Below are 144,179 nucleotides of genomic sequence, written 5' to 3'. Positions count from 1 at the left end.
CATTCCATAAGTTTGTGTTTGGCAGTGCCTCAAAGTGGTGTGAGAGAGCACAAGCACTAACTGTGGAGGGACCACTAGGTTGGTCATGGAATGTCACTGAAGATACTATATAAAAAACAGCTGTGTGGTATCATTGCATTTTGCATCATGCTATGAAATCTATTTAACTTATTTATTGTCATGTGAAAGCATAGCCTTCAAGGATGAATTGAGTCCATATGGTATTTATCAAATCTGAAGCAATGCATTTATATTCCTGTTTAAATTGTGATCTTCAATATTAATCTGGAAGCAGTTGGGTTTGTGTCACAATAATATATTTTTGTTAACTTGTTTATTTTACTGTAAATAGGTAAATAATTTAAGAAATTGTATGCTATTTATTTAAATTGTTTACTGTGTATATTAAAAAGTGGGAGTGTCCGATGAGGTCACGCTGTGATTTCTTGTTTGGTATAGGGGGTGCCAGAGGATCTATGGGCATTTGTAGATAGTAGCCTGTCTTAAATGGTCTTTTTGACCATAAATAACTAACTGACTTCACACCTATTAGTATGAGTGTTTGTTATGATTAGCAACCATAAGGACAACCAAAAAAAGTATATTTGCACACAGTTGAGTGATGATTGCAGTCTAGTGCCACAGAATGTAGCACTCTCCTATCTTCAGCGTAATAACTAGCTAATATGTGCCTGCTGGGGTTGATGATCCCACATAATTTAATCTAACAAAGCAGTTGCTTTAGTGTATATCTAAAGCCAGTCGAATTGAATGTAGCTTTAAACTTAGATTAACATGCTGTATTTATGGTGACTAAGATACATTTTCATTCTGTTTATTTGTCTATTTTTAGATAATTTCATCATACCATTCCTAATGAAATGAACTCTGCCTTACCATTTTAATTACATCTGAATTTTCTGGCTTGAGGCATTACGTTTTTGTAGTTGATTTAACAACTATTTAACTTTTTTAGATAAGAAGTAAAGCACAACTTTGAATGTAATAAGGAAAAAGTCAGCTGGAGTTATGAGGGAGTGTGTATACAAAGTGTGTAGAGTAAATGTGTACTGTATGATTTTAATATTTCCCCTAGAACTTCTAATAAATTCATTTTTTGAACAAGATCTGGATGTTTTGTGTTTCTCATTTGACAGTGGAAAAGAGTGATTAAATGCTCTTCAAATGCAGTGTTCTCCTGGGTTAGGGACTGTAAATTATTGTCTTCTCTGTCCTCCTTCCTGCCCTCCTGCTTTTCCGTTGAAGGAAATATAGCTACTATAATGTCCTGGAGTTTGGTCTTCTCCCCTGGCAGAATTTTGATTTGAGGCCTGTTTTGTGTGAATGGCAGACAGTGAAGTGCGAGGGGCGTGTAGTGGCCTTCAACAGCGATCTGTGGGAGGTAGTTTATAGGTCCACTCAGTGCAACTGTGTCCAGTGGAGTAAAATTCACAAATCTTTATAACTTTTAGTTTATTCAAATTTTGCTAAGTATCACCACAGAAAATAGATTCTTTAGCAAAGAGTAGCTTTGAATATTATGAACAATCTCTTAAAAGCTCAACTACGCTATGTGATTTAAAAGATTTTTCTGTGGGCCAATATATAAAATTATTCAAGTCAATACTTCACACAGGAAATGCAATTAGGAAAACATAGGCATGCAAATGTGTCTGTGTTAGGGGTTGGCTAGTGAAGATAAGGCATTCTGCAAATATTTACATACTCCGAACTTGGACAAAGCTGTTTCACATTTTGTGGGAGTGTTCACAGTCTATGGACTCTCACAAGCACATGTGTGACTGACAAAGTTGATGCACAAATGATTGTTAGCTTATGTGTGGACATATATCTGAACATACAGTATCTGAACGTAGCATGTGTAAGGGTGGTGGGGGGCTTTACGTGTAAGTGTAAAGAAGGCTCTCACAATAGCAGGAAACCACTCTTGTTGCTGATTAGGGTCTCTTGGGAGCCGAGCCGTTCCTTTTGGACATTTTTCACTACACCCCTCATCTCTGATTTATATTGAGTGGGCTTGAGGCACAGGGACATTTTTTAGAAATGCATACATTTTGTCAAACTTTGAGTCTGTGTGAATCATGTTCCTCGGCAGTCATTTCAAAGGCTAAAATGATCACACGTCTCTGGATTGCTAAAACACCATATTCATCTGCAAGTGCTACAGTATATTGTTAAAGGGATAGTTCACAGACAAATGGATATTCTGTCATCATTTACTCAACCCTCATATTGTTCCAACTTGTTTATTTGATTGGTAGCTGTGTAATAAGCAGGATCGGTACCGGACTGGTTGATATCGCAAAGAACACCCTTTAGGTTGATACAAGACTGTACTTTATCACTTACCGAATATAAGACTTTACGAGAGCCTTTATTGTGTGGCTTTGTTCTTAATACAAGTTAGGGCTGCACAATTCATCGAAATAAAATAGAAACCGCGATATGACCTTGTGCGATTCCTAAATTGCAAAGGGCTGCGATTTAATTAAATAAATAGTCTGCTCCCTTCAAAGTTTATTTGCGCTGCTCTGTCCGGTCTTTATTAAGTCAGAGAATTGTTAGTGTTTTCAGAGCAGAAATGAGCTCCACAACTCATGCTTAGAGTAACAGTAGTGCTCCGAGTTCGGTTCCGTTTGCTTACGTGCGTTAAACGTTTTATTTATACTAAACTGGCGCGTCCTGTGTGTAGCGTTTTTTATTATTGTCTGCTGTAGCAGCATCTAAGTCTCCGCAAGGCACAGGTATCATAATACTATCGCAGAATACAAGATGGGGTATAATTCAAACATCTTTATTAAATGATTGCTGAGCAAACAGCTTTAACAGTAACACCTGTAGAGACCAGAAACATCTCTTCCTCCAGTCTCCTGTCATTTGTTTCCCACACGAGAGAGCGTGTCGCCCTTATTACACTCCCCGCGGAAACAAGTGAAAGCGGAACTAATATTTCCAACATCCAACAAAATGAAAAAGGAACATACATATAATAAATCAATATAAAATATTTAGTTTACTATAATATAGTGCATTGCTAAATTAAATATAATAAAATAATGAATACAAATAATTAAATGAAATGGTGACAAACTAATAAACATTTTCACTTTAAATGTAATTACACCAATGGGTTATCAGTTCAACTTCAGTTTTACATTAAGCCTCATTCTTTAGGACTATCTTATATACAGTAAATAATAGTTTGTATAAGCCTACTAGTATTTAAGGCCTAGCATAAAGAGTAACATTAATATTTTAAAATTATATTTTGTATACTGAATTATTGACTGACAGCAAACACTAGGCAACAACTATGGTTTTACCAACAGAGAAATTTAGTTCCCTATCGAGAGGTCTCTCCTATTGCGTAAGTAGCTTACGCTATGGGAAAACTCAGTTTCTCGAGAAATATTGAAGTCTTTTTGTAAAACGCATTGCAGCTGCACAGCAGACAGTAATGAGCGAGGCAGCTCGGTCATTGGCTGTGCTGCGGCAACTGCTCAAACCAATGACGGGGCGACTCTGAACGCAGCGACCAATGGGCGCTAGCCTGCGTCGCGACGCTCAGAGCCCGACGAAATTACCATAGCCAGGCTATATAATGGGCACCCCGTCATATGAGTTCCTTTAGATTTAATCTCCTTCAGCGAAGACCTCCTCTTCGCTGGATCCTCCGGATTGTTGGAGTCTTTCGCCCGCCGTTGACAAGCCTACAGCAGGACTGCTAAGAGGACGCTGGCGCCTTCAGCCGCCTTCGAAGCCTTCTGCTACGCCATCCGGCGCGCATCACTATATCCTTTTTACTAAGCTACTTTGCAAGTGTTTGCCTTTGCGACACTTTTTGTATTTAGTAAAAGAGCAAATTCGAGACGTTGTTCCAAATGCCTTCGACCTGCGCCTCGTGCAGAGGCCTTCTTCCTGACAGGGACCGTCACATTATCTGCACTCGCTGCCTGGGACCTGACCACGCAGAAGCTGCTTTCACTCGAGGCGGATGCCCCGAATGTGACTCCCTGGGCCTCAACGAGCAGCGCTGCTCGCCGCCCGCCGCGAACGAGCCTGCTACCACCATGCTGCCGTCCCCTCTGTTCGAGCCGCGCAAGAAAAAGCGCCGTTCACGGAGGCCGCCAGAGCACGCGGACTTCAGTGACGTCACGCCGGGCCAGTCCCCGCGTGCTTCACCACCACCCGAGAACTCCCTGCCACCAGTCCAATTCACGCAGACGGACCAGCACCCCTCCAACAGAGCGGTGGGTCTCATCTCGTTCGGTGCGCCAGGGGACGATGTTGAAAATGATGACAGCCTTTCCAATTGGCGCTGCATCCGACGACTGGCCGGGCTTGGCCTTCGACCCCGCGCCGTCGACATTAGCGGACACGAGCACGGACACCAGCACGGTAAGAGAGTTCGCTGAATGCTTCACTGCAGCGAGCAAAACGTGTAAAACATTACCTAGTCCCCTTACAGGCGGCTGGAAATGTCTGTACAGCAGTCAATGGGCCAGTCACAGAACTCGCTCACCTGCAATCAAACGCCGTTTTAACGGCAACACACAGAAATCACAAGAGTCATTTTCTGCCTGTGTCACTAAGGGGTCACGTGTCCACACTAAAGTGCGCACTCCCACATATCAATACTGTCCAAACAGTGCCGAATACTTTCCCAGCTCGAGCTGGACGCCCCATAAATGTAGATCGTGTGCCTATTGTCATGTATGCACCACTACACACAAGCACTGTTCCCACAGTTATAAACACTTCCCCAGTAAAAGCGGGAAATACTATAAATGTAGCGCGCATGCGCCTGCTGTCCTGCACGCACCCCTACACACAAACACTGCATGGCCAAAAACCCCGCCGCTAGCGGGAGGCTTTATGAAAGTGGCGCGCGTGCCTACCACAGTAGATGCACCCCCACCCATAAGCGCTGCCCATACAGTTCCAAACAGATCTCTGGCTCACGGCGTGGGCATCACAGATGCGACGCGCGAGCCAAGAAACTCCCCGCTAAGAGCGGGAAGCTTTATGGAAGTGGCGCGCGTGCCTATTACAATGTATGCACCCCCATCCGTAAACACTGTCATTTCAAACATTTCTCCGGCTCTTGCTGCGAGCATTACGGAGATAGCGCGCATGCCTGTAATCTCACACGCACCCCTGCACTCGGCACTCAACACAGCTGCTCAGCGCGCGCCCGCGCCTCTGAGAGCTGTAAGCTCAGTGTTAGCACATTTTGTGCCTGTGTTACTAAGGGGTCACGTGTCCACACTAAAGTGCGCATTCCCACAGTTACAAACACTGTATGCATGGCCAAAAACACCCCGCCGCGAGCGGGAGGCTTTATGAAAGTGGCGCGCGTGCCTACTACAGTAGATGCACCCCCACCCATAAGAGCTGCACATACAGTTTCAAACAGTTCTCTGTCTCATGCCGCAAGCATCACAGATGCAACGCGCGAGCCAAGAAACTCCCCGCTAAGAGCGGGAAGCTTTATGAAAGTGGCGCGCGTGCCTATTACAATGTATGCACCCCCACCTGTAAACACTGTCTATACAGTTTCAAACATTTCTCCAGCTCACGATGCGAGCATTACGGAGATAGCGTGCGTGCCTGTAAGCTCACACGCACCCCTGCACTCGGCACTCAACACGGCTGCTCAGCGCGCACCTGCGCCTCTGGGAGTTGTAAACTCAGTGTTAGCACAAGGCAATTTGCCGGTGGGGCCCATACGTCACTGCGACACGCCCCCAGCCAACATTCAGCCCATATCTGTGCGAGCAAAAGCCTGGGAAAAAATCCCTGACATGCCAAAATGGGTTTTGAACATAATTTAACACGGTTACTCACTTCAGTTCGCTCGCAGACCACCCCGCTTTTCAGCGGTGGTCGAGACGAAAGTGAGGAAAGATGTGTCACATGTTCTATGCACCGAGGTGCTCAAACTGATAGAGAAGGGCGCTATAGAAACTGTTCCACCCTCTATGAGCGAGGCGGGTTTTTACAGCCGCTATTTTCTCGTCCCGAAAAAGGACGGTGGCCTCCGCCCCATCCTAGATCTCAGACATCTGAACAAAGCTTTAATGATTCGCTCGTTCAGAATGTTAACAACCAAACATATCCTCGCGCAAGTTTGCCCCGGGGATTGGTTTCTATCAGTGGATTTGAAAGACGCTTTCTTTCACATTCCGATATTGCCTCATCACAGGCCTTTTCTGAGAGTCGCTTTCGAGGGACAGTCATACCAGTACACAGTACTACCATTCGGCCTATCATTGGCCCCCCCGTACATTCACGAAATGTATGGACGCGGCACTTTCCCCCCTGAGACAGCGGAGAGTGCGAATAATGAATTACCTCGACGATTGGCTAATCATAGCACAATCAGAGGGTCAGTTAACGACGCACAGATCTTGGATTATCAGCCATCTAGAATGCCTGGGTCTGAGAATCAATTTTGCAAAGAGCGTGCTATCCCCCAGCCAGAATATCTCTTTTCTGGGAATAGTGCTAGACTCAGTGCAGATGACAGCGCGCCTCTCATCAGAGCGTGCGCTCTCTATTCGACGCCTTGCAACATAATTCAGAACGGGCGCACACGCCCCCGTCAAACGATTTCAAAGAATGCTCAGTCTCTTGGCCTCGGCATCAGCAGTACTCCAGCTAGGATTGTTGCACATGCGTCCTCTCCAGCGCTGGCTCAAGAGCCGTGTCCCCGCTCACGCGTGGCGCTCGGGCCACTTTTTGATCAGAGCGAATCACGGCTGTATAAAAGCCCTGACGCCCTGGAAAGCCGTCAACTGGTATCAAACCGGCGTGAGTCTGGGCGTAAATACGCGGAGAAAAATGATCACGACAGATGCCTCCAAAATAGGATGGGGGGCCATTTACGAGGGCAGGCCTGTATCCGGCTTTTGGTCAAACCCGGAAAAGTCGCCTTGGCTCTCAGAGCCCTGCTTCCGTACCTGAAAAACGAACACGTCCTGGTCCGAATGGACAACATGACGGTAGTTTCGTATATAAATCGCCAGGGTGGACTCAGGTCGAGCTCCCTGCACTCTATGGCCAGAGAGCTCATCTTATGGTCACAACACCACCTGCGCTCGCTGAGAGCAGCGCATGTGCCAGGCGCCCTGAACCAGGGAGCAGACATGCTGTCCAGAGACAAGGTTCTCCCAGGAGAATGGTCTCTCCACCCCTGACGGTTCAGTGGTTATGGCAAAACTTTGGCGAGGCAGAGGTCGACCTCTTAGCCTCCAGGGAAAACGCGCAATGCCCCTTTTCTTCTCAAAGAGCACGGACGCTTCGCCCAAGTCTGGCCGAGCCGCCCCTTGTATGCTTTTCCCCGATCACGATGCTACCTCAGGTCATCATTCGGATCAGGGAAGTGAGATGTGCAGTGCTCCTGGTAGCCCCACTCTGGAACAACCAAACGTGGTTTCCAGAACTGATGCAGATGATGCAATCTGCCCCATGGCCAATTCCGTTGAGGCTAGACCTCCTCAGGCAGGCCAACGGGATGATTCTTCATCCCCGCCCCGATCTGTGGGCCCTCCATGCATGGCCCCTCAACGGGTTCCCGAGAACCTCCCCAGTGGAGTTTTGAGAACCATCACTGAGGCGCGAGCACCCTCTACGAGGCGCTTATATGCCCAAAAGTGGAAAGTGTTCAGTGACTGGTGTGATACCAAGAGCTTGAACCCCAAATCATCCGAGATACCAAGTGTACTCGCCTTTTTGCAAGAGCTGCTGGAGGCGGGCCGCACACCCTCCATGCTCAAAGTCTATGTGGCTGCCATAGCGGCGTCACACAATCCTGATAAAGGACGTTCATTAGGGAAAAACGACCTAATCATTCGTTTCCTAAGAGGTGCTAGGAGGATGAACCCTCCTCGCCCCCCCTCGGTGCTGATCTGGGACCTGGCCACGGTCCTGGACGCACTCAAGAGTGCCCCGTTCGAACCTCTCCGAACCATGCACCTTAAACAGCTCTCGCTTAAAACTGCGCTCTTGCTGGCGCTCGCCTCAGTCAAGAGAGTGGGTGACCTGCACGCGCTGTCATCAAGCGCTGCTTGCCTGGAATTTGGACCTAACGACTGCAGAGTTGTCCTTAGGCCAAAGCACGGGTATATTCCTAAAGTGCTCTCCACACCCTTCAGAGCACAGGTGATATCTCTGGCAGTGCTATCGTCCCCAGCAGACGAAAGCGACGCTAAATTACTCTGCCCGGTCAGGGCGCTCAGAGTATATTTGGAACGTTCTGCCCTGTTCAGACAGACGGAACAATTATTCGTATGCTTTGGCGGCCGCACTAAAGGTCTCGCAGTCTCAAAGCAAAGAATATCGCGCTGGATAGTGGATGCTATAGCGCTAGCTTATGAAGCCAAGGGCCTTCAATGCCCCTTAGGTGTCAGAGCTCACTCTACGAGGAGCATGGCCTCCTCGTGGGCTTGGCCGAGTGGGATACCCATTGAAGATATTTGTCTGTGGCGGGCTGGGCCTCGCCTTCGACATTTATCAGGTTTTATAACCTACAGGTCCCCTCATTGCATTCCAACATTCTATCAGCCTGACTGTAGAATGGACTGGAGAATGTATATGCTGAGCATTATATCCTCCCTTATAAGGTCCGTCTCTGACTGACTCAGAGGATTTTTTATGCATGCCAGTACATAGAAAAATGCATTCCAACATTCTATCAGCCTGACTGTAGAATGGACTGGAGTATGTATATGCTGAGCATTATCTCCTCCCTTACAAGGTCCGTCTCTGACTGACTTAAAGGATTTTTTATGCATATCAGTACATAGAAAACTCAGTACATAAGATATGTGCTTGTGTTTGTACTATGAGCGCCCACCATGGACCACCTTGGAAGGGCTCTATACTATCCCATTATGTAGCTCGCCGTTGGCCGGCTCGTGGAATAATCACTGCTTTAAGGCTCAGGCATCTGCCTCTGGCTTTATAGAGCGAAGTCAGCACGCACGGCGTTTTACATGGTGTTCCCATAGCGTAAGCTACTTACGCAATAGGAGAGACCTCTCGATAGGGAACGACTCGGTTACTAACGTAAGCTCGGTTCCATGAGAGGAAGGAACTAGTATTGCGTAAGCTGCCGTGCTTGTGCTTGGTCAGTTCGCTTCAGTCGATTGAACCTAAAGGAACTCATTTGACGGGGTGCCCATTATATAGCCTGGCTATGCTAATTTCGGCGGGCTCTGAGCGCGCGAACGCAGGCACGCGCCCATTGGTCGCGCGTTCAGAGTCGCCCCGTCATTGGTTCGAGCAGTTGCCGCAGCACAGCCAATGACCGAGCTGCCTCGCTCATTACTGTCTGCTGTGCAGCTGCAATGCGTTTTACAAAAAGACTTCAATATTTCTCGAGAAACGGAGTTTTCCCATAGCGTAAGCTACTTACGCAATACTCGTTCCCTCCTCTCAGGGAACCGAGGTTACGTTAGTAACAGAGTCGTTAACAGTGACATTGAGCAGAAAGCTTACATATAAACAGTTTTGACAGCTGCTGATAAAAGTTAAATGATCAGCATCGATTGATGAGATGAAAAGATCGTATCGGATCGTATCGGAGATCGTATCGGATGTTAAAATCCTGATTGGAGCATCCCTAATATTCAAGTTGACTGTTTCAAAAACTAATGATGATGACTAGTGGGCTGAGACCCTATCACAAAATGGACAAAAACAGCTACACAGTGGATGGGAACATTTGGATATGAAGAAGACTTTGTTTCACTGTTTATATATTTATTTGTTTGTGGTTGAACTGAAAAAAGGTCTGTTAGGTTTTTTAAGAGGGCTCAAGTGTGAAAACCCCAGTAGCCTTTTTGCAGTCGAACATGTGGAAAACATAACCATCATAATCGCAGTTCAAATCGCAATCGCAATATTTTTCAAAATAATTGCAATATGACTTTTTGTCCAAATTGTGCAGCCCTAATACAAGGCAACTTAATTCTTTATATTTTTAAGAAAACAGTTGTTACAATGAAGGACAGAGGACAGGCTCCAATGTGGCTAAGGCTTATCTTCAGTGGCTGAGCACCTGTGACAAACAAACCAACTGGACTGTGCCTTTCCTGTTTTGTTGTCCAAAATGTGTGCTTGGTGCGAGTTTCAGTGCCTCCATGCACAAGGCAAGGAAGTCCCACCCTCCTCCTCCTCTTCCTCAAATGCCTGAGTCTGAAAAGCTCTAAGTGAACACTTCCTTCCTTAAGCAAACAGTCCTATACTCATAGCCCTATGTATTCTGCCTCTGTGGTAGCTGTATTGTCTTAAGTGTTATCTGAGAATGACCAGGGGAAAGCTAACACAATATAGTTCAGTGAGTCACTAGAAAAGTTAAAGCACATCACATCCATAAACACAAAATCCGAGGGGTGTGGCAGGCTAAGTGTTTACTGGCCTGATAAGTATACCACCCTCGTTGATTTTGTTTCCCCCAAGAAGGGCGAGAGTCCAATGAAGCAATAGAGATGTTTGGATCAAGACAAACTCCACCATATGGACTCAAGAGGATGGAAAGTCTCCACAGTTGGTGGATTCACTAGCATAATAGAATCAGGGACACAGAAATAAACAGTCAAGCACGATGAATCCGCTATGTCACACAGTGCCCACAGTGCAAAAAACAATGAATTCAAATAGCACTTATAGAGCAACACACTCAGTGGGAGTCTAAACTAAAGGAAACGAGAGGCCCATCTCGGTATTGAATCTGAATACTACAGCGCAGAACAATGGCACAACCTGTTCACTCCACAGAGCTCACATTGTGCTGTTTGCTTGCAGATGTGAGATGACCTGTGAGATGAGAATTTCTTACTGTTCATATATATAAACAGCTTGATTTACATCCATGCTGTCATTAGATTGGTAACAACCTGGTGCTTCGTTTTACTATGTGTATTCTATCAGTTTAAATTTACTTCGCTTTAAAGGAGCACACCTGCCCTCCGCCCAAGTTTTATGCTGTTGACTTATACAGGACTAAGTCATCATTCAGATCACCCATTACACTGGCTGCTAAATAGGTCAAACACACACTATCATACAGTTAGCTATGGTTAGAGCCTTCACTGACGTCAGTGTGAAGGGTACACGAAACTGACCTTGAGCGCAAGGCTGATGAGAGAGAATAGCCATTCTGATTCACCTGTCTGGAAATGAGATATAATCATTACCTTCCTCCTTCAGGGAGATACAGAAAGACAAACTGAATGTCTAGTTTGCAGATGAACACAACAAAACCATTTTGTGTTTAATGAACAGGTAGCTTCTTTTGTTGCCTGGTATTATTTAAATCTCAGGCAGCTTTTGTTGAACGCTTTTATTTTGGCAGGTAGCTCGATTCATGAATTTCAGAAGACTTAAAGGCTGTTGACACCGATGGCATATTTTTGTCTGTCTGCACTGAGTTTTGCGCAGGAGCGCCGCATTTTAATGGTGTGTTCACGTCATGTCAGAATTACTTTAAATGTAAGATTCCAACATTGCAGAACTCATAAATTACAAGTTGTAAACTCTGAATTCTAAGAAAGCTCTGATTTGACCGTCATACCATCATGTAAAAACAACCAATATTGCAGTGGCCTCAAAAGTTAAAGGTACATATTTCTGTTTAATGCGATTTTCACCTGCGTTACCTGGAAAACATTTTCTTCTTAAACATTATGCAAGAACATACAGAGGTGAATGAATGTAGTGATCAAATATTTAGATGTCTTCAATCGTTTGTACTGTAAAGCATTTTGGATCATTCCGCTTATGAAACATTGAAAAAAAAAACATTTTCAAGAAGTTTCAGTTGACAAAAAGCTCCTGACATGAGTTGTGAATAATGAGATGTGATCTAGGAGTTTTAAAAGGTTTATACAGTCCATGCCATTGAAGGCACTGGAAGTCTATCCCTCACAGCCTTGTTTTCATTCCCGTCAAAAATCAAGTATGACGCCACTGTGAATAAGGTCTTTGGAGAGCATTTTCTAAATGCTGCAAAGGAAATTGGCATTCTAGTGTAAATGAAAGGTGAAATAAATGCACTTTCAAACAAAAACGACTTGGCCTTAGAAACAAGAATGTGTTCAGTCTGAAACCCACTTACTCTCTTGTCAACAAATACTTGCTCTGAATGACACATGCACATACACCCGAGCATCTGTCAACATATACAATATGTGTTATTCTGGATGATTCACAGACATAAACATGCATAATCCTAAAATGTGACTGAAAGAGTAGACATCATTTTGGAATGGATGCTCTCTCTTTCAACTCTCTTGAAAAATAAGATAAAGTCCCCAAATTTAGCAAAACTGCGGCAGTAAAAACCATCAGAGAGGGTCGAAGACACAGAGTCTAGGCCACTCCACAGATGTTTATTTTAATCTACATTCAGGCTTCATTCAGATACATCTTCCATCCTTTCTGTGTGTCTTGTTTACACAACTCTGGGGCTGTTTGGTTATTCTTCTGGAAATGTGCTGTCTGTGCACTTCATTTTTCACATACTCCAGGGACTAGAAAGACATTTAACACCACACAGCCATCGCACTGTGACTTGGCTCTCACAAATCAACAGAGAGGCATGAGGCAGCCAGAGGATAATTCCGCCCAGAGTGAATATCAGTATATAAACAATTTCCTGCCTGACTCATATTCCTGCCTGACTCATATTCTCTGGAACTTTGCTCCATGAGAATAGCAGGACGAACCACTTTTATAGCACCTGGAGTTGATTGCAAATGAAAAGTCAAAGAGATAAGATCTGACCGACATTCTCCTATAAAAATAAATTCTAGTAAATAACATGCTGTGATTCATTTATAGACCCTATTAAAAAGATCAGCATTTCTTCACTTTTAAATGAAATCATAAAATTTATAAAGAACCAGTGAAAATTTTAAACTACATTTAGACCTAAATTTAAAGGTATACTCAGTAATTTTTCCATATTTAAAAAGTTTTACTCTTAAAGGCATGAATGGTAATTTTGAAGCATTTGTGTAAAATCATGAGCACTCACATGAGATGAAGACTCCAGTCATAAAAGTAACCTTATAAAAGATGTTTTATTCTATATAACATATTCGAATCACACGACCAGCCATATACTACTCATTTATCTCAGTAAGTGCCCTGTAATTGGACGCGTTGCCTCATTAAATCAACCATGGCTGACTATGAATAGTGAATTTCTAAAATGTCATCAATAACTGGAAACTACTGCATTTGAATGATGCTACTTCCATGCCCTTAGGTGTCAGTGTAAGTCCAAGATTTAATAAACTGAGTGCACCTTTAAAGGTATAAAATATTTTTACCATACTAAAGCATAAAATTATCATAGGTTATCAGAGATTTAGGAAACATGCAATGTTGAAATACTGGCTCCTCCGAAAACAATGCTACAGCCAGTATATTCTACTTTGAAATGTCCATTCGGGGCTGGAATTTCTGTTCCAGGGCAACCACAGCGTGCTGCAGCCATGGAAGCCACAGTGTGCTGCAGCCATGGAAGCCAGCAATACATCTAGCTAACATTGACAGAGCTATAAAAAATCCACATGAGCTGGTTTATAATTTGCAAACAATAAAAACATTGCACGCATATACATTAGTTGATCAACTTACAGTGTAAGGCTTGTTGATTGCCATTGTCAGTTAGCTCGTTCCTGTTGCGTGTCCACAACCTGGCAACCTGCGTGAGGGGGAGACAGCTCTCTCCAATATTTTGAATTTGGACTGCAGTACCCATTTTAAACACTTGATTTCAGTGTTACATATTGCTCCTTTAATACGTTATTCAAATCAAGACACGTCATACTTTGATGAGAGCCAATGAGCTTTGATGTATTGGATGTAGCCGGTAAATTTTATTTTAAGCACTTTAGTAATTATTTGATATTTTTGAGTGAATAACAACGTTGTTCTGTTTATTGCACAAAGCAAAGTGATTGTTAGCGCTTCAGAACACTTTGAATATATTGTATGAGTCATATCGATTACATTTTCTGTGGTTTTATGATGTTGTTTTTTTTTGTTTTGTTTTTTTTTTGTTTTTTTAGCTTGACAGTTTGGAGTCACTATTTACTTGTATAATGGCAAATTAACCCTGTAAAGTCATTTTAAAAAGTCACTTTTTGTGTGAAAGTCGTACGGGTTTGGAGCAACTTTAGGGTGAGCAAATAATGACTGTCCCGGTCAACCAGCTTCACAAGAAAGGCCATACTGGTTAATCAGCCTATAACTAGTTCAAAAAATCTATACTGGTCTACCAGCTAGATCAGCACCAATCTAGCATAAACTAGCCTGGAACTCCATGGAAATTCAAGCTGATCTAAGATGGTTTGATCAGCAGGAGATAGAAGCTCCTGCTGAAGGTTTCTACATCCATACTACATACAACCAATAGGTTGTTAGGATAATGCTCTACATCAGTGATACTTAAAGTCCTGCCCACAGGCCAAATCCGGCCCCCCGTGAGGTTATACAGTAAGGCCCACCTTTGTAACTCTTCATAAAGAATTATTATTTGTTCATTTTTTTCACTAAATTATGAATTCTGAAATACTTAAGCAATGAAATTCTCTGAAGTTTCTGTGAATTAAATTTTCCCATGAAGCCAGGGGGCGCCCACATACATATCTCCTTCTAAATATGGTCATAGAATAAATTCTGCTTACCATAGTGCCCCAGTGGTATTTTATATGTTTTTTTGACCATTCTGGAGCTGTCACCGCAGATAATTTAAGACTTTCTGACTATTGTTCTTCATGACTTTTATCTATTCTGACTTAAGGTCAACAAACATCCAAGAGTCCACTTTCAAAAGAGACCACAATTATGCATGTCATCCAAAGGAGCAATTAACACATTTTAATCTGTGCATTTGTGTGTAAATAAAATGTACATTGTTCTGGAAAAAGAAAGTGTCAGATCAGCAAATATGACTGTTTTGATGAAGTTGAGATGAGAAAGTGACCAAATAAGTGAAGTATAGGCTACTAGGTTTTACCAGGTCATTTTATTTACTGGCCCCATGTCACCCAGAAATGTCAAAAAGTTGCCCGTGAGCTATGTAATTTGAGTATCCCTGTTCCACATAAACAACTGCGGTATCAAAAGATCTGTTCCTTGTTTTTCATCCATGTATTTAAGAATATTCTTAATATTAAGAATCTACACTCACTGATAACGCTAATAGGAAAGTGCCCAATGTGGTCTCCAGCTGTTGTAGCCCATTCGCCTCAAAGTTCGACATGTTCGGCATTCTGAGATGCTATTCTGCTCACTACAATCGAGTGGTTATCTGAGTTACCGTAGCCTTTCTGTCAGCTCGAACCAGTCTGGCCATTTTCTGTTGAACTCTCTCATCAACAAGGCATTTCAGTCCAAAGAACTGCTGCTCACTTGATGTTTTTTGTTTTTGGCACCATTCTGAGAAAACACTAGACTGTTGTGCATGAAAATCAAAGGAGATCATCAGTTACAGAAATACTCAAACCAGCCCGTCTTGCACCAACAATCATGCCATGGTCGAAATCAGTGATATCATTTTTTTCCCCATTTTGATGGTTGATGTGAACATTAACTGAAGCTCCTGACCCATATCTGCATGATTTATCCATTGCACTGCTGCAACAGGATTTGCTGATTAGATAATTGCATGAATATGTAGGTGTACAGGTGTTCCTAATAAAGTGCTCAGTGAGTGTATGCAGCATTTCACCTGTCTTTCTAAGCAGGCAGACAATGCGAAGGCCAATTTTGGTCTGATTTACATGCAAACAAACTTGGTGAAGCAGACCAAAATTGGCCTTCGCACAGCTCACTATCATTCAATCAGACAGCTCAACTGAGCTGCAGGTAGGACATGTACACACAGAATGTGCTCCAGTATGTCTCTGTGTATAACCTACAGTTACTTACAGCAAACACCTCAACTGTCTAAACTTTGAATAATTCTGGATTTAACTAGAGGGGACAGAGTTGCTGAAGAGGAGTCTTGTGTTCAACTGGATGGCTCAGGAACCACACGTCTGATGCAATGATAAAGAAATGAAAACACACAAGTGTTTATAGAGTAAACCACAAGTGCTTGTCTTCACAACTTGGAGGAGATATCTGGAAAACAACTGACACCACATGAGCAGGATTTGTTTAAAGTGTTTCAAGTATTATATTCAAGTATTTCTGTAGTTATTGAGTCTGTTTATACACAGATCAGCCACAACATTAAAACCATTTGCCTAATATTGTGTAGGTCCCCCTTGTGTCACCAAAACAGCATCAACCCTCATCTCAGTATAGCATTCTGAGATGCTAATCTTCTCACCAAAATTGTACATAGTGGTTATCTGAGTTACCGTAGACTTTGTCAGTTCGAACCAGTCTGGCATTCTCTGTTGACCTCTCATCAACAGTGATGAACAAACGCCATTTCTGGTTGGTTTGAGTATTTCTGTAACTGCTGATCTCGTGGGATTTTCATGCACAACAGTCTCTAGAGTTTACTCAGAATTGTGCCAAAAACAAAAAGCATCTAGTGTGTGCAGCAGTTGTGCGGACTAGGAGCAGACTGGTCATCGGGAGGACTGTTGGTTCTCCCGGTGGGCCGCTGTGTAATTTACCGGCCCGTCCTACAGGCAATGTAGGGAAATAGGTCTCTGCAGAACAGTAATGTGTGTTCTCAAATCTGTGGGCATTTTCAAACCGGGATGGGTGTTTCCAGGGCCGGAGTGGGATTCATACAGTATTCAGCCCGGGATGTCATGTCCAAGTCAGCCCACACCCAAAAGGGGGATTGGAGGTGAAGATGTTAACAATAAAACAAGATCACATCAAAAATATGCAATAAATGCAATTACTTGAAAATTATATACTTATAATTATATATAATTTTATGGCATTCACTAAGATTTTCACTTTGTCATAAGACTTCATTGTATGTGTTGTCAAAATAAGTGAATGTTAAAGGAATATTTGATCATTTTCTCACCCTTATGCCATCCCAGATGTGTATGACTTTCTTCTGCCGAACTTGAATGAAGATGTTTAGAAGAATATCTCAGCTCTGTTGGTCCCTTAAATGCAAGTAAATGAGAAGTGATGAGAAACAGATCAATAATTAGTCATTTTTTACTATAAATCTTCATTTTCAGTGCTCTTCTCTCTTTTGAGTTCTTCTGTTGTTGGTTATTTACATTTGCATATCACCCCCAACTGGGGAGGGAGGAGAATTTATAGTAAAAAAGGACTTAAATATTGATCTGTTTCTCAATTCTTGATCTGTCATATCAATTCTGAAGATATAGATTAACCCACTGGAGTTGTATGGATTACTTTTATGCTGCATTTATGTGACTTTTGTACCTTCTGAGTTCTGATCACCATTCACTTGCATTGAAAGGACCAACAGAACAGCAATTCTTCTAAAAAGCGTAATTTGGGTTCAGCAGAAGAAAGAAAGTCATATACATCTGAGATGGTATGACGTAAATGATGAGAGAAATGTAATTTTTGGTTAAACTAAGTTTATTTTAAACACTGTCTAGGCACATAATAACACTGCAGAACTGTAACTGTGTATAACTTTCTTTCAAGATGTGCAGGCTCACACTTTAAATGGTCAGTGCTTTGTATTTTAGATCATTAAAATAGCTACAGATCCAGTGAAACAATGAAAATGTTTCATGAAAATGTTTTTACATTTTTACATGCCATTCAAAAATGTGCCATTTTACAACTATAAGAGTGAAATAAAGGTCTAAAAATAACACATTTGTACTTTTCATTTACTTGGAATGTAAATGTTCAAGACGAAGGGAAAATGGTTACTGTCTCTTTAAGAAGGTTTTATCGCATTATACATCATTGAAGGCACTCTGTACAGTGTGTTTATTGAGTTGAATCTTTTGAGAGCTGTGAAGTCCCATTATTTTCGTACCATGTCATGCTGTTGCATCTGTATTCATTTAAAAAAATAACAGTATTCTGTTATTTTGTAACAAAATTTTTTTAGCTGTTATCATTCTGCACTGCTAGGGAAGAGGATTTCAGAGAGTAATTGATTGAGATTGTGAGACTGCAGTCAGTATTAAACTTGTGATGATGTTGTACCTGAAGCATGTTCATCCATTCATCTATTAGTAATTTATCTGTTCTCAATGGATCTTCCATGATCCTTCCCACTCTGTCAAATGAGCAACTCCCTCATTTGTTTGGGTGTGAGATGATAAAATGCAGACTGCATCCGCTATAATATGGAATGCAATTCTGATCCTTTAAATACCAGACATACGGACTGTTGGCAATTGTTATGCGATATATGATGCAAGTTTGGCAATCAACATGCAGACCTAACGGGCCCAATTTTTGACCGGCCCATCGGGAATTTTCCCGATCTTCCCGATTGCCACTCTGGCCCTGGGTGTTTCTAAATTATCCATTGAAAGTAGGGAATCTCATTGTAGAAATCAGTGGCCATTTCCAAATCAGGATGGTAGTTTCTAAACTAACCAATGAAAGTATGGAATCCCAATGGTTTGAAAATGCCCACTAATTGGGAAAAGCCCATTTTTGTTTTGCAAAGATATGTCTCGATGTAGGCGGCTGTCCTTAGCTCCTACATGGCCACATGGAACCTGAAACAGAGCAGGAATTCAATCAAATTTGTACGGTCATAACAAAAAAATGGCTTTTATTTTGAAATCATGCAATGACTTCTATTTTGAAATTGCATATACATTGGCATAGTTTCTGTAAACTCCTGTTTAACCCTTAATTCATGGACTCATTATTTGACATATAAATTACAATAATGGTGACAACCAAAAACAACATATTAAGTATAAATTTAGCGGCTTGCTGAATAATGAAGACGCTTGCTGAATAATGCTCACACCTGATAAAATGCTATTGAAAATGCAAATGGCTATTTGAGGCTTTAAGGCTTACTTTGTTTAAAGGATAGCAGAAGCAGTGCATGTCAAAGTATAGGACTTGTATCTTTTCTCAAGAATAATCTGGGTAAGAAATGAAAACACTGCAGATATAAAGATGCAACAAACTCTCATAGAGTGAAAATATGAGCAATTAATCTGAAAATATCTGCAAAGATCCACACTTTAAGAGGTATGTTTAAGATAATGTTTTTATATATTTATATTTGTTTATATTTATATGTAAATATTCTGTAGCTTTGATGACTCCTCACTGAGTGGCACCTGCCAGAACCCACACTTGGCATCAAGGATGCTGAATACCTTGGCTCCTGGCATGTCAGCGATCACCTGTTCCACTGTTTTCATAGGATGATGTGGCCTGAGGAGGGCTTTGTTGAGGTGGACAGGGTCAATACACAGTCTTACGGCACCATCTTTTTTACGTGCAGCCACCATAGACGAGACCCACTCAGTGGGCTCCTGAACTGACTTAATGACTCCCAGTTCAGTCATTCTGTTGAGTTCATTGATTATTTTGTCTTTCATTGCCAATGGCACTCGTCTGGGAGCACATATTGTAGGGTGCACAGAGGGGTCCAAGCGCATGTGATACACTACAGGCAGTTTGCCTATGGTGCTGCAGTCAAAGAGATCTTTATACTCTGTGAGCTCGGGGTCCCCTTGTTGGAGATCGTGCACATTCGGGCCAAGATGCACAAAGCCTAATTTGACGCTGTCTCTGAGGCCCAATAGAGGTTTTACATCATTGTCAACAACATGGAACTGTAGTATCCCACATGTGAAGTTTACATTAGTGACACCTAAAGTCCTTATAATCTGACCACCATAGGCCACAAGGTTGACTACACTAAATAAATACTTATATCAGGAAGACTCGCAGACTTGAGTGAAATATTAGATGAAATTTATTTGATGAATATAAATCAGAAAAGTAATGTCTCTCTTTGACGTAGGACCCATCTTGCGGTCCGCAGAAGTTGTACTCGGAACCGACATATCCTGCCGGAGATAGGAGGCAGGGGCGAGGAGCCTACCCCCATGCTGGATGGGACTCAACTGGTGGTGGTGGGGTGGTGGAGGTAGCTGTGTTAGCATGCTGATATGTGAACAGCAATGTGATAGATTGTGAGCAGTCTTATGAAGCAATGGCTTACATGTGATTGGCTGGAAATTACCCAGCTAATGGTGCGATGATGTACAGCTGATAGTTTTCTTGCTAGAACTATGCTGCGCTTACAATTCTGGCACAATATTAGGACCATAGTGTTCCTAATTAAGTGCTCAGTGAGTGTATATATTAATGTTAGGTCTACGTTTGTATTGTTTACATGGGTAAGTAGAAAAAGTGCTAAAACGGTACTGTCTCTTTAAGACTACTTGCTGAGCGCATATTAATGAGAGTGAAGACATACTGCTTCTTTCGAAATAAATGTTTTTCTTTCGTTTTTTATTTTTATCATCAACTGACTGTAAAGAACAGAAAGGATATTAAAAAAGACATTATCCATGAAAAATGGATTGCATGAATCTTATCTTTGTACATGCATCAAATGGAATGAGTCGAAATAAACTTTTACTCTCAACAACCAGTGAAAGGATCTTGGCACAGGAGTCGATCCCTTAGGTGCTTGGGGGCTAGAGTATCCAAGGGAATGGCCGAGTACCCTTGGAAAAGCACGAGATATTCCTTATTGATTTTCTCTATAGGCATTAAAACATTTTTTTTTTTATAAATATTCCTCAGCCTTGAACACACCACAAATCTCTAATATTAATTAATGACATTAAAACATTTGATTTGAAAAAAAAAAAATATTTGTAATTGGAAACTTCTTTGTTTGGTGGACCTCACTTCAGGATCACAGTTCCGAAAGGGCCGTAATACTCGCAATGCCTCATTAGAATTTGTCTTTGGATTTTGTTTGAAATGAAAACTTCAGCTGACATTAACATCTCTTCAGTAAGTAGTGGTGCTGCAACTTCAAATTATCTATTTAACAAATTTAGCTGTGCATGCACAATCTTATATTCCTTCTGATTATTTAGGATACAAATGTTAATAGTTAATGGGCATTTGTTGCGTGCGTGTTTGTGTTCGAGCATGTACCTTACTTAGCCCAAATTTTACTAATTAGGTCAATGATGTTATTTGCTATCCTATTGTTTGTGATTTAAAAAAAAGAAAGAAAATGTATGGGTGTACCCCAATTGAGAATCACTGCATATCCTATATGCTTATCTACTACATATCCTTATATGTTCGCAGAAGAAAGTCATATGATTTTGGAACAAGAATAAGGGAGAGAAATAATGACAGAATTTCAACAGTTTTATGGCAAATTTTATAATACGTACAAGCTACAAGGCTGTCATACAGTTAGGGATAGGACAAACCATAGTAGCATTGTTCATTGGTCATTTATTTTTCTCCTTTGGAGTTAAAGTCATATGCTTTGGTGTGAGCCAACTTTCGATTCTACAAACGATTTCTCTCGATTTTGCCATCTCATTTTATCATTAAAACTTGTCACGACGCTGGGTTGAATAAACTGAAGACAAAAAAATTAAGAGGTATCCTTGGCAGGCATAAGGCCCTCATTTATTGTGAGTATATGCCACTTTTGATGTAAGTTATCACATTTGAGTTTCTCATATTTTGTTTTTGATGTTTGATGTATCCTAACATGACCTAAATTCTTCATTCCTCCAATGATTGTGTCAGTTAAATTCTGTCTGTTCTTATAGCCAAACTGTGTGTGATGATAGTTACAACACCTACCTTTTAATGTGTGAAATTATTCATGAAGCATTCGCAAAAATTCACACAGACTGCATGTTCCAGCTTGTTGATCTTGGTAGAACCTGTTTTACAGTGATTGTCTGTATTATTATGACTTTTTGGCACCCCTTAGGAAGAATCTGGGTAAAACCATGCTAGCACTTGTTTAGAAACCTCCAATTACATTTCAGATTCATGTTTGTTAATTTATTTTGGCAAATTATATAACTTTACAAATAATCAGTTTTACTGTTTAGTGTTCTTACTGTGTAAGCAGTAATTTCATTTAGACAGTTTGATTGTGTTTCTCTTTCATTTTGTGCCAGATTGAGTGTCCATAGCATCATTATGGGCTTTCATGTTTCCTTGTACATAGCAATGGTGTGTCATCCCCACACCTGTTCCAAACCAGTGGATCTCATGGTAGATTTATATCAGGCTGCTTTTGATGCTTTATTGGTCTGTAGACCTGTCCAGATGGGCCTTGTAAAGACCCCAACGTTAAACCACCAAATGAGATTCACAACACAGACCACAGCAATGAGGGGAAAATAAACCCAGAATGCAGACCACAAAAGCCTTGACCATCCACCCCCACCCCCGGACTGGACAGCAGGAGCTGGGACAGGAGGCAAGAGAAAGCGAGCTGTAAATACCCGCATGTCTGTCTCCATGACAGCCTGTGGGACATTCAAGGACAATCCCATGAGGCTTCATTGCCAAGGCCTTGTGCACCCAGTTGGCATTGTGGACCACTGGTGTGCCCAATTTTCTTTTAGCTTTAGATAAATCAGGGACTCTAATAAAAACAGTGGTTGATAGAGCGTGTTAACGTATCTGATGTTTGTAAAGAATTACAGTACAACACAATATTAGGTAGAATGGTTAGTCTCAGTCACCATTCACTGGGATAATTTAATCATAAAATGAGTGTGAATAGTGACTGAGGCTGTCACTCTAAGTTCTCCTTTTGTGTTCCATGGAAGAAAGAAATTCATACAGGTTTAGAACAACATGAAGGTGAATAAATTATGACAACATTTAAATTTTTGGGTGAACTATATCACACAAGGTCATTGACAAATAAGACTGTCCGTGGTGAAATAAAATAAAACAATCTATAATTTTATCCATGTTGGTTTCATGTATTTTTAAAAAGCATTTATAGCATTTTCTACAAAATAATTATTTAATTACTTTAAAAATGTCATGTGGTGTAACCATCAAGTAAAAGATATTAAAATACTTTATTTGCACCTTTAATATTTGAGTGTACACAATTTTAAGTTTTCATACATATTTTTCAAGTTTTGTTTTTAGAAATATAAATAAAAAATCAAATATTCTGCACTACTAATGCTATTCCTTTCAACATAATTTATAAAAAAAAAAAAAAGAAATTTCCCCATTTTCTTTTTTTTTTTTTTTTGTCACCGGATGGTTACACTATATGACATATTTTATTTTGAACCCCCAAAAAATATATTAAATAACTTTTAACACAGTAATTGAAAACATGTTCATCACTGAAAAAGTGTTTTCAAGTAATTGCTCTATGTGAATCTTTGAATAACTTAATAACTCAACAGGCAGTGCATTCACTGGAAATGTTAATGACAGTTTTGTCATGCAGTTCATTACCGCACCCATGACTCCACCAGGCCCTCGTTCAAACAGAGAGAAAAGAGAGGGAAGGCTTTAAAGCTTGAAAGAGGAAAGAAAAAAAAGAAACCTTTTTAAGACCAGGCACAAAAGACACAGGGAGATTCTGAATGTGCTGGCTGCCAAGCGCTGGGAACTCATGATTGGGTTTGCTTCCTCCTCACTGGCAGTGGTTTTTGCTTAAAAAGAAGGTCGAGGGGGTAAGTTTGCTTGAAGCGACAGATTGCAGATGTCTGTATTGGAGTCTTTGAAAGTGTGTCCCCACCTCCTCTCCTCCACCACCAGGAGAAAAGCCCCATACAGTAGAGGGTTCTTTACTCTTTCTAATGCGAGAGCACAGGGGAACTTTGAATTACCCTTGAAAATCCCTAGAGATGTTGACGGCCTTGCTAACACGACATGAGATTTTAACTCTAGCTTGGTATGCTGAGATAATATACGTTTTAAAATTATTTATTCATTACATCATAAAATCATTACATTGAATCTCAAACACAAGACTAGTCCTCTCAAATGTGGTGTCAAGTGGGTTCAAGTCCGTGTGTATGACACTTGTCAAGTTTTGACAGTGGAACTTAGATAGAAGGACTAGAACACAGATCCCAGTCAACATTTCACCTACTGTCACATACATTACACAGATCCATATGTTGGTATGACAGTTTAAACAAGGTGAAAGGGATAAAATTAAGTAGTTTAACTTAAAGACAGACATTGTCATTGCTCTATTGCCATCACATGATTGAGACCGCTGTGCTTTAATCTGTTTATTGGAGGTGTATTGAATCTGTCAGTGTCTGGGGTGATAGTTGGGACAAAGGACTGATGTGATGGAATTGCACTGAAGCAATGGCCCAAAGTGGTACACCACAGTTATTTTCAGGACTGCAATGAACCAGTGCCTTGGACTGCCAGGGGCCCCAAAGCCTCAGGCTGTGTGGACAAGTATTGTCAAAGGAAGCTGAACACTGGGGCCCCTGAGCTCCAGTTTCTATTTTACTGGGTTTCAATAAGAATTTACTGTTTGAATCAGAATTCTGAATTTTTTCTTGACTAAATACTCATTCACATTAACCTTTGCATAGAGAAATTCCACTCCGAAACACATCTCAATGGAAATCCACGTGATCAGGAATTTTGCCTGATGGATTTTCCGTGGTGAAGAAATTTCCCAACACGAATTTTGCGTGGGGTTAAAGTTTGTTGAACCAAACGAAAATGTTTGAAAGTTGCTTGGTTTTGACCTCTGTGTGGGCAGGGCTTCGTACATAAATACACTTGACTGGTGAGGTTCTTTCTAACTTCAATCTCTTGGAATATAAAGTGCAGCATAAAAAAGAGGCTACTTTATAGGTTGTTTTTGCAGGTTTCACATTCGCTTACATTTCGTCCACACCTTCTTCGCCTGTGGAATTTTGCTGTGCAAAGAAAATGTGACCGAACCGTCCTCCTTCAAAGACAATGCAATTCCCATGCTGGGCTAGGCTGGTTTATTCTGGTTTGGTGCTGGTCAAGCTGTTGAACCAGCATAGCCATGCTTTTCACCAGCAAAACCTAGTTGGTGCAGCAAGATGACCAATATGGTCTTTCTTATGAGGTTGGTTAAGCTAGTTTTAAAGCCTGGTAAGGTCACCACACCATTTCAGTGCATGGACAACTATTGGCACCATAGATTGATGACACCGCTGCACGATGTTCCTGCAACAAACATTCACAGGATTCTAAAGATCAAGACACTTCTTGCAAACAAAGAAACAACCATTGGAGCAACCCTGGGACAGCTGAGATTGGTTGGAATTGGAATGATATGTAGTATGTAGAAAGAGCTTTATAACTGATCCTAAAGTAACAGGCATGTCCACACCTGTTCTTAACAGTCACATCATCCAACCAGCTGAGACATGTCACCCCCCTCCCCCCACACACACTCACACACAAATAAAAATCTCTGAAAGGATTTTTTCTCTGAGAAGAAAAATCTCTGATGCTGAAAGGAAAAAAAAATTATAATTGTGTAATTGCTTCATTACCGTGAGCTGTAACAAAAACCGGTCAATCAGGACAAGCTCACTACACTGTCAGAGTGTGTACTGCGGTGAAAAGATACGTTCTTAGTAGGGATGTCCCGATAAGGATACTGGTATCTGAATCGGGACCAATACTGCACTCATGTACTTGTATTCGTGCTCGTAATAATGCTCCAATACCAAGAACCGATACCATCAATGTCACATTGATGTACAAATGTCATTGCAGAAACTTTGAGTGCACCAAGTAAAATCACATTATTTCCTAATGTGATTATTATACTGCAAAGGCTGCAATTTAATGGGATACATAAATAGTTTGCATGTGCTGAATGCTTCAAAGTAAACAGATCTTGTTTTAAGAATGTTTGAATGTAAATATGAAGCCAGCTGCTCATACCAAGGAGCTCTAAAACACCATCATAAGTTTGCACTCTAGGTTTGTAGCAGATGACAGTGAGCAGAGTGCTAATTCACTATATTCTGTGTAGCACATACAGACTTCATATTTAATTAATGAAATAGCAGGCAGTTGTGGTTTAAGAATCACACAGGGGCTGTGTCAGAAAACCGGAAAATGTTGCCTTCAGAGGCTGTATACGGAGACAAGAATGGACCAAGACACGTCCGAATGCAATGTTTTTGTCATATCCTGTCTACTGAGATACCTTAATTATACACTTGGTTACCACCAAAACTCTCTTGATTTGTTCTAGATTATTAGACCTTTTGGTTTGGTTGGACTGAATGAATGCTGGTATCCTAGCTATGATGTGACGTGGTGCTGCCTAGGAAGCTTGTCTGAAACCAGTTTTCAGAGGTACCTTCATACACGTGGTTTCGGACGCAGCCCTGGGTCACGTAGCGACCTGCTTTTCCAGAAGTGAGAAGCTGTTGTCTAAAAAACACACAGAAACTGAAAGGGCTTTACTCCAAAATAAAAGCTTCTACCAAAATAAAAGTAGAAGCATTTTAAATGGAAAAAAGCATAATAGAAATATATCACTGCTGTAGTTTTGTAATATTAATATAATACTACTACTATTAATAATAATAATAAATCAATAATAATTGACCCTTCGCTAAGCTCCACCCCCCTTGTTTACGGTTGCTCGCTTCAACAATCTCTGCAGAACTCCCCATTGGAATGAATGGGAGATTGCCGTACACTATGCAGTTTTTGGCTAAATATTCTCATAAACAGAATGGATAATATTTTTACGTTGGCTGAAATGAAGAGTGACATTGTGACGCATATTATCTGAAGTTTTTTAGTAAAACAAAATTGTTTTTGATGCTGTGCACTCTTTATTTACTACCACTTTTACTATGACTTGAGTCAATCCATAAATAAATTAACATTCAGTTATTAGCTTTAATTTAACTTGGAGCATATGTAGATGTCGTTGCAGATGTTATATGTTCATTTGGAAATGAGGGCTGACACAGCTTAATCCACACCATGCTGTTCTCCAGATTTATTTAAAGATGTTTTTTTTTTGTTTTTTTTACAAGAAATCCTCTCTGGGCAACAATGTTTTTGTACTTTTGTACTTTTTTTGATTGTTTATATAAAATCCTGTTTAAAAGTTCTCAAACACACATTACTCCCATAGGCTCCCAGTGTAAAAAGGCAAACACTTGTCAGGGTAATGGCGGCAAGGCAACAGTTGCTAAAACAGGATTGGTCAGAAGCAATTTTATGGCAGGGCTTACCAAAGGGTCAATTATCTTATTTTCAAGCAATATTATCTAACATCATTGAGGCTCTCTTTTGCAGCACTTGATTTACAAAAATAAATCCAATGACGTATTTTGGATTGTGCTGTGAAGTTCTGTATAAAAGTTCTTAAAGGATTAGTTCACCCAAAAATTCTCTCATTATTTACTCACCCTCATGACATCCCAGATGTGTATGACTTTTTTTCCTCTGCTGAATACAAATTAAGATTTTTAGAAAAATATTTCAGGTCTGTAGGTCCATACAATGCAAGTGAATGGGTGCCAAAATGTTGATACTCCAAAAAGCACTTCAAGGCAGCATAAAAGTAATCCATAAGACTCCAGTGCTTAAATCCATATCTTCAGAAGTGATATGATAGGTGTGGGTGAGAAAAAGTCCAATATTTAAAGGAATAGTCCACCCAAAAATGGGTGAATGTTCACTTACCCTGATGCCAGATGTGTATGACTGTCTTTCTTCAGTAGAAAACTTCTTATACGAAGATAGAGCTCTGTCAGGTCCTTATAATGGAAGTAAACAGGTGCCAGCACTTTGACAGACCAAAAGTCATATTTAGATGGTATAAAGGTAATCCACACGACTCCAGTCGATTGATTAATGTCTTCTGAAATGTATACGTTTGTGTAAAAAATAAATCAATAATTAAAATATTATTAACTTTCAAAAAGTGCTTCCTGCCAGCAGCTGACACGAAGTGTTATGTAAGCATGTATGCGAGTTATTTACAACAGAAGAACGAACGTCATTCGAGAGTTCAGCCATTTCAAACCATCTCAGAGCCCCAGATGGAAGTTTCGTTTTAAGTTAAACATTTTTAATTGGAGTCAGGTGACGCCATGCGAGGAGCGGACCTGTAGGCGACGAGCTCTGCGCATTTTGCTAGTTTTTAATTATTTTTGTCTTATAATGTGGTGAGATTTGATACACCCTGCTACATATTTGCTCTTTGAAGTCAATATGTAAAAAAATTCAAAATTCTCAGGCTCTGGAGATATTAAAAGACACTTATGCGCTCAAGCTGAAACCTCTGACGGGCCTGCGGACCGGGGACTCGGTTTGAACAGTGCAGTGGGAGAAATCCAGCATCAACTGTCCTGGGCTGCGTTTCCCAAAAGCATCGTAAGCCTAAGAAGTTCGCAAAAACGATCGTACGTCTGATCTTAATATTATGGTCTGTTTCCCAAAAGCATCGTAACTTAAGTAGCACTTGAAAATCTTCGTAGAACTACGAGTGCTCTGGAGTAATCGTTAATCCCCAAGTGCATCGTAAGAAGACAGATTTATGAGGTCTCCTGCAGGACAACCGTCAGATTACACTTTTTATCTAGATTTAACATATTACACTGCAACGTGAGTATAATATAAGGTTGTGATTGTACTTTATTGTAATCGTGTTTTGTTTAAATTAATTTATAAATGAAATAATTAAAAAGGGAAGAAAATAATAGAAATACACATCTAAATGATATGAATTAACAAAAAAATTCATAAAATAAGTAATGTGGAAAATATGCTTCAAAGACTGGCCAAAATAGGGATGATTTCAAAAAATCTGTCAATGACTTGCTGACGTGCATGAAAACCAGCCATGTATTGGGCATTTCTTGGTTGGTCATGTGGTCCCATGCCATCTTCGTCCTCCACCTCCTCCATCTCCTCCACCTCTTCATCTTCCTCCCTGTTTAGTAAAAGCACTCTCATCTGCACTGCAATGTTGTGCAGCATAGCTGTTACTATTATTACTGCACAGCACTTTTGTGGAGCAAGCAAAAGACCACCGCTGGACTGGTGAATTGCCTGAAAGCGCATCTTCCACCTCCCTATTGTGCGTTCCACAATACTACGTGCAACACGGTGTGACTCGTTGAAATTTGTCTCCCTGTTATTCATAGGATTAGCCACAGACGTGAAGAGATATGGCCTCAGTGGGTAACCACTGTCCCCAAGCAGCCTCCACTGTCCCTGTGAGTTTTCTGCCTCCTGACCCACAGATGAATTGGTGAATATGAAGGAGTCGGGCCACCTTGCCACAATGTCTGTGATCAAACCCTTATGGTCACAGATCACCTGGCAGTTGATAGCTGCATAGCCTTTTCGGCATATATATACATGGCCATCCACAGATGGTGTAAGGATCGGGATCAAGGTACCATTGATCACTCCAATGACCTGTGGGATGTGATGATGTGTTAAAAAATACTGTTGTATTTCTGTGATGTCCTGTCTTGATGCTGGAAATTTAATGTGTTCTGCAGCAAGTGGAAGTAATGCATTGGTGACCGCTTGAACAGCTCTTGAAACTGATGACTTACTTAGTCCAAGCCCATCACCAAGTACCTGGAGAAAACTGCCTGTTGCAGAGAATCTCAAGGCTGATAGGAGTTGGACTTCAGGGGACAAGGCAAAATTTCTCCTGGTGGCACGCATCAGCTGAGGTCCAATGCTATTTAGCAGTTGGGCTATTTGTCTTCTTGGCAGACGGTATCGCCTAATTATAGCCATGTCATCAAGGATATCCAAGGGGATTTGATGCTGTCTGACGAAGGCATTTAAAGTCACCAATCTACTTCGTGGTCGTCTCTGTCTTTGTCTTTCTCTGACCCTCAATTGAAGAACACGTTGTAGTGCAGCCATGATTTCCTCTGAAAGTCTAGTGAGGTGTAAACTCTATACTAATCCTAGCTTAATTGAAGGAACCATGTGATGATTATCAGGCTGTGATAATGTTCACATATCCCACTGCCTATCATCAATTTCAGTAATGACATTAGCCCCTACACTGAAGAAAGTGAAGGTGTGGCATGCTTAGAAATTGTATAGATTACATATTCCTTTAATCTATCCTCTGTTCATAATGATGAAAATTTGTGCTTCTTATAAATATGTATACATAGAACAGTACTGGTAAAACATGTCTTTTTTGTCTATACCTGTAGAAATGTATTGGCTAGATGTAGTAAATACTGTACGTATATTTGTGCTATTTGTCACGCTAAATATATAGACTTTATATATCAATAATATTGAAACTTAAATGCTTATGTCTGAAAATAATCATCAACCATTAGCCATTTACTTCAGAAACACTTGGAAGAACTCATAACAATTATTATAGTATTTCATATGGCCTTAGGCCATGTGTGCATGGTTCAACAAACACATGGACATAAAAAACATTGCATCTAGCTTTATTAATAAAAAACATTGTATAGTTTTATTAATTTGGGCTATTCAGTTCCCCATGACCTGCAAAAGACATTGTACAGTGGGATGAGTCATAACTACATATAGAAAACATTTCACATTGCACAAGAAATGACTGAAACTTCATGAATCCTCATTGAACAATAAATCACATTACCTGTGTCTTCTGGCAAGATAATTGGCACAGAAATTGAGGGCCTTGCAAAACTCATCTCCTCTAGTGCAAGCCTCCTCTCTTTTAAGGCCAGCTTGGCCTTCTTGAGCTCAATGAGCTGCTGTTGAAAGTTGTTGTCTCTCTCATTGGCTTCTTGAAGGCACTGCCTAATGTCTTTCAAGACATCTAGCTTCTCCCTCTCCAGCTGCACTAGGTCCTGACTACAGCTACAGACATTCTCAAATTGCTGAGGTGTTGTGGCTGCAGTCTGGAACACTGAAGATGGAGGCTGAGGCCTGGGAGGGTTGTTTGGAGGACTAGGAGATGGTAGGTGTTGGGAGATGGCAGATGAAACTGATGGTTCCTCTGAGCATGAAGGACCTGACTCAGGCTCAGGCTCAGGCTCAGGTTGAGTTATCCCTACTCCTCCATGGATGTCAATACCCCCACTAATGCCATCTGAAGCACTTGTGCCAAGTATTGACAATGCCTTTTCTTCCTCTGCTGTGAGAAGGGGGGACTCATTGGTCCCACCACCAGTTTTTTTAATTGCAATCCTCTGCAGTGCCCTCTTCCTTTTTGCCAGGCTTGCAAAATCCTGCCACTTCTTGCGGACCTCCTTCCCTGATCTTTGAACACCCCTGGTTGCAGTTAGTTTGGTAGCAATGTCCTCCCAGATGTTTTGTTTTTCTTTATTTGTATGGTGTCCTTTAAATCTGTTAAAAATAACATCTTTGTTTTGCTCTATCTCCTCTAAAAGAACATTAATTCCATCTTTTTGAAAGGTATCTTTTCTTGATTTTTTTTGTTCAGCCATTTTGACAGTGCCTGTATTAGGTAGGTGCTTTATATAGACTTGTCATGATTGCTAATCCACAACAGATGACAATTATTAGGTTAAACGTTCAGAATACGATTCCATATAAGGTTATATTTCAGCACTTCTCAAATGGACAGCAACTCTTAAGTAGCATTTATAGTGCGTTCTCGCGCGTTCATGTTAAGTGCATTTTTGGGAAACAGCGTGGAATTGCGGCGAGCGTTCGTAACCTTGCACGTAGAGAGCACTCTTAAGAGATAAGATACATCGTTATTGGGGAACCCGGCCCAGCATGTTTGTGATGCTGACGAAAGTTGTTGCTGATTTAGAAGATCTTGCTGTTGATTTGGAACACATTCTTGAAAAACTTAAAGATCTTGAGAATAGGAGCCGTAAGAATATCATCCGCATTGTTGAAATTCCTGAGCATGAGGATGGCAGAGATATGGTGAAATTCGTAGACGAGCTCTTCCCGAGTCTGCTCGACATAACAAGCCATAAGCTGGATATCGAGTAAGCTCACAGAGTCCTGGCTCTGAGATCCGGTGAGGGAGTCCCCGATCAATCCTGGCCAAATTCCTGAGATCATCCGATAAAGATCTTGTGTTACGTGAGGCGAGGAGCAAAGGAAAGCTTTCTTGTAAGAATCACAACATTTTCTTGTTCCCAGATTAGCAAATTCGACAAGAGAGAAACGTGATCGATGTATGGAATGCAAGAAACTTTTACATAAACGGAAGATCTCTTTTGCACTGATGTTCACGGCCGAACTGAGTGTAAATACTAAGGATGGCTGTAAAGTATTTTTATGCCCCAAGTAAGCACTGTCCTTCATAAAAACATTGAAGTGAGTAAGCCATTTGGTGTTCTTCGTGTGTCTGGATTGACTCGCTGTACTTACTCTGGCTGTCTGAGGAAGCTGGGTGCCATTTTTGTTTCTTTTTGTGTTGGTTTCGCCTAGTGGCTGGAGTTTGTTTTGTGGAGTGATACTCCTTCAAGAAACCTTTACATTGATGGAAGGTCACTTTTCTAAAATTAGGAGGAGTCTTTTTTTTTTTTTTTTTGGGATTGCTAAATTGGAAACAACTTACCACCAGGGCGTGATCTGAGACTAAGATATTTCCACATACAGTACACTTAAATGTATCTCTTTTGCAAAATCCTGAATTCCAACAAATGTTAAAGGCTGTCAATGTCAAAATCAATGTTTATATGGAGACAAACTGGTCCTCAGTATCTTCTGCGTGTGTGGCTTGGGAGGCACTTTAGGTGGTTCTTAGGGGTCGGATCATACAGTATGCCTCATTCACCAAGACAGTCATACTTTGAGATGGGGGACAAAGCAGGAAAACTCTGGCTAGATATATAAGCAGCCACTATAAGAAAGGAAGAGGATTTTCCAGGGGTGATGGTGGGAGGTGTGGTGCATAAGCATTTACTTTACGCGGATGATATTTTATTATTCGTCTCTGACCCCACTAGATCTATGCCTTGCCTCCACAGAATTATCAATTCCTTATTCCTGAGTTAATTGGGCTAAATCTGAAGCGTTGGCTCTGACTGCGTACCGCCCAGTAACGGCTTTTCAACATTTCAGGATTCCTAGATCTCATTTCTTCAGGTACTAACAGCTGCGCCACCTGCTCTGTACTATTTTTAGGAGTAGCATACCCCCCTAAAAGGGCAGATACTCTAGAAGTGGTGATTACTGCTTTTGGAAAAGGTCATGAGGCATCAGTGTACTACTTGTTAATTCAGAGTCTGGGGAATGGAGCTTCAGGGTTTAACTTATATAACTGATTCCGTATTTTATGTTGTGTTTATTGGTTTTTGTGGATGGAATCAATAAAAATTATAATAACAAAAAAAAAATTAATTATCAAAGAAGAAGAGCTGTATCTTCTTCTAAAATTTCCTCATTTGTTTTCTACTGAAGAACGACAGTCATACACATCTAGGATTGCATAAATTTAAGTGAATAATGAGAAAAATGTCATTTGTGGGTGAACTATCCCTTTAAGCAACATTTTGCTATAAATTCTTCTCCCTGCCCAGTAGGTGGCAGATGCATGAAGAATGTGAATCACAAAAACACAAGAAGAAGAATGTGAAAGCCAAAGTTAAGGTGGAGATTGACTGAGCAGAGATGACAATGTATAGTATTTTGTTAAATATTTATCTGTTTCTCACCTACACCTATCAAATTGCTTCTGAAGACATTCATTTAACCACTGCAGTCACATGGATTACTTTTATGCTGACCTATATGATATTTGGAGCTTCGAAATTTTGGCACCAATACACAAATTCTTCTATTTGTGGACTGCTAAAGAAAGAATAATACAATATTATGTTTTATTTTCATTTGAGTTTAGTTTTAATTAATTAATTTCATTAGACCCCATTTTGATAAAATGTTTATAAACTGCTGAATACGGAATAAAGAACAAATAATAAAAAAAGGTATTGGTGAGTACCGAAAAGGAACTATCCCTACTTTAATTTGTTCTCCAGAAAATGGTATCAGGACATTCCTATTCTTTAGGTATCACTTCTACTGCAAGACTTACTAGCTATTACCACTGGTAGAATTATGGCTGTGCTACCTGAATGGAATAAAAAGAGAATGAAACCAATTCGCTCTTTCTTCCTTTTCTCTCTCACATGTGCATGTGCACATTGGCTCTTATGCTATTTCTCTGAAAGGGATTCAAGGTGATTAAAACACCCTTTCCGCTGGGTCCCCCAAGTTGAAGATAAAGGAGCATTCTGGGAACAATGATCTAGTGGAATGTAGCCCTAAACCCCTGCATGCTCCATTCTCTCCTCCAATAGAGAAAAGAGCTCCCAAAGACTCTTTTGATGTCAAGTCTTATGAAGACAAACAGCTGCAACAGCTCTTATGAAAGCCTTTGGGTTTCTCTAAGAGAGAGAGAGAGCCTGTAAGGAACACTGGCGAAAAGATGAATAAAAGCCTGAATTGCTGCTTAAATAAAGAGAAAAAGAGATTGGAGCATGCAAACCCAGTTGCCCAGAACATTTGTAAACAGGAACATTGTGCTCATTTTGCTATGCTGGTGGCTGCATAGACATTTCTTTTCCTAATAGAACAGCTTTAGTTTACAATAGCTAGTTTTTTAGGGCTAATGTGCTGGTGCAGCAGAATAAAACAAAGTTTAGGTGTCACAGGAGCTCTGCGTTTAGTTTCCCTTCCCCCTCACTCCTACTGCTGCCCTGTTGGCCCCTCCTATGACCTCCTATTCCTCTGTGTCCCTTGAGTCTGTTACATAATATATTTCCACTGACCTGCCCCCTTCTTTTCCTGTGCCAAACATACACACACATGCAGAGCTCTGAAATATTTCTTCTGGATAATTCAACTGGATATTAGACAGGCTGTGGGTCAGAGTCCTCCCCTGCCTGATCTCCCATGTGGGTCTTTTTCAGAGGTCTGGACTTCATATTTTTCTTCCTCAGCATCCTGTGCACACGCAGTATCAAGACTGCAAACTTCCCTATGACTGCCTCGGTTTTAAGGCCTGTTTGTTTAATGCATTACAGTGTGAAGAATGAACTCTTGGAAGAAAAGACAAAGGTTGGTGTACAAAAAGGATCAACTCGAACTCAACTTGATATATTAGATGGTTCAACACTGAAGGGGGTTGTAAATTTTGGGGATGATAGAAAGGGAAATCCAGATGGCTAACCTCTGAGATCTTCTGCAGAAATGTATTGTGCCTAATTGACCAATTTATACTGAAAAGTCCAAGACCAGTAGTAAATCCATGATGGTCAAGGCTGGATTATGCTGGTGCTGGTCTAGCTGGTGGTTCCATATCCATGAAGTTCACCACCCAAACTGAGCTGGTGAAGCTGGTCAACCCACATCCCAGCAAAAACAGAATGTTCCCCAAACGTTAGTGTATGGTTTTCATTTGGTTATTTTTAGGGGGAACTGATTCTTACATTCTATGCATGTTCTTAGATTTTTATTTTATATAACCATAAACTAATGTTCCCAGGATGTACAGGGAACCAAATAGTGACCAAGGAAACGAACCAAAACTTGCTTGTTTAGCAATTATAGCTTTGTTCGTCATATTCAGACAAATCACTAAATTGTGAGATTAATTTTGGATTTGGCTGGCATTGCATCATATAATTTATGGTCCAGGAATATTGTCACTACACTCATCTATCTAACTAATTATTGTTATTAGGATTAATACCTTACACATAGTTTGTAATGGCTCAATTCACTGATATTCCTGCAGCTCACTCTAAGTCTTTGTTCTTCATCTCCACATGGTGTTCTCTGATGTCCACTGATAGATCTGACAAAGAGTGCATCATGGGAAGGTAATAAAATCCCATTTTGAAATAATATTTATATGGAAAGGCGTTTATATGGCCTGTGACATCAGAGGTAGTGGAGGGAGTTGGAGGGTGATGGGGTCAGGGGAGAGGAGGTCTTCCAGAGATGGAACACATCTGGAGAGAAGATTCTCCAGTCCGCTCTTTTATGTTAGGATTATTATAGTTTGGAAATTTTTATTTAGTTATAATTTCAATTAAGTTTAATTTTCATTAGCTTTCACTCTATGACTGTTAGTTTTATTGTAGTTGTAGTAATTCAGTCTGGCTGGCTAGTCTCATAGACTGAACAATACAATAACAAAATTTTTGCAAACTGACTTTTACGTGCCGCTTTCTATGTTTTGTTGCAGTTTCCTGGTGAAATTGACCCTAGAGGCACTACAACAACTGTGCATTTACTCACTTTCACACAAATCACGGATACTATGGCTGTTTATGACTTTATTTTCACACTAATACTCACAAACTGCTATGATATTATATAAAAAAAATTTTTACTGTAACTCATCATTTGAAAAACAATAAATTTATTATTTATTTATTACAGACCCACCTACATTAACACAGGTATTCCATCAGGATTTGCTTCAGCTCTAGCTCACCTGATAGAGTGTTGGAGCTTTGATTTGGAAAAAGCCTCAAGCCCTGCCAAGGAAGCTCAGAGTGAAAGTGAAATGAAAGTGCCATAGAAACCACACGAAATGACATGATTGCTTCACTAAATATGCTTTTCATGTCAATTTGCTATCGTTTAGGTATAGCAAATAGGTTTAGTGTTCACCTCTCATTTATCCTTTAGAACACTATTAGTTAGGTTTTGGTTAAAGTTTTAGGTTAGCGAGGTACATTTACTGAGTAGCTCAGTAAGCCTGGGTATCTCAGCAAGTAAAGACGCTGACTACCACCCCTGGAGTCGTGAGTTCAACTCCAGGGCGTGCTGAGTGACTCCAGCCAGGTCTCCTAAACAAACAAACTGACCCGGTTGCTAGGGAGGGTAGTGTCACACAGGGTAACCTCCTCGTGGTCGCTATAATGTGTGGTTTTCACTCTCGGTGGGACACGTGGTAAGTTAAAAAATACAACTATGAGCTGCACATTCAAATGTATTCTTACATTTCTAGACTGCTTCTGGATTTCTGTGAAGTCCACCTGATTCATTTCCTCTCATTCCATGCTTTGTGATATATTTTGTCGGTTAAGACATATCACGATATTGTAAATCTAACATCAAAAAGTATCCACACCGTCTCAATGTACTGTTGAGAAACAAAGATACAACATCTCAAATTGAATAGATCTCTGAGGGAAAATATGAACAAAATGACTCTTCACTGAGTTACTGCAGTTATTCATTTGTCCTTTAGCTCCATGGCTCTGACCAAAATTAACACTTGATTTACAAAAGTTGAAAGTGAGAGAGATTGCTACAGATGGTACAAGTTAGCATGGTTTACAATATTCTATTACCCACACACAACTTCTCTCCAAACAAGTCAAAGGTGATTTTTCATGGAGGAGATTTTGAGTAACTCACTCAGTGTGTGCTTTATTTATAAACCCATGGGAGCCATTGTATGGAAACTATTTTCCAATGTGGCCTTTGCCAGTTCTGTGGCACAGGGCCTGGGCATGAAAAGAAATTCCCTTTTTATGGTGATCTGTCATCAGGTTGTTTGTGTCTGCTGTAATAGTTAAAAAAAAAAACTGCCAGTACAGTGACAAAATACACATGTTACAATATATTCTCTAAATATCTTATGCAGTGTTGCTTCTAAAGCAAGATAGAGCAAATTGATCTTGTTTTAATGATTTTGAGATATTTTTATAGAAAAACAATACAAAAATTCTGATCAAGAATAAGATTTTTGCCCTAATATATAAAGTCTTACTAGAAAGAGAAAAAAATATATATGATCCAACATGGATTTTCTTGATAAAGAAAATATGATGGTGACAGGTAACAGGTGCATGTAAAATGGCAAGAAATTGGCATTTTAGGTTAACATAAAGCTAAATGTTCACATGGCAATTTAAACAATACTGCTCGAAACTTACTTCTTGGTCTGCTCTTATGAATGTAACACATCTTCAGAGTGTTTCACTGCTGTTCAAATGCTCTTTGGATCTTATCATTTATATGGATAAATGTTTTCCACTGAATAGACTAAATGTGAAATGTTTTTTTTTTAATAAAAGTAATCTCTTAAGTAATCAAAATACTTTTGGAATGTAACTGTATTCTGATTGCCAATTTTTTAAATAGTAACTGTAGTGGAGTACAATTACTAATATTTGGTATTTTAAATATGTAATGCCGTTACATGTATTCCGTTACTCCCTAATCCTGGAATCAGGTGTGACAGGGTGTGGAATATCAACTAAAATGTAGATTTATTGAAAATCGTTGATCAGACTGGGCTTTATTTTTTATTGCAAATTATTAAAACACCGGGGAAAAATGAAAGAACATCCAAAACAGAGTATAAGATCACATTATCAAATTTTATCAAGCATACTGTACACTGCAAAAACGTTGTCTTGTTTTCCAGTAAAAATGTCAAAACAAAAAAAATAGTAATATCTTGTCGTGTCACTTTCCTTAACAAGTACATTTATTTAGTCATGCATTAGTCCCTACATTGTTACCTGTTAATGATGGACCAGTATTTTAAAGTGTTTATCTTGTTTTAAAGGGATAGTTTACAAAACATCATGTCATCTTTTACTCACCATAATGTTGTTCCAAAACCCTTATGACACTCTTTCCTACATGGAACAAAAAAGATGTTATGCAGAATGCTTCAATCACCATTCACTTTTGCTGCATCTTATTTAATTCAATGAAAGTGAATGGTGACTGAGGTTAACATTGTGTCTAACATTATATTTTGTGTTCCACAGAAGAAATTGATATGGGTTTTGAACAACATGAATGCGAGTAAATGATAGAATTTTCATTTTTAACAAGGAAATTATCTTTAGAACTAGAAGACTAAAATGGAACTTTTATGACTAAATGCCAATGAGTGACTCTGATGTGGATGATTATGAACATAGCATGTCTGTGCAAAAGGGAAAATCCAACATTTTGAAAATGGTATGGCCTAACAGAGCATCTGTAAATAGAGCTCTCATCCGGCCGCAAACAGCCTAACTCTGCCAACTGCACATTCAAGAGTGACACGCAAGTTGCTAGTTTACTGTTGCACAAGACTGTGGTCCCAACAGAGGCTCATAAACATGTTAAAGATGGAGTAACAGGGCAAAACTTAATGTCTAGTGTCTAGACCCTATACCTAATATTCCCTTTACTTAAAGGGATAGTTCACACAAAAATAAAAATTCTGTCATCATTTACATCCCATCATTTTGTTCCAAACTTGTTTGACTTTCTTTGTTCCATGGAACACGAAAGGAGATTTTTAGCAGAAGGTTCATGTTGCTGTTTTCCATTCATTGAAAGTGGATGGTGACTGTAAAGCAGTCAATGGAAAGGAGGAAGCGAGAACCGGCTTGACAATATAAATAATAGTTTTATTGATAAACTTAACAGACAAGCACACACGATATGTATGTGATAACAATATGTGACCCTGTTCAATGTGGAAACAAATCAGTGCTGTATTATTTGTCTATTCGTAAACTTTTGTAAAGCAAACAGTCAAATTATCATTGGGAAGGTTTTCGCAAGGCACCAGCCAAATCCCCTGGGAGGAAAAAAAGGCTTATGACCTGGGCCTTTATAACCACATATGAGTGTCAGCCATCTGACATACATCAGGAGAAGCTGCCTTGTCCAAAAGAAAAGCAAAAAGGAATGAGAGTTTTTATAAGTCTTGGTGATCCTTTTAGTTTTTGGCCAACATGTGCCTGCCAGGTCCAGGTGGTGATCAGAGATGGAGTGGATCGAGGAAGACAATATATTTTTTGTTACAGAGCATTCCCCTTCAGAAAAGACAGGTTGTTCTGTCCCAGATCATTTGTCACATTTTCAACCATCGCTCATTGGAACTGTGGCCAGCGATAATGGCCTATACAGCCAAAATGCAGTAACTACACCAATACTGATACACACAAAAAATGGCTTCAAAGTTTTTGATTGTCAACACATGTTGATTATAAAATAGTCTCACTCCATTTTCTCTAAATCTAAGCATAGTGTGGCGGCGGAGGCATGGTCGAGTGTTCGTCCTGAGAGAGAGAAAGTGGTAAGCATTATACAATACAAGCATTAAAATATTAGAATATTTATAATATTATAATATAATAAAGAGCATTATAATATCTAACACCTGTTTCTGATTGCAGCATGCACTGGAGAGAGCGATAAAAAGAGGGACCACGCCAGAGACGAGGAGAGAGAAAGCCGAGATTTAGAGCTGTGTGTGTTACAGAACTGTTCTGCTGAAAAGCTCTTTATTTGAGTGTATAAATACATTTACCGTTTTGAGTTTGAAACTCCCCATGCTCCGCTTTCTCCCAAGAGTTGAAGGAATTATACACTGACATGAAGTCCTCACCGTTGGCGGAAGTCATCCTGTCCCTTGCGAGCATGCATCATTCCCAACATCAGGCCCTGCTTGAGCATTGCAAGGATCAGGATTGTCAGTTCCAGGAGGTGCTCCAAGCTCAAGCAGAGGACCGGCAGGCAATCCGGAGCTTACGGCACCGGGAGAAAGCCCCGGCCACAACCCCGGACACAGTAGCCCCCATGCCTTCGGTCGCCCTAGTAAGAAAAGGGGCAGAAGATGATCTGGAGGCATTCTTGGACCTATTTGAACGAATGGTTGAGATCTGAAGGTGGCCAGTGGTGGCCAGACTCATTCCACTGTTGTCCAGGGAAGCCCTGCTCGTGGTGCAACCTATTGATTTATCTCCCTATTTTAGTCTCCTTGTGTTTGCTGTCCAGTTCCAGTTTGTTTTGTTTCCAGTCTTGTTTTTCTTGTTCCAGTCGGTGTGGATTATCTTCCCTCATTCTGTCGGTCCGGTCGGTCCTGTTTCCCCATTACCCCCTGCCCCAGCCTAGATAGCTTTTCCCCTATGGGGTAGTTTTGGTTTGTTTTTACCCTTTTTTTGTATAAAATAAACCCTTTTCTTTTTCACTCTGTGTTTGGGTCCTGAGCCTCTCATTCCCTACACTCTGATCCTGACATTACAATATGGCCAAGATGGAACCAGCGGGAAAAAAAGTTCTCAACTGGGCACCATGCTGCTTTACGGGCTACGGCAGGATGATAATTTTTATAATTTTCCTTGGGTCTGGGCTACGATCAGACCTGCCTAATCGATCTTTTTTGGGTGGGTCTGAATGAGTCCATTAGATCCATTGTCCCAGAATGGGTTGAGGATGCAGAGTTTCCCAAGGCAGTCAGGCTTGTCCTTAAATCGGAGGAGTACATCACGCCTGTGCCTCGGTGGACTTCCAATCCTCATCCCCACCCCCCCCACACAGAAGTGGATGACTCGGCCTAGCCCACTGCTGTTCCCCAGTCGCTGCCAGTGCTCCTGGCCATGGAGGCTGTTCCCCTGTCACTGCCAGTGCTCACGAACAAGGATACTGTTCCCCAGTCTCTGCTGGTGTTCACGGCCAAGGAGGCCATTCCACTGTCACGGCCAGTGCCTGAGCCTTCCACGGCTCCTCTTGCAGGACCGTGGCATTATCGTCCCATTTCTGTCTTGTGTTTTGATGTCTGTCTTTGTGTGAGCTTGCGGTTTTGTTTGTATTCCCTGCTGGTTGTATTCCCATGTCAATAGCTGACTTCCTGTCTGGTTCAGTTTCAGTTTGTGGCGGGATCCGGACACTTGTGCTTCATGTCTGTCTGTTATTGACATGGATGCATCGCGCTTATGTCATCTCATCAATAGTTTGTCTGTCTCTCGCAAACACGGGTGCGCCTCGCATCTCGCTCGCGTTGCACACCCGGGTCGCGAGCTGTCTTCGTGTTGTGCTGAGGTTCGGTCACTTCGGTCTAAGGTGTCGGATATGTCTGTGGCCGAACTCTCTCACAGGTGTCCTGTCTTGTATTGTTGCCTGTTGCATTCATGCATGGCATTTGCCTCACGATGTACGCTCAGGTTTTGTTTAGTGTGAGAATGTGTGGCATCGCTTTGTTTGGCATTGCTACACATTCTCTCATCTTTTTTGACAGTTGGCATGGGCATATATTGCCTCATTCTCTTGGCGATTTGCGCTCATGCCATTCAGGTGTTTTGTTGTCTTGTGAGAGCATGTGGCTTTGTTTTGTTTCTACATCGCCGCATATGTCTTAATCTGTTGATTTGTCTCCCTATTTTAGTCGCCTCGTGTTTGCGGTCCAGTGCCAGTTCATTTTCTTTCCAATCCTGTTTGTTCAGTTGGTCTTGTGTCTTGTTCCGGTCAGAATGGATTATCTTCCCTCATTCTGTCGGTCCGGTCGGTCCTTTTTCCCCGTTACCCTCTGCCCCAGCCTGGATACCTTTTTACCCTACGGGATAGTTTATGTTTGTTTATTCCCCCTTGTGGGAGTTTTTGTTTGTTTTTTACACTTTTTGTTAAAAAAAAAAAAAAGTTTATTTTGTTAAAGTTATTTTTTCCTCCCTACATTTTGATCTTAATGCACACAAATACACATACACATGGACACAGACACACACAGCTGAAGCATCAACACACAAAGTGAGCCCCTAAGATGGAGCAGCACGGCTTCCTCAAAGCTCTCCAAACAGTGCCGCAATTCATCATCTTATCGCTATCCAGGGGCCTGTGAATGGGCTGCTATAGAGGAGCAGGGACTCTGGGTAATCTGACTCGCTGCAGTTTATCTCCATGGTTGGGGGGGAGGGAATGCACAGGGGCATTTGAACGGTGTGAGGCTGGCAGGAAGGGGTCAGGAGTAGGATCCGGGCGCATCGGGGAAGCTGGTGTGCTGGGGTTGACAGCTGCAGATGACGCTCAGTGATGTAACCCCAGTGGGCTGCAGATGTTTAAGAACACAGGAAACTGCTCTTAGAGCAGCGTCATTGACCCTTTCTCCAGTGCCCCCTGCCCTCTCCAGGTGGACAGACATAGACACCTGCTGAGCAACCACCATCAGCAGAGCCGTCGGCAACAAGGTCACTTCCCCTCACTGGACCAAGCCCTCAACCCTGGAAAAAACATAGGAAACCATGATTTGACCATATCAAAGCACTAGTGTAAGACCAGAGTTATTTTTGTTTATGAAAACTAAAACTAAAAATATTTTTGTTAACTGAAAAAAAAACTGTAACACTTTACAGTAAGATTCTATTCATTAACATTAGTAAATGCATTAAGTATCATGAACTAACAATAAACAATATAGTTTTATTGCATTTATTAATCTGTTTCATATTAAATAATACAAATAAAGTTAATGTTTGCTCAAAATGTATTAACTAATGTTAACATTATTATGTATTGCTGTCTGTTGAATCAACATTAACCAAGATCAGTAAGTGCTTTCTTTCTTCTGCTGAACACAAACAAAGATTATAAGAAGAATATTTCAGCTCTGTAGGTCCTCACAAAGCAAATGAATGGGTAACAACATTTTTAATCACAAAATAGCACCTAAAAGCAGCCTATAAGTAATCCATAAGTCCAGTTGTTAAATATATTTCTTCAGAAGTGATATTATAGGTGTGGGTGAGAAACAGATCAATATAGTCCATTTTACTTTATAGTCTCCTCCCTGCCCAGTAGGTGGCAACATGAACAATGAATGCAAATTGCCATAAACTAAAAAAAGAAGAATGTGAAAGTGGAGATTTATAGTAAAAAGTAGACTTAAATTTGTATCTGTTTCTCACCCAAACCTATCATATCGCTTCTGAAGACATGGATTGAAACACTGGAATCTTATAGATTACTTTTATGCTGCCTCTATGCTGTTATCTTTTGGAGATTCAAAATTTTGAATTTTGAAAGTTTTACCCATTCACTTGCATTGATAGACCTACAAAACTTTCTTTTGTGTTCAGCAGAAGAAAGAAAGTCATACACATCTGGGATGACTAAATGATGAGAGAATTTGAATTTTTAGGTAACATTTTCCTGGAAAGTATTGTTAATGTTAACTAATGTAAATTGCAAAAGTTACAATAAAATAGAAATACAAACTAAATAAATAATGCATAACTATAATATCTCTGTGCACAAACAACAACAACACTGATGAACATAAATCCCACTCTAGAACCTTTTTGTTTGCCTCCCAAAGAGGTGACGTCCATCTCTTTTAGACAAAGTTATGGAAAGATTACAGAGATAAATCAGAGTCAAGAGGAGATGTGGCAAGAGAAGGAGAGGTTGGAGCTGACGAGAAGGGCCCTTCCTGTCTCTGAAAGTGAAGAACAGTGGGGTTTCAGGAGTTGTCAGACTGATAAGACTTCAGGAAACAGAAACAGTCTAAAACATTAAAGTTTAAAGAGAATGTTGTGTGGAAATGTGGGAACAAAAGTGAGATTTCTGGGGTCCTTTTCTCAGGAGAAACATCTGAGAAGCAGGAGACTAGAGTGTAAATCTCCATTTGATCCCCATTTAATTGCATTGCTGTTTAGGAGAAACAGATATTGAAGAAATATTATTTGTGATGTTTCTTTCCTATAGGACCTCTGAAAGAAGTATGATTGTTTAGGCAATGCTTTCAACATTTCCCCTCTCCATGTCTTTAACACTTCACCCCTACCTCTGCTCAGGTTAATTGTTATCACTCTTTCAAGTCAGTGCGAGACAAGAAAAAAACAGGCTGAGCTTCATTGTGACTGTCAAATAGTCCATTCCACTGAACACATTTGAGGGTGCTGTTGTATCCCATGTCAATAAAATTCCTATGCAGTGCTAGTGGCAGCTATAACATTTGGCAGATGAGTTCTAATTACCCAACTTTGGTGAGGAGCTCAAACCTGAGTTATAAGCCTTACAAGTTTCCAGGTCCACTTCACATCTGAGAGAAAAAAAAAACTTTTACATTTAAACATTTTGCACCACAACAAAACAAATTATAGTAGGAATGCTGTTGTTGGAATAGTCTGATATTCCACCCTTTGATTATATAAAACTACCCATCTTCTTGTTTTAATAGGCATGGAAATGAAGGACAGCCAGTTATAGTTCTCTGCTGTCAATCGCATCACGCTTTCAATGTATGGGTCCAAATCATTTCCAGATGCAGGGGGCACTTTTAAAAGTAGTGCTTAGCAGGCATTAAACATAAATTAGGTTTGTTTTATGGGGGCAGGGGTGGTAAGTAGCTCAATCATTCAGTCATGCTATATAATCAAATTCAATCTAAATCAATCAAACTACAATCACTCTTAGAGTCACATTTAAAAAAATTACACATCTCAGCTGAACAAAATTATCCAAGACCTCTTCAAAAGACAAGGTATTTACATCTTATGTAGCTAATGAATAAAAGAAAGAAAGAGTTCCAATAGTGTTAGGAAGCAAAAATTCAAATGAATTTCAGACATTTTCTGACTTATATTTACATGTAACCATTACCAATAACAATGAAACTGATGATATAGCAGGCAAAGTAATAACATACGACTCCAATGACCTTGTGTGGCTTTAGAGGCTTTTTTTAATGGATTTCAAATCATACTAGTAAAGTACTGTATAGTAGCATAATGCAGTGTGTAGCACTTGTAGCTCAAAAGGTGCTAGCAGGACCGGATTAAGAACACACAGGACCCTGGGGCTATAGCAATCCCAAGGGCCCCCCTCATGATCTATCTTGGTAGCCTATCTCAGCCCCTTTCTCACATGCAACCAGGTAAATTACAGCAAAATAATTGGGTTGCCTTAACTGGCATGTGCTGTTCACACATAACATCATTATACATTTTTTGTTACAATTTCTCATTAAGGGAAATTGCTAGAGCAAAATTTTGCAGTATTTTCAAAAAGGATGTGTTCACACATGACCACTAACCTGAAAAAATGCAGGAAAAGTCTGTATGTGTGAAAGGGGCTTTTTGCTTCAGAGTTGTTTTTGTTTTTTTACAAAACTTCTTTTCACCCAAGCAGTGCTTGTCAAGCACACAATGGAGCAGCATTTATTACGCTGACTAAATATTCCAGACACAGATGGAGCTCTCTCCTGAAGCATTTGTGACTTGCAATGTGAGGCATGGGAGCCTGCAGAATTTCATCTGAGGGTACGCACAAACATCTGACAAAATCATACCAGTATACATTGGTGTACAATTGGGGGAGATGGGGTGCATGTCCCTCCCACTGCTGTGAAGGCTACGATGCGTCTGTCCTTGTTTATATATTTTTTATCATCGCTGAAAATAATTTCGTTTGAGATACTTTGCGTAGTTGTGAGTCTGTCATATTGAGACAAAAATGTACAAAAAAACTCTTATTAAAGCATTCTTAGATTTAAATGCGGATGCTTGGAGAATTCGGTGTTCAGAGCGTCAAGCACCCCCAGCAGGAGTAAAACTTACAAGACAGTCAGTGGCTGACAATGTGCAGTTTCGGTCTGTAGGTGTGTTACCCAAAAAACATTTGTATGAATTTCAAAAACATTAAATATATCACATGAATCATATGCAGAGTCAGCGAACATATTAAAAGTATCCATAGAAATTATCAGTTATTTTTCATGGTGAGGAAAGCAGCATTTCAGATGAATTGGTAAGAATGATATTTTTCTGAAAGGATTAATGCTTTTTCTGAATGTATGAAATGATACAGTGTATAAATACAGTATTTAAGAGTATGCAATGAATATACTTTTGTTTTATTTATCTCTGCATTAATTTGAACTGTTATTATGCATTGTGTAATCTGTTGTAATGAAACCCCCTACCGGATCCACATTTGGTCCCCCTCAATGTTCAAACCAAATCTACGTCATTGCCTTTATATCTAGCGAGGTCCAGGACCATGCTCCCCATGCAGACACACAAACCGTTCAATTCTGGTGACTTTGAGAGAAGAGAGAAGCATTTTTTTCAAGGGTATATGTAGCATTCATGGAACTATTGGCTAATGAATTTCTTAAAGACAATTACTTGTAAGAAGAGTTCTCACTCTGTTAAAAACGCTGCATCTAGCTTTTTTTAGTTTAAGTTCTTTTTAACTGGACATGGCATCTGAAAATGCAGCAATCCAGTGAGTGCTCATGGTATGCATGGACATTCAGACCGCTCACTTAGTTTATTTTTTTTTTGTATTTTTTAACTCCGCTATTTCAACATGTTCTAGCCACATTTCCGACGTACCAACGGTTAAATGAAAGAGGCAATCCCAGACATAATTATGTAAGTTGAAAAAGTAATTTTCATTGGATAATGAATGAAAACAGTCAGGCAAGTGTTCCAATCGTCTCTTTTTATTTTTAAAGTTAAAACAGACTAACCACTTAAGACTTGTCAATCAAGAATGCAACCAACAGTAATGAAGGACTCCTGCCCTCTGCAGCCAATCACAGGGCCCCCTTCATGACTGGGCCCTGGGGCTTCAGCCCCACTTTGCCCTTTTGTTAATTTGGCCCTGGGTGCTAGCAACACCAAGGCCATGAGTTCAGTTCTGTCATATACTGACAAAAAAGTATACCTTAAATGCACTGTAGTCGCTTTGGATAAAAGTGTTTGGCAAATTAATCAATGAATAATATGATGTAATAACAGTACAGTACATTCTTAATGATATTTTTGTTCAGTTTGAACTGAAATATGAAAGAAACTTGACAACACAGCAATGATTTGGAATATTTATGGAGGAATGCAGCTCAATAAACATAAGAAGCAGGGAATATGAAGCTCACTGTCTCTCCACCTCTCTTCCTGTCATGGGTGAAGCTATGACACTGCATTGGCAGGAGAGTGCTGCTGTGTTTGTACGAGTCAGCTGTCTGACCAGCACCATGCTCTCAGATAACGCACGACTCCAGAACGTTCCACTGTAGGGCGCCTGCTTTGTTCAGTTTATAATGATTGCTGGGGTGTTTAGAGGACCCCTGTGGGCAGTGGTCACAGAGTGTGAGGCTCTGGAGGTCCTTCAGTTGCTTTAGTATGCTCAGTTGGAGGGCCAGTTTTACCTCACCCCACCAGCAGGCAGCACCGGGCAGCCATCACAGCCAGGACCCCACGCTGATACACAGATTGACCAAATTGCTCTGATGACCTGAGAATGTAAGCACAAATATGTCTTTTTCATAGAGCTGACGAAATTAAAGACTTAATGCATTTGATTAATTTATAATGATGCGTTAATTATTCTTAATAGTGATTAACGCATTTACCAATTTTTGCATTTGATTTTGAGATTTATTAAGCTATGTGTAAGTGCAGAACACAGTTGGAATATGGTGGAACCTCTGCACTGTGTCCGAGGGCTTTACACTGACGCACAACAGAGATTCCATGTCAATGATCAAGTGATGGTGAAAGGACCTTTTAATGGTATATTTTGTTTGTACAAAACAAACCCAGATGGGACTTGTGATAAGCCCCATTCACTCAACCCGCAATTTGAATTAAGTATTATCACGTGAACAGTGCCAGCACTAAAACAAAACAAGACATTCTCTGATAGTGCTTTTCATGTGGAGTTCAAAGCAGCAAATCATGTAAATGTGGCTTCACAATTGCTGTAACAAAGTGGATAGCAACTATTAATATTATGGAGGATGAGGGTTTAAGCAATTTAACGATTTAAAGATATTTTCAATCTACAGGGACTAGATATTTAAATTAGTTAGCCTCTTACTTTGACTTTGGGAAATATTTAATATAACTTGAATTGGTGCCATTTATCTTTATACTGTGGAATGCTTTGTTTGGAAATTTTTAATAAAGCATTATTGTTACATATCGTTTTCTTTTCTTTCTAAAAAAGAACTAAATGCATTTTGACTATAAAAGAAGTATGTATATATATATATATATAGTGTTGGTAAGTTACTCTAAAAAAGTCATTAATTACTAACTACTAATTACATTTTCTACAGTGTAATTAGATTTCTGTTCTAATTACTCTGTCTGAAATGTAATTGCATTAATTATTACTAATTACTTTCTAAAACCCTTATCAACCTCGACCAGATGAAAAATACAAGGATAGACATGAAATTGTGCTTTTAATTCTTTCAAATAAATAATATAAAATCAAATCAATTATTAATGAACTGGCCAAAGAATTTAAGGGGGCTGCATTAAATTAGAAAAAAAACATTTACACATTAGATGTTAAATTTAGATTTTAAATTCACTATTGTTTTATATAGAATTGTTCTATAGTATAGTATTTAACACAATTAAATCAGAAGTAACTGTAATTAAATTACTCAAAAATTCAAATGAATCCCTTGCTTAATTATTTCAATTAAAATGTCATTTAATTACAGTAATTAATTAAATAAATACACACACACACACACACACACACACACACACACACACACACACACACACACACACACACACACACACACACACACACACACACACACACACACACACACACACACACACACACACACACGGCTCAGTGGTTGAGGCTCAGGGTTACTGACCAGAAGGTTGGAGGTTCAAGCCCCAGCACCACTAAGATGCCACTGTTGTTCCCTTGAGCAAATCCCTTCACCCTATCTGCTCCAGGGGTGCCGTATCATGGCTGACCCTGCACTGTGAAAAACTAATAAATTTCACTATATATATGCAAAAAACTGTATAATGTGTGACAAAATAAAGGATTCTTATGATTCTTCTCTCTCTCTCTCTCTCTCTCTCTATATATATATATACACACACACATACTGTATGTAGTACAAACCTGTTATATACAGTGCAAGGCAATGTAATGGCAAAAGAGATAGGATGAGCTGGATAATATAAAAACACTAAACTGTGAATTGCACATAATTGTTGCTCAATAGGGCAGTTTTAAATGTTCATGAGATGGATAGCCTGAAGGAAAAAAAACTGTTCCTGTGCATGACGGTTCTGGTGCTCAGAGCTCTGAAGCATCGGCCAGAAGGCAACGGTTAAAAAAGGTACTGGGCTGGGTGAGTGGGGTTCAGAGTGTTTTTTCCAGCCTTTTTCCTCAATCTGGAAGTGTACCGTTCTTGAAGGGAGGGCAGGGGGCAACCAATAATCCTCTCAGCAGTCCGAACTGTCCTTTGTAGTCTTCTGATATCTGATTTCAGAGCTGAACCAAACCAGACAGTTATTGTAGTGCAGAGGACAAACTCAATGACTGCTGAGTTGAACTGTAGCAGCAGTGCCTGTGGCAGATTGAATTTCCTGAACTGGCGAAGGAATTACAACTGACTGACAGCCCTTAATTTTAACTTAAAGAAAGCTTAAAGGGATCCTGTACCTACACAGACCTTTACCTAATGGAATAGCTCAACCAAAAATGTAAATTCAGTCATCATTTACTTGTACTCATGTTGTTCCAAACCCATATGATTTTCATTGTATGAAAAACAAATATGTAAGTGAAAGGTGACTGAGCCTAAGATTCTGTGTAACATATCCTTTTGTGTTCCACGGAAGAAAGAAAATCATATGGATTTGGAGCAACATGAGTGCAAGTATATTATTTTCATTTTGGAATGAACTGTCCCTTTAAAGAAAAACAAAATCATCCTAAGGTTCAGTAGTGAAATTCAGTTGTGCATATATATAAAAAAAAATAATTATCATGATGTAAGGCATAATTATTTACATGTCATATGGCATAACTTGTTGAAAACACAATTTCTGTTTTCTTTGCTTGCAAGTTCTGTGACATGAGACCACCCCCTAGTGGATGCAGGAGCTGTGTCATCTAAAGAAGGCTGCTGTCTAACTGATAACCTAGCCCAGATTGTTGTGGGTTAATGAATGACACACAAACACATGCACTGCTCTATTTCTCATTAATCCAACCTCTCTGTTCAAAAATAAATAAAAAATCCTCCTGAGCTTTTATTAGACCAAGCTCTCCAGGCATTTTATTTGAAGTGAGGGGAGTGTTTTCACTGTAGAACTCGTTAAATATTTGGAAAGCTTACTTTACCCTGGACTTGGCTTGAGGCCTCCTTCTTTCATTTCTGTTCAAATATTTATCCACTGTCCAGCAGCTAGCCAGTGAGATCAGATCAGCTTTGACTTTAACTCACAGAGGACCTAAGTGTCTTTCTCAAGTCTGTCATTAATAAAATATTCTAATATCAAATAGTGAGGTAGCATTTGAGTTTGTTATTAATTTCTTCTATATTCAATATTCTGTTTAATGATTAAAAAAATATATTGTAACTCTTTGATGAGCAATCATTAAAAGTGACAAAAGAGTTCTCTAACAGAAAGCTTGTAGCGGTGAATGCCAAAAAACTTTATTAGGAGAAAATTGTTTCAGGACAGAAATTACAAAAAAAGTTGGCATATTCCATCTGGGCCTGGATATAAGCTTATGCTTAACCCATTTAGGTGCATCCTAAGTAAACAGCCTGTAATACAAACAAGGCCCTGAACCTAGACAGCCACACAGGGATCAGCTGAAGATGCAATCAGGGTGGACGTGGCTCTCGTGTAATTCTACAAAAACAAACTTGAACATCTCATGTTTGCTTGAGCCAGTCACCCCCCACTCTGCGCTCCTATCCTCACCTCCCTGACCCACCAGTTCATTTGCCTTTATTAGACTGCTGCTATTTTTAAAACCAGGCTAGTGTTTGCATGCACACTTATATAAGAGAGAAGGGTTTGAGGTTGCTTTATACTGTAGACTCTTATGGGTGTGCATTCTGAGGCAGGTGCATTTCATTAAAAATAAATCTAAATTCAGACTAAGCTATATCTGTTGACAGATAGAATGAATCTGTGCTCCATTTCAGGGCCTGACGATTCTTACATAAGCACTGTCAAACATCTCTGCCCTGGGACCCAAAAAAGACAGCAATAAAACTTATTTAAAATGCATTGACTGAAATGGAAAACATGTCTTTTCTTTCAAATAACAGATGGGATCCAACAATACATTGTGCTATTGCCAATCAGTGCATTATACAACTACCAAAACTAAAATTAGGAGTGATTAAGGAATGTATTTCAGTTCAGGGTCAACCCAGCTGTGGACATGCCACAGCAGCCTAACCGATCTCATATTTGTCCCAGAGGAAACAAATGTTCTGTTGTAGAATCATGGGGAGTTCCCAATGCAGTGATTACAATGTACCAAATAGCCAAGAGCAGTATACAATTTACTCATTTGGCTCCTGCTTTACAGCTGTATACTCTACAAGCCTCAGTTACATCCCTCCTTGTTTTTCATACTCTTTCTATAGTTTACCTCCTGGTACTCTCTGATGTTTTAATTAATATATTTAAGAACATAATGGTGCCCCTATGCCTTTAGATGGAAAATACTCTGGGGAGACAAGAGGATTTCATGTTTTCTAGAAGAAAAGAAAGCTTCTTCCCTTTATCTTTTGTGTGTCACTCCCTATATAGCCATTTTTGCTATGAGGATGTAGACGAATGGTAAAGAAACCTGCAAAGGAATCCTGGCAATGGATGCTGGTGGTCTTAACTAGGTTAACCAGCAAGTCTTCCTTGGTCAACCAGCTTTACCAGAAGACCATGCTGGTTGAAAAGCATTTTGTGCTAGTCCACCAGCAAGACCAGCACCAAACCAGCGCTAATCATCAACCCCTGCTAACCCCCAAGGACAAACGGTCAAACTATTCCTGCCCCCCAGGAATTTTGTTAACATGGTATGTTTGGCATATCAAACTGTTTCACTTTTCAAATATTAAGCATGTCATAACTCTATAAAATGCACATTAAGTTGTTTTCTCTCTTCAAGATATTAATCAGTGTTTCCTGACGCTACTACTGAATCTCCAGTGCCACAGCAAAAACAACTGTATTTTACCGGAATTGTGAGCTTGCAGTTTGAATTTGATGAGATAAAAAACTGTTTCAATCCAAACAACTCTTCAGCTAACAAGTTATCTGTTTGAATCAATCTGATGACTCCTTCACTGAATGAACTCACTGAATCAGTCTGTGTGGTTAGTGGATTAAAGGGATAGTTCGCCCAAAAATGAAAACTCTCTCATCATTTACTCACCCTCATGCCATGCCAGATGTGTATGACTTTCTTTCTTCTGCAGAACAGAGTATAAATTGATAATCTCATGGGTATTGTGGCTTGTGAGTAACATGTATTTACCAAAGCTGAAATAAGAAAATAACATCAATATTTTACACATAGTTTTCCAGCATCTGCTGTCTTACGCGTGATGAATGTTGATGACGATGAATGAGGAACATACAAGCCTCGGGCTTGTGTTAACAAACAAAAATGATACAGTGTATGATACAAAGAAAAGAACCACACATGTTGTTAATGGGAACATTGCATTCAAACAACTAAATTATTCAAAACACTATATGTATGTGACATTGGACAATTAGCAAAAGTATTTTTTTACACATAGTGTATATTCACATTTATTTAATACATATTATACAATTTGCTTTTGGGGAAAAGTGACTTTTTACATTTCAGCGCATTCTAAAGTCACACATCATACATACTTCATGGAGTGAATTGGACTCCTGTTGCCAGACAGAAAATGGAAAACGGGATGGGACAAAAATAAACAAAAATAGGAAAAGGAGAACAGGAAGAAAAACAAAAAAGTTTATCACTAACATTTCCTGTGACATCATGAGAAGTATTGGGTTTATCCAATTACAAATTAATTAGTTACTGTAATATAATTACTTTTTAGTCAAAAATGTAGTGTAACACGTTACATTTTAAATTCTTGTAATCATATTACAGCTACTGACTTTCAATTTAAGTAATTACATTCAAGTACATTACTTGCACTGTAATATATGTAATACATTTAAAATATGAATTCATATGTACGTCTGTTAGAGTTTCTGTGACAGCTGAAGGGTGTGCAACAATGAATGAGGAGGAAATCAAGACGTATTGAATTTGAGTGGAAAAAAAAAAATTAGTCATTTGATTACTTTTTAGATTAAGTAATCATTAAATTAATCTGATTACATTTTAGATAAGTAATATGTAGTGGATTACATATTTTGAGTAACTTGCACAACACTGAAAATCTCACTTTTATTTCACTTTTTTTTTGTCCTATCTGGTAATGCAGGACAAGGGGATCTGCATGCTATTTTCACATCATGTCCTGCTTTTATATACTTTTAGAACTTATTAAATGTTACACCATTATTATGGTGTTTCCTGAAAATTGACAAAGAGAGGGAGACAGGGAGAAGTCATTGTATTATTTATGATGTCATCTAATATAATTTGTCCATTTAGCAAAGACAAAGTTCTAACAATCAATAATGCTTCATATCATAATTATGCTTGGGGCGATACAGATTGCAGATAGAATGCTACATGTTGCAAAGACATAAATCCCTAAAATAGATAAAGCTAAACATCACCAAGAGTTTTATTAGAATACTCACGGGTGGTTCTTCTCAACAAAACCTTTTTCCCTTCGCCTCCCTCCTCCCCATGGGATTTTTCCTATACATGCTTCATATGGAGACCATTAGCAGTGCCATCTGAGCCTGAATGTGGTGAAAATGTTTGGCGTCTATCAAGATATGTGCTGTGATGTCATTAGTAGACCAAAGAGCACAGTGAGTATCATATGGGATGGTGGAGTTGGAAAGGTGGGGGTTTAGCAACATGTTGAAGCTTTCCAGATGATGGTACAAAAACTTAAAACCTCAAGTAACTTCATCTTAAAAGTCTGTTGATCCCAAGATATGTTCATGGTTTTTAGGATTGACACGCAATGTAATGTAAAAAGCTTTGCTCCAATGCATAACTATAAGTCAGTCCATGTTTCAAAACAGTTTCAATGTAGTTGTTTGATGTTCTTTAAAAACAGCCTATATCGTAAGAATCACTAAAGGGGTTTTGACAACACAGGCTAAGTTTTTGAAGGACGTATAGATCCCATACAAGGAACACATGATCTAGACCAAGCGGTTTTTGACTGGTTTTGCTTCAGGACCTATATTTTACATTGGTTACAATGTTACAGTTACATGTATTATATTACCATAAACTGCATAAGCCCAACACAGTGGCTGCTGTTGATTTTCAAAAGTGGGGAAGAACAGACTATTGCTTTTGGTGTCTTCAACATTGTTCCCATAAACTGCTCAACTACTCAAAGGTTTCTGCTTCCAGGCAGGACAAAAACACATCAATTGAAAGCACAATGTCCAGTAAGCTATCAGAGGTAGATCCAATGCAAATAGCACTCTCGGAGCTCCCATTCTCCCAGAGAAGCACTGCATCTAGGTGAGACCCAAAATGTTATGTTTAGAGCCTCTCATCCAATTGGCCTAGATCTTTTGCACCATTGACTTGAATGGTACAGGTATCTGCCATAGACTCACATTGAAGAACAACTTCATTGGGGCTATATGGGCCATGCGTCCATTGTTTTCTATGGAGATATTCATGCTGAAAAAAGTGGAATGCATTCCTTAAAAAGGTGCTATAGTGAAGTGTGATATTTTACACTTTGTTTCACTAAAATATTGAAATACACAAATAGTAGTATGTCATTTAAAGAAATGATTTGTACATATTATTTTATTATTTATTCTCAGGGGTGTAAAGTAATTGAGGAAAAAAATGTAAGTATTGTAGTTAAGTACTTTTACGTAATTACATTTCCAAAGATTATTTGTTTTACTTTTTACTCCTTACAATTTTATTTAAACTTAAAATGTACTTGTTACATTTTGCAGATCATTTTATTGATGATTTTATTTTTCGTCTTACTGGATTGAACCTGCCTTTTCACTGCATCCGACAAACGAGATGTCAGTCGTTTCAAATGGAGTGTCACATGTTGGCTGTGTGGAATTCCAACCATCTGCAGAGGTGGAATTTCAGAAGAGATTTGAACTTCATAACACATTCTCATTTCCTAAGCGCCCAGTTTTAACACTTGTGCAGGAGCCGTCCGCGTCTGCATGATGGCACCAAATGTGTCTCCTGTCGTCCTCTCATTGACGCGGTGAGAAAGCCCTTTTTTTTTTTTAAACGAAACAACTTTGTCGTCATTTATCAATCTTTTAATATTATTTTGTGTGCTTAACCTCAATGTTTTATAATACTTATTAATATATTAGTTTGATATTACATTATACAATCATTTATAACATTTTAGATTCCCTAACCCAACGCCATTTCTAAACCTAACCAATAATCAACCATATAAAAAATGAAAGAGACACTTAGATATTCATAATTTGATTTAAATGACACTATTTATAGATCATTTTAAGCACCCAACTGCACATTTATACCTAAACACAACCAGTTCTCAACAATAAAAAAAAGACATAACAAGCCGATAAAGGACAGTCACGATCATTTATTTTATAAAAATGCACTATAATAATATTCCAAACCATACGATGGCATTGTGAGAGTAGTAGAGTGAAACTAAAGGTTTTAATCTGTAAAAATATTCCCCCTCCGTGAAGGAAATGTCATCCTGATTCTACCGGCACATCTCATTAAAAAAATACATGTACATCCGAACTTGAGGTCGTTGTAATCGGTCACAAGACATGCAAGACCCAATGGCATTACCCTAATTATCCTTTAAAGCTTGTTTGTTATCCATATGTAAACTCAATGTAAATACTTGTACAAAATGTAAACACATACTAAACACATGTGTAAAAGTACATATATTTAAAAGGGCAATACAATTATTAAATATTTTAAATTCAAACACTTTAAATACTGAAGAATTTAAAAATATGCTCTGACAGCAGCTTATAGCATGCACAGGTTTGGTGAAACTCGGCAAGTATTAATTAAATGTGTACATTTCAATAATATCTATACATTTCTACTCCCTATTTGCTGAATTATTATTGTTGCTGTTGTTGTTTTTAGGCAACTATTAATTATAACTACTTTATTAATACTTGAAGGCAGCATAAGGCCAAGTTTCGATTGCCACTGGGGGAGAACAACTTCGGACAAACAATCTAATTTTACAACATCCGCTCTCACACAATTTCCTCACTTGATTTCATTCTAGCTAGGAAAATGTACTTTTTATAATACTTAAGTACAATTTAATGAGAATACATTTTACTTTCATTCAAGTATGTTTTTGGCTAGATACTTGGATTTGTAATTGAGTAAATCTTACTCTCTGTATCCATACTTTCACTGAAGTATAATTTCTGAGTAATTTTTACACCCCTGTTTATTCTCACTAATGTTGCTCCAAACCTGCATGACTTTCTTTCTTCTGTGGATTGCAAGAGAAGTTAATAATGACTGTTCTGCCTAAAACATAAATTTGTGTTTCACAAAAGAAAGTAATGCAGGTTTGGAACAACATAAGTAAATAAAGTCAGAATTTTCATTTTTAGGTGAAATATTCCTTTAAGATAGAGAAGAAGCCTGGTGGTGCCACCAGCACACAAGCATTTCATGCATCCAAAACACAACATATACTGGTAACCTGCGATTCTGGTCTATGCAACAGGGACAGCTTGTCCATCTGGCCTGCTTAGGCATTTATTATTTCATCTCCATTTTCTTTGGAAATAATTCAACTTCTTATAAAACTAAACCACAACCATGGGGATCTTTGTTCATACAAGATTTTTGCCGCATCGGTCCCCAAATCATAGCATACATTTTCAAACTTAAGTGGTAGAAATATATAAAGCAATTTAAACACCATTGCTTGAACACTGTGAATAAACTTGTGTTAACATACTGTACTTTTATAGCTTCAATTTACCTTCAGCATCTGTATAATGTGTGACCTAAAAAGTGATCCATTCAAATCCACTGTGAGGGGAGGAGAGAGGGCAATGAATTGCAAGAAGATGATTTGGGAACTTGTGGTTTCTCATATCACAAACATTTATTCAGTGCTCCAAATGTGAGCCATGGACATTTGACCTCTCTGCTTGTTACTCAGCGGATCCAAAATTAGCCGTAATTGTAGCCTGAGAGGTGAAAAAAAGGCAGAATGTCTGTCGGAGCCACAGTTTGGCAGCTTCTTATTTTCAAGCGTTTGTATGGACAGGAACAGCATGTACTCCTCTGGAATCATCATAGCTCAGGGACTGCCAGTGCAGGGCCACTTTGGTGGACCACAGAAACCACTTTCTCCAGGAACATCACTCCATTCACATACTCCAAGTAAACCTATCCAATACACAGGGAAGCACCTAAATCCTATCATCCAACATGGGAAATTACAAGAATAAATGCCTGGGAGCCCTGAAATACTAAATCACTAGCCTGCTGGTAGTGTAACTTCTGAAACAGAACAGAAAAGACAATGACCTGTGCTTTAACCCCTGTCAAGCTATCGTTTCATTGTTTAATAGTGTATGTGCGGAAGCCTTTCAAAATAGATGGCAAAAAGACTTTGCAAGGAGATGGCAAAAAATGGCATGACCAGTATGGCAACTGTTATGTCAGAGGAACAAGATAACTTTGGTGATTAAGCCAAAGTTTACATGTCCTCTCCACATTTGAAAATGTGAAACATTCTTAAGTGATATGTTAGACGCAGGTTATCTTGGCTCAAAGAAGGGCAAGAAGGAATGCAACGCAGATGCTGGAAAAAAAAAAACAGATAAGAAGAGAGAATGATTATGATAACATGTCAGTCCCATCATGCAGAAAGCAGCGTTGTATACTCAACTCAAAGTTTAATCCAGCTATCTTGGCGTGCCACTTTTTGTTTATATATTATTTGACGTCTAACATCATTTTTCTCATTCCAAAAATCTGTATTGTAAACAAACAAAATACAAGTTGTGGCATGTTTTTTTTGTCTGAACACTAATTTAGCATTTTTAAAGACAGAAATGCTAGGCAATGTACAGCTGTAGTAGAAATTGATCTAAACTCTAAGGGTTAAAGGTAGGTTTTTTGAAGAGACATGACTGAGTGAATTAAAACGGCTGGCAATTTTGTCCAATTTATCTGCAAGTCGTACCTCAAATGAAAACCAGATGCCCCCCAATTAGATGGAACAGAGATTTCTATTACTTGAAAATATAGAGACCAAAAAACCTAGCACAGACTCCTAAAATAAGATGTCAACCATATTTTTTTTGAATGAGCAAATGCATGTACAAATCACCCAAGCAGCTGTTGGAGACTCTACCAAAGTGAGAAAAACAGAACCAAAATGTTCCAAGGGTCCCGTTTCTGTTGCTGAGAGAAAACACAACATAAAGAGTGTAAATAACAGTGCAAAAAATGCCTTATGTCTATCATCTTACAAAAACATCTTGAATCAATTCATGTCGAAAGATCATTGTAAATGTGTAGAATGTAGCAGTGCGGACTGGGATGAGTAAGTGTGAGTAACAGATTTCACATAGTGTTGGGTTCTTCAAATTAATTGTGAAAAGTGATGTTTAATCCAAAGTATGCCAGACTGATCACACTGTGAGTTCGGAAAATCGGTTGATGCTTACTGAAAAGCTAATTGTATTATTAGTTGTAAATGATGCAATACAGTGAACAGGAATGCATATTTTATTAATTCTACCCCTAATCAAAACCCCAACCTTAAAATCTAACCATCATTGAAGTAAAAATGTAATTTTTAGAGCGATAATGCAACACCTAAATCGCCTGCCCCATTGTTTATATGAAGGCAATTACTTCCCGGTTTCCATGGGACCAGAACCAGTGTCTTAGTAGTGCAAGAGGGAATTTATTCACATTTGAACTGATGTAAAAATGTCTGACGGGAGACATTTTTACGGGGTTGATTTTAGGGTAGCAATATGTCGATTTCCTGAGTGATCATGTTGAGTATGCTTGGTAGTGGACATATCTCTCCACATAAGCACAGACATTCAGGCCTAATAGCCCAATTCCTTATGATGTGTCTATCCCAAAAAGGAACAGATGGTTTAGAAACACAGGACAAAGACATACATGTCCTTGGGTGAAGGAGCTAAAGCTGATCTTGTGCAGGCCAGCATACATTTCCATGCTAGTTTTCACTGGTTAATGCTGGTTTTGTTGCCTAACTAGTGGAAAAGCACAGCAAAAAATGCTTGTCAACCACATTGGGAGGCTTGCTGTTTAAAGGGATAGTTCACCCAAAAATTCTCTCATCATTTAATCACCCTCTGCAGAACACAAACAAAGATTTTCTCAGATATGTAGGTCCGTACAATGCAAGTGAATTGTGACCAAAATTTGAAGATCCAAAAGGCACATAAAGGCAGCGTAAACGTAATCCATAAGACTCCAGTGGTTTAATCTTTGTCTTCTGAAGCTATCCAGTTGGTTTTGTATGGGAACAGCAAGACTGCTAGATGGTGCTGGGAAATGTAATCAGGATTAAAATGATGATTTCCAAGGTGACTGCCAATGTCAAGTTTTATAGTGAATAAGGAGTTAAATTATGGTCTGTTCTCACCCAAAACTGATTGGATAGCTTCAGAAGACAATGATTAACCACTGAAGTTGTATGAATTACTTTTGTGCTGCCTTTGTGCTTTTTGGAGTTTGAACGTTTTGGTCACCATTCACTTGCATTGTGTGGATCTAAAGAGCTAAGATTTTCTTCTAAAAATCTAAAAATACATTCATACACATCTGGGATGGCATGAGGAGTACATTTTTCATTATTGGGTGAACTATACCTTTAAGCAAGTTCAGAAGTCTGGTGAGAACATCAGCATAACAGCATTCCATGCTAGAGATCGTCATACAAAACACAACATACAGTATGCTAGTTAACGGCAATGCTAGTCTTTTCAACAGGGAAGTGAGCTGTATATTATGAACAGTCCAATGAAAGACACATGTGACTTACAGATGCACTTAACTGTTTAACTACAAAATCCCAAGTGATGATTTATATTTATGTTTATGTTATGAAGTTCTCATGGATTACAGATGGGTGACAGGAACACAGCTCCAATAAGCTTCTTTGTTTAGCAAGGTGTTAAAGAATTCAAGAAAAAATAATAGAGAGACTGAGAGTTAGAGAGAGGTGTTGCAAGCAGTGGTGGTTCTGACTTACTTGGTGAGTGACCTAGCCAAGATCGGATGTGATAACCCCCACTTAACGCCCCTTATATATATAAATAAATGGCACATTCTATTAACATTGACATTATACAGTATATACAGTACATAGCTCAAATTGCACACAAAATTATAGAGTCAATAAATAAAGCATATGGCAGAATTCTTACAAATTGCTGCTACTCTGTGCTATTACACCTAATCCCTAATTTAAAATATAACTCTCCCCTCCTAGCTTTCATTTATGCAAAATCTTCAATGACATTGTCATATCTGCCAAACAATTACATGGTTGATAATAATTATTGCAAGACCACTAAGAAGATCCTTTGTCATGGTGTAGCCAACCCATAGGCCTACTGTTTATCATGATTATCTTATGTTTGTTCATAATGTAAGAATACAATATGAACATCCATAATACTGACTACACAGAGCCTTTAAGGCCGAGTAGCCTGTTGGGGCACCTTTCAACCATCGGGATCTTGCAAGCTGTGCGGGGGCAGGGTGGCATGATTTGGGACACCTATCTCCTATCGCGATCTTGCGAGCACTGTGCGGGGGTGGCCTGGCAGGTACCCTGTTGTACCACCCCAGTAAACGTTGCCACCCTAGGCGCCTGCCTATATCGCCTATGCCGGGATCCACTACTGGCTGCAAGGAAGCTCTTGGCTCTACTCGTGTTTGCACTTGCACACCAGATGCGCTCTGCCTCAGCTCTGGAATGTGTTTGTGAGAGCAGTTTAACCACTGACCCACCCAACCATTACCACAGAAATCTTATCCATACAATCCTCTCACCCTCCTTCATTGTGTGTGTGTGTGTGTGTGTGTGTGTTTATACTACATTGTGGGGACCAAATGTCCCCACAAGAATAGTAAAATCTGAGATCACCTACCTTATGGGGCCCAGCCAGCAGTCACCACGAGGGAAATGGCATATTAAACCTATTAAACTATGTTTTTTTGGAAAATGTAAAAATACAAAAAAGGTTTCTGTGAGGGTTAGGGATAGGGTTAGGGGATATAAATTAACATTATATCTGTATAAAATCCATAAAATGCATGGAAGTCTATGGAGAGTCCCTACCAGTGTGCACTCGTGCATGTGTGTGTTTGTGTGTGTGTGTTCTTCTCTCTATTATCTTGCTTCCTCTATCTACTTCTATATTATTCTCTCCAACAATATCTAAACTTTTTCAAATTTTATTCCCATAGATGTCTTCTTTCTTATCCACTGATTACTCTGTGTGTTCACTGAAACACACTTGTACACACTTTACAATCACAAATTTGCACTCATACACATGCACTCATGCTGATTGTGTTTTACTGAATGGTAGTCCTTGATCCGTGCCAAGGCAATAAAATAAAACTTAAAAAGATAAAGATGGTCATTTGTTCTGCCACATAAAGGAGAAGGGAGATTATGTTCCAGGTTAGAAGTCTATCTAACCACTCAGCAGGCCACATCCCAAACACTGAACATTCTCACTGATCTCATTTTTCTTTTCAGAGGTAAAACATTAAGCTATTAATGTGGGTCGCAGCCAAGCAGAACTACATCAAAGCTTGAGGGATAAATTGTCAACCCCCGCTCCAGCAAAACATATTAAATAATTTATTCCAGAATTGTGTTCTAGGACAATTTCTCAATCAAGAACCAAAAGCAGCTGTTTTGTGGGTTTATGACATGACACTTTTGGCAGTTGCAGGGCTGAGTTGATGTCTGAAGCAGATTTGATCAAATCTGATAAGCTAAAAACAAAAACAAAAACAAAGAACAATCTATAAAATCCTTACTGTGATGTCAACATCCAGCACAGACTCTGAACTCAGAGACTACCATTAACTGACAACAATTAAGCAATATTATACTAGCAATAGAGTGCTAATGTACTAAATGTTGGCACAATTAAGCCAGGAACGGCCAAGGACACAGGAAAGCACAGCTTTGCTTCAGTCGTACAGCAGACTATCTGCAACGCATAATTTAAATTCATTTAAACCAACTGATCTCAGTTCAGAAGACTGTGGGCTGTCAGTAAAGGTTTAAACTTTCGACGCACAGAGTGACAAAACAACATGGTGCCAACCACAGCGCATTTTGTCTTTGGGAGAAAAGGCAACAAAACTACATCTTGTAAGAAACATAATTAAGTTTTTACATTGAAACCTTTTTGAGTCAAAAGAGTCTGTATTATCCAATATTTATAATAATATTAAATATTTTTTAATATTTGAGCAATTCGTCACGAAATACCAAGCTGATATACACAATATACACTAATGTGTACTTTAGTGTGTTTTTCCTTGGAAAATCTATATTTACTGTCATTGAGGATCAATGGGTTCATCCAAAAGCTGAAAAAAATTTGCTTTCAGAGGATTTATATGGAGTTAGGATGAAAATAAGGTGCATTTCAATCTTTTGCATTCACTCCTAAAATCTGACCAAAAGCTCAGTTTCAGCAGATGATATTTGGACCACTCAACATGTTTGGCAGACATGGGACAATCGTAATCAGTACATAGACTTTTTAACATGTTTGGCAGTGAATGAATGTTATTCATTCATGTTATTCAGAATTATGCTAATGTCTGATGTCATGTCTGTAATGTCTCAAAAACATGAATATCCAACACTCCTGGAAACATAAACAATTTGATAAAAAATAAATCTGACTTTCTGTAGCTTGGTATTATTTAAAATTACACAACCTTGTCCCACTGTCCACATGTGGACATACATTTTTAGGAAAGCTATTTGCTCTAGATTATTTATTTTTTATTAATATTGCATGTTTATTAGGTGCTAAAAGTTACAAATAAAAAAAAAAGTACATGGAAAATGCACACAGCAGTCACGATCAGGTCTCAGGAGGCTCTAAACAATAAGTTGAAAACAAGTTACTTATCATTATTTTAAATATTTACTCCACCTTGCTCAGGTTCCACTCCTTGGGTATTCCATGTCATGCACTGACTGGTGAGAGAAACAGAGGGATCCTGAAGCAATAGGAAGCACTGATGATCCATCTTTCAAAAACCAGAGCCTTGTTCTAGTCAAAATCTCTGATCCGAAACACCATGAACATATAGACAAGTGTACTGATACTAACAGTCTGGAAGTCTGTTGTCCAATCAAATTAGAGGCCCGGGACTAACTGTTGTATAATCACATTTATAGACATGAGAGCCCAAAAGGTGGCAATCAAATGCCTGAACTTGCTTTAACTTTAATCAATTGAGTGTAAAAGCATGAAACATTTCCACATTAAGAAAAAATACTGCTAGCACAGCTGTAAAGAATAAGATTAATAAACTGCACATTTCTCAACTGTATATTTAGAATGAGTCTTCCTCAACACATTTAATCTCACACACACCTCAAGAGAGGATGTTGCAACCATCTGATAAGGTTCAACTGAGCTGCTATGTCAACACGTGGCGAATGTTTCAAGAGTGTGAAAAATGAGAGAGCTAGCTCTGCTGGTTTACTGAGGAGATGCTGCCCTCTACAGCATTCTGGAATTCATGCTACGTGTACATAGCCAGTTTCGCTGTATTCACAATGCCGTCTTTTTCTGAATCTCACACAAAGCTCTTCCTGTTCAGACATTATATGATTGACAACATTACGTAGATCTTTCAGAAGAGGCACGCTTGTTCAAGTTGGCTTATTAGTTTCACTACTTTGTCAAGAGACCACGAGAGTCACTCATCTTTGTGGTGCAAACCATACATCTCACCTATAATGATCGCTCAAAACACTGCTCCAGGTGAGGCTCGAACTCACAACCTCGGCATTGCTTTGCTTTGTACTGCTGTATAAGTACCGCGCGCTAACCGATTGCGCCACTGGAGCTCCTACTTACAACGATATCATTACTTAGAAAAATACCATATACTTAAAAAAAGAAACTCTAGGCTAAATAACAATAGTGACAAATTATTCGAATGGAGTGTATTGCACTTTGAACGTTGTACAAGCTTGAACTGAACCGTGAAGTTCTTTTGTACGATTGGAAACACTTGCTACCGGTGGCATGAAATCTATTGTAAATGTGTGGTTTTTTTATTATTATTATATATATATATATATATATATATATATATATATATATATATATATATATATATATATATATATATATATATATATAATGTAGTAATGGAGGGGAAACGCGCGACTTCCTTGACTCTGCCTAGCCGACAGAAATGGATTTTAAAATGACAAATGGATTGTAAAAAAAAAATTATTTGATGCGAAATGACTCCATATACACTGGCATAGAGAATTATGCCACAATTCTTTGGATTTCTACACAAACAAAAATTTTTACTCGTTCCTGCGTATAACATTTTTGGTATTTGCGTGTCCAAAATAAGTTATATTTTCAAAGTAATACTCAGACCTCGGTGTGGTAAGATTTGTTCCTCCCTGCTCACATGACGCAGTTTCTTTCTGCCCACCTGTTTGTGTAACTGACAGCGCTCTCGGCCAATCGGAATAACTTTTGGCAAGCTCCCTTGTTTCGACATGCCCAATTACACCGCCCTATAGATAAAAGACTTATACTTGTCATTATTCAACAACTTGTTCCGATATCTTGCAACAACTATTGCTCCATCTTCCATCCGGTAACAGTAACTCTGGCTCTGTTCGTCTGGTAAGTCTGAAAAGCATTTCATCAACGATTATTGTCTATTATTGAGTTTATGTGTTGAAAATTGTGATTAATTTACAGAGTTTGCTCTTATGGAAAGAAATTGGTACTTTTATTCACCAAAGTGGCATTCAACTGATTACAATGTATAGTCAGGACATTAATAAAGTGAAATATTACTATTACAATTTGAAAAAAAATATTCAGAACTTCTTAAACTACTTCAAAGTGTTCTCATCAAAAAATCTTCCTCATACAGCAATGACAAATTTGCAGATCCTTGGCATTCTAGCTGTCAGTTTGTCTATATTGAAATTTCACCCCACGCTTCCTGTAGCACTTGCCATAGATGCGTCTTTCTTGTCGGGCACTTCTCACGCACCTTACAGTCTAGCTGATCCCACAAAAGCTCAATGGAGTTAAGATCCATAATACTCTTTTCCAATTATCTGTTGTCCAATGTCTGTTTCTTTGCCCACTCTAACCATTGGTTTTTGTTTTCTGTTTCAAAAGTGGCTTTTTCTTTTTTTGATTTCTCCCCTTTTCTCCCCAATTTGAAATGCCCAATTCCCATTGCGCTCTTGGTCCTCGTGGTGGTGTAGTGACTCGCCTCAATCCGGGTGGCAGAGGACGAATCTCAGTTGCCTCCGCATCTGAGACCGTCAATCCGGACATCTTATCACGTGGCTCGTTGAGCACGCTACCGCGCCGGCATAGCACGTGTGGAGGCTTCACGCAATTCCCCACGGCATCCACGCACAAGTGACTACATGCCCCACCGAGAGTGAGAACCACATTATAGCAACCACGAGGAGGTTACCCCATGTGACTCTACCCTCCCTAGCAACCGGGCCAATTTGGTTGCTTAGGAGACCTGGCTGGAGTCAATCAGCATGCAAAAGTGGCTTTCTTACTGAGAAAAGAGTCTTCTCTTACTGTTGTACATGAAACTGGTGTTGAACGGGTTGAATTTGTAAGTCTGGCATCAGGATGTCTATGCCCATAAGGCACTATTTCTGGTAAAATTCAAAGAACCAATATCATAAAACTCTCACACAGAAGAGCATCTCCACCTTAGACAACACAACCTACTGAGTAAGGACCATAAAACGCAAATCTCACTCACATCTGCCCTCCTCTCTTACATACCTCATTTTAGAGTCACCAAAAACAAAGTTATGACTTATCCTGTTCTGTAACGTTAAAGGTTTTTTGATCATTCATGTTTGGTATCATTCAAGAGGTCTTAGTGCAACTGGTAAAACGGTCTCATTCCCTTTCAGCAAAGTCAAATCACAAGTAAGATTTAAGAACATAGTAAAATAATGCATTCTATCAGAGTCGTAACCCCTACCAAATCTCTCACAGTGACCAGATGCTCTATGCAGATTAGGTGCATTCTTTGTAAACGACCTACTCAATCACAAGTTTCAAAGGTCTGCTTACAACCTCCTAAATTGTAAACCAAATCCTGTATAACATAAAACACACATCTGAAATAACAATAGAATCATTTGATACTTAAGGAGAGATGACAAAATCTGTAGTCAGAAATCCCACACAATTGCTGTGTAGTTTTCCATTGCCAGGTATGTTTCTTTGACATGTCTTTTATTTTTAGGAATGTTTGTTTATTCTGATCATGTGTGAAATTGCCTTTGATTGATTTTGTAACTTACTATTTAAATTCTACCTGGCAATATAATAGTTACTTTTTGATTTATTCTGTATTACTCCAAATCATTTATCACTGGTAGATTTGAGTGATGCCTTTTGTTACCACAAATGTTCAGGATAATGATCACTACTGGAGCTTATGAATAGGAGAAAACCACATAAAACTACCTGTCACTGCTTTTCACCATATTAGCAAGTTGTATGAAACATGACTAAATAAAACTGTCATCTGGTTATGAGCAAGCATTTTAGTAAACCCTGCAACCGCTGACTATGAACTGGACTAACGATTTTAGGTCTGTGAGATCTATGCAATTAATCGGCCGGCATATGACTCTGAGCGACAATCGGGACCCAAATGAAAGTTAGAGTGATCAATAACTTAAAAAGATTCCACTAAAAGATCAGAAATCAATTAGAGCTTAAATCTAAATTAGAGGTTGAACTTTAATTGGAGTCAGATTAATATAAAATTGGAGTCAGATAAAATTAATAACAGAGTTAATTGATAAAGTACAAATTAATGAGTGTTTTTGGTTCAGCACTCAGAAAAAAAACAGAACAACGCAGAAACCTTCAGGGGCCATTCTATTGGAATCCAACATCAGACCAATAGTTGGTTATACCCCTTTTTACAAATTCAATGAAGCTGTCCGCTGAGGACATGTGAGGCATCTTATTTCTAAAACTAGAGTCTCTGATGTACTTATCCTCTTGTTTAGTTTTACATCTGGCCTTCCACCTCTCTTTCTGTCCTTGTTAGAGCCAGTTGTCCTTCGTCTTTGAAGACTGTAGAGTACACCTTTGTATGAAATCTTTAGCATGATTACTCAAGGATAAGGTGTTGGAGTGATGGCTGCTGGAAATTTGGATTGTTTAGATTTGATCAAAAATGACTTTTTTCAAATAGGGATGGTGTTGTTTTTTACATCAATAATGTCCTGACTATATTTTGTGATCAGTTGAATTAATGCCACTTTGATGAAATAAAGTACCAATTTCTTTCCAAAACAGCAAAATCTCTATGTGTATCTCTCTCTCTCTCTCTCTCTCTCTCTCTCTCTCTTCTATATATATATATATATATATATATATATATATATATATATATATATATATATATATATATATATTAGTCCTTCTCTGTCAAATAAAGGGTTAATATATATTAGTGAACATATATTATTCACACTTTATTTGACAGAGCTGGACAATCTAAGGTGTAAAATTAAATTTCAACTTAAGTTCAACTTTGTTTTGAGCAGCATAACTCGAAGTATGTAGCGCTGATATGTGTTAACTGCTTTTTATATCAGTATTCTCTCCACATATGTCTCGTTTAGGTAGTGAGGTAGCACCAGCCCTCATCATGAATAACATCACCTCTTGCATGGGACCTCAGAACCTTGTTTCTTCCATTCTGAAGCCCATTCTTATTTTGGAGTTTATTTTAGGGCTGTCTGGAAATGTCTTTGCTCTCTGGATTTTATTCTTCAAGTCACCATGGAAAGCCTGCAACATATACGTCTTATGTCTGGTACTAGCTGACTTTCTACTGCTCATTGGGCTTCCTTTTCACATAGACTATCTCTTTCGAGGTGAAGATTGGATATTTGGTGAATCTTCTTGTCGCTTCATCCTCTACATCATATCAGTGAACTTCTCAGCAAGCGTGGTTTTCATGTTGATTTTAGCAGTTGACCGCTTTTTCAGGATCCTTTACCCACAGCATGCTATCACTCGAATGAGTGTGAGACAAGCAATAATGATGGTTAGTGCAGTTTGGGTGGGCGTTTTACTCCTTCGACTTCCACCTGCCCTAAACCTGGTTCTCCAATCACCTAAAAACTCTTCAAAGCTCATATGTCAAAGTTTTGTCTCATGGACATGGCCATCGTTAGAAATGAGGTTATACAATGTAGTTCAGCTGATAGAAGTCTTGATAGCTTTCATATTGGTGCTCTTCTGTTTTGTGCGTGTTTCCTTACATGTCAATAGACGCCCACTTAAGCCACATCGCAGGGTGAAACGGGCAGTGCGATTGCTTCTGTTGCTTTTGATTATGTTTGTTCTTTGTTTTCTACCTACTGTCATTGTTAGTATTTTCCTCCAAAGGTTTCCTTGCTCTGCAGACTTACTGGTAAGTCTTAATGCCTCTTTAGCATTAACCTATATGAACAGTGTACTAGATCCAGTCATCTACTGCCACACTAATGCTTGGTTCCGAGACACTCTGAAAGGAAAATCCAATTCTTTGGGATTGACAAAGTTTCAGATGAGCGTAAAAACGAACAGAAAACCTAGATCTACCTAAGTGGTTGCTTACACTTATTGACTATAATGAAAATAACAGTTGTTTTCCCTCAATACCACAAGAATAATGATATTTATTGTTGTAATATGTACTAAGGTTGACTTAAATTGTGACAGTTTTTCTTATACATTATACATGCTTTTATATACTTTAACAGTATTAGTATGTTCTGCATTAATTTACAGAAAACATACAATAAACTGCTTTTGTACAGTATTAGCACACAGACGTGCAATCTGTACTGTGCTTTTTTTTATTTAGCATATTTCCGTAACCGTACAACATACAATGAAATACAACATAAATGTTTGAGGCTTAGAAATCAAAAGTAGCTTATCACAGTAACATGCTACATAAACAGCCTGGATCATGAATAATCCCTCATGCCAAATTTTAACTATGTCAACTTTTTGTCAGGTCAAAGGAGAATTTCTCATTTAAATTACAGTGAAGAGAAAGACAAGTGCTAAAATTTGCATTTCCTGTTTCTTTTTTTTTTTTTCTTTTCCTCAAGTCGTTACTTGCCAGTCATTTTCTTTAAAAAAAAAAAAGATAGCACCAAATGGTATTTAATGGAGTCTTAATAGGGAAGGTTCACGCAAAAATGAAAATTCTCTCATTTACACACCCTCATGCCATACCAGACTTTCTTTATCCCACAGAACAGAAATGAAGAATGGTGAATGGTGATTTAAACTTTGAAGGTCCAAAAACCACATAAAGGCAGCATAAAAGTAAATCCATGTCTTCTGAAATGATATGGTAGGTGTGGGTAAGAAACACATTAACATTTAAGTCCTTTTTTACAATAGATATCCACTTTCATATTCGTTAACATTTTGAAAGTGAAAATTAAGATTTATAGTAAAAAAAAAAGACTTAAATATTGATCTGTCTCTCACCCACACTTAACATATGGCTTCTGAAGGTATAGATTTAACCCCTGGAGTCATATGAATTACTTTTATGTTGCCTTTATGTTATTTTTGGAGCTTCAAATGTCTGGTCACCATTCACTTGCACTGTATGGACCTACAGAGCTGAGATATTTTCATTTGTGTTCTGCAGAAGAAAGAAAGTCATACACATCTGGGATGGCATGTGGGTGAGTAAATTATGAATATTAATTTTTGGGTGAACTATCCCTTTAGGGACATGATCTGCAGCAGTTGCACACACTGGTATGGCTTCCAGGAATCATTATAGCCAATAACACAACATCTTCGGTTAAAAGAATCTATTGAACATGCTCTCAGTTAAACGCATTGTTAGAACTGAGCAATAACTAGTAGCTTACAACCTACACTGTCTGACAATGATGTCCAGTCCTTGCTTGAATACAATAGAAAAACAACTCACAAACTTGTACTTGTCATGATACACACAGAAGATATAGAGAAATAAAGAAGTTCGTTCAATGCAGAGCTAACTGAAATTACAAAGAGTACACTAATACTTCTCAAAAGAGCATCAGATTTATCTGTACATGGCATGGCCACATGTTGAACCCTGTGTAGTCCCTACCTCCTTAGAATTATTATCAAAGACTTGCATTGCTCAGAGTTGTAGGGATCGTCCACCCCAAAGTGGAAATTCTGTCATCATGTACTCACCCTCATGTTGTTCCAAACATGTATAACTTTCTTGCTTCCATAGAACTCAAAAGGTGTTTTTAGGTAGAATGTTCATTGCATCTTTTTTTTCATACAATGAAAGTCATACACGTTTGGAACAACATGTGGGTGAGTACAGGATGGCAGAATTTTCATTTTTGGGTTAACTATGCCTTTAAGAGTACACCATACTTAAAAAGGTTGCATTCCAAGTGGAAGTTGAACATACATGTATGATTTTAGTTGGGGTTTATTAGCTAAATGCTTTATTATTGTGTGCCTTGATGCCTTTTGTCCAGAAGAGGAAGCGGGAGTACAAGGACTAGAATAAGTGGAATTAGAAGCTTTTTAGCCATCTGTGCAGTGCAGAATTTGGCAGCAAATGACAAACTGACAGAACAGGCTGTGGTAGCAATGTAGACTTGAGTCAGTCATGGATCACAATTGGGCCTCGCATTCGTAAACTGGGGTGAGGGGGTGCCAGTACAGGTATCTGCGTTGGCCCCTGAGGGACCCTGCGCAGGCTGATCTGCTCACATGGTTGTCTACACGCTCTTCTTAACTGTGAACGGGAGAGCAGCCTCCTGGCTTTCCTGAGAGAAACAAAGGATAAACTATGATAAATGGACATTTAGAATGCCATCATGAAAAACATCCCCAGACAGATTGCATATAAATGTACTGACACTTTCTGTATTTTCTTAGTATTATTTGTGTCCACAGTGGTTATTTCTAATAAAGACCTTTTCATTATAAATAGAGCCTAATGTTTCTAAAATATATATATTTTTTTCAATGGTTTATTTTTTAGCAGTTGTGTTTTTGCCATGTTGAACATGTAGTTCAGTGTCATACAAATTATTATATTAAGAAAATAACTATGATAATAATCATGACAATGAATTAGAAAGTATATGAAATTATCCCTGAAACCCACGTTGTGCAACTAGTTGTGTAACATTCAGGATATTTCTAAGATATTGTAACAGGAAAAACACCCCAAGCTGAACTAGTATATTTGTTGTGCTTAGCATGTTTAACAGGGTATGATTGTGTGATTCTAAACCTAATAATTTAGAAGACCTAATGTAAGTTTTCTCTTCTGGGAAAACCCTGAACTCTCACCCTGAACAAAGTTGAGGTGTAAATTTGTGTAACAGAAAAGTCTGGTGGATCTGGGCTAGGGTGGCTTTGCATTAAAGAAAAGTCTGCTATATGTGAAATAGCCTAACAAACTCTACATTTATAGAGTAACTCTCTATATGTGCACTTACAAATGGTGGAAACATAGATTTTTTTTCCTTTGTTTAACAAAGAAAAGTAGTCAACATGTCTTTATAATTGCTTATTTGTGTGAAATATAACATGAATGTAAAATCTAGGCTACATACTGTGTATATAATATATATATATATATATATATATATATATATATATATATATATATATATATATATATATGGGCATTTCTCAGATTAAGGGCCAAATTGGGTTTCTGCAATTTTGAAAATTAAAATCCCAAATTTGACTTATTGGTATACATCAAATTATCAGTCCTTAAGTCAGGAACAACGTTATGAGCTTGGTTGAGACCATAAGATAAGGGAATTTATGATTTTTTGCCATTTTTTAAACTATGTCACGTAAATGTGTCATTACCATCACATCATCGAATACATGTAAAAAAATACAACTTAAATGATAAATCAGTGCTTTTAAAACATTTTGTGGTTTCACATGGAATCTATTTTATCTTGAACTTAATGGGATTGTTGATTTTTATTTGCAAGATGAATTATTGTCATTTAAGTATCTACATTTCTGATTCATCAATCTACCCTGGCTTGGAATATAAGCTTATTTTAAGTGAATGCCATATATCAAAACTTTTTTAATACAGTGATCATTTAGACTGTCCAACATTGTCAGAAATATATAATTGAAGGATGGTTTTGTAATTTATACATAATTTATTGGCAAAAATATGTATGGTGATGGTGATGACATTGCAGTTCTGGTAATGACAGTTTGTTGCGGTGATGACAAATCACTGATCATAACCTATAGTAATTTAAGAGCCTAAGTGACTTCAGACCAACAACACAAAAAAAAACACCAGTTAGTAATTGGTTTAAACATCAAAACATAGTTTAATCTGATTATGGAAGACCAAACAGGAATTGTGTTCCTTGGGAACAGGATTGAAACAGGAGGGCAGTTAAGAACAGGTAAAACGCTGAAATACATTAGTCATATTACGTATCCCAAACAACTAGAATCGAATCTGACAGTTTACTTAAACGTTTTGTTCAACAAATCAAAAAAATGAAACACCACAAACATGTCATTGATACCAAATCTTCCACAAAACCGACAAAAACTCGTCAAACTTCTATCCTCTCATCCATCATGGACGATACTTTATTCCAGACAGAGACATCAAGCATCATATGCCTCTTGGTGACTGGTTTTGGCTCTGGCACAAGCCCCAGGAAATCTCCATGCCTGTACCACAGGATGTCTTCTTTCAGAGGCCAAAAAAAACGGTTAACCCCAATGATACACATTGTTTTCACCTGGACAGACTCTTCATCGACATCCTGGACCACACCTGGGTAGGCCTCCCCTTCGTAACAGACCACACACCATTCTCCCACCAAAGACATGGTTATTTCAGGCGTTGTATTGAGCATCCCTTGGCATGGCTCTGTCTTCTTAGTGGTTTTCTTTTTCTGTGCTTTGTTGAGGACCACAGACTCAGGGGCAAAGCAGAGGCAATCTTCAGGAGCTGAGCAGAAACAGCTTAGGATTCGCCAGTTGATGTGGCCGGACTTGGTGGTAAAAATCTACAAACAAAAAGCACAACAGTCATAATTTTACACAACACAAATATAAACTAAAAGAAAACCAACACTTTGGACTGTTGTACTGCTTGTGTGGTGTGTGCTCAAGCTTACCTGGTGGATTTTCATTGTACCACATACAGTTTCAAGCTGGTCTGGTATAGATCTGTCATTTTCTTCTATCTCACTTTCTGTGATGTAGAAGAGCTTGATTTTTGACTTCTCTTCTATCAGCTTCTCAAAGAACATCCTCCCATCTGGAATGTCTGTTCCACCTGCAACAAGAACATCTGCCCTCCGTTTTAAGGCTGCGCCAACCCCATCAGCTGCACCCTTTCCATGGCCTGCCTCTAGGAAATTCCATGTGACCTTTTTAAATCCTAGCTGAAATGGAACAGAGCTGAGACAGAAGAAGTTCTTCTTTGAACGATACTGCGTCGTTGGTCCATCACTTATCATGTGCAGTGTGTTCAGAGATGGGATGAGCTCTTTGAATTGAGAGAGTATAGGGCTCAGATGTGTCCATATGGCTGAGGCATCATGTCGCATTGAAGCGGAGACTGAACAGAAGGATTGAGCACCATCAACCGTATAAGCAACCCCTGTGTGTAGGGATACTTGCTTATGAGAGTCTCCAAAATGTACAGCTTGTATTTCCAAAGAATACTTGCACTGATAATTTTCAGCAAAGTCCACATGGAGAATTAACTCATTTTCTTGAACATTTTCCTTCAGGGCTTTTAGGGTTGAGTACTGATGTCCAATGTTAAAAGAATGTTTGCCAAACTTGTTCTTTAGTGCTGCTGTGAAATTTTCCAACAAGTGTTGAATGGTTCCTTGGATTTGCTCCTTCACTGTTAAGTGAGCAGTGAATGTCACCTTATCACCACCTTTCTTTTTCTCCCTGATTTCAGTTTTGCTCCGCCATTCCATCCAATGTGTTTGCTCACCAGGTTCAAATGCAGCAGTTTGTACTTCTTTGCCCTGGCAATGGACACACTCTCTATACATGCAGGCTTTAGTTGGACTTTCACAACATAGTGAGTGCATTATGTTTTCAATTCTGTTGGTACTAATTACTTTCAGATAAAGCAACTTATCGGCCATGAGTTGGATGTTTGCATGGGTCTTGCATAAACAGGTATCCCTGTCTTGAATGGAGGGTTTGACGATCCAGAAAGGACGGTTCTCACAGAATTTACTGTATGAGATTTTCACCTGGGGATATTCCTCCTTGAAACTGTGATACAGTCTGAAAAGAGAGTCATTGAGGTAACGCTTCTGCTTTTTGAATTTCTGTCTAGTTATGGTGTCTTTCTTTCCTGTAGTAGCTCGCGAATTGTTGTCACGTTCCAAGAATTCTTTAATCTTCTCTTTTGTACTGTTGATCACCACATTACTATGTTTTTTTCTGGAATACTGAAGACCAGGTGTCATTATGTTCTTTCTCATTGTTTTGTAGGATATTCCAAGTTCTTTGTGTGCTGCATACACTAACCGGTACTTCTTCAAAATGTTTCCAGCAATGACCTTTGATACGATTTGTTTTCCTTTAATTTTCTTTTGATGGTAGGTTTGTCGCAGCTGTGAGACTAATGTGTTATGGAACACAAGAGTCTTCCTGAGATTACCATGTCCTCCCCTTATCTGTTTTCTTGCTTTAGTTCTTGGGGACTGCTCAGTGGTATGCTTCTTAGTCAGCCTATCTAACCTTTTCCTGTACTTATCAACCTTTTGCAAGGCATTTTCCAGCATTTTTTGAGACTTTTGAAGATCATAGTAGACCTTTCTTCTGTTTCTATTGACTTTTTTGCGTCCTCTTTGCTTTGGGGTTTGGACGGAATCTGCCATACCTCCTCTTTCATTCCTTGCATTTGGCACATCCCTATTCTGATTCTCTTGTATATGGACATCAGGAGATTCTGGAGGACTAATCATTGAAAGATAATTTTCTATTTCTCCCTTTTCTCTGTCCTTAGCTCTCTTCCTTTGTTGGTTAACTTTCCATCTCTTTTTTTCATAGCTGTGTTCTCGCGTGCTCAATAGGGAAACAGATTTCAATTTTCCTGTTTCTCTTCTTCTGAGATATCTCTCTTTCTCACTCTGCAGATACTGTGCATATTTCTCAGGATTATCTTTTATACGTTGTCTGTAAGATTTGGACCTTTGGGCAGCTGCTTTTGGAGCCATGTCACACCTAAACACAACAATTATAATTTATTAATTTAGTATTTTAAAAACAAATGTTTTACTTAATTTAATTAAATTTAATTACTTAATTTAAAATATTGACTTTTGATTGGTAAATGTATATATTAATTCATTTAAGATAACGTATTCAACATAAATCCTTTAAAGAACAGTATGTTTAATGTATCTGCCGTCATCACCATCACAACCTGTCATTACCAGCACAAGCTGTAATGTGCTGGTAATGACTGTGCTGGTAATGACATTTTTGTCAAAAAACTAGCCTTGCTAGCAAAGATGATGACTAAGCAAGTGCAGCTAGCTTTCTACATGTAATGTACACCATTTTAACTATTAAAGTGATAAAAATAATCCAAAAATGTTTAAAAATACAGAAATACAACGCAGATGGTAATGACGCATAATAAGTGTACATGCCCAACACAAAGAATAAAGAGTATATTTACTTACTTTTCTGGACATCAAGGCATCAGTCTTGCAGCTTGAAATCCATGTGCTCCACTATGCTATTAGGTTACCATGGCTACCAAATAAACTTTTGATGAAAAAAACAGTTAAAAGTGCCTTTATGCAGAGCGTGTTGGTAATGACAGCTAAACCATGGGACATGTAGAACTTAAGCAAAATAACGTTACAAAATGCATATAAATGCTTAATCTGTGCATGTAGTTTATTAGTTCAGGTAACATTTAATTCATATGCATATTTTTTATTATTAATTTGTGATAAATAATGTTTGAGATATGACACGACATGTGAAAACTTTGGTGGCGGACAACACCAAAACACAGATATTGTACCACAAAACACCAATAAAATGTGTTAAAATCATTAGTAAGAGCAGCCATAAAAAAAGTCTAGGCTTGTTTTTGTTTATACTAATTAGTGGTACTAAAATGTATTAGATTTAATTTGTTTTTAATAGAATTACGCCCTGTGGACAGAAATAGGCCCGAATTCTGAGAAATACCCATATATTAGTGCAGTCAGTTGATTTACACTTTTAATCGTAATTAATTGCATAATTTTATGTAGTTAATCGCATTTAATCACAGATTTTGAAAGTGCTTAAATTATATTATTATAAACTATATATACTTTTTCCTGTCAAAATGCATTTATTTCCATCTTAGGAAAGAAAACAAAACAGTGTGTAACAATTTAATGCTTTCCACAGTATGAAATTACAAAGATAGAATTGCCCTGAAATTGCATCAATTCCATGAACATAAAAGGGTCATGATATACTCTTTTTGAATAGTTTTATGTTCTTCCCTGAGATCCACTGATAATGTTAGTAAAGTTTGTTTGCATTAAAACAGTCATAATTTTGTAATATATTATCATTTTGCACCCTGTCTAAGCGCCTCCTTAAAACGTCAATGTCCACTGTTCTGATTGTAAAACATTGTCCAGTCCCTTGAATAGAGCCATTTTTGAAACTCAATAGGAAGAAACTAAAAAAGCACCAAAACATTATAAATTAAATGTTAGGGTTTATACATAACGCACATCCAAAACGTTGCATCCGAATATATTAATCTGTTCATCTCAAGCACAACAGTTAACACTGACACCCTGTCTACACCATTGCATAAGCAGATGTATTTGGTACTTTTATATGTTAAAAGATCAAAGAAAATGTGATTCCTCACTTCATTTCAAATTAATGAGGCAGACAGGCATCCACATGGGACAGCCCTAAGATTAGATTGGCCCTAATGAAAGAACCATGATCTGGGTCTCGAACAACAAATGTATGCTTACATTCTTGTGTATGTGCTGTGTATGTGTGCTTGCATTTATAGCACATCTCCTTACTTTTTAAATCACACTACATTAACACAAGTACACATATTCAGTCATTTTAATTAAACCAACACAGAGCCTGAATATCACTGTGATTATGTTGAATGGATTGATGGATTTGACCACAAGTTTTAAAACTATAAATACTAGAGTGACTGAGCGAGAAATGTTTCAAGATTGCACTGCTCAACAAAACCCGCTTCCTGTAGAGTTTCCTGAAATCTTCAGTTCTACATCTGAAGGTAATGCAGTTTCAGCTAGAAGGACCTGGCTGTCTGTGATGACTGTGTAAACTGAAGAAAAAAACGCCACAGACCAGACCCCATTTGTTTCTGGGTCTCCTGCCTAGTTAAAGGCTATTCTTTCAGAGCAGGGGCTCTAAATTTAGCCTTGCATCAGCTCTAGTCCTGGAGGCCAGAGGGAGCTGTGTAATTCATGGTTCATATGGAAGTGACTGTAATGGAGAAACATTTTTCTTACGTTTCCTCTGAGCTCCAGCTCACAACTACTTAAGACTCGCTTTTTCTTAATACCAAATATATTAATACTAAATCTTCTGCTGCTGTGGCAAGCCTTTATGACTATTATTCTACATTGAGCATTAAAACTCCCCTTGCAGGTTGACATGTCAAAAGCCACTGGGGTGCCACTTCATATCATATTCATAGTGTATTGGTTAACACTGTGTTTCTTTTGGTCATATATATCATACATTTATCAAGACTCCACAGGTAATGTGGTTTAGCCTTTGTGTACGGTGCGTGTGATCTTACCATGAGTAGGTGTCTAACAGCTGCAGCAACAAAATGAGACAAGCAAACAGTCACTAAAAAGTATAGTCATAAAAACAATGTGATGCATGATACAATGGGGCAAATAAAAAATTTGTCAAATGTCCACTTTATGTGTAATTTGTAAATTAATTAAAAACCTTCTTTTTAGCTTAATTTTAATATCACTAGAACGTCAACACATTTCAAATCCATTAAGTACTTTCGTCTATATCAGTGCAAACTGGGATGTCAGTCATTAACATTGTGGATGTGGAAAATTCATGTGGCCTTACATATTTGGTTAAAAGCAAGCCATTTATGTATATAGCTCTTAATCCTTTTATATGTCATTTCTGTGGATTGAGAATTAACATGGATAACAAGTTAATCTTATCTCCATATTACTGAGAAATGAAGACGACTGTGGAGGAGGGGCATTTTAGACCAGTTCATAGAAATAACTCTGCCTCAACTTTGTTAGAGGGACATTTTCAAAAAGCATATCCACAAATGAGCTGTGTATTTGTGCAGGTTTTTGTGTTATATTGTAAAGTTACCTGTGGAGTCTCTAGATTAAAGGCAACATGAAATGCTGTTTGCACCACTATTATTTCTGTAAAGCGAAAAAGGATTTTAATTAGAAGATTTTGGTCGGAATCTCATTTTGTCCATTGGGAATTGATTAGATCTTGAATAGTGGGTGTTTCATACCAGAATGGAGCCAGGAGGTTGAAAGGGAGAGTTTGAAAAATAATTGGAATTAGTTGTTAGCCAAAGGAAAATCAAAAGCATATTTACCAAAAGAATTTAAAAAAAAATTACAAATTGGTATAGTGTGCAATGATGAATCATGCACAATATGGCCAAAAACATGCATAAACATTGTCCGTTTGAATTTCATGTTGACTTTAAAACTAACCTCAATCTTACTCAAATCTTTAATTTTCTATTCAGTGTTTTGTCCATGCCACAGATGAATGGGATCATACACATTATGTATTGCTAAATAATGGATCTTTGTTACTAAAAGTGTACCTGACATCTGTGATTGACTGACCCATTTCCTACTCTGACAACTTCAGCTTAGACCCTCTTACTCCTCACTGTCACTGGGTATGACCAATGCAGTAGTTACACATATGCCAATCCTGTCACTAAGATCAGTCACTCTTAGGTGAAGTTTGAATCAAACAGATGAAAACTTAATCAAATGTGCCATGCCATCTCTGGGTATAATGTGCCAATCATGGAGGAACAAGTTAAAGGCTGCTGTTTGACATTGTGGGGTTTCTGCCCTGCTGTTCTCCATTAAATGAAAGTCACAAAAAGTGATTTTCTGTGCCTCTTTTAGAACAAGGCACACAATGACACTTTGGGTTTGAGGATTAAGATAGCATAAAATAGAGTCATAATGGACAGAGGTTGCTTTGCACACCTTGTCTCTCGGGAAACTAGGAAGAAACTGTCATCAGGTGCATCAATCCAGTTGGGCCGTCTCTTACGTAGCATCAGGCCACTGGCACGAAGGTTGGAGCCACCAGTACTACTTCCATTGTGCTGCTGAAAGAAGATAGGATAGGGGCATCATAAACTATTTAACCCCTATGCTCTTTTGAGAGTGAATTTACTGTTATATTTTGCACCACAAAGGCCACATTGATGTAAGTGTAAAAAATAATAATAGTAATTTCTTTTAATATGTTCCTCTGTCCTTTCAAAACCTAGTAGACAGATGTCATTGAAGCTTTAAGCATTTGTTTGGCCACAAAGTAGGCATGAACATTTCCGAAATGTGACCATTCTAATATTGTTATTTCAGCAAAAGCTAATTGTAGAAAAATACAATCAGAATCAATCAATAAATACTTTTGTTAAGCATTATACAATTCAATTGAATGGAATTTTGTTATGAAATTGAAATGCGGAGCCTGGGTAACTCAGCGAGTATCGACACTGACTACCACCCCTGAAGTCACGAGTTAGAATCCAGGGTGTGCTGAGTGACACCAGCCAGGTCTCCTAAGCAACCAAATTGCCCCGGTTGCTAGGGAGGGTAGAGTCACATGTGGTAACCTCCTCATGGTCATGTTCTGTGGGTGTTTCTCACTCTCAATGGGGCGCATGGTAAGTTGTGCATGGATCGCGGAGAGTAGCATGGACCTCCACATGCGGAGTCTCTGCTGTGTCATGCACAACAAGCCATGTGATAAGATGCACGGAATCACATCTCACATCTCAGAAACGGAGGCAACTGAGACTTGTCCTCTGCCACCCGCATTGAGGTGAGTAACCACGCCACCACTAGGACCTACTAAGTAGAGTGAATTGGGCAATCCAAATTGGGAGAAAAGGGGATAAAAAAAATAAACATAAAAAAATGAAATTGAAATGCAAAAATCTTAAAAATGGGCTGAAATGTTATTTTGAGCATACTCGTCCCATAAATGAACAGGGACTGTCTTTGTGTTTCTTTGTTTGACGGTCTCTCACTTCTCATTTCCATTTTACCCAGCCGCAACAATCTGTGGGAAACCTCTGAGAGTCGAGACAGAAACTGTCACCAGAACCAATTCACAGCATGAATAGTATCTGCATTTGAAAATGAAGATGGAATTTATCTCTCTCTTCCAATTTAAGCAACATAAACCCTGTGATTTGTTGTTTTCCAGGGAAGTGAAAGCACACCAAATGTAATATTTAGAGATGTGTCTTAACCCATAACTGCACTGACACCATTGAATCAAAAGCCATTGATGCCTACCAAAATGGGTCCCACAATATGAGCTGGGTTATCTATGACAAAAAGAGACATTGTGAGAAATGATCATACTACAGTGATATTATCTCTTATAAATATGTTCAGTGTATACAGTGGCCCAGTAAGTATTTGGAAACGTTGGGACATCTAAGTTGGGACATCTAAGACAATTATATAAAACCAAGAATATTTTCAAATACTTTTAACCAACTGGTCTCAAGGTCATTGTACAAGTCAGTTCAACTCAAGAGTAACCACAGGTATTGATCATCATCACATTAAAGGGTTAGTTCACCCAAAAATTACACTCACCAAAAACTTTATTAGGTACACCTGTCTTCCTACTTATTCATGCAATTATGTAATCAGCCAATCATGTGACAGCAGTGTAATGCATAAAATCGTGCATATACGGGTCAGGAGCTTCAGTTAATGGTCATATGAACCTTCAGAATGGGGGATAAAATCTTAGTGATTTAGACGTGTTGATGCATGATTATTGGTGCCAGACGGGCTGGTTTGAGTATTTTGAGTAACTGCTGATCTCCTGGGATTTTCACACACAACAGTCTCTAGAGTGTAAAGAGAATGGTGCAAAAAATAAAAAACATCCAGTGAGCGGCAGTTCTGTGGGCAAAAACGGCTTGTTAATGACAGAGGTCAGAGGAGAATGGCCAGACTGGTCATAGCTGACAGGAAGGTGACAGTAACCCAAATAACCACACGTTACAACAGTTGCATGCAGAAAAGCATTTCTGAATATACACATGTTGAACATTAAGCTAGATGGGCTACAGCAGCAGAAGAGCCCTCCGGGTACCACTACTGTCAGCATAGAACAGGAAACTGAGGCTGCAGTGGGTACAGGCTCACCAAAACTGGACAGTAAAGGATTGGAAAAACATCACCTGATCTGACAAATCTGGATTTCTGCTAAGGTACACAAATGGTAGGTCTTCTACACAAGTTGTCTTCTTGTAGCCCATCCGGTACAAGGTTTGACATATTTTACATTCTGAGATGCTATTCTGCTCACTATAATTGTACAGAGTGGTTAGCCGAGTTACCGTAGCCTTTCTGTCAGCTTGAACCAGTCTGGCCATTCTCCTTTGACCTCTCACACCCACAGAACGCTGAGTAAATGATGAGAGAATTTTTATTTTTGGGTGAACTATCTCTTTAATAATGGACCTGTTCCTCAAAGTTGGACAACCATGAAGTGTCCGAATTCCCTTTGTCTTAATTTTGAACAATTTAGCTATTGTTTTATCATTTGAATATTCTTTTTGTGAAATATTTGCTTGAAAAGTGTGTTTGTGCTGTCTTATAGGCCTATTTTTTTTTTTGTTGTTGTTTTTTTTCATTTTGTTATATAATGCCATACTGCACATTTTTAGTGTGGTTTCAGTATCCAAATATTTTTCGGGGTCACTGTGTGTTAGTAAGTGTGAGCCACCTTGTCCTGGTGCAACAACCCTTCTCTCTGTGGACTCAATCCTGCTGTGGTGATGATAGTTCCGTTTTCCCAATATACCCAGTGGACCATGACTGGGTAGAGAGGAAAGCAGGCGTCGAGGGGGCTGCACCTGTAGGCCAGGAGTGCGGTGTGGCCGTTGAACATAAGGTGCTGGGCGAGACTCTGAAACAACAGAATATAAAAAAGTCACAGTGGCATCTCAGAGTTACAGTAGGAGGTATGGCCGTATGCATAGAGAGCTTCAGACAGCTCTAATATTATGCAGCTCACCAAGGTATTGCAGAACGCTGGTCAGGGTGCTCCTCAGGGAGGATTTGGGCTTCATAGGTCGCCCAGTCATGCCCTCTGACACCCGGATCATATCTATTTGCAAACCAGCAGTATAGAACAAACAAATGGAGACAGCCAGGTCAAAGAGGGAAAAAAGCAAGAAAGAGAAATTCTCAAACACACACACAAACTGAGGCATACCAAATGGGTAAATTTGATGGTTATTGCTGTGAAACACCAACCTGTGGTGACTAATCTTTCTGAAAGAACAATGAGCAGCAAGGTGAGTCAAATCCCATTTGCTGCACTATTGGTACTTTAGGTCCAAGAGAACATTCCCCCCTGAACTGAAGAACACAATGAACCCATTTCTTTAGTGCATTTTTAAATTAATTAAAACTCCAAAGGAGCTGAAATGTCTTTCAAGCCATTCTCTTAAAGCAGTTCTTCTTGTTGTCTTGTCAAACCTGGAGAGATATGGTCTTGGAGATGTACTTTAATTTATTACCTGTTTAACAATACCTCTAAGGTGGGGAAGAAACATCAGTGAACTGGGTGATGCATTATCTACAGACATAAAAATCCATTCTTTATATTGAATGAAAGCTCAGAGGAGATCTGTGCCTTGGACGAAGAGCTGAAATAGTGGTTCTCTGTATATGTGTCACCAACTGCATGTAAATTTTGTCTCATAGAGTAATTATAATCTGAGGTTTAGAACAAATGTTTTAGCACAATTGAGTATTATTTCTTCATCTTCAAATTCTCAAACAGTTGCAGGTGTGTTTGAAACAACAAACTTTCATGATTTCTACTGTCATTTGTATTATTACCTTTAAGCTGATGAGGGATTTTTTTTTCCGATGCTAACATTCTCTTATATCCCAGCTTAATATGCAGAGTCAAATATAAGTAAGCCATTCATAGGTTGATTTTATCTAAAAGTGTAAGCACTGTTTGAGCAACGTAAGAACAGCCCAATACAGCAACATTGCTCAACCAATGGTGTGAGTTGAGGATGGGGCTATCAGTTTGTACAACCAATGGAAGAGGATGAAATTTTTTTGCATCTTTTAAAAATGTTTTTGTTATTCCATTTGGTGACACTAGTGGAGCAGAAATGACATATTTCAGCTATAAATAACTTTTTAAGTGTTAAAAATCTTTCTCCTATCCCAGTTTAAAATACAGAGATAACTAATTTAAGTCAGTTACAATACAGAGATAACTAATTTAAGTCAGTTAATTTGCCAATTTGTAGGTAATTTTGTCAGAAAACTGTAATCGCTGTATCTCTTTGGTGCTATAAAAGACCGTTCAGCCTGACAAAACTACATTTACTCAACCAATGTGTCAGTTGGGGGCAGGACTATCTGTTTGTTTGATCATTGGGTTTTCTTTGAAAATGATATTAAAGTTGAACTTTTCTGATTTATATTACTTTCTCATATCCAAGCATAATATGCAGAAACAACTATAAGCCATTCAGATGCTATTTTCCATGAAAACTGTAAGCACTGTCTTTTCGTGGCGCTATGAAAATTGTTTGCTTTATACAACCCACCCCAAACATTACTCAAGCAGTGGTGAGAGTCGGGGGAAGGACTATCACGTTGTTTTATCTATGGCAGACAGGGAGATTCAGAAAACAGTTTTTTGTTTGTTTGTTTTTTTGCAATTCCGATTGGTGGCATTAGTGGCGCAGAAATTACACTCTTCACCTTTAATGTAAGAACAAAAATCAGGTGGACATTCTTCAGCTTTAATGTTAGGGCAAAAATCAGGTGGACAAAATGTGAATTATTATTAAAAAAAAAGGAACGTGATTTTAAATGTTTGATGCTTTATACAATGAATTTCATGCACACAGTCTCTGATGGGCAGGCAAAATGTTGATTAAAACTTTGTAAGTTTGCATGTTGAATGAGGTTGGAAAGAAAAAAACAAATGCAATGTTGCAGCACATGAATGTGTGTATATTGACTGAAAAATGTAAACACAAGTTAATGGAGGTACGACAGGAGCTAATGGAGCTCATGCTGTTGGAGGAGACAGATTTCACATGATTGCCACTCTGCTCAGCCTATCAGTGTGCGTGCAACAGAATGATGGACAGGTACACAAGACACATGAAACAAGGACTCATAGGGTGGTTTCAGCCATGGTTTTATTTGTTTTGGTTGCCCACAAGACATTCACAAAAAAATAAAATAAGAGAGAGACAAAGCAAAGAGGATGCCCCCCAGGTTCATCGTGCTTCCGGACAGAAAGATGTCCAGAACAACTTATGGTCGGGGCTACAAACAAACAAGTGTCTGGGATGGCAACAGATATAGAATGAAGGCACAGAATGGAGGTTTCATTTGATGGGAGAGGGGCAATGCAAAACTCAGCAGAAAAGGGATAGTTTACCCAAAAAAGAAAATTAATATGGGTTTGGAACAACATGAGGGTGCATAAACGATAACAGAGTTTTCATTTTTGGACTAAGATTGGCCAGATGCAGAGCAGATGACTTCCCTGTTGACATGAGCTCTCCCTGTAAAATTGACCCATTTACAAATACATGTTAAGACTTCTATAAAATCAGAGCAAAGCCTGGCTGCGTAGATCTGTAATCTCATTTTTGGGCTATTTAAAAGCATGTTGCATATTTTAGGGTTTTAATTTTGTGATGTATTAGAAAAACGAATGCCATAAAAATAACCCCCTTTCACTCAAACTCATCATTTCATTGAATCACTTAATTTCATTCAAATCACATGAACTCTATGACAGATTTATTTTAGGAACCATTTCAGAACCCTAAAAATCTGAAATTATTGCCATCATAAAGGATATTATGTGAATCTACAAACTACTGCCCACATTCAAAAGGCATGGACCATACTAGGCACTGACACCACTGCTTAGTGGATGCCCTTTTGTCACTCTCAAACATGGATCTAAACTGCAATGTGCACTCTTCCTTTTTAAACTCTTAGCCCAGAACCATCCTTTCCTCCTCTTCAATTCAATTTCTGAATTCTAGCATACTGTGCCAATGGAACACTTCCCATGTCCCATTGTCCTAATAAACTGCTACCTTTGACCAACTTTCTCAGCATTTTTAATAGACCATTTGATAAACTAAACTATTGTAAACTCGAAAACTTCGCTTTTAAAAATCAGGAGGACAGAGAGGAATAGGGGTGTCTAACTACCTTTGTTAAAACTGTATAACTCAGTTATTTTAATTATTTCCTTCCACTTGCTGTACCTCTAGTTAATTAGATCATCAACCCGACAATAAAGAAACTGACAGTCAATCACCCTTGCACTGAAATTGATGAGACTTCTTAGAAATTAAACCTTCCTTCATGATCTCATTACATAGACACAAGCTTCTTACCAACCTGACAATTAACTACTTGACCGATTTGTTTGAAACATAATAGTAATTCAATTAGCTCCACCTACCGCTATAGTTCAAGACATTTTCTTTGGATCTAATGTACACAAGTCTGTATGGAGTTCCATTCTGTTCTCAAAAGGTCCAATGAAAAAAATGGTGAAACTATTTTCCCAACTGTCTTTATTCAGAGGTAGTTCAGTAGAAACAGCAGAAATTTGAGCTGAGGCATCAATGCACATGCAGAAATTGCCATTTCACACTTATAGGTCTGTTTCTCCATTATTCTTGAATAGCTTTATTCAAGGGATATACATCTTGGCACACACCACTACAAAATCTTATTTAGCATTTTGTTATAATGGATTAAATAAAATGGCCAAAATCCAAACGTAAAAAAGACTAAACAAAATTTCCCATCACTAATTCTACTATGGGTTTACATTTTAATCATGCAGTTGTGGGTAAAATTGTGTGACAATTCAGAACCATTACAAAAAGCTCTCATGTCAAAACTTAAGTTTGTGTTTGTTCGGTGCAAAAACCGAAGACGTCCTTCTTCCTGATAAAGCCCATACAATGCAACCTAGAGCCATTCAGTCTTTATTTAAAAAGCCAGAGAGGCATCTTGAAAACTATACTCATTCACAAATCTATTTATATACATATCAAATTGTTTTTGACACTAAAACAAGTCCTATACCATGCCAATCCAACCCTGAGACCACATTTATATCATTTAAATCCTTTGAAAAATGCCAACGACATTAATATATCCCATCTCCTTCAATAGTCGTGCCAAAAGAAGCTTTAAAAACCCAATAGTGCAAGACATGACATTTGAGGTGAAGGATGCAAAACCAAAACAGGTTGTTTTTCTTGAGTTCCTTTTGCACAAGGAACCTAAAAAATATCTAGACGTTTTAAACTAGTACCCCTAGTCAGTGTAGTACATCACAGTGTGAAAAATACAGCTTTCTTTAGGTATCAATGTTAAGTCTGTCAATGAAGCTTTTGATAAATATAAAGCTCACACTATGATATGCATTTCAAGTATAATTACAATTTATGGCAATGCAATTGGGCAAGAGTAATAGGGCAATCTATTTGGTTATCTTACATGTTATGAGTGCATTCAAAAATCTCTTTGACAAACTGGGAGACCTGCTAAAAATGTGCTAGTTAAATATAAACATCATAAAACACGTAACCTATGACAACATGTATGGAACAAAAAGTAAACTTAAACCGAAAAGATGACTGAAACTCAAATTATGGAGGACAGGCAGTCTTTATTGGAAACGGGATGGGGAGAATACAAAACCGAAATAATAAATTTAATAACAATAATTATAATAATAATAAAAACAGTACAAACAGGAAGATGGAGGGGAGGAATGACAGCAAGATGTGGAGTGGTGTGGTTGGGGAGCAGAGCAGGCGGGACAGTGTGAGTGGTGGCTGTGTGAGTGGGGGTGAGTGTGTGTGTTTGTACACGAGGCGGAAGTTAGGAATTTAAAGAGCTCTTACACTCCGCCTTTATGGCGCCACAGTTTATGGGCACAAAGGGGCGGCGCGCGGCCCGGCGCAGCCTGATGAGGTCACGGCACATGTGACGCGCCAGCTTGGTGAGGCGTGTGGCTTGCAGCAGGAACGCCTGCTTGGTCTTCATGGAGGATTTGGGGCTGCCACTGTTCCTCATCGGAATCATGTGGGAAGACTGACGGGGGCCATGGCCGCGAGAACGTGGCTCCTGCGGTGAAAAAGATGAGGAAACAAGGGAATGAAAAAGGGAAAATAAATGGAGAAACATCAAAATGAGCAAGGGGGAGAGAGACAACATGATTCTGTTAGAGCGGCATGTTGATTGCAAAATTAAATTGAGTTCAGAGATGAAACAATCCTCTTGATATCTACCTCACCTCTGCACCATAAATAACTGAAACTCTTGTTGAACAGATCAAGGCTAACGCAAAGGATTTTAAAATAACTATGGCAATGATGAGAATACTTTTGTTAATTTTTATGAATAGAAATCATAAGAAAATGGAACAATTCTGGTTCTAATTAAATTTAAAGGGATAGTTCACTTACTGTAGTTTAGAAACTGATAGCCTCACCCTCATATTTATTGCATCTTTTTCCATCTCTAACCCATACAGGTTTGCAACAACATGGAGAGTAGATGAAGTTAATAAAAAATGATTTGGGGTGAACTATAACTTTAATGATTCAGGTTCTTGAACGATTTCATTAACGATTCTCTTAGTAAATTAAAATGATACATTGCAAGCTCACAAGACACTATAAACCTATTTATCAACACAGTTTTTTGCAGTAAAGGCTTTTATGACTCAACATTAAATACTGTACTGAAATACTCATTTACTTAAAAAAGACGTCTTGATGCAAGTTTATCACACAGTAACAGGCACACAACTTCCCTCATGTAAACTATATTTCATGACAGTTTAGTGTACAATAGTTCAATTACCCACTCTCAATAATCATCTATATTCATCATCCCAGGACACTATTATCTGTATATTCACACAGACACACACACGTGAAATGAGTGATCCCTCTTTGGGTTGTTTGTTTTTGTTGAGAATTTATTTGATAGAAGACTATTTCTTATAGAATAGTCATGAAAGTTAAATTTAATAAGTTAACATTTAATGCACAAGACTAAGATTTAACAGTTCATGTTTCAGATGCACATATGTTATTATTATTGGTGAATTGACTTAATTTCCCAAGATGCATAGAGAAAAAAGGCGTACGTGATTTACATAGGTTTTGTTGGTGATTTTTTGGGGTAACGGGTGGCCGGTGAAAGATTTGCTGAACAAGCACGTTGTATTTACTTTCGTTTCTTTTCATTAAACGTCTAAAAAAAGCAAGGTCTCGCGTCGTCATTCCTAGCTGATCTGACGATAAATGTACAACATTTTTGGTGCCGGAAACTCGGGAAACAGACAACTATGAGTGACGAAGAGAGATCGGTCGGTATGGAACAACATGAAAGGTCCAAAAGAAAGCGTCGGACGATACGGAGTTCTACAACGAGACTGCTAAATCAGATAGACGCTGAATTAATAAAGGAAGAAAGAGATATCGATCGTGTGCGGGATATGTTAGCCGTATTGTCAACAAAGGAGGACAGTTTGCGCGAGCTAGACAGCATAGTGGAGGAACACGCTTCACTGGAGGACGTGGAAACAGAGATTGAACTCGCAGAGGAATACAGAGACCGCGTCATCGAAATGAAAGCGCGGGCTCACCAAGTGATCAGAGAGTATGAGACTGTGAGTAACCTACGGCCTGCTCAGTCAAGTGATAGTAGCGCAAACAAACCAACAGTGAGACTGCCTAAGCTACAAATTGATAAATTCAGTGGAGAGGTTAGTGTATGGCAGGAATTTTGGAGCCAGTATGAGATTGCTATTCATAGCAACAATGCACTTTGCAAGAAAGAAAAGTTTACCTACCTGAAAACTTACCTTATTGGAACAGCTGCAAAGGCAGTAGCAGGTCTCACATTGACAGACAGTAACTATGATGCTGCAGTTCATATTCTCCAAAGCAGATTTGGAAGGAAAGATCTCATTGTAAATGCTCACATGTCAAAGCTTCTTAATCTCACTCCTGTAAAGAAATCATCTGATGTCAGTGCATTAAGGCAGTTATATGATGACTGTGAAATTCAAATCAGAAGCCTTGAGTCATTGGGAGTGGTATCAGACACCTATGGTGGTATGTTGTGCCCAATATTACTCCAGATGTTGCCAGATGACATGGCTCTTGAATACAGCCGTCACAGAGGGGATGATGATGAGTGGAATGTGCCTAATGTGTTGAAGTTCCTGCAGAAAGAGGTTCAGAGCCGAGAGAGAGCTTTACAAATGATGAACTCATACAATCAGAGAGAAAACCAGTCTGCTAATAAAACTTGCAGCAAATCATATCCAGCCAGTGATGTGAAATTAAAGAAACCAAGCATGACATCTGCAGCTGCACTACACATTGCTGACCAGAAAATGCAAAACTGCTTGTTCTGTGATAGCACTGAACACAAATCTGAAAAATGTCCAGACTACTCAGTGTCAGCACGCAAAGAAAAGCTGAAACGGCTTGGCAGGTGTTTTGTGTGTCTGGGGTCCAAACACATAGCCAGGTTTTGCAGATCAAAGGGCATGTCATGTGTCACATGTGGAGGTAGGCATAATGCAGCTATTTGTGAGAAAAATGAGGCACCCCCACCTGCTGCAGCTGCCAACATTGATACTGTTATTTCCTCAGTAATTCCCAAAGTAGAGAATAGAAAATCTGACAGTGAGAACACTGTGCTGCTACAAACTGCCATGGCATGGGTCGTAGGACCCACAAGCAGGAAGATGGTTCAGCTGTTTGTTAGATGGAGGCAGTCAGGGAGTTTTGTGCATGAGAAGGTGGTGACGGCGCTGAAGCTACCTGTTACTAGGCAAGGGACACTTACTCTTCACACATTTGGCTCCTCTGCTCCAACAACGGTGAGTCGCAATATAGTGAAGCTCAGATTGGAGAATGTATGGGATAATAATCAGGAATTGAAATCGAGGCAGTTGTCACCCCCAAAGTGTGCACAGCTGATGAAAGTGCCTGGTGAACATATACAAAGAGAAATGAAAAGCAGAGGTTTTCAATTAGCAGACTGTGCTGGAGATGATAAACCTGAACTTTCAGTGTTAATTGGCTCTGATTATTACTGGCAGATAGTATCAGGCAGAGTAGAGAGACTGACAAAAGGCTTAGTGGCACTGGAGAGCACTTTTGGATGGGCATTGCAAGGCCCAGTAGCAGTGTCTAGCATAACAGAGACAACCTGTATGCATATTCAACTCAATGAGGATGCACAGATTGATAAACAGCTGCATGCATTCTGGGAGCTTGAGTCCCTGGGCATCACAAGTGAGAAATCTGAGAGCAAAGAGTATGTAGAAGCGATGCAACGGTTTGAGGAAACCTCCATCTTCAAGGATGGGCGTTACCAAGTGGAGTTGCCATGGCGACAACATCATCCTCCACTTCAAGACAGTTACCGCGATAGCAAAAAAGAGACTTGAGAGTTTGAAAAGGAAACTAAGCAAGGATGTCACACTCTACAGCAGATACAATGAAGTTGTGGAGGACTACTTAAAACAAGGAATGGCTGAGGATGTGCCAAGGGAACATGCGTCATCACAAGGCAGTCAGACATATTACTTACCTCATCATGCGGTATTAAGAGAGGATAAGGCGACAACGAAACTGCGGATTGTGTTTGATGCGTCCTCCCAAGAAGATAAAAATCCCTCACTAAATGACTGTCTCTTAACAGGACCCAATCTGAATCCAGATCTGATGAGTATTTTGATAAAATTTAGACTGCATGAAATTGCATACATGGCAGATATCAAGAAAGCATTTTTGCAGATTTCACTCGCAGAAAAAGATCGGGATGCTGTAAGATTTCTGTGGTTCATAGGACCACCGACAGAGAAGGACGTGACGCTACGTATGCTCAGAATGACGAGAGTGGTGTTTGGAGCTTCATCAAGCCCTTTCTTACTCGCAGCCACCATTAGGAAACATTTAAGACAGTATGAGCTAGAACATCCACAAGTGGTAGAAGTCCTCAGCTCCTCACTCTATGTCGATGATTTTATTTCAAGTGCAAGTGAGGTGACAGAGGCACATACAGTGACAACGACAGCCAGGAGCATTATGTCTGATGCAGGCATGGAGTTATGTAAATGGATGACAAACTCTCCTGAGCTCAATGAAAAATGGCAGAAAGGCTTGATGGATTGTGCTGTGCAAGCAGAATCACATGGGTCTGTGCTGAGGGTGCTTGGTATGGTGTGGAGACCGGGTACAGATGATTTTGTGTTTGACCTCAGGGGGCTGCTTGATATTTTGAAAGAAAAAGAAACCACAAAACGAAGTGTTCTGCAGTCTTCTGCTCGCATTTTTGACCCTCTAGGATTCCTGACTCCTTTCACAATCAGGATTAAGTGTTTGTTCCAAGAGATGTGGGAGAGAGGGCTCAAGTGGGACGAGGAACTGCCACCTGATCTGACGATGAAATGGCAGCAGTGGTGCTCAGAGCTCCCTCAACTGCATCAGGTCTCAATTCCCCGATGGTACCAAACACGCCTACCGCAGCAGGACAGTCAAGAATTAAAGTTACATGTTTTCTGTGACTCGAGTGAAAGGGTGTATAGTGCAGTTGCTTATCTTCAAGGAGAAACAAGGGAAGGAGAAGTAACTATAAGCCTGGTTGCATCCAAGTCCAGAGTGGCTCCGCTCAAAAGGATGACACTGCCACGTCTGGAGCTAATGGGTGCTGTAATAGCAGCCAGGCTGGGGAACACTCTCATGAAAGCACTGCAGCTAGGCCAAACACAGCTCAGACTATGGACAGACTCAATGATAGTGCTGCATTGGATTTGTGGTTCTACTCATAAGTGGAAGCAGTTCGTAGCAAATAGAGTCACAGAAATCCAGTCTCTAACTGACCCACAGTCCTGGTCTCACTGCAAAGGGGAAATGAATCCAGCTGACCTCCCCACCAGAGGACTAACTGTACAAGGCCTGAAGCATAGCACATTGTGGTGGAATGGTCCTTGTGTTTTGATGTCACCTGTTCAGTCAGAGAGCACTCAGGAAGAAGTTCAGGAAGATGAAGTAAAGTCTGAACTCAGATCCAAATATCAGATTACTGTACAGTTTGTTAAGCAAGACCAAGCTTTCTTGAGCCCTGTTTTATGTCTGGAAAGGTACAGCAAACTAAAAACAGTGCTCCGGTGACAGCCTGGATAAAGAGGTTTATCTCCAACACCCGGCTCAAGCACAAAATTCTGTGGTGAACTGACAGCAGAAGAGCTGAATGCAGCAGAGAAAAACTGGCTAAAGGTGATTCAGAATCACAATTTCAGCTCGAAATTGATCTGCTGAAAGCAGGGAAATGTCCCAACACTGACTCCAGAATCCGAGAGCTAAAACCATTTCTGGATGAAGATGAGCTGCTCAGTGTGGGAGGAAGGCTCCAGTATTCTGATGTCTCTTACAGAGAAAAGCACCCATGGATTTTGCCCAACAACCACAGATACACAGAAATGTTAGTGCAGTATGAACATGAGAAGATAATGCATGCGGGTGTACGAGACACTTTAGTGCAAACAAGAGAGAAATATTGGGTTTTGAGGGGACGACAGATAGTGAAGAAAGTTGTGTCCAGATGTGTATTCTGCAAAAAATTCAATGCAAAGGCCGGGCAGCAGACTACCGCGCCACTGCCAAGAGATAGAATAACAGAGTCTCCACCATTTGAGATCACTGGTGTGGATTTTGCAGGTCCACTCTATGTGAAGACACAGTACAGCATGACAAAGGCGTATATAGCACTGTTCACTTGCGCTGTAACCAGAGCGGTGCACTTAGAGCTGGTCTCAGATATGTCTACAGAGAACTTCCTGCTAGCGTTGAAAAGATTCATCTCAAGAAGAGGATTATGCAAGGTGATTTATTCAGATAACGCTAAGACGTTCAAGAGAGCTGATCAAGATTTGAAGGAGCTCTGGAAAGGTATTGAAACTCCTCAGCTACAGGAGTTCTTCTCAGAAAAGTGCATCACCTGGCGGTTCATCGCTGAAAGAGCAGCCTGGTGGGGCGGATTCTGGGAGCGGATGGTCAGGTCAGTCAAAATTATTCTTAGAAAGGTGTTAGGCAGAGCTAAACTCAACTTTGAAGAGATGTGTACCATTTTGACTGAAGCTGAAGCCATAATAAACTCGAGACCGCTCACTTATGTGCACAATGATGTGGACGTGTCAGAGCCGCTATCACCTGCTCACTTCTTGGTGGGACAGAGACTAACCTGTTTGCCTCCTAAGCCATATACAGCTGAGACTAAACATCCAACAGCAAACAAGGAGGAGATGAACAAGAGGTGGCGCTACAGACAAAGACTTATGACCAACATCTGGAACCGATGGCGGAGAGAATATTTGCTGGATTTGAAGTCTGCTCATCGCTGCGACACCCCAAAGTCTTCTCTGCTGAAGGTCGGAGATGTTGCCCTCATCGAAGAAAGCAACACCCCAAGACAGAGCTGGAGGCTAGGAAGAATTGAGGAAGTGTTTCCAGGTCGAGATGGCCTTGTTAGGTCATGTGCAGTTCAGATGCGAGTTCAGGGACTGTTCTCATGGAGACCCATCCAGCTTCTGTATCCTTTGGAAATTATATAAACTGTAGTTTATGGGGGGGAGGATGTTGAGAATTTATTTGATAGAAGACTATTTCTTATAGAATAGTCATGAAAGTTAAATTTAATAAGTTAACATTTAATGCACAAGACTAAGATTTAACAGTTGAGGACTCAAGATGGCGCCGAGTATGGCTGCTGCGTTGCGAGCTCCGTTACAACACTGCGGTTTATTGTTTGTTTTGTTTACAGTTCTTTGTTTTTTTGTCTTGGATGTTGTCTGCCTTATTGTTTACGACAGACAAACGCTTTTGGACATTAGTTCTACAATCACACATCGAAAACCGGACTTCAAATTCCTTAATGCCGACCGCTGTTTACAAACACGCCGGTGGAGCCTTTGTCTGTGCTGCTTCGGCCGCTGAAGCGCCAGAAGGAAAAGAGGAAAAGCGAGCGGCGTTCTCATCAGAGTAAGGCGTCGTGCAAATCGACCCCGCTACCCAGTATACTACTGGCAAATGTTCAGTCTCTGGACAACAAACTCTGCGAGCTGAGGCGCGGATCTCTTTCCAGCGAGAGGCGAGGGACTGCTGCGTTATGTGCCTTACAGAAACCTGGCTGTCTCACGGAGATTCCAGACTTCGGCCACCGAAATCACGGGCTTTTCCGTGCACCGGCGGACAGAGCGAAAGACCTCTCTGGTAAAAGCAGAGGTGGTGGTGTATGTTTTATGATCAACAAATCATGGTGTGATCAGAGGAGCGTACATTTCATCAAGTCTTTTGCTCTCCTGATCTGGAATATCTCATGCTTCTGTGTCGACCATTCTGGCTGCCGAGGGAATTCACAGCGGTTATCATCACAGCTGTGTACATCCCCCATAAGCCGACACAGACCGGGCACTCAGGGAACTGTATGGGTGTATAAGTGAGCAGGAAACCGCGCACCCTGAGGCTGCGTTCATTGTTGCCGGGGACTTTAACAAAGCCAACTTCAAAGCAATACGCCCCAAAATACCACCAACACATAAAGTTCAACACCACGAGGGACGGGTTTTGGATCATTGTTACTCTCCCTTCGGGAAGGCTACAAATCCCTCCCCGCCCCCATTTGGCAAATCGGACCATTCTTCCGTTCTGCTTCTGCCGGCTTACAGGCAGAAACTGAAACAGGAAGCACCCACCCTCAGAGCGATCCAGTGCTGGTCGGACCAATCAGACTCTGCGCTACAAGACTGTTTTGATCCGCGGACTGGGAGATGTTCGGTCCGCCTCTGATGGCGACATCGAGGTTTACGCTGACAGCGTAGCGTGTTTCATCAGGAAGTGCGTGAAGGGCGTTGTTCCGACCAAAACTATACGGATATACCCCAACCAGAAACCATGGGTTACGGCGATGTTCGAGCGGCACTCACTGCGCGGACCTCCGCTTTAATTCTCCTAACGCGGAGGGCGTAAACAAGCCAGTTATGCCCTCCGTAACACTATCAGTGCAGCTAAGCGCCAGTACAGGCACAAGCTTGAAGGCCAGTTCAACACCACTGACTCTAGAAGTATGTGGCAGGGAATTAGCTACAATCACGGACTACAAGCGGAATAAAGTCTCCGCCATGAACACCGCTGCATCTCTCCGGACGAACTTAATACATTTTATGCTCGTTTTGAGGACAGTAACACCGCCCTCGCGGAGAAGCACTTCGCTGCTGGCGCTACAGAGGTTGATTCACTCTCCGTCTCTGTTGTGGATGTAACCCGATCATTCCGGCGGGTGAACATCCGTAAAGCCGCGTGGTCCAGGCGGCATTCGGGCGGCGTCATCAGAGCGTCGCGCGAATCAACTGGCTGGTGTTTTTACGGACATTTTCAATCTGTCCCTCTCCCTGTCTGTAGTCCCCACATGCTTCAAAACATCAACCATTGTGCCTGTACCGAAGCAAGCTATAATCACATGCTTAAATGACTGGCGTCCTGTTGCTCTGACCCCCATCATCAGCAAATGCTTCGAGAGGTTAATCAGAGATCACATCTGCTCTGTTCTGCCCCCTCTTTGGACCCATTGCAGTTTGCCTACCGCAACAACCGCTCCACTGATGATGCCATTGCATCTACAATACACACTGCTCTCTCCCACCTGGAAAAAGGAACACATATGTGAGAATGCTGTTTGTAGACTACAGCTCAGCATTCAACACCATAGTGCCCTCCAAGCTTGATGAGAAACTCCGGGCTCTGGGCTTAAACAGCTCGCTGTGCAGCTGGATCCTGGATTTCCTGTCAGGCAGGCGTCAGGTGGTTAGAATGGGCAGCAACACCTCCTCATCACTGACCCTCAACACTGGAGCCCCGCAGGGCTGTGTTCTCAGCCCACTCCTGTATTCCCTGTACACACATGACTGTGTGGCAACACATAGCTCAATGCCATCATTAAGTTTGCTGGCGATCACGGCGGTGGTAGGTCTGATCACTGACAATGATGAAAGAGCCTACAGAGAGGAGGTGCACACTCTGACACGCTGGTGTCAGGAGCACAACCTCTCCCTCAGCGTCAGTAAAACCAAGGAGCTTGTTGTGGACTTCAGGAAGAAAGGCGGAGAACACAGCCCCATCACCATCAATGGAGCACCGGTGGAGAGAGTCAGCAGCTTCAAGTTCCTCGGTGTCCACATTACTGAGGAACTCACATGATCCGTCCACACTGAGGCCGTTGTGAAGAAGGCTCACCAGCGCCTCTTCTTCCTGAGGCGGCTGAGGAAGTTTGGAATGAACCACCACATCCTCCTGCGGTTCTACACCAGCACTGTAGAGAGCATCCTGACTGGCTGCATCACCGCCTGAGTGCGGCAATAGCACCGCGTACAACTGCAAAGCCCTGCAAAGGGTGGTCGCGAACTGCCAGGAACATCATCGGAGGTGAGCTTCCCTCCCTCCAGGACATATACACCAGGCGATTGTGTGAAAAAAGCTCGGAGGATCATCAGAGACTCCAGTCACCCAAGTCATGGGCTGTTCTCACTGCTACCATCAGGCGAGGCGGTATCGCAGCATCAGGACCCGCACCAGCCGACTACATGATAGCTTTTTCCCCAAGCAATCAGACTGTTGAACTCTTGATCTATCAGGATCAATAATTAGCACTGCACTTTATTAATCTATAATCTCACACTGGACTGTCAACATATTCTCCTCAATACAACTGCTATATATATATATATACACATATATATTTCATATACTCCCACTTATTGTATTGTATTGTATATTCTGTTCTATATTCTGCATTGTATATAATTATTGTGTTGTGTAAGTATGTGTACATCTGATTTGTAAATTGTTTTGTGTAAGTATGTGTACATTTGATATGTAAATTGTTTTGTGTAAGTATGTTGTTTATTGTAATTGGTATATGTCTCGTCACTGTCATGACTGCTATGTTGCTCGGAACTGCACACAAGAATTTCACCTACTGTTGCACTTGTGTACATGGTAGTGTGACAATAAAGTGATTTGATTTGATTTGATTTGACAGTTCATGTTTCAGATGCACATATGTTATTATTATTGGTGAATTGACTTAATTTCCCAAGATGCATAGAGAAAAAAGGCGTACGTGATTTACGTAGGTTTTGTTGGTGATTTTTTTGGGTAACGGGTGGCCGTGAAAGTTTTGCTGAACAAGCACGTTGTATTTACTTTCGTTTCTTTTCATTAAACGTCTAAAAAGAAGCAAGGTCTCGCGTCAGTCATTCCTAGCTGATCTGACGATAAATGTACAACAGTTTTACGTTATTTTTGTTTAAGTAATTGTAAAATTAACGCAGACCTCTGAGTAGCAGGTTAGCGGTTAAAAGTTTGTTTTAAAGGGTGGCTGCGGACTCGAACAAAAACTGGAAAAAAAACTCAAAATGATTTGTGTGTGTCATAGGTTTTTGAGCAAACACAGGCTGCAACACCTCCCACTGTCTGCCACAGTCTCTATACGCACCAAAAGTACCTAGGAGGTAAAGGAGCAAGAAATGTCCCCTAAAACGGGTGCGAAAGCGACGTAAAGTACTAGTCCCAGGCAAAAGTACCTAAAACAGACTTCAGTATCGCCAGTGGGAAAGGAGTCCACAACCAACATTTGTAAACAAACCTTGAGCTGCTAGCCTGCTACTCAGAGGCCACCAGTTGTGAACTAATGTTTATCGAGAGTGGGTAATTTAACTCGATTATAAACAGTTATGAAATCTAGTTTACATGAGCGAAGTATTGTGTGCCTGTTACTATGTGATTAACTTACATCATGATGTGTTTTTTAAGTCAATGAGTATTTCAGTACAGTCATTTATGTTGAGTTATAAAAGCCTTTATTGTAAAAGGCTGTGTTGATAAATAGGTTTATAGTGCATTTTCAACAAGTTGTCCGCTGAGTTCAGCATGTGCTGCATGGAAGTCTGACTGTCTCCCCTATCCTCTCACTGCAGCTTCTGGTCACAGCATCACTCGCACTTTTATTTTTATGCCACAATTCTCAGGCTTTAGAAGTGTGCTAAATGCGTGTGGATGTGTATTTATCATGTTGCATGTATGACTAAATCACATAGGCCTATTAAATAAAGTTAAAACTATATTTGCCAATATTTCAAAGAGAACCTAAATATAAACCATATAAACATTAACAAATATTATTGCATTATATCATGCTTAAAAGATTATTAAATACAACAGTGCTGCTCATATCCACCACTGACAGCTGCTGTTCAAAAGGACCCCGAAGCATAATTGCCTGCTGTGTGATGTTAATGAAATTTTATTCTATAGCAGTTCCAGAATCAGTCAGTATTTCAGTACAGTGACAAAAACATTTGGTTTAAGTATGTGTGTGTGTGTGTGTGTGTGTGTGTGTGTGTGTGTGTGTGTGTATATATATATATATTTTTTTATAGAATAAGAATGGGTTCCCGACCCAAAATAAAAAAATCACATATCATATACCTCATTGGAGTTTACACTCTCTAAACACATTTAGCACTTACGTTGGGTGCAGGGCTTGGAGGTGTTTTTTCTTCTGCCCCATCGGCTCTGCTTGGCATCTTCAGGCCACCATATTTTTTCCAGTACATCCAGCAGGATACGCACAGACGACATTGCATGTTAGGAGGACCCCAAGAATACCACTGAGGAGATTGTGCAGCTGTGAACAAAGAGGACAGAAACAATGACATACACACTACAGTGCCTGATTATGCATGATGGCTCCTATTCTGGCACAGGAAAAGAAGAAATCCTCTTTCCATTCAATTAATGGGAATTCTCACTACAACTCAAAGTCCACTGATGGAGCACTCAGCCTTCACTGAAATGAAAGTGCCAAAGGAAGAGAGGAGTAACATGATGTTCTCCAACACAATGAAAGGATTAGATGTCGAGAGAGATCCCTTCATGCTCCCACCATGTGTTCATTACCAAAAAGCAATATTGATCCAGCCTAATCATTGCTGATCATACAGATTGCAATATGGTTGCTTTGATTGATTTGGTGTAAATGTAGCATACAGACTTCATTGATTACAGAAGGTGTGACATCCTCTCAGGGAGAATCAGTGAATAGATTGGATGGCTGAGTTGACTGCAATTAGGCGAAGAGGGTCCTTACTCACCAAAACAGCTCTCGCATGCGCGGCCACCTCCGGCTGTGTGGAAACTGCCTGTGCCTGCTGCACCATTCACAGTTGCCATTTTGCCATTACTAATGGAGATCTGGTTAGGGTTGGGTTTGTTGCTGCAGGAGGAGATGCAAATGATATTCCACACTATATTCTATCACAGAAGAAAATTTAGCGACATTAATATGAATATTGTAAAGGCCTTTGAAAAGCCAAAATGTTCACACTTACTATGTGGGGATGTAGACTTGTTTCAATTTGCTTTCTGCCTCAGCTGCCTTCAGTCTTTTCTGTACAAATTGGCAAGCATTCAGTACTAAGCGAGACCAAGGACAGTTACAGCAAACAAAAAGACACATTTCTACAGTGGTGTTCAAGTGTCCACATTGAAATTCTGGGATTTAAAATATCATTCAGATATGGAAAATACACAAGGTTTAATGATTTAAGATCCTGCACTATTTCTAGGGTAATAACCAAATAAGCAAATTTGGGACAGCATCCATGTTAACTCTTTTCTTGCTTCCACTGAACTGTACAAGATGCTCTTTGAAACTTTAAGAGTGGATTTTCAAAGACTTTTGAACCCCACTGTAATTAAAATGTATTTTAGTGTAAGGTAAACATTTACATTTATAGAATCATACAACTTGTAAAAGCTGCTCACCTGTTGAACATATCTGTCTGTGGTTTTCCACATATAATAATACTCAATGATGCTGGTCAGGGACTTCCATTGAAGCTGAAAAAAAAACACAATAAAAAATGGACAAAGACAGACCATGAGAAAGTTTATTTCTGAAGAAACAGCTCAACTTGTGTTTTTTTGGACCTAAAAACTCTCAAAGTCTTCCACTAACACAAATCCTCAAGAATGCTGATGAGCAGAGATAGAGAAAAATGCATTCAATTGCCTGAATTTATGGAGCATTTATTCTGAGCATGGCATATCTGGAATCACATGCTGGCTCACATGATTATTCATGAGCACCTGCCAAATGCGAGAAAGCGTGGATGAAACAGGCTAAAAGAAATTAAGTAATCTTAATATAAAGCTGCTCAAGCCCCCACTTTTGGCCCACATCAATGTGAGGTTGAGCAGAGTATAAATATGAACAGAGGTGTTCTGTACAGACAGCTGGAATTATGAAGAACACTTAGATTAACATCCTTAGGTGCTGGCAATGTATCTTTAACTCTTGTGCTTTTTGTTGTGGTTTTCTCTGCATTTCTTTTGGTTTTTGAATGCTGTAAGGAATAAGAATCATCAAATATGCTAGGTAAACAATGACTGAGCAAAGACTGCAATGTATGGTGTCTGATTGTGGGCTTGTTATTAATGTTGTCAGTTAGATCATCGTTCGGTTCTCAAGTCACTTGGGCACGGTGAAAAGGGTGTGTGTCTGTTAGGGCTGGGTGATATGATGATATAGATCGTAGCGACAATATAGAAGTGTCAATCGACAGATTTTGCTATATCAAGTATATTGCAATATGTAAATATCCATGTGCGCAATCGTGACGGTATCTATCAGTGCAAATAACAATTATTTTGATAATCGATTAATTAACAATTATTCAACTATTCACCGATTATTGAAAAGATTAATCATGAGCTCTTAACCGATTATTCAGCTTGTGGCCTGACTTAAAATGTTGTATTAAACATGCTTACTAACAATAAAGAGGAAAATCATCTTTTAAAAATACCTCTAAAGGACATTCACTGAATTAAAGGGAGAAATAATTTGTATTACCGTAATTTCCGGACTATTGAGCGCACCTGAATATAAGCCGCACCCACTGATTTTTAAATAAAATATTATTTTAAACATAAATAAGCCGCACCTGTCTATAAGCCGCAGGTGCCTACCGGTACATTGAAACAAATGAACTTTACTCAGGCTTTAACGAAACACGGCTTGTAACAAAAATAAATAGGCTTTAACGAAACACGGTGTGGCAGCGGGGGCGTGGTCAAGCGCCAGTCCGAGGGAGAGAAAAGCAGTAAGGGTGCTTACACCTGAGCTAAATTATGTCTAACACCGGTGTCTAATTTCAGTAAGCATGGGGAGAGCAGCATAAAAAGGCAGTTGCCACAGAGCTGAGAGAGTGACACACGTCAGTCTAGTGTTGGCGCATAGAAGAATTGAGAAACTTTATAAAATTGATTGTAAACATTGCTGTGGCCATTAAAAGCCTTACCTGGAACGTCAAGTGCCCTGCTGAAAACTGTCACACTGGTGCCCGTGTCACAGTTTTCCCAAGAAGGACACGTGAAGCAGGGCACTTGAAATTAGACACGGTGTTAGACATAATTTAGCGCAGGTGTAAGCGCCCTTACAGCTTTTCTCTCCTGGACGGGCGCTTGACCACGCCCCCGCTGCCACACACGGCTTGCAATAAAACATTTGCAGTAAACAGTAGCCTACCAAGAAAGTCATTGGTCACTATCTTCCTCGTCCTGTGCACTGAAACCACTGAAGTCATCTCCTTCGGTGTCGGAGTTGAATAGCCTCAGATTTAGTTGTCTTTTTGCACTGAGTCAATTCCTCCGCTGCTGTTTCCAGCGTCTTATCATCGACTCATTAAGACCAAGCTCCCGTGCAGCAGCTCTATTTCCCTTTCAAGTTTGAGCGCACTCGATTTAATCTAAACAGTAAACAAAAAAAGTTGTTTTGACCTTAACCCGTTCGGCAATTTCATTGGTCTAATGAAAGCTTCACGCCACCAAAAAACTGAGCACGTCACAGAATGTTTTTAAAAAAAAAAATTTATAAAATTTGAAAGCGGGAAAAATCCATATATTAGCCGCGTCATTGTATAAGCGAGGTTCGAAGCGTGGGAAAAAAGTTGCGGCTTATAGTCCGGAAATTACGGTAAGTTTATTTCCGTAAAGCAATTCACTGCATAAAATCCTATTGTTATCAAGTTTTTTCTCTTGTTTTTCATTTAAAATTTTCTAGAAAACAAAACACATTTAATTGAGAAGCAACATATTAGATATTTAGACTTGCTTTAAGAGAATGTGTCTTAAATCTATGTGTATTTTGTAAATAAGTGTATTTTCTCACTTGGTTCTACTTCTGGGAGTGCAGTAAAGACAAAATATACATATATTCAAGATCTATTCTCTAAAGTCTCTAAAGGCAAGTCTAAATATCTTATACACTGTGCTCTGACTGACACACACTGCCGGGACAGTATCACTGTGATCCAGACACCTGAATCGTCTCTTTAACACACCGAGATGCGCTTGACTACACAGCACATCTGTATGTCTCCATCATTTGACAAATATTTGCTGATTTGATCAAAAGAAAAGTTAAGAAAATGAAGGGGAGGGGGCCTGGGTAGCTCAGAGAGTATTGACACTGACTACCACCCCTGGAGTCGCAAGTTCAAATCCAGGGTGTGCCGAGTGACTACAGCCAGGTCTTCCAAGCAACCAAATTGGCCCGGTTGCTAGAGAGGGTAGTCTCACATGGGGTAACCTCCTCGCAGTTGTGATTAGTGGTTCTCACTCTCAATGGGGCGCATGGTTAAGTTGTGTGTGGATCACAGAGAGTAGCATGAGCCTCCACATGCGGAGTCTCCATAGTGTCGTGCACAATGAGCCACGTGATAAGATGCGCAGATTGACGGTCTCAGAAGCAGATGCAACTGAAATTTGTCCTCCTCCACCCGGATTGAGGTGAGTAACTGTGCCACCACGAGGATCTACTAAGTTTTGGGAATTGGAAATTCCAAATTGGGAGAAAAGGGGATAAAAAAAAAAGAAAAGGGGAACTTGTTATTAAAACAGATGCGACATCTGGTTCACAAAATCTGACACCGATTAGAAATATTTAATCTGCAAACTGTCACGTGACGATAATCACTTTTTATCACTTTAAAATGAAGCACGGCAAAGAAAATTATGAAAGCCAAAAGATGTGCTCCACGTTAATTTATTAAAATGTTTTGAAAGACGTGTTATTTGTTGTGTATTTTTTTTACTAAAATTATGTAATATTATGTTACTTTGCTTTGAAAAGATCTTCAGTTTCTTGAGGAAAGTTTATTATAAATCTGGTCAACAACATAGACTGAAATATGGCATAATGTGAAATTGAGTATTATGGTAAGGTTGATTAAAACAAAGTGTTTATATTTTTCTTGAGCTTTGTCAAGTTCTAAATAAAGAGAAAATTATATAAGAGGAAGTAGTTTTCATTTAAAAAGTATATATTTCACTGAGTAGATTTTCCAAAAATAGGCATTACAATATGGTTATTTATTATGTTAATCTATTTTTATTGGTTCAGAAATAAATTACTATATCATGTTATATATCGTTATCGTGATATCAAATTACTCGTATCATGATATAAGATTTTTGTCATATCAGCCACCTCTAATTTCTGTGGGTCAACTGCAAACTCACATTCAGGTTTACCTCATCAGGTGATGAAATGCCCACTTTTCACAATCCAATCAACAACCGATGGATAAAATCATGTCCCCGCCCTAAATGTTTTTCTTGTTTAATAAGCCATTTCACTCCTAAATATGTCACAATCTGGAAGAAAAGTTGGAAGAACAGTCTCTACTGTTTCATTTAGAATTTCCAACGGTGTCCTATTTGGGTTGGATGTGCATACACGCATCAAAGAATCAATTATTTTATGCTTTTCTTAACTTTTATACTTGAAAAAAGATTACATTTAAAATCTGATGTGTTAACCAAACAAGCTTACATCAGTCTAGCAGGGACTTGTGTACCATGTCAAAGATACCATGCAAATACAATCAGCAAGAACTAGTCGCCACATATGCCAAAGTTTGAGAGGTTCATGGCTCAGGTGGTAGAGCATGTTGGCCACTAATCACAGGGTTGACGGTTCGATTCCCGGCCCACCGAATTGTCCCAAGTTGCTCCCAATGGCAGGCTAGCACCTTGCATGGCAGCTCTCCCGTCATTGGTGTGTGAATGAGATGCAGTGTAAAGCGCTTTGAATACAGCCAAGGTTAAAAAGGTGCTATATAAGTGCAGACCATTTGACGCAGACCATTTCAAGCACATCTCCTGTATATATTTAACTTTGCTGTCACTTTGTTCAGAGTTATGTTCAACTTAAAATGTATCCATCTCATGTAAAATGCAAATTACGGATGGTTACTTTGCATGTCAATTAAACAGCACCTTCCTGACTAAGTGGGTGTTTTTTGGCCAGAAAGTGAACAAGACTTTATGCTGATAGGCAGAAGTCTGCCAATGCAAGACTAAATAGCGAATTAATGTAGTAAAACATACCAGGGTCATACCAAATGCTAACATCTTGTGTGATGTCCTTTACCAGCTACAATAAGACTATAGTAAACTAAAAAATTTATTTAGTTTTATCTATTTTCTATATACCTTTTTGTAAATTTCAGTTCATGTTCCTAGCTAACTTTCACCATCATAGGGAATGAGATTAAATTTAGGTGCAAGGTTATGGGCATGCCAGATGAACAATACTTGAACAATGCTCAAATCTCACAATTTGTTTTACACTAGATCTCTGCAATCACATATTTGTTGCCTTCTACTTTCAAAAGAAATCAATATGCAGCAGTGAGAATCCTTTTCATTCCTTGGCTCCTCACAACAAACCAGTTCTATTAAAAAACTAATGCTCAGTTCCCTAAGCATGGGTATGGTTTAATCAATGGCAGCTCAGCTGTTGCTTTAGGGAAACTGGAGGTTTGCAAGATTCCTGACAGAAAAGAATTGTGGGCTCTGCTCTCCTCAGCTAATTACTGCTATTGCGACAAAAAGCTCAATCAAAAGAATGACCCTATACATTTCTCCTTTGTGTTCTATTAGGTACAGATGTCTCATAGTTAAGACACTGTAAGACAAAGTGTACAGAATAGGGATGAAACAATTAGTTGACCTTAATTAATAAAAAATAAACTGTTGACAACTTTTCAGTGTCCAATTGTCATTTGATCTCATTTAATGTAACATGAGATCATATGAAACTCTTACTAACTGCATGCGATAGCAGCACTGCAGTTAGTGTCTGATTGAGGGGAGGAACAAACCAAAACTCACAGTCCAGATGCACTCCAAACTTTCCAAACAGCCAAAAATGTGATGTACATCGTAAAGTATGAGGGAATTATAAGGCAAAAATACAAAATAAGTAAATACAGAAGCACCGACATCAACATGCATGTCAGATCATCTAAAAAGCAAACAACCTGGCGTTATATCTTCAATGCTTCCTTTATTAAAGTTCAAAAAATAGAAAAGTGGGTCATAAACTCAGAAAATGGCATGTCTCTGTGCAATCAGTGCTGCTTTGAGAAGTCACGTGAAGCGGGAGAGACTGAAACTGCACCCGGCTGATGCATGCTCTAGCACAAGGATGCTTGTACCTCATGCGCGTTTACTACAGCTAGATTATAACGTGATGGCTTGCGACGTGTTGAATCATAATATACTGTATGCGTCACGGTGTGTAACTTTATCATGAAGAATAGCAATACGCCGCTCTATTAAGAAGAGAGAGTTTGATTTTGTGAGTTAAAGATGGATGATTGAAGTGAACAAAGGCGAGAGTGTGGTCTTAGCCCATTGTCCACTGAAACAAAATACGTTGTTGACAAGTCTTTTTTGGCTTGTTTTCCAAAAAATAATATCTAAAACTCCTTAAAAACAACATACATTTACTTTAGGAGCTATTTTGCAGAAGAAAAAATATTATTGGAGAATACCTTAATACAATATTTAAATATCTAAAAATAGCCTTCTTAAAACAAGATACATTTACACGAGAAACAATATATAAGATATTTATACTTGCATTTATCAATATATCTTGTATACGAGTAAATTGTTTTCTACACTGCACTGGCATAAGTATGAGTAAGTGAAAAAATACACTTATATACAAAATGCAGAGTATAAATTTATATACAAAAATTAAGGATTTTTAGATCAGTGAATGTCATTTAGAGGTATTTTTACAAGATGTTTTTGTCATCTTTATTGTTAGTAAGCACGTTTAATACAACCTTTTAAGTCAAGGTTGATGTCAGTTAAGAGCTAGTGATTAATCGTTGCAATAATCTCCCGAATAGTTAAATAATCATTATAAATAATTGTTAGATTAGTCGATTATCAAAATAATAATCATTAGTTGCAGCCCTAGTTCAGAATGTAACCAGAAAAATTTATAAATCAGGCACATGATGACAGATTGAGAAATAATTGTGAAATTATTTCTCTTCTATTAATCACAAATCAGTCACTGACAATGGTTGCTTAAACTCTGCGACAAGTGTATTTTTGAAGGGTCAAGTGAAAGAGAATTGTATTTGTATTGGACAAGCAGACGGATTAAAACATCAATAACAAAACAAATACCGGCTATATTTGTGATGATCTATGCCTGTGTCACTTATTAGAAAGTTAATATTCTTATTCTGCTGTTGAAAGTAATCCAGAGCACGTAATTTTATAATTTGCAAGCCATCTAGTAACAGCTGCGCCCTGTTTGATTGACAGGTGGCGTATGTGTGTGCTGAACATGCGTGCGAAATGCTCGTGCTAATGTGCACCTGAAAGGTCAAATCATTTGAAAATTCTGCCAAAATGCCCGTCTTCTTGAGGTATTCATGTAAACACAGAAAGTGACGTCTTAAGTGGATGTCAACAGCGAAGAAAAAAGTGGATTTGTATTAAAATGTCTGACTAGTAAGTATAAGCGAATAGACCTGCTACTATCTAGTGTGTCAGAGAGCTAGCCAGATATAATGTGGATATTGCTGCCCTTAGTGAGACTCGACTGGCCGATACTGGACAAGTGACTGAAGTGGGTGCAGGTTATACATTCTTTTGGAGCGGACGAGGCCAGGAGGAGAGACGTGATGCTGGTGTTGGTTTTGCAGTAAAAACTCACCTGGTCAATCAACTGGCAAGCCAACCCAAGGGGATAAACGATCGTTTAATGACTTTACAGCTCCACCTACTTGTTAAAAAGGCAGCCACCATCATCAGTGCCTATTCCCCTACCATGACCAACTCTGACGAGATCAAAACCAAGTTCTATAATGACCTGGAAGTCATTATTGCTGCCACAGCCAGCTCGGATAAACTCCTGATACTTGGTGATTTCAACGCCAGAGTTGGAAGTGACCATCAATCATGGAATGGAGTCATTGGTGCACATGGTATTGGAAAATGTAACAGCAACGGTCTTCTACTGCTGCAAACATGCTCTGAATTTGACCTGCTCATCACCAACACGATATTCCAATTACCAAAGCGCAAGAAAACTTCATGGATGCATCCTCGTTCACACCACTGGCACTTGATTGACTATGTCATCGTGAGGAGAAGCGACCGGCACGATGTCAGGGTGACCAAGGCAATGTGTGGTGCTGAATGTTGGACTGACCATCGTCTCATTATCTCCAAACTAAACATCCGGATTAAGCCTAGCAGACGCCCACAAGGACAAAGATGTGTTAAGCGTCTTAACATCACTCGCCTACAACAGGAACACACTAGACTGGCCTTTGTTGAGGCTTTAGACCATCACCTGGAGTCTCTAAACTTCGAGCATACAGACGCTGAGGCTGCTCTCAAGACCGTACTGCATTCTACAGCCCTTGAATCACTTGGTGTTCCTTTACGTACACATCAAGACTGGTTTGATGAGAATGATGCAGAAATCCGAGCACTCCTTGACGAAAAACATCGCCTGCATAAAGTATATCTGAATGACAGCAGCTCAAGTTTAAAGAAAATTGCCTTTCTCAACATTCGCAGGATTGTTCAGCAGAGACTCAGAGTCATGCAAGACGCCTGGCTGTGCGCAAAAGCGGAGGAGATTCAATATTTCGCTGACAGTAACAACACCAAGTGCCTCTATTATGCACTCAAGCAGGTCTATAGTCCGCAACACTCAGGAACTTCATCTCTCCTGAACCTAGATGGAACAACACTCCTTACGGAGAAGGACAAAATACTTGAAAGGTGGGTCGAACACTACAGTGCGGTCCTCAATCGCCCATCATGCATAAATGAGGAGGCAATTGCGAGATTGCCTCAAGTTGAAATAAACCAGTCCTTGGCTGTTCTAACATCCACTGAGGAAACCAGCAAAGCCATAACACTTCTTTCATCAGGCAGAGCTCCAGGGTCTGATGCCATTCCAGCAGAAGTCTACAAGGCTGGAGGGCCTCTCTTAGTCGAGAAACTGACCGACCTCTTCCAGGCTATGTGGAAAATAGAAGCCGTTCCCAAGGAGTTCAAGGATACTACTATAATCAATTTATATAAAAGGAAAGGTAATCCGCAGGACTGTGACAATCATAGAGGCATCTCCATACTATCAGTTGCTGGCAAAATCTTGGCAAGAATCCTTCTGAACCGCCTAATTGTCCATCTAGACCAGGGTCTGCTACCTGAGAGTCAGTGTGGTTTCAGAAAAGATCGCGGAACCACTGACATGGTATTTACTGCTCGGCAGTTACAGGAGAAATGCCAAGAACAAAATGTTGATCTATATATGGCTTTCGTTGATCTAACAAAAGCATTCGACACATTTATGGAAATTTATTTGGGCCTATGGAAAATCATGGCCAAGTATGGGTGTCCAGACAAGTTTATCGTCATTGTGCGCAATCTCCATGATGGCATGATGGCCAGCGTCAGACATCAGCAAGAACTCTCTGATCCGTTCCCAATCTCAAACGGGGTTAAGCAAGGCTGCGTTTTAGCGCCAACGCTCTTCAGCATGGTGTTTTCTGCAATGCTGCGAGACTCATTCCAGAATTACAACACTGGGGTAAACTTCATCTACCGTTTTGATGGTGGGCTATTCAATCTGCGGAGGATGCAAGCCAAGACTAGAGTGGAGGAAGTCACTGTTCGAGAACTCTTGTTTGCTGATGACTGTGCTCTGGCTGCTGGCTCAAATAAAGATCTACAGGACAGTATGGACCACCTTTCCTCAGCTTTCAACAACTTCGGCCTAACAATCAGCACAAAGAAGACTAAAGTCTTATACCAACCTGCTCCTGGGAAACCCTATACTGAGCCAACCATCTTTGTGAATGGGCAAAAGCTTTCAGCCGTTGACAAGTTTATCTACCTCAGTAGTACACTGTCTCGTGCTGTGCACATAGATGATGAAGTTAACATCAGGATTGTCAAGGCCTGTGCAGCCTTTGGACGTCTACGTGACTCGGTATGGGAAAGGACTGGCATCAAGCAGGAGACAAAACTGAAGGTCTACCGGGCTGTTGTTTTGCAAACTCTTCTGTATGGGTGTGAAGCCTGGACAGTCTACCAGCGCCATGCCAAACAATTGAATCATATCCATTTGAGCTGATCTGAGGAAACTGCTGAGGATCAAGTGGCAAGACAGAATTCCTGACACGGAAGTCCTCAGCAAGGCAAACATCCCCAGCATCTACACCATGCTTCCGAAGGAACAGCTTAGATGGACTGGTCACGTGACTAGAATGTCTTACGTGAGACTTCCAAAACAAGTCTTCTTTGGCGAGCTGAAAAAAGGCAAGCGAGCACAAGGTGGCCCCACAAAGCGCTACAAGGACACTCTTAAAGTTTCCTTGAAGAGTTTTGGACTCAACCTGAAAAGCTGGGAATCCCTAGCACAGGACCGATCTGTCTGGAGAAGAAAAATCCAGGACGGTGCAATCCTCTGTGAGAGCAGGAGAAGCTCCTGTGCTATCTTGAAGAGGCACCAGCGCAAATCTACCAAGGAAGGACATGTCGCTGTACCTCAGAGTTCTACATCCCTCCTGACCTGTCCAGTGTGTCACAGGGAATTCCGGGCTCGGATTGGTCTCTTCAGCCATCTGCGCACTCATCAAAACCCAACAAAATGACAAACGTGCCATGGTCATCATCAACTTTGATGGATGAACAAGAAGAGAAGAAGTGTGAAGCAAGACACCTTGATTTCAAACTTTTAACATAATTTTTTATTTATTTTAACTAAAAGTTCAAATGAAACTTTTTGAAAGATGGCTTTACAACAGTTGTGAACATCTCTCTGGCAAAGCTTCATCCGTGCATTCTCTACCCATTGGGCATTTCGTTATCCAGAAAAATATATCTAATTTATGTGGATAAATTAGTTTTGTTCCCTCCTTCACGATATATATATCCAATTACATCGGAAACCTTGGAGCTGAGGGATTAGTGAATATTCTTGCTTTATTGATTTTGCATTGAAAATTTAATACTTTATTTAAAAACTAAAAACTTAAATCAAATAAATTTCTAAATTCAAATTGCACTCCAAACGAAACGAAAAAGCAAACAAAGAAATAATAGTGATAAAATAATATACACACACAAGCTCATGGCCAACACACACACACACACACACACACACACACACACACACACACACACACACACACACACACACACACCCACACACACCCACACACCCACACCTTTCCATTTACCGTCAGGCAAGAATCTGTCCAAACATGCAGGCGGAAAATTACTTATTCAAATGAAGACAAAAACAATTATAAAATGTAAAAATAATAATTATAATGATGATAATAATTACTGAAATAAAAATCATGGTTCAAGGTGAACGTGTTTTTGAATTATTTTATATATTTTGTATTATTTTACAGGCTGCAGAGTTGCGTTCACAATAAACTGCTCTGTGGAAATAAAGTGAACTGAACTCAAAGCACCTCCTCAACTGAGATGTCTGATGTCATTTGCAGCACTCTTAAAAAATACAAATTGGAAGATAGAAACAAAGTGTGAGATCTTTAGATGCGCGTGTTTCACGGGACTGCACGTCTCTGTATCAGCGCCCGTATACGGCTTTTCTGTCATCTATACTTAATAATATAATAAAGAGTGTTTCTTCAAACACATGTCTTTGGGTCTACGTGCAAATTATTTGTAATATTAATTTTATAATAATAATAGTCTAATAATAATAATAGATTAATAATAGTCTAAAAATAATAATAATAATAGATGAATGGGAAAACGAGCCAAATATAGTCATGACATGGTCAAAGGCATCAGCTATTAGCGATCACTCTGACCATCATTGATCCCGACATCATCGTCTGTTTGCTCAACCTGAATGTGCATTTCTCTCTATAAATTAACAAAATGTTCAGACAGTCTCTTGCTGGTTTTTCCAACACATTCAGAATCATTACTGCTTTACCGGTGTCGCTGCGGCTCGCATCATGCGTGCACTTAGAACAGTGTTAGCAATATTACTTATAACATTCTTTCTCAGCCCTGGAACTCAAACCATTTTCTGATACCAGCACTTTTAGATTTGGGCACATCTAGCATGCTACAAGCTTATCACTGATGTTGACGAGATTAACCCCTTAGGTTTCGAAATTTGGAACCGAATGACAAGACATTTTTTGATACTCGATCGTTTAGAGGCAATTCGGTCTGTGCCTAAAATGTATCGAACTCGATACCCAACCCCAATAATAATCATACTGTAAACACCAGTAGTAGTTTTATGTTGCATTTATGTTTATGTTTACTTGAATACTTGACATCCTTCTGCTGTTAAAAACTTTTAAAGCTGTTAAAAAAGCACTGAATTTGTCTTAATTTGTATTTTTTGTTCTATTATTTTAAATTATTTCTATTCATTGCTGTTTTTTATTGTTATTTTATAACTGACTGATTACAAGTCTTGAATAACTAAAGGACTTGAAACAATTCTTCCATAATTAACATATTGGTTAGTGTTATTATTTATTGTGGTTTTGAAGCTGGTATTGAGAATCAACTAATTTCACTACAGACTACTGAAATGTTGGTATTGTGATAATGTACAGCCTTAATTGTACATGGTAGATATTGCTGCAATAACATGATGAAAAAGTAGATGCTGTTAATGATGGTGATGGAGGCTTTTCTTTATTTGACTACCATTCCTAACATAAAATAATTACCATATGACAATAGCCTCTTCCCCTACCTAGAGCAGTTTACATTTCTGTCGCAGAGAATTGAGTTGATTGCATAGGTACACTATTAGGTTTGGGCATCAGACATCATTTTAGAAAAATATACAACATAAACTTTGACATGTTACTTGAGCATGTAACTTAAATGTCCTTTTCTCTCTCCGGACAAGTAACTTTTTTACACGGACAAGTGAATAACCAATTTACTTGTCTGAAGGACAAGCACATGACAATCATTAATGTTGAGCCCTGACAGTTGTTTTTTATAAGCAAACCGCCTGAGTGAAGAAACCCTATTTCGAAGACCAACAGAAAACAGATTTTCATCCTGTTCACACCCTAACATTGAAGCTCTCACTCCAGCCCCAGTTCAAATAAGTACTATTGTCTATGGATGAACAGATCAACTGTGCTCAGTTAGGGAAAGAAGCAACATGCTCGAAGCCAAATCTTTTCAGCTAGCTAAACCATCCAATCACTCAGGCAAACATCATGTCTTCACTTTATCTCAGCTGCACTGACATATTGCTGCCCCACTTCCTCCATCCTATTACTAATAGCGCCACTCTTTTCTTTCAACCTTGTCTTTTCTGTCTCTACAGTGACAACAGCCCCTCATATAAAAGTCCTGTGCTTTAAAAACTATTAATTTCATTGCATGTATGCCTTCAACAAAATTTCAAACCAACTGTCATCTGCAAACAAATGAGAGTAAACGCATGTGTTTCATGCAAACTGCTGCAGCGCACATCATCGTGCTTCAGAGATAAAGCCAGAGCTCTGGGACACAGCATATCGAAACTTGCGTGATTCAGTCTGGCTTCACTCTATTGCAGCAGCCGGCGGAGACCAATTCTACTGAGAATCTTTTACTTTAACTATGGCCATGTTCCACTAAAGTTTGCCAACTATAAAGTGTCAAAATACTGTAGTCTTAATTTTGAACAGTATGTCTACTGTTAAAATTTAAAACCCAACCAACATCTTTAAAAATGTTTTGCTTGAAGAGTGCTTGTGCAATCTTTCTTTACATCAAATGCCACTTGATTTAATATGTGAGTTTATGCAGAGTCCAAATGCTTTTTGGGGCCACTATATATTTCAGTATGTACTGGAGAAAGTCAAATGTCACAGTGCCTGCTAGCCACTCACAAAGTCTTGCCGGATGTCATTGAAGTCTTTGCCGTATTTCTCTAGCGCCTCCTCGAACAGGTTCGCCTCTGATGAGCTCCACTCCTCCATCTCATCCCGGCACAGCACAGGTCCTCCTTGAGGAACCAGCACGCTCAGGGCACTGGACAGGTCATAGCCATGCCGGTGCAGGGTGTCCATGGCATGGAACTTAAGTGAGAGAAAAATAAAAAGGGAAAGAATTAATCAGGATTTTTCACCTCATCTGTGAATATATTTAGTGTGTAAGACTGTGCTGATGGGACGGATACCAGTGTGATGTCTCGTGAGGCTGCTGCGGCACTCATGTGTAAGCTAGGCTGCCTGACTGAGCTGCTGCAGTCCAATGCTCGAGCGAATGTACCAACCGCCCTGTACACAGACCATCAAATTTATTATACAATACTATGCAAGTATCATTATTCTAAGGCCCCATTTACACCTTGCATTAACATGCAATTACAGTGATCGGATCACTATTGGATTGCACTTGACCACATTAAATGACTGGTGTAAATGCACCCAAGACACACTTTGATCAGATTGTGATCAGATCACTGAAACCACATTCAGAGACGGTCAGGGACAGATTCTGAACTCATTCAAAGGTGTAAATGCACACAAATTTGCATTATGCGGACACAACTACGCAATTAACTACGTGATGAGGTGTTGTGCATTCTTGTCTTTTTCTGTTAATTCAGCCATTGCAATGTTCCATGAATTATTCCATTGGAATATTATTGAAATATCTCGTCTCTCTCATGTTTTCGACTCACCCACGACACACACGTAAAACCAGTCTTCACTCATGCATTTCAGATGAGAAGCATATTTATCACTTACAACGCACAGAACGCAAGATAAATATCATTAGATTTGCTTCAGTGACACGAAATTTAGCTTTGGCAGCTGCCAAAAAAATTTTAATGAAAGTAAAAACCCTGTGAGTCAAAGTGATAGAAAGCATCTGAATTATCTATCAGTGTTTTCAGTTACCACAGGCTCTAATGTAATACGCAAGTAGTGTTTTCCATTTTGCGCAGGTAACCTTGATCGGATCACAGTGGAGATGCATTTACGTAAGGTGTAAATAAAATCCAGCAAGAATATCCAGATACTATCCGAATATGAAACGCATTTTAATTCAAGGTGTAAATGGGGCCTAAAAGACAATCAAAGTTGTTGATACATTTTTTACACTAATAAATATTACGATTTCTTGTAAGGATTTAGTTTAAAATGATTTATTAATATGGCAGAGGGAAAGGGTAGAAACAAGGTTCCCACTCCTTTAGCCCAATAGACCTTATATTCACAGCAGCTGCATTTTGTTATTTTTAACGGGAATGACAACGAGGCTGTGAGGGATAGACGTACAATCTCTTCAATGGGCTGTACTGCAGTTTAAAGTGCTTTTGATCGTTCCGCAGACAAAACATTTATAAACAAAAAAATTCAACAACATTCAATAAACAAAAACTCCAGACAACATGAGATGTGGAAAATCAGATGTCATCTAGGAGCTTAATACCATGCGTGCCATTGAAGAGATAGTAAATCCATTGTCATTCCTATTAAAAAAATCAAAGATGCCACTACCGTGAATAAGGACTTTTCCAGTATTTCTAAAAAGAACTGCATAGAGATTACACTCACAAAAGGACAACTTCTAGCTGATGCATTATTTTAGAGCTGAGCATAACTAGAAAAATGTATGATGACATTCAAAATTACCATGGTTTATGAGGATTTAATTCATTTCCATTACTTTTCCAGGCCTTAAAATCATAATTTTCAAATTCCCTAATGTTTGCAGCTTTTCAATGACCGTGAGATCCACACAAAAAAGATCAAACACATACCGAGCCACAACAAGGAATTGGTCAATCTGCTTGTTGGTGAGAGGACAATCTGGGTCCCATATCTTCACCTCCAATTTGGACTGGTCTCTGTCATCAGGTTCTCCTAGAGACAAATGTTATTTTATTAGAGCTGTCTGAAATCCAAAGGCTTGTAAAATCTGCAAATGACAATTCTGACAAGTAAACTCAGGGCAACTTGTTCCTGTGGCGACAATGGATATTAACACGTAAATCAAACACGCTGTTTGGTAATGATGGAAGTCAGTCAGCTTAGATGGATCATAAAGGATACCGATGACGGGCATTATTAGGCCCTTTCCCACTGGCGGTACAAAAGCCTGTTTTAGTTACTTTTCCCGGGACTAGTACTTTTCTTCGTTTTCGCACCTGAGGAACAATAGTTCCTCAAAGTCGTTTCAGGGGAAATTACTAGCTCCTACTTCAGCTCCAAGGTACCTTTGGGGCGTATAGGGACTGTGGCAGACTGTGGGAGGTGCTGCAGCCTGTGATTGCTCAAAAACCTATGGCACACAAATAGCTATGAGAATCTCAAGGAGTCTGCAGCCACCATTTGTGATCTAACTTTTAGCTGCTAGCCTGCTACTCAGAGGATAGCACTAATTTTACAATTCCCTTAACAGAAATAACAATAACATTTGTACTGTGTTACTATACAGAAAATAAAGTGATTTCTGGATTACTACATCAAATTTTTCTTGGGATGATGAATATAAATAATCAGATCTATATCAAGAGTGGGTAATTGAACTCTATTGTACACTAAACATAATCAAATCTAGTTTACATGAGGGAAGTTGTGTTCCTGTTACTGTGTGATTAACTTGCATCAAGATGTGTTTAAGTCCATGTGTATTTCAGTACAGTAAATTATATATTCACAAAAGCCTTTATTGTAAAAGATTGATAAATACGTTACTCCAATCCCAGCGTCCTCCATCGGTGTTGTTGATTTTGTTGTTGCTATTGAATCACGCACGCAAATAACGTCACAAGAAAAATGGTCGATGCTAGATGACGTCACTACTAGGGTTACTTCTGTGAGTTGGAATGCAAAAGAAGAAAAGTCTCCACAGTTGTTCCGTTACTCATAAGAGTTCTCATCTAGAAAGTTATTAGGGGAAAAAACTGGGACTGTGGGGTGGAAAGGGCCTATAATTATCAGCCCACCAGTTTGTCACTTGAATGAGAATTTCCTACAGTTTTTTTTGGCCTCTGTGGCTAGTGGTATTCCAAAGTCACTAGCCGCTCTGCATTTTCATTAGCCAAAATCCCCCACCCCACAAAAAGGTATAAAAGTAACTACAGACTATATACACAAAATTATTATGAGTAAAGTAGGACACAGGCTGAATGATTAAGTCATCTCTAAGAATTTCTGAAGGCAATCATGACCAGTTAGAACAGGAGGAAAACTTTGTCAATTTTTTTGTCCATTGAAGCCCAAATTTTAGCCACCTTTTACGCCTTTATCCACTCTAAATTGTAATTGCTTTCATGAAAGTTTACAATTGTTTTCCATTTTTTAACAGTAACATTAGCCAAATTAAGGCCATAAGCACAGGTCAGACCATGGATGGCTCCTCATTACTGTGGTTAGGCTCATGTAGATATAGTCTGTCTAAAATATAAACTATAGTATTTATGAAAAACTTATTTGTTTTAAACACATTTAGAAACCTTTAGCTACAACTTTTACAGTTAACAATTCCATGCAGTACAAAAGGAGATATTGTGTAGATGTTAGGTACCAGTTACTGTTACTGCAGTAAAAACATTTTGGTTTGTATGATGTGTATTTTATAAATCTTGTAAAAATGTTTATGCATGGCACAATGTTTATAATGTCAGGGCTGTCTAGTGGTTTAAAGTAAAAGATTCCCAGAAGAATTGGTCTCCGCCAGCTGCTCCAATAGTGAAGCCAGACTGAGTCATGCAAAATTTTATCTGATCTGTACCAGAGCTCTGGCTTTATCTCTGAAGCACGATGATGTGTACTACAGCAGTTTGCGTGAAAGCATGCTTCATTGACCCTGCGGAGATGCTTGTGACATCAGATATAAGAAGCATATTTACTGCTTATAAAGCGCTGAACGTGAGAGGAACACAATTACATTTGCTTCGGCTGCAGCCACCCGCCAAAGTGGCTAGTAAGACTGAAGGAGTTTCCCGCCACTGCCGATTTCTACCTGCATTTGGCAGGTGGGCGGGTGATAATGTCAAGCCCTGCTCGCCAGTAAATCACTTTGGATAAAAATAATAATGCTAAATAAGTAGGTCAGAATCTGTATGCAATGCAGATTAGATGGACTAATCGCCTTTTTTTGTTTTGTTTACCTATGATTTGAAAACATGATGCTCTGTAATAGTCCAGTCATATGGATGGGAAAGTTTCCAGTCTTTTCTAAAGCAGATGTCATCTAAATCTAGATCTGAAAAAGCTTTCCTCACACTGTCACTGGCCTCTCATTACAGAAGATGTGAGCAGTTGACCAGACATTTTTGCGAGTTTGTAAGCGAGGAGCAGGGTCACAGACATGAAGTCAAGAGTAATAGCGGGGTCACAGACTGACAGAGGAGCAATTTCACACTTGACTGATAGTAGACACCGATACTGTAAACGTTCAGTTTCTCTTGTGATGCACCAGTGCTCACAAATCAAACGCACTGACTCAGCGAACAAGCAGCATTACCCCACGACTACAATTTCCGGAGGAAACAAACTTCATAGCCCAAACACAAAATAAATCACCTTCCAGCCCCCACACTTAAAGAGACCTTACAAATAGAGCAATGAGACTCAATGTAACTCAATTTGAAAACTGGTCTTGTCACATTTGGTTTGATTGCTTTAGTCTGAACAGAAGTTTAATTCCACCAACCTCCACCTGCCACCGCATGCTCTCTTCACATCGTACTTTAGTGTGAGAATGAGGTATGTTTTCATCAACAATGTCAGGTAGACAAAAACAGCTGAGCATGTAAAATATAACAGAAACTGAGAGCCTAGGTAAAACCCAAAAGAGTTAATTTTGTATATATATATATTGCATTACTATACCTTCCTGTAGCATTTCAGGAACATCAGCTTGAAAGCGAGGACCAACACGAATTTCCCCCTTGTCTGCCAATAATGTCTTCTGTGTGGGGTCATACACGAGTGAGTAAAAAAAAGTGTCCTAAGAGAGAAAGCAGCAGCCCAGATTATTAAACATCAAATCAAACCAAATTATGCAAAATAGCTTTTAAAAATAGATCATATGTACCTCTTTCTCCAGGTAGGAGAGCACAACTTCAGTCTCATTCAGTAGGGCCACGCTGCACTTCCCCCTGTTTCCAACACCCCAGAGAAAAAAATAATACATTATCAGAAAAACCACACAGCTCACAGAAACATGTTATGTACTATATACAGCTGTCTACACAAGGACTCTAAATCCATAGCACAGTAAACAGGGGGAAGAAAGGGGTGATACTAGGTGCAGGATTACAGAAGAGTGTAGGCTTATGATGGTGACATGAGCAAAGATGAAAAGGTGAGAAAAGAACATGATGGGTGAGAGGCCAATCATTGAAGAAATAAGGTTGGGTGGGGGGCAGCTGGAAAAAGGATATATATACAGTATAAGAGACAGGCTCAGAGAATTGAAAAGCTCAAGTTAAACAAATGCAGGTATCTCCACACCTTGTGGACCCACAAATTAGTTCAAATAATAAAAATAAAAAAACAATTTGGCACACCTCCAATTCGGGAAGTTCGTCGTTCATGTCTAACCGAAGTATCCTTTGGGCTTAAAGCTATTGTTTTTTTGTTTTTTATAAGTAGTTAGCTATATGTTACAAAAAACAAAATTGCCAACAACATTGATTGCTTTTAAAGAGGCTAATTATCAGATAATATAGACCCCGTTTACACCAGGTACTAAGATGCATATTGGGGGATCCGATCACATGTGGTCAGGAGAGACACATCACTGTTTACACCTGGTATTACCCTTTGTCTCCTGTGACCATTTTCGTACAGATTTCGAGGAGATAGTATGCAGTGTTTCACTGCTATTTGAACGCATTCAAACGGGCTCGTGCTTACACCATGAGCCCAATATTTTTACATGTGTTTTCGACCACTTCATAATGAGGTTAAAATGGACAAATCTAAAAACATTTTGGACCCTGTTTATAACTGCCTTTATCGTCATCCTGTTTCTAAGCGATCGCCCAAAACGCATTTTAATACCACATGTAAATGGGGCCTTAGAAGAGTGAGTTTCATTATTGCCTGTTTTCTGTGCTGCAAACTGTGTGTGCGGTACAAGGTGATAAAATACAGTGCTGTAGCATGAAAAATCACAACTTGCTGAAAAATACTCTAAAAATAAAATATTTTAAAAATAATTAAAAAACCACTGAGCTACTGTCATGCTACTGAAAAATAAAGTATGAAGTTTTTCAGTAGCAAAGCTGTTTTATAGTTAGTTATTCCTCAACACTGTGTAACAGACACATTTGAGCAACTTAAATTTAGCTGGTGCATATAAACCATAAATTCAATATAAATAGATTCACTATTATTCATGTTGAATTTAAGCTGTTACTTGAATTAATCATTCATTGGGCAACAGAACTAAAAAAACTGAATTAAACTCAACCTTGTCATGTATCCAGTTCTACAAAAACAATACATTATGCCCTGTAAAGGCCAGCTACCCTGTTGCAATGACTGCTCAATATTTATGGATCACAGAAGCCAAAAAGAAAAAAAAACAAAACAAATTTTTTTCCTTTATTTAGAGGGTGATATCATTCTTGGCAAGCACAGCAGGGCTCAACAAACCTCGGCACCACAACTAATGTTGCTCATAGGAGGCTTCCCTTTGATTAGAACTACTGCTACCAGCTCCCGGCTGCTAATTCATTTATCACCTGATTCACAGTGGGTGCTAGAAAAGCCCGGGGTGCCAACGAGCAGCTAAAGAATGGATGCAGAGCTGTGACTCGCAGCCTAAAGAGAGAATTTGAAAGTTGTGTGCTAGGGTTGTGTCGTGTTACATGGGGGATGTTATCTTATCTCAACTGCCCTTAAATGTTGAACTAAGGATTAAAAATTATGTTTTGTGTAAACAGTAGGGCTAGAACGATTAGTCAACGTTGTCGACAAAAATTTTCATTGTCGAATAGTCGTTTGATCTCATTTTACGTAACATGAGATCACATTAAACTCTAATGATGACGCACGAGAGCAGCACTGCAGTTCGCGAAGACTGAGGATGGAGAATTACACATCTCACAGTCCAGATGCACTCTAAAATTTCCAAAGAGCCTCAGCTTATGTAGATCGCAAAGTACAAGGAAATTGTACAAAAATACCAAATAAGTAAATACAGAAGTCTCTCGTTGTGGAATAAGTGGTGTCGGAGCTCTTTAAAGGAAACACCCTGGTGTTTCATCTTAAATGCATTTATATTTAATGCGTTATAGCTTTATTAAAGTTCAAATAATATGGAAGCAGGTAGGGCTGGGCGATATGGCAAAATATATTATCACGATATTTTTTTCCATATTGATCGATATCGATATTTGTTACGATATATAATTTAATAATGCTGCCCGTTTGAAAAGTATACTGATAATGATGCCTGAAGAAACCAGAAGGTTCAATAGTTGTTGAACTATATAGTTTATTAACATAAATAAATAACAATGCAAACATTTAACTGTGCAAACATGGATTGGTTGAGAATATGTTTTGTTATAAAAGAATATTGATAAACTTTAAATCTAAATGTTAACATTTTACTTTTAGCAAACATGCTTTATCTGCCTTGACAAAACAATGCAAGTTAGCTTGCCTTGTAACTGATTATAAAATATCAAACTAAAAGCTGTGACTTCAGTACTATCACATCAAATTTCTTTGGCAGGGAAGCAAACATTTCAAAATGTTTGTAGAGGTACAACCAAGACAACAAATGTAAACAAGTGAACCACAAAGTCCCTGGCAGATTTAAGTACTTAACTGTCAGATAAATAAAATATTAATTGTGTACTGGTTTTAAATATCTCAAATGTTTTAGAGGTAGAAATCTGAGTAAAAACTGCAAAATGTAAACATTGTAAACCAGTCACTATGCTACACCTTTTAGGTAGTGCTCATCATATCATATGAGGACAGAGTAACATTAACATGGGCCCGCATTTTCATACTCTAGGTGTGGTCGCTGTGATGGTAACTTTTCAGGTGACCGAAAAGGTTTGTTGTGTTTCCCGTCTTGGTTATCGCCGATCGGCATATTTTGCAGACCGTCTTTATTTGCGCGTCGTCGCTTTTCAGATATCCAAACCACTTTCATATAATTGACGTCTTGTTACCTTTTTTGTCAACAATTTCCTCAGCTTTGGAAGATAGTTCGAGTTCACTTTCACCGTCACTTTCGTCGTTTCCACTCATTTTTTCTTTACATTCACTTTCTTCACTGCTGGTAGATCAAACAGTGCTCTGCTAGCAAATGGGCGTGTACTTAGACGCACAAGCCAAAATCTGCATTCTGACTGGCTGTTGTCGGTTTATTTCTGCTTTGTAATAGGCTGTTAGGTGTATCCATATCGAGTAAACATGTCAAAAGTTTATCATCGTAGTCTAAATAAATATTATCGCGATGCCATATCGAGATCGTTTTATCGCCCAGCCCTAGAAGCAGGTCATGTAAATAACTACAAACTCCAAAACTGGCATTTCTCTGTGTGGTCAGTGCCTCTTCTATGAGTTGTGCGAATGTCCTGATCTAAGGGTGAGACATTGAAACTGTACCCGGCTGAGGCTCACTCTGGCGCGGGAACGCTCGTCCCTCAAGCCCGCACGCTTGCTGCTGCTAGATTATAACGCGATGGCTCGTGACTTATTAAAAAATATGTCACTGTCCATTTCTTACCGTGAAGAAAATTGGCAATAAGCAGCTTTATTAATAAGAGAGTTTGTTTTTTTGTGAGTTAAAGATGGATTGAAGTGAACAGAAAGGTGAGAGAGTGTAGTCTTCACCCCATTATACACTGCAACAAAATACCTGTTTTTATTTTTTTTTGGCTTGTTTTCCAATAAAAATTTCTAAAACTAATTTAAAACAATGTACATTTACTTTAGCAACTATACTGCAGAAGAAACAATTGTTAACTGAGAATGTTGAATACAAATATTTTTAAATATCTAAAAATGCATTCACTTGAGAAACAGCATATAAGATATTTATACTTGCTTATAGAGAATAGATCTTGAATATAAGTATATTTTGTCTTTACTGCACTTGTAGAAGTATAACCAAGTGAATAAAAACACACTACATTCTCTTGAAGCAAGTCTAAATATCTTTTATGTTGCTTCTCAAGTAAATGTATCTTGTTTTAAGGACTTTTAAACTATTTTAAATGGAAAACAAGACAAAAACACTTGATAACAATATTTAATTTTATTTTTGCAGTTAATTATTTTACTGAATTCAACTTAATAAAAAGTATTTTTTTCCCTTTAATTCAGTGAATGTCATTTAGAGTTATTTTTAAGGATAATTGTTTCCTCTTTATTGTTAGAAAGCATGTTTAATACAACCTTATAAGTCGGGGCACAAGCTGAACAATCGATTAAGAGCTAATGATTAATCGTTCTAATAATCATTAGATTAATTGATTATCAAAATAATCATTAGTTGCAGCCCTAGTAAACAGATACCTAAAAGTATTTTAACGTGAGTGTGTTTACCTGATGTGTGTGGCGGGAAGTGATTCGTACTGACGTGAAAGGAAAAGCTCTCTGTGGCGGAGCTGATGCTTCTGTTTTTCGGAGAACTCTGGCTCTGAGGGGCTTTCCCTCTCTTCTTCCAGGTCCTCTGTGTACATACGGAGAATTTGAAACGTGTTAAAAGGCATGGATACACATGTACACAATGTACATGACTCAACATATATATGTTTGCATTGTCACTTGACAAGTACCCACATAATAAAGGAGACCATTTAAGTCTGATGAAAACAATTTTGCATACACAAAGCAAGCAGTCATGATCACAGCCTTTAAATTGTCACTGGGCTGTTGTAGTGCAAACCATTAATTCACTGAAGTTTTGAGTCTTTGGTGGGCAATCATGAAAAAACAATTCAGTTGCACCAGACACCTCTGACATCAACAGAGGTATATTGTATATACAAGTAGCATTATTCAATACAGCAAAAAGGCACCAGAGTACATTTGTTACTCTCTTTTCCTCTATCACACCAGTGCGAGCCAAGGCTATCAACTGGTCAGCCTGGGCTAATTGTCTAGGACCTAGGACCAAAATAGATCTGCATTCCCACCATCGGGCCAATAGCCCTGCAACGTTGCCCTAAAATCTGCCCTTAATACACGGCCCATGTGCCAACATCACACACCCAGAGGTTGCGCCAGAAAAAATCTCTCCATCATTTACATCTACATCTTTTTTATCCAAAGCGACTTACATTGCCCTTATTACAGGGACAATCCCCCGGAGCAACCTGGAGCCAAGTGCCTTGCTCAGAGTCACCGTTCTCGAAATCCAACACAACTGGTCAAAAGAGACGCACATTGCAGGTGTTAATGGTGATGATGCCTCCAAATGCACATCTTAATACCAGGCAATAAACGTGACGCACACACAGTGGGAGTGTTCGTGAAAGAGTTAGTGAAGTCAAAACTTACAGTGCATCCGTAAAGTATTCACAGCGCTTCACTTTTTCCAAATATTGTTATATTACAGCCTTATCCCAAAATGGATTAAATTCATTATTTTCCTAAAAATTCTACGAACAATATCCAATAATAATGACAAAGTGAAAGAAGTTTATTTGAAATCTTGAAAAACTTATAGAAAAAAAAAAATATATATATATATATATATATATATATATATTATTTATTTATTTTAAATCACATGTAAATAAGTATTCACAGCTTTTGCCATGACACTCAAAATTGAGCTCAGGTGCATCCTGTTCCAATGGTCATCCTTGAGATGTTTCTACAACTTGATTGGAGACCACCTGTTTTCAGTTGATTTGACATGATTTGGAAATGCACAACACCTGTCTATATAAGGCAGGGCTCTATGCTAACTTTTTTCCCAAGGAGTACATGTGCTCCTAAAAAATTAAATACAGAGTTTATTAACAAACAATTTATTACTTACATATTTATACTGCGTGTATGAGTGTATGATGCGGACACACATCTGTGGAACAGCACATACCTCCCAAATCACACATTGAACCCATGCCTACTAAAATCAAAGGATATCTGTTGTCCAGCTGCTTTTGTATGTTTACCGTCTGGCATACTTAGAGGTCAGCCAGCGATCTCTCATTATGTCAGCAATTTGACCGATCATCTCCACACATTGTCGTATGTTGGATTAATGTAAACTCAGTTTTTGTGGTGGAGTCTGATAAGCGCCCAAATTTGATGAAATGTTCTTCTTCTTTCACTATGAAGTATGCAATATTTATCTTTATTTTCAGCTGCTTCCACTTCTCCTCCTCAGACTGCAGCACTTGCCTCCTCAAGGCTGCTTACACAGAGCCTGATGGTTTCTTCTGTCTCATCCAGAGCACTGGATATGCCGCCGTGAGATGTTATCTCTTTTCAGATTAGCGATGGGCATTCCGGGTCTTTTCGTAATTGGTGTTAAAACAATTCTAATTAAATTATTAAATGAAATTATACTCTACCTTAACCACAGTTATTTAAAAATGCATCGATTTGTTAAGAAATACTATTAAACATTTGCATTTAAAGTATAACTTATTGTATATAAACAAAGTGCATATAAATCTAACCAATCAAAACGAATACAATCTGAACAGCATAATAGACAGGGCCACCACTGGCCAAATTGATGCCCTACACGTGATATGCACTAACACGTCAGTGTTCCGCAACTGCTTTCGGGTCCTTGAATAACGTATAGCGAACAAGTAATGGCAGCCGGTGGACTTTCTGGTGCCATCCTAGGATATGATGGTGCCCCCCTAGGGAGTTGATGCCCTACTCAAAATGCGTAGTATGCCTGTAGGTAGCGGCGGTACTGATAATAGAATAATGCACCATATCAAACAAAAATAAATAATTTGCAAAACTGCAGCATCCCACAAATTTAAATAAATGTAAAAAAGAAGGATGTTATTTCATGTGTGCATTTAAAGTATAACTTTTCAATGTACATAAACAAAGTGCATATAAATGTAACAATTCAAATACAATCTGAACAACATAAGTTGGCTCCGCCCTCCCTCACGCATCTTTGGTTCATTGGTTGACACTGCATGTCTGATTGACAGGAACAACGGGTGAAGCTTTTATTCTGAGCGGACAGTCAGAAGTAATGTGTGCGCTTGAGCATTTAGGCCTATATTATTTTATTATTTTTAAATCTTTTGATTATTCGAATCTTAATTTGTTTTTAAATATTTGTATAAATAGATTCTGATACGCGAGCCGGCTCCCAACGTTCACCTACAAGAGCCGACTCGTTCACAAATGATCATCACTATTTCAGATGTGGGTTTCCTGACACAAAGGACGAGTTGCCCACCTGCTTCTGCCCTCTACAATATTTGCAGAACATGACGTTGTTTTCGAACTCTAGCCATGGGAACATTTTGAGCCAATTTGCATTTAATCTACATGTTCTCCCTTCACCAGCTACAGTGGACGTTGAAGTGACAGCTGTGGTCATGGTAGCTTTGCTCTCAATATCCCTAACGTTAGCGTCTCTCTGACTGGACCACGTCATCACAGAAAACTCCGCTTGTGGAATGTGGGTTTTGTAATTTTTAAACAAATATCTTAAAAGGGGGGTTTACGTTTGTAATCTTTAATCGCACAGTGTGCTCGTAAATATTTTTCCAGTTCGCACACATCTATTTTTAGGGGCAAATGCGAGTGAAATACTCACACTGTAGACCCCTGTAAGGTCCCACATTTAACGGTGCATGTCAGAGCACAAACCAAGCCATGAAGTCCAAGGAATTGTCTGTAGACCTCCGAGACAGGATTGCATCGAGGCACAGATCTGGGGAAGGGTACAGAATAATTTCTGCAGCATTGAAGTTCCCAATGACACAGTGGCCTCCATCATCCGTAAATGTTTGGAACCACCAGGACTCTTCCCAGCACTGTCCGCCCTGCCAAACTGAGCAATCGGGGGAGTAGGGCCTTAGTCAGGGAGGTGACCAAGGACCCGATGGTCACTCTGACAGAGCTCCAGCTTTTCTCTGTGGAGAACCTTCCAGAAGAACAACAATCTCTGCAGCACTCTACCAATCAGGCCTGTATGGTAAAAAGGCACACTCCTCAGTAAAAGGCACATGACAGCCCACATGGAGTTTGCCAAAAGGCAACTGAAGGACTCTCAGACCATGAGAAACAAAATTCTCTGGTCTGGTGAAATAAATATTGAACACTTTGGCCAGAATGGCAAGCGTCATGTCTGGAGGAAACCAGGCACCGCTCATCACCTGGCCAATACCATCCCTACAGTGAAGCATGGTGGTGGCAGCATCATGCTGTGGGGATGTTTTTCAGCAGCAGGAACTAGTCAGGATCGAGGGAAAGATGAATGCAGCAATGTACAGAGGCATCCTTGATGAAAACCTGCTCCAGAGCGCTCTGGACCTCAGACTGGGGTGAAGGTTCATCTTCCAACAGGACAACGACCCTAAGCACACAGCCAAGATAACAAAGGAGTGGCTACGGGACAACTCTGTGAATGTCCTTGAGTGGCCCAGCCAGAGCCCAGACTTGAAAAGGCTTTGCACTGACGCTCCCCATCAAACCTGATGGAGCTTGAGAGGTCCTGCAAAGAAGAATGGGAGAAACTGCCCAAAAATAGGTGTGCCAAGCTACACAAAAAAACTTGAGACTGTAATTGGTGCCAAAGGTGCTTCAACAAAGTATTGAGCAAAGGCTGTGAATACTTATGTACATGTGATTTTTTTTCTTTTCTTTTTAATAAATTTGCAAAGATTTCAAACAAACGTCTTTCAAGTTGTCATTATGGGGTATTGTTTATAGAATATTTAGGAAAATAATGAATTCGGTTAACACAACCCCTGCACACACCCCACCCATTTCAAAAGTAAGAGGAAAATGTAAGCGGATATCAGACTCAGGAGACTAGCTAGCCCTCGAAATCAACATGGATTTGTACTGTCTCCGCAATTGTTTTTTTTTTCCCGAACCTGTACCGTTGTGCACTTGAAACACAACTTGGCAAGTTCGGCGACAATATATTTAATCACGTCTTTGATCGGCAGATGCCGCTGACCTGACGATGTCCAATTTCATCAGCCCAGATATTCAGAAGAGGCCTGATTTCATCTACAGACCAGTACTGACACAATCCTCCATTTCCCGGTCTGTTGAGGTAAGCTGGTAGCTAGATATGCAAAATTGGGAAATTAATATCTTGGTGCTGTTACCTCTGACCTGACTCAACAAATCTCTGCCTTTGACATTGAACCCACCTAAATCCCAAGTTGGCCTTTTTTGGACCACAGGTTATCAGCAGGCCAGGGCAATTGGCTGAATGACAGTGGGAGCACAACTGGACCTGGCACGCCCTAGATGTTTAAGCTACATCAACTATTGTACAATGGCTTCGGATTTTGGACTCATCCAATTAGATTTCAGAATCAGAAATGTCTGTTTTCTAACAGTTAATCAATTATTTTGGCACATATTAAACTGCACTGAAAATATTGTTAAATAGAATAGAGAATCTAACATTGATGACTGGATTGCTTTAGCTCTTAAATATGTTTTTACTGCCAAATCTACAGTGCCAAAATGAAACTGCAGCACAGAAATTATTCAGGACTTTTTTGCATTAAGTACTAGAAATGAAAGAATATAGTTACATGCAAGAATGTGATAAATGTTTATTACCACATTCAGTGCTTATACTTATAATGACAAGTGGTGGTCTCAGACAGCAAACCCACAGATCTATCATACTTAGCCCTTTTTAGATGTTGACTCAGTCAAAGACTATAAGAAGAGGATGAGTAAACAGAACCGCATTGATAAGACTGATCTATTGGCCAGGCCAATACATTGTCTGATATTTAGCCATTTTGAGTGGCAAATAACTGTTGACAGATGCATAGCTCTCTTGTATCAGTCCCACAATCTACCAACAGCCTAGTCAATAAATAATGTACTTTTTGGTTTCAAATATTTGTGAAATTTAAATAATAGTGTATAATTGTTTGTTAAATTTCAATGTACATGTGAAATTTCACTCTCTAGTTAGCTGTATCGGCCTTTGAAATATCTCAAACATATATGCTAAATATTGTGAATGGTTCACAAAGACAAATATGTTGAGAGGTCCTGGCCCCCTGAAAAACTGAAATTAGGAAGCCCTGTTGCCCAATTACGGTCATCTGGTACTGGTAATTGTACAGAGTTTACAGCTCCCTTGCTGACTTACACAAGCAGCACAACACAGACCCCAAACACAGATGCAGATGGATATACAGGAGCAATTTCAACTGAATTATCATTCTCATGCTAATGACCACTCATTCATGGCACATCACAGACTTGATGTCCTTGACAATACATAAATACATTCTCATTGCCCTGGAAAAAAGCAACAAGCACCATCAACATGTTCACTCACTTGCATGTTTGTCAGCCAGCTGGATGAGACTCTGTGATATGTCCCTTCTCCTGTAGAAACAGACCACCTTTGCCTCGACATTGCCGCTTGCCGTCTAAATGAAGCGACAAACAGGGTCACCTTGAGAAAACTTCATGCTTAAAATGTACTCCACGGTCCCTGGAGACACTAAACCTAACACCTCCGTTAATCAATACTGAAAAAAAGAAGAAGGTTGAACCAGAGTTGCAGTCTACTGTGCTTAATCAGCAGTGCAGAGCTGATTTTATCAACACCTGCTGTGTCTGCACTCCTCTGACGAGTAATAAAAAAATAACAGCAACCCAGTTTAAAAGAGGCATGCAAGGCAATATATCCCTAATAAATACAAAACTCAATTTGGTTTTGTCCATTTCAGCAAGACAAACAGTAATATAATACAAAATATTATATTAGAATTTGCCACAAATGCAAAACAGACAGATTTTAAATTTGGTTTGTTTTAAATTAAAGATGACAATGTAGGGGATATTAAAACAAAGACTATATGATAATGTCTCTCCTATAATGTACTTCTCTGTATATTTGATTGTATTTATCCTCAAGCGTGTAATCAATATTCCACAATGCTTTCTATTACTGCTTACAACTACAGATTGTGGGAGAAGGATAATGTAGAGAGCACATCTCAGTGGCCAAAGGGTAAATATTTGTTTGAATGCTCAACAAACCTTGTGGCCAAGGCTAGAGATACTTTGTTTGACAAGTGAATTTTTTCTTTTGACAAATATGTCAAGATATATGCCACAAAGATTCTGCAGTGGAGTATTTGTTTTGACATGAACTACAGTTGACAACAAAGGCTGAGAGTCACAAAGTGAGATGACTAATAATGCATTGAGGGATACCCTAAAACAGTGCTGCTAAAAATATCAGAACAGGGCCAAGTGAGGCAAAAAAAATTTAATCAATAATAAAGGTGTCACTTGGAAATGTTGTGTTTAAGCTAGTGGTCAACCAATATATTGCCAAGGCCGATAAATCGGACAATATTCTGAATTTTTTATATATTTTTGTATTATCGCATCGGCTGATACAGTTTAGTTTTTGGCTGATTAGTTTCTGAAGCAGAGAGGGCGCTGCTTGCAGGTGAAGGATCCGTCTTAAGGCATGTAAATGACCAATTACAATTCATTTTCTTGTTAGATGCTATTGTGTTACTTGCCATATTATACAAATTTTCACACCGATGCGATGTTCACATTCAAACCGACTAACTATGGTATTACCGCTAGTTGGACGCAAGGTGGAACTATTGAGTAATTTTTGTTAAGCATTGCCCTGCACAATAATGCAAGGCAGCTTGATTTCAAACTTTAAAATTTCAAATGTATTCAACATATATTTTAATGCAATTAAAATATATGTTGTTCAACTTGTTGAAAGATAGCTTTTCAACAGTTGTGAAAGGCAACATCTCTTTGGCAACGAACCAATTTCATTTGTGAGGCTCTCCATCATGGGCTACCAGTCGGGTATTTTGTTGTCCGGGCAAATACATCACTTATTGTGGGTTGTTGTGGGTCTAATGTTGGTGTTTTATTACCTATCATCCCAGAACACAGTTTAGCTGCTTTGGAAGAGTTATAACTTTGAATGTTTGAATAAATTCTTCTTGTTCCCTCCTAGGGCTGGGCAATATGCAAGAAAAATGTTCACAATATTTTTATAAAAACAAATATGTATATATCACAATATCATATCGGCTGCAGGATTGGTGAATAGACTTGCTTTAGTGATTTTGCATTGAGAATTAAATTAATTAAAAAAACTTCTAAATTCAAATTGCACTTCAAACGAAACGAAAAACAATTAAAATAACAGTGGTAGGCTAACATTTTAAATAAATAAAACATGCTTAACCACCTTTCCATTTACCATCAGGCAAGAATAAGTCGATGACAATGGTGGAAAATTACTAATACATATTAAAATCTAAAAACAATTCTAAATGTAAACAGAATAATTAAAAATGATGACAATAATCACTGAAATATAAATCATGGTTCATTTTTGTATTATTTTCTGATTTAATCACAGATGTATAGGCTATATAAAGTGAACCTGCAGAGTTGTTCTCGCATGGAATTGCTCTGTGGAAATAAAGCGAACTGAACTCAGAGCACCTCGTGAGCTGAGATGTCTGTGGTCATTTACAGCATTCATATAGATGATACTATTCTTGCAAAAAAATTAAAATGTCAGAACACTGAAACAAAGAAAGAGTGAGAACCTTTTACATACATGTAAAAGACTGACTGCACACAAGACTGCACGCCTCCAAACAAACAGCGTGTCAGACATGCGCATAGACAGCTTTTCTGTCATCTGTTCTTAAAAATATATTAAACTGTGTTTCTTCAAGTGCGTATCTGTGTGTCTAACAGCATTTCTTGTGTCATTCCGAATCAGAGACGTCTTACGGCTTACCAACCATGCACATTATATTTGCTACCTGTAATTAAACGTCTTCTGTCAGCACACGTACTCTGCTGCAGGTGTGATCTAATACGTTGGTAAAGAACATCTGGCTTTCAATGTGTTATTTAGGTTAATTTATCATGGGTCACAAACTTTTCATTAGGCAACAATTCTTTAATTAATGTTATTCTATTCATTAGGCTATTGTATTGACATTGGAAGTTCCATTCATAATGTTTCTGCCGGTATAAAATTTCACACCAGTGTTCTCCCTTGTACAGAATAAAACCAGTAACACCGTGGCAACCCTATCTGGCATACAACGATGTTTCATTTAAACTAAAATCAGATTAGACGCGCAGAAGCTCATGTTTAAAGTGCTCATGTGTTTCATTCTCTCTCTACTCAACAGTTCCATGTAACTTTTAACTGTCTTGTCTAATAATATATATAATAAAACTTCTACTATATACCATCTGCAAATATGCAGGCATCTCGTTTAAAAAGATTTAATTCACAAAACTTGAGCAAATCCAGCATATCTTTCAGCAGAGTACTCAAACTCTGTTCCTCAGACTCATGAATGTTGCGTGACAGTCAGTCTATGACGCTCCAAGCAGGCGATCTGACCAATGAAACTGAAAGCTGTAAGGAGATTGCTGCACGCTGAATCCGCACGAGCACGAGAGAGCAAAATCAAAGTAAAAGCACTTATACAAGTGCGCTATAAGTAAGCCAAGTTTCATATTCCCCCCACACAGTATGTGCAATTAGTTTAATTTGGTCTTTTGTGAGAAAATGCAATGCAAAATGTCACCCGTGGTTGCTGCCGTTATTAGGGATGTGCAAACCTATCAATTTCCATAATAATGGTTTTCATACTAGTCGGTGTTAAGAATAATGTATAATTAGGCTCTGTTATGTTCACATGACCACAATCAGGGGCCCTTTAGAGGGATATACGCACGCCGAGTACAGCACTTCAACATGGTGATTAACGGAGTTTCAACAAATGTCAACAAAGAGATCATGTGGAAATCGTTGTTGCTAGTGTGGTTGCAGCTTGCATCGTGTGAGAGGAATTGCGAGTGAAACCGAGCAGCTTGCGAGCAGCTCATGTCCTCTCGATAATTAAAACAAATGTCCAAAACATTTGGGCACTGTCGGCTTGAATTTGTGAGGTGTGTGCGCTTGAACGAGCCGATTTGGCAATCAACCTGAAGTTGACCAATCAGTAGAAGGTGTTACAACTCACACGATCAATGAAAACCGATTGTTCATGAAGCTCTTACAAATTTGGAGAAAATTGTGTTAAAACTGTGTTTTTCCCATAATATTCATGACCACATCACTGAAGTATCCTACGAAAATGTCATGCTGTTCTCTGCTCTTCAAACAAATAATTTAATATGGGTTGCACTAGAAAACAATCTCCATTCTGACAGAAAAAGTTGTAAAATTTCCATCATAGTCTGTTTTCAACATACTTGCATTCGTTTCAGTTCTAGGGTGACACTTAAGGGGGTATAGCATCTGTTATTTAAGCAATATCACACGAGCAGGAGTGTGATATGGCCCTACAGCAGCACTGCTGTGATTTGGATGCTGGCACAAGGCAGCAGGCCAAGGTAATCACAGCAGTGCTGATTTTGGGCCATATAGCATGATTGCGAGTGTGATATTGCTTATATCCAACAGTTCAATGAACAAGTAAATTGGAAAAAATTTGGAAAAACTGAGTACGGTCATAAAAACGCATTTGTGCATTGAACTACTTTCTTACAAGATGGATCAGAATCTGTCGTTGCTGGTTCAAACCAAATGATGCGTGCAAGCCTTCGTTAATAATTCAAAAATGTCACTTCAGAAAGAGTATCACGGCTTGTGCTGTTTCTGGATAATCAAGGATGGATGGATGTTTGTGTGTGTGTGATTGAGAGAGAGAGAGAGAGAGAGAGAGAGAGAGAGAGAGAGAGAGAGAGAGAGATGGAGCGTGTGCGATCACCTGTTTCCACCCTGGAAGCAGAGATGCTGTCAGCTTTCTGAATATAAGCTTTCTCAGTGAAAAAATAGCCATCCAAGTGGGGTATTCCTCCCAATCCCGGTGCACAAGATTCTTTCACTATAGAAACCGCAAAGTCCTCCATTTTAAACAGTGTGTCCAATCCAATATGGGAAGTCCGATAAAAGGTAAGCTTCTTCAGTTTGTGAAATTAATCATTCTGTTGTGTCTCTCAGCTCTGATGAGCCGTAATGCTGAAGTTATTAAAATGAAAGGCGTTTAAAGCTATTCCCTAGCTTTAGTAGTAGTAATACAAGCGATCACGAAGAGCTGATGTGTGTAAACGGCTGAAGCGGCTTTAATTCACATCAACAAACAGGCTCATATTACACATAAAAATTATCTTTTGCCACCACCTGCTGGCTAACAATGTAAAAAAATAAATAAAATAAAAAAGAAAAACAGTAGCTCTTAACAAATCTGCACTGCTCTTACACTTTAGTTTAGAACAGCACGAACACAAGCGGAGTGATACAAACAGTGAAGCGTCAGAGTACTGACGTGTCAGACCATCAGAGCTCATGTAACGTCTCTCGTCCAATCAGATTCGAGGACCGGAACTAACTGTTGTATATAATTGTATATAAATAGTGGATAAGTGAGAGATATTGTTCAAATCCCCAAGCACGTGTCTGGTGAAACCAAGGATGAAAGTTATATGTCAATCAACCGCTGCACGTAAACAAGTTTTTTAAACTTATATGTGCGGTTTTAAAGCGCATTTACATGGACAAGACTTCTTCAGCATGTCTGCTATTAACATGCAAGCAGTGAGTGTGTGACACAGATGAGAAGGATGTAGCCCTACATCTAAAGCTGAATAATACAGATAGCCTACTACATTAAAATAACTAGGAATTCTGTACTTAACATCACGTTTGCGCTTAGATTAAATCCAAGTATAACTGTCAGAAACGGTGCACGAATTTTACCCACTTTTTAATCTTGTTCATTTTGTGTGCTTTATTATCATGTGGTAACTGGCAGCAGCAACACACTGTCATTATGATTGATGTATGCAGTCATGAAATCACACAGACTGTCGAAATCTGAATCTGTCAAATGTCACACAGCATTTGTAATAATTATCCATATATATATATATATATATATATAGATACATATACATACACACACACACACACACCACAGTTAGTTCCGGTACTCGAATCTGATTGGACGCGAGACGTTCCATGAGCACTGATGGTGTGACAGAATCAGCACTCGGACACTTCACTGTGTGTGTATCACTCCGCTTGTGTTCGTGCTGTTCTAAACTAGTGCAAGCGTAGTGCATGTCTGAGTTACTGTCTTTATTTTTTAAATTACATGTGTTAGCCAGCAGGTGGTGGCAAAAGATAATTTTTGTGTGTAATATGAGTCAGTTGGTGATATAAAGTGAATCCGTTAGTCATTGTTTACATAGAACTGTGCTCTGTGATTGCTAGTATTACTAATACATTACCAAAGCTAGGAAATAGGTTTAAAAGACTTTAAACAGACAACTTCAGGATTAAGGCTCATGCTGAGAGACACAACAGTCTGATTTATTACAGAACTCAAGTGCTTACCTTTTATACGAGTTTCCACATTGGATACATAATGTTTAAAATGGCGGAGGACATCACTGTATCTTTTGTGAATGACTCCTGCACACCGGCTATCGTGAAATAGAGAGGAATACCCCCGCTTGGACGTCTATTTTCCACTGAGAAATCTCTGATTGGGTGTGGCAACAGGTGATTGCATGCACGCACGCACGCACGCACACTCTCCCTCTCTCTCAAATCCAGCCGTCTATCCTTGTTTATCCAATAACTTGTTAGAAACAGCACAAGCCGTGATACTATTTCTGAAGTGAACTTTTTGAATTACTAACGGAGGCTTGTTCGCATCATTTGTTTTGAACCAGCAACAGCAGATTCTGAATCGTCACGTAATAAAGTAGTTCCATGCACAAATGCGTTTTTATAAACGTACTCTGTTTTTAATAATTTTATTAAAATGTACTTGTTCATTGAACTGTTGTATACAAGCAATATCACACTCGCAATCATGCTATATGGCCCTACATCAGCACTGCTGTAATTACCTGCGGCCGAATCACAGCATTACTGATGTAGGACCATATTGCACTCTTGCTTGTGTGATATTGCTTAATATATATATATATATATATATATATATATATATATATAGTTTTTTGTTTGTTTGTTTTTTAAATCAGTAGATGATTTTTCAGATAATGCAGCCTGTGTTCATGACAGTCATCTTTTTTTATTCTAAATCACAAGCAACAAGAAATGAAAGCAATGTCCTCCTCTTGCTTTATGTCTTATAATGATCAATAGCTCAAAAATGTGTGCGATTGCTTCGGAATTCGCCAGGACGTTAAGTCGTGCCGTTTACTACTCCATCTGTACGATTATCAGATAAACTGACTCGAAACGTGTGCTGGGGCTCACAACTTCCTGAGTGTCATAACTCGCACCGTGTATGCCTGGCTTAACTGTGACTAGGTCTGTGGCCATGCCTTCCTCCTCCTCAAAATAACTATAACATATTATAGAATAGAAAGGTCCAATAAAGAGCGGCACAAAACTACTTAAGTGCATCATGAATGCAGAATGACATGCTTCAATGTAACCGGAGTGCTACAGGGTGTTCCTTGCTGCGCATTCAAAAGCGCAGAACTGCAAGATATTGCGGGTACACATCTAGTTCACAACATCAAGCTGTTTAAACCTTTTTTACTGCAACTATTTATTAAAGCAGTAGAAATTAGAATAGGCAAAAGACTGGAAGTGTGCAAATACAGGAATTTTACTCACAGCAGAGGATTTAACATCCAATAGTGATCATCTTGAAGTGTTTTGTTTGATTCAACGCTTTGATTGCTGTAACTGAAGAGGTGCATAAATTGACAAAACTAAAAGCATTAAATAGACAAACATCTTGCAGAGGGATTTACCATGCCGACTATTATTCATTGTTAAGCACAGCAAGTTATCATCATGCAAAAACACTAAGAGGTTGCGTCTCTCAATTAATAATGATTACGTCTCCCATTAAAACCGCCGCCACTAAAAAAAATAATGTTAGTAGTCCACCCCACTAATCGACTAGTCAGCTGTTAGACGACTTGTCGATTAGTTGACCACTGTAGCACATCCCTAGCTGGGATTTCCTTCTTCATAAAATATTAACATTTCTTTATGTGCAAACAAATGACCATAACTGGATAACTAAACAGAAACCAGAAGAAACTGCTATCTATCATTTAAAACATACAAATTTTGAGAAATTTTATTGAATGTTGTGATAAAAGTTCATTCTTTTTTTTTTTTTTTTGCAATTTTATGTAAATGTAATTTAATATATTAAAATGTGTGATTTATTAGCATTATATATGCATTTTGGCCATCCTGCTCTCTGTATATCAGTATCGTCATTAAAAAACCCATATCGGTTGACCAAAAGTTTAATTTGTATGTCTTTAAACGGTATCATAACAGAATTGCAGTCATAAATGTCCATAACATGGAAATCGAACAGAAAAAAACATTGTCGAATTCGCTTCAATCAGAAAACACTTCTGAAAGGGAGTCCCGGATGCAGACTTATTGCTTAGTGTTTCTAACACAGATACAGTTCCCTAGTACACAGCTGTTGGAAATGGTGACAATGCGACAGAGTGAATGGAAAAAGTGCACAGAAATGCATGTAATTTGGCTCTAGGCAAGCTGCCTGAGATCTCTGTGGTGATGGCATGACAATATTGTATTCACACCCTATCAGAATATCCAGTGACCACCAACCCGCATTTCTCCCTCCCAGGCCCAAGGGCACTGTACCTTATTCAGTTCCTCTATCCTCCTGATCATATAGGGGTTGCTAGAAGAATTCTCAAAGAAGACATAATCTGCAGCAGAAGATAAAGCATACTTAATGATTTTGCTATCAATATGAAAACCACACATAGCAATTGGGGTAAGAATCAAAACACCATTGAAACTCTCAGGGGTGAATATCATCAAAAACATGGAATCAGTGCATCTTGTCCTGTATGCTCGCTAGGATGAGCCTTAAAATCACATGAAAGCACTGTATATGTACTCCATTTACAATATAAACAATCCATCCTAACTAAACTCACAGAAAGTTCTCAAAAAGAGACTGAATGAGTAATAAACTGCTTTTTATGAGCAAACAGCTCGGTTTAAACAAAATTGGCAGTATGTTGATCGTGGCCATATGAGACACATTCCGATACATTGCATCTGCATCACGAGCAAAAAGGAAAGGGGTCATATTATAGCAGTGTGAAAGTGTTTAATGTAACTATTTCTCCCACAGACATTAAATTAATATGTCAATGAAGAGACACCTCGCGTATTTCACTGAATTAATCCACGACGCCACGTAACAATGTCAAATACCACGCCATTGACTAGCCGGTTAATTGCACAAACAAACGATGCGATTCTTTAATATTAAAGATATGGTGACGAAGGGGCCAACTACACTTCAACATAGTTCACTTTCGGCGAATAGCGGTAAGGAAACTCAACAGGGTTTCTCTGTGGAGAGCGGAGTAAGGGGTGGCTGCAAAATGTTAGCTCGCTTTGCTACCTTGCATGCCGAATGAGGTCCCGTAACTCATGGATACGTGCCAGAAAGGAGACAAATGATCACAAAGAAAACATCGGCGTCAATAATTGGCATGGTCAGCTCGCGAGCAAAACTTGCTTGTATCCTATAGGGTCAAAATCTGGAGAAACGTCTTGTATATGCGTGTTCCTGAATATTTTACATACAGTGGTGATTATTTGTTTATGATGTGGCTAGCTAGCAACATAGCATGCTTGCTAAAATGCTAGTGCGGCTATGATAGTTTAAGAGGCCTGACCCACATCAGAACCCACAATATTCTCCTCCGCGTTATCGCTATCTTTTTGCAAGGACACTGCACGTGTTCAGAGTTCATAAGTGATCGGCTTATTGCAGGAATTCCGCATGAAATGAGCTCGTGCCATCCAGACGGATTTTGCGGTGCTGCCCGTGTTTTGACTTGCGTTAATTCAGAAATATAGACGGACATACCTCCGACCCGGTACATGTTGGCCGCCATTTCTGCCCTCCCGGAGTGTTAAAAAAACAAACCATGCACTACAACAAAACAAAAAATAAATAAATAAATATGTGAATCAAAGAGACAACTACGTCCTGCGACCAGTTAAAAGCAATCTAGAGTAAAATCTGGTATTTAGGGGGAGTGAAACTCAGTAAGAATAGGAGATTTTTTTTTTTGCAGCCCCCCTCACGAGATTCACAGTACAATACAGTAACTCACTCACGCGCTAGAAAAGGCTCGAGAGCAGGAGCTTCCTGATCAGAGGAGGAGAGAGAAAAGAGGAGGGGGAAGGGTGAATGAAATCTACAGCATGCACCCTCAACTTGTCACTCACTCATCATGACTTTTACACATCGGATGAAATTAAACTTGGTTAATATACATTTCTATTCTTTTTTTTTTTTTTTCTTGTTTCTTTTTTAGTGGTACTTAGTTAAAATAATCTGAATACCAATGCACTGGCAATGTAAAGGTTTTTTATTTTTTTTTTACCATGCCAATAAAGCTTGAAAGCATTGGTGATACTGTGCAAAAGTTTTAGGCAGTTGTGAAAATTGTTGTATAGTGAGGATGTTTAAAAAAAGAATGCTATGTATATTTTTTTATTTATCAGGTCACTTCATACAAGTGGAGTGTGTGTATATATATATATATATATATATATATATATATATGTATAAACTAAATTAGGGGCCTGGGTAGCTGTTCTTGCTCTCGGTGGGGCACATGGTGAGTTGTGCTTGGATGCTGCTGAGCATAGCATGAAGCCTCCACAGGTGCTATGTCTCATCAGTAGTGTGCTCAACAAGCCACCTGATATAATGCATGGATTGACGGCCACAGACACTGAGGCAACTGAGATTTGTCCTCCACCACCCGTATTGAGCCACTACACCACCACGAGGACTTCGAGTGCATTGGGAATTGGGTATTCCAAATTGGGGAGAAAAGGGGAGAGAAAAAAACTAAATTCGTATTTGGTGTGATCCCTTTATGCATTTAAAAAAGCACCAATTCTCCTAGGTACACTTGTGCACATTTTTTCAAGGTTGTTGACAGACAGGTTGTTCCAAGCATCTTGGAGAACTTGCCACAGTTATATGTATTTAGTCTCGATGACAGGTTCGTTTCTGAGCATATGGGGGCCCTTGGTGGCAAGGGGTAAAAAGGCAGACACACTCAGGCTTGTATAGATATTGGGACAATAGTTATAAGGCATAATTTGTCTACTTTCGAAAATAATTTTGGGACAGCAGGTTGCTTTTTTGAGTAACAAATTAAGAAAATGTTTATTCAAAACAAGGGCAGATCTACCGGGGTGTTATGGAGTGGCAAATATAACCCTGAGAAAAAGCATTGCACCGCAGCATAAGTATCCAAATGTATCAAATATAAATGTAAGTATATTATCATTATCATTAATTTTTACATTGTGTAGGGGTTTATTCATGTCAAACTGCCTAAATTCTCACCGAAAACACAAATGACTACAGACCCAGCAGCTGCAGCGGCCAATCACAATATCGACCAATCGCCTACCTACTATTGCAGTGCATATACAGTTTTTGGGCTCTGTGGGTTGATGAGCTTATTTCCTCAACAACAAGACCGCATGGCCAAATACATGAGGGGGAAAAAAGAGGGAAAAGATGAATTTCTCAGTTGTTTCCAATTATTCACTGAATGATTATTAGATACATCGCTGTCAGTTATGGGTTGAGATGGGTGAAACGTGTCCACACCACTTTTTGAAATAGCTTTTGTCAAGTATGTGTATAATCCACATGAAACATCTCCAGTTCTTGAGTAGGAGTTTCTATTTTATCTGTGTGAGTTTTGACTGGTGACCCGGCGCTAGAATGTGTTATATTGAATGTTATGAGAACTGTTCATTGCGGCTGTTATCAGTGTCGTTTAGTGTCAGCAGTTTTGCTGCAGTTTGTGCTCTTTTCTGTGTCCCGCATTATGATGGCTTTCACGAATGTATTGTTTGTATGTATGTAGTGTTTGTGTGTATGTAGAGTTTGTGTGTTGTCTTTTTCTCTATCTCTCTCTCAGGTGTGGGGTAACCAGGTGAGCTGACTGTTTATGGGGCACACAAGTGCACAGTGTGTTTCCTCCCTATATAAACTGAGTGTTTCGTTGCTGTGTTGTATGATGGGAGATGGTTGTTTGTGTCATCTTGTTCAAGGGAGCTCAGGTACATATAGAATTTTTTTCCAGGTTCCTGCTGCTGGAGCAGATTGTTTGTGGTTGTCACTGTCTGAATTTCGAAGTTTGCTGTTTTTTCATATACAGAACTGTAAATGATTATGTCTGTGTTTCCGCTACTCTCATTTCCCCTCCGGCATCTTATATTGCCATTTATTTTTAAACACCCATCCACTGACATACAGATGCAATCTTGTTTTATTAAAATAAAAAGTTATTTTTGGGCGAATTAGAATCCAAAACCTCTAAAAACTAAAGGCAGAAAGTTACCACTAGATCAATTAATCATGTTTTTAATCAAAGTGCTGATCTCTGTATTCATCTACTGACTAACAAAATCCCAAGACTGATAGTTGTAGATGTAGAAATGAAATTACCATATTATGTGAAATATTTATTTGGGTGCTTGAATTGGTCATTAAGAATGACAGTTTATCAAAACAGGTAATTTAAAAGAATCTTTGACTGTGCATAGCATAATTAATATTCATGAGTTTTGCAGCAGTGCCCCCCAGAGTGCAATTTTCTGAACAGTTTATGTATATAAAGACCTAAATTTGTGTTAATCTTAGCTTTTAAATGGATTATTCCAGCTGTTACAAAGGTGATGGGCCTTCAGGACTTTATTAGCAGAATAACATGTGTATGCATTTTCCATCCATGGGTACACTTAACAAAGGTTGTGACGTTTAGTCCAGATTGCTGGTTATATGCGAAGCTTAAGAACATTTAGAATTTGTTGATGTGTTTAATAGACACATTTATTTGTGCTCTGGAGATATACATCATGTTCCTTAATTTTACTATGCAAAAATAAAATTGTTTTTCATGATGACATCGTTGACATGACTGCTTGCTTGGCGCTACTCCGGTGAAGCTAACTTTAGCTAAAAATATGGAGAATAATAAACCTCCACTCGCAGTCGGGAAGAGAAAGCTTCTTACAGACTTTTTTGAGGGGTAATTTTCTCTCTCTCTCTCTATATATATATCTTTCTACTAAATCTTTCTATCCACTCCATGTCTGGGCTTTTGTATTCCTTGCATAAATTGGAAACATTTAGGCTTACTCATCTACCTCGTTTGCCTGCTCGCATTTCCCAGAGCATTAAAGAGCAACATTAGATGCTTGTTAGTGGAGCGTTTGGTGTGCTTTAAAAACAATGCAGTGACAATCAGTCTTTGTCTGGCACTGAATGTTGTAATACTTACACTCTGTACACTTATGGAAGGACTCGTCTTATGTTTTCCTGGATGTTATTTGTGTCTCAGATTGGACTTCAGATAAGTGTTTAGGTCTGTTTATATTGAAAAAGAGACTTTCCCCTTTTGATACCTGACTGTTATTTCTCGATTTTCCTAGAATATTCAGTCAGCTACTTCAAAGTTATATTTTGGAAGTATTACATTTATTCCTACCACCATTGAGAAACATGTTATGTTCAGTTCTCCATTTCAGTTGTGGGCAAAGAGACTGAGTTTATACCTAGCGTGAATACGCATTTCTGTTTGAGTTTCATTCTTCATTTGAGATTTACGTTATCCCTGCTTCTGAAGAAATTTGCTTACCTGTGATGCCTGTCCTGAGATCTGTTCTAATCCAAGGGGATGTTGATGATACTAGCCAGTGAATACTTACCTGTCATGAGTTTTGGTTTATGTCTTCAACCACTGGTTCCTAAAATTACCTTGACTGCTGTTATTGATGATTGCTGAGTTGACTTTTGAGAATCTCCTGTGGACATGCCTGTTAAACTTCTAAAGACTGTATCTTGCTTGCCCAGTTGTCCTGCACTCTTTCAATAAAGCTCCCGCACCAGGGTTCTAATCTCCTTTCTATAATTATCATTACAGCCTGATAGTATTTTGCCATCATTTTGCTACTGTTTATGTAATAAAAAGGTCCATAAACAGGTCCTTTATCACTGCTTTCTGAGACATTATGAAATAATTAGTCCATGTGCCACTGCTGAATCTGACAATGATACCATTTAGTGAGACTGTAAGCCATCTGATTATTTTCTACTGTTTTTGAGATATTTCAATGTATTTTGAAGT

At 39.2% G+C, this 144,179-nt stretch overlaps 5 protein-coding genes and 1 non-coding gene across 9 annotated transcripts in view; 2 read left to right on the top strand and 4 right to left on the bottom strand.

The window, feature by feature from the left end:
• The window catches only part of LOC127626803 (mRNA decay activator protein ZFP36L2-A-like), a 3,610-nt gene extending 2,489 nt beyond the window's left edge, over positions 1 to 1,121 (top strand). Inside the window, exon 2 of the mRNA XM_052102855.1 lies at positions 1 to 1,121. This exon is cut by the window's left edge and continues 1,773 nt beyond it. The gene's annotated coding sequence lies outside the window, so the exon portion shown is untranslated.
• Positions 1,122 to 28,731: 27,610 nt separating this feature from the next.
• Positions 28,732 to 29,850, bottom strand: LOC127626677 (putative nuclease HARBI1). Its single transcript, XM_052102653.1, has one exon. The coding sequence runs from the start codon at positions 29,848 to 29,850 to the stop codon at positions 28,732 to 28,734; it is 1,119 nt and encodes a 372-aa protein (XP_051958613.1).
• Positions 29,851 to 30,433: 583 nt separating this feature from the next.
• Positions 30,434 to 40,307, bottom strand: LOC127626676 (myb-related transcription factor, partner of profilin-like). Its single transcript, XM_052102652.1, has 3 exons — positions 40,214 to 40,307; positions 30,578 to 31,327; positions 30,434 to 30,462 (listed from the first exon to the last, which is right to left on the bottom strand). Exons 1-3 carry the CDS (start codon positions 40,305 to 40,307, stop codon positions 30,434 to 30,436), a joined length of 873 nt encoding a protein of 290 aa, XP_051958612.1.
• Positions 40,308 to 64,620: 24,313 nt separating this feature from the next.
• Positions 64,621 to 64,714, bottom strand: trnai-uau (transfer RNA isoleucine (anticodon UAU)). The gene is made up of 2 exons: positions 64,677 to 64,714; positions 64,621 to 64,656 (listed from the first exon to the last, which is right to left on the bottom strand). It is a non-coding gene; the product is annotated as a tRNA-Ile (tRNA).
• A 385-nt stretch (positions 64,715 to 65,099) lies between these two features.
• On the top strand, positions 65,100 to 69,565 carry hcar1-4 (hydroxycarboxylic acid receptor 1-4). Its single transcript, XM_052103011.1, has 2 exons — positions 65,100 to 65,519; positions 68,537 to 69,565. Exon 2 carries the CDS (start codon positions 68,563 to 68,565, stop codon positions 69,505 to 69,507), a length of 945 nt encoding a protein of 314 aa, XP_051958971.1. The 5' UTR covers positions 65,100 to 65,519; positions 68,537 to 68,562; the 3' UTR covers positions 69,508 to 69,565.
• A 117-nt stretch (positions 69,566 to 69,682) lies between these two features.
• On the bottom strand, positions 69,683 to 140,120 carry LOC127626896 (metastasis-associated protein MTA3-like). Of its 4 annotated transcripts, XM_052103010.1 has the most exons (20): positions 139,880 to 140,120; positions 138,631 to 138,698; positions 130,255 to 130,348; positions 124,317 to 124,443; positions 119,833 to 119,896; positions 119,628 to 119,745; positions 116,549 to 116,651; positions 114,956 to 115,055; positions 114,666 to 114,854; positions 101,191 to 101,265; positions 100,755 to 100,813; positions 100,518 to 100,639; positions 99,894 to 100,051; positions 88,183 to 88,405; positions 83,262 to 83,354; positions 82,971 to 83,153; positions 81,518 to 81,549; positions 80,192 to 80,316; positions 78,757 to 78,776; positions 71,576 to 71,713 (listed from the first exon to the last, which is right to left on the bottom strand). In XM_052103010.1, exons 1-19 carry the CDS (start codon positions 139,905 to 139,907, stop codon positions 78,770 to 78,772), a joined length of 1,968 nt encoding a protein of 655 aa, XP_051958970.1. In that variant the 5' UTR covers positions 139,908 to 140,120; the 3' UTR covers positions 71,576 to 71,713; positions 78,757 to 78,769. The 4 variants fall into 4 exon arrangements, with proteins under 4 accessions (XP_051958966.1, XP_051958967.1, XP_051958969.1 ...); XM_052103006.1 differs by lacking the exon at positions 78,757 to 78,776 and having other exon boundaries at positions 69,683 to 71,713; XM_052103007.1 differs by lacking the exon at positions 78,757 to 78,776 and having other exon boundaries at positions 69,683 to 71,713; positions 80,192 to 80,313.
• Between the last annotated feature and the right edge of the window lie 4,059 nt (positions 140,121 to 144,179).

The sequence above is a fragment of the Xyrauchen texanus genome, chromosome 33 (assembly GCF_025860055.1).
Source record: "Xyrauchen texanus isolate HMW12.3.18 chromosome 33, RBS_HiC_50CHRs, whole genome shotgun sequence".
In the NCBI taxonomy this organism is placed as follows: Eukaryota; Metazoa; Chordata; class Actinopteri; order Cypriniformes; family Catostomidae; genus Xyrauchen; species Xyrauchen texanus.
Note: the sequence above shows the minus strand (reverse complement) of the source record. Positions and strands in the feature narration are given on the sequence as shown.

What these genes read in the sequence shown, in the direction of transcription:
- LOC127626677 (XM_052102653.1), bottom strand. Translation starts at nt 29,850, where the DNA reads ATGGCTGCACTACAACGTGTTCTTCAATTGAGGGTCAGAGAAAGACAA.
- hcar1-4 (XM_052103011.1), top strand. Translation starts at nt 68,563, where the DNA reads ATGAATAACATCACCTCTTGCATGGGACCTCAGAACCTTGTTTCTTCC.
- LOC127626676 (XM_052102652.1), bottom strand. Translation starts at nt 40,307, where the DNA reads ATGACTTCCGCCAACGGTGAGGACTTCATGTCAGTGTATAATTCCTTC. An exon ending in GGAGTTTCAAACTCAAAACG is followed by an intron (nt 31,328 to 40,213) that starts GTAAATGTATTT and finishes ATGTTCTTTTAG; the next exon opens with AGGAGATAGAGCAAAACAAA. An exon ending in TATCTTGCCAGAAGACACAG is followed by an intron (nt 30,463 to 30,577) that starts GTAATGTGATTT and finishes TGTCTTTTGCAG; the next exon opens with GTCATGGGGAACTGAATAGC.
- LOC127626896 (XM_052103006.1), bottom strand. Translation starts at nt 139,907, where the DNA reads ATGGCGGCCAACATGTACCGGGTCGGAG. An exon ending in CCTCACGAGACATCACACTG is followed by an intron (nt 114,855 to 114,955) that starts GTATCCGTCCCA and finishes CTCTCACTTAAG; the next exon opens with TTCCATGCCATGGACACCCT. An exon ending in CTCCAAGCCCTGCACCCAAC is followed by an intron (nt 88,406 to 99,893) that starts GTAAGTGCTAAA and finishes TTTTCACCGCAG; the next exon opens with GAGCCACGTTCTCGCGGCCA.